Consider the following 144179-nt stretch of genomic DNA (forward strand, 5'->3'; position numbering starts at 1 on the left):
TAAATGTAACTGTATTACTACACTTAGAGGCTCCTCTCTTCTCTTTTATACTCAGTTGTGACATGACACTACTCTTATATCAAGACATCGCTTGTATATCAAGTCAAAATTTATGACAAAATGTTGCTTGTCTTGCAAAACGCTCTCAAACCAAGGTTTTACTGTATAATATTATATTTACAAAAATGTGAGGGGTGAACTCACTTTTGTGAGATACTGTATGTCAGCAGACAGCTCTGGGAGTTGGAAATAGGCACCCATCTGAGCAACAATAGTATTCCTCTTAAAATCACATCTGCTGGAATTGGAATTGCCATCTCTAGAGGCGGAAAGTACCACGTTGACTAGCAGAACTTGCTTATTGTTGATGGAGCAAAGGATTCCTCCTGGCACAGTCAGAGGCTTGAAGGTAACCAATTGCCCCACATGGCCTGAAGTGCTTGACCTGAGGGACCAACCATCCAAGACCAAAGCTGTATCTTCCTATCAGAAGAGGAGCAACCAGGTACCCAAATTATACATATAGGTGGCACAAATATGAAAAAGTTCAGTAAGCAACCTCTCCCCCAGAAGTGGAGCTCTTTGCTGACTAAAAATGATATATGGGATATACTGCGCTGTGCAATAAGTGAACACAAAAATTAGCTGCCAACACAGCCGAGACAAAGCAAAAATTGGTGAATATGAAAGTGTAGCGCTTAATTTTGTGAAAAAGGCAGTTAACAACACATATCAAATGTTGTAAACATACATATATATGAAGTCTTAATTTCAGTGACATTAAGTGACTGAGTGCGATACGTGAAAAAAATATAAATCAGAACGAAGCAGTCCTCTATTGTAACCACACACAAATAACAGTCCAAAAGTGTAGAAAAAACTGCAAGGTTAAAATGAAGAGTCCCACATGACATGTACGATATCACCGATTTGAGTTATTTTTACCAAATAAATGTAGCAGAATACATGTTGGCCTAAATTTATGAAGAAAGATTATTTATTTGCAAAAATGTTTAATAGAAACAAAATAAAAATGCACGGGTGAGTTGCTTTCTAAATGTCGGTCTTTATTTAGCAAAAAATAAAATAAAAGCCCAGTGGTGATTAAATACCACCAAAATAAAGCTCCATCTGTGTGAATTTTTTTTTTTTTTTAATTCATTTGGGTTCAGTGTTGCATGATCGTGCAATTGTCATTCAAAGTACGACAGTGCTCTACTAATACTGACACCGGAATCTCCTAATTAGTGGATTACCTTACAAATGACTAGGTGAGCATGCATATGTAGTTGAAGCCACAATCAATCCATATGTCTAATGCCGCGTACACACGATTGGTTCGTCTGATGAAAACGGTCCACGAACCGATCGTGTGTGGGCCCCATCGGTTTTTTATCCATCGGTGAAAAAAACTAGGAACTTGTTTTAAAATTATCTGATGGTTAAAAAACCGATAGAAAAAAAACGATCGTCTGTGGGTACGTCCATCGGTTAAAAATCCACGCGTGCTCAGAATCAAGTCGACGCATGCTCGGAAGCATTGAACTTAATTTTTCTCAGCACGTCGTGTTTTACATCATCGCGTTCTGAAACCATCGTTTTTTTAACCGATGGTCTGTAGGCACAACTGATGAAAGTCAGCTTCATCGGATATCTGATGAAAAAAATCCATCAGACCGTTTTCATTGGATAAACCAATCGTGTGTACAGGGCATAAGAGTTGTGACTTCCATCTTTCTTAAAAGGTGCTCAATACTACCCCTGAGTAGCTGATACCTAAAATATACTATCAATCTCAGAAGCGTGAAGTTATGTTCTAGTGCCAATAGCGGCACTACTGTTAATGTTTTTATTTAATTTTATACGGTTTGTTTTATTGTGATGCATGTGGATCGAGCCTGGGTATGCCCGATAGGCTCTGTCTTGCATCTGGACTTGAAACCCAATAAAAGAAAAAAAGGAAGTAGCAGCACAACAGCGCTGAACGCTTAAAATTGACCTGGGCAGGGAGGGGAGTGAAAATGCCCCGGCACTGAAGTGGTTAAAGTGGAGGTTCACCCTAAAACAATTACATAACATTACATCCAGCATACTTGCGACATGAACAGTATGCTGTTATTTTTTTTTTTTTTCGGCGTACATACCGTTATATTGTTATTTTACCCCCGGCTTCCGGGTTCTGATTCCCGCGGGACTGGGTGTTCCTATTCAGGAGGTAGATGATTGACGTCTGGTGAAAAACTTCCCAAGGCGCATCACCAGTTTTCCTTAAATAGCCGACCTGCGAGTCGACTCTATACGGCGCCTGTGCCCGCCGTGTAGAGCGTTAGCAGGCGCCATATAGAGCCGACTCGCAGGTCGGCTATTTACGGAAAACTGGTGACGCGCCTTATGCGCCTTGGGAAATTTTTCAACAGACGTCAATCATCTAACTCCTGAATAGGAACGTCCAGTCCCGCGGGAATCAGAACCCGGGGGGAAAACAACAATATAACGGTATGTACGGCGAAAAAAAAAAAAAAATACCAGCATACTGTTCATGTCGCAAGTATGCTGGATGTAATGTTATATAATTGTTTTAGGGTGAACCTCCACTTTAATACATTCCCGGCATTTGTGTAAAAAACAGCATGCACTGGTCCATTACATCAAAAGGGGGCGGGGCCACAAGTGGGCTTAGCTAGGTGGCCCTGCCCCTTATCTATACAAGAACTGTCAAACGGTGAAGGAGGTATTTGGCGGGCAGCTGTCCTCGATAGCGGAGATTTTTTATTGTGTTGTGTTTTTGGTACCGGCTGTCCGCGGGCATTGTGATCGACGATGGATTTACATCGTGAGACGCTATTTTTTTTTATTTTATAATAGAGGAATTGTCAGACGCTGTCTGTTTTTTTTACTTTGTGACACTTTTTTTGTGAATGAGGGGTATCTGGGGGCACCCTTCTTAAAGGGGGCTTCCAGATTTCAATAAGCCCCCTGCCCGCAGACCCCCACAATGGTTGTGGGGGTGCTTTGGGGTGAGGGGGACAGAGCCCACTGACAGCTGATGAGTCATCGGTAGTTAAGGACACAGTGGCCTGCTTCTCGGCCTGCTCCCTAGCAACCAGCTCAATGCGGCAAATTACCACTAAATCAAACAAATACCTCATGCAGTATTCAACTAGAAATTCTTAGTGAATCAAACACTTGCACAATTGTTGCCACGTGCAGTATTTTAGCCATTATTTAAAGCTTAATAAATTGACCCCATAGACTCCCGCTGCTAAATAATTCCTGTGAGGTGTGGCTGAGCCGTGCTGTAAGGCCTCGTACACACGATAGGTTAACCAGAGGACAACGGTCTGAAGGACCGTTTTCATCGGTCAAAACCGATCGTGTGTGGGCCCCATAAGTTATTTAACCATAGGTTAAAAAAAAGGCAACTTGCTTTAAAATTAACCTATGGATTCCTAACCGATAGGTCAAAACCGATCGTTAGTAGGCACGACCATCGGTTAAAAATCCAGGCATGCTCAGAATCAAGTCGACGCATGCTTGGAAACATTGAACTTCGTTTTTTTCAGCACGTCGTTGTGTTTTACGTCACCGCGTTCTGACACGATCGGTTATTTAACCTATGATGTGTAGGCGTGACGGACCATCAGTCAGCTTCATCGGTTAACCTATGACAACGGTCCTTCAGACCGTTGTCCTCTGGTTAACCTATCGTGTGTACAAGGCCTGAGAGTTTATAAACGAACACAGTCTGGCTCAGCAACACGCCCGCACATGGCTTGCTAAGGTGGCACCCGCTATAAGGATGAGGAGACAGCACAAGCGAGGGACTGAAAGAGGTAAGCCACCGCTCTGTTCGATATGTTTTTGCAGAACGGGCAAACATAACATCTTGTTGTTTTTTTTTATTATTTGAATTAAAACAAGAGCAACACAAAAAAATGCAACTTGGATTAAATCAGTCTCACCTTTAATACTTTCCACAGAAATGTAAACAATGTACACATCCCAAATTCACCTTTGGGCCAACGGAAATCCATCCCGTAATGTAGGTTACTAGTTATGGATATAGTGTGAAAACAATAATTACAGATTCAATGTCAATGTCAGACAGAAATATCTCAAATTTGGTTCATCAATAAAAATAAATAACTTAGAAAAGGTTTTTCAATGCATGGAGGAACCACACATTTCTAGAGTTAAAGAGGGACTCTAGTATAAAGATTTTGGATTGAACCACGGTCAGGTGTCTATTACCAACTCGTCCCAGTTAGAGAGATTTCACACCGCTCCCAGTCACAGTGAGTACAGAGATCTCCTAAACAGGGATAGAGACAACAAAAGCCTGAAAGAGGTTCTAATCCTCCTCTATAAAATAAAACTTTTTATTCCTGACTCTGTCCCTGCTGGAAAAAAAAAAGAACAGGAAACAGGGCATAGACAGCAATAAAAACATGACCGTGGTTCTAGTTACACAGAACATTAGATACAGTCCACCTTGTTTTGTTATCATACTACGCCAGTTATAAATACCAGATGAACCATGACATCCAGCATACAGGTCAAATAAATTCACATCATTTAGTACACAATATTAGAGTGGGAAATGTTTCTGGCTGGTACAATTTGCAGAATTGTAAATTACACATCTCTCCAAAACATTTCTGTTCAATAAAAAATTGATTGTGTACAATATAGACTGTACAAGAACAACTTTATGTTAGTGGCAGACACATTTCAGAATTACAGGTTTTACCGAATGATCAGGACCATCATACATAATATTAAATAGCAATGAACACGGCACGGGAAAATACCCATCATGTTAGAATTAGACTTGTAGTCTAATAACACCTGTCCTTCCAATACTTACTAATCCAACACATCATACGAAGTTTATATACTTACCTTCCAGAAGAAATTGTTGCCCCTGGCTTTCTCTGATGTTATCCAAGGGGCTCATAGGACTGCTCTAGTGGAGTCAGCGGCTCACCTTTGCACACCGAAGCTCCCTCCTATATGCACAACCTACAACTGTGCCCACCTCACCAATGCTGTCTGTTTGGGATTGGTAAGTATTTGTGATGCTGCTGCGTATGAGGATACTGTATTAGAAAAGCCAGTACAAGAGGGGGGGGGGGGGGGGGGGGGGGGGGAGTTATCACATTACAAAACGCGTAAGAGGGCAATGATGAATCATTATGTATACGGTAAGCACAAGAAAGAAATAGAAACATGCTTTTATGTTTCTATAGCAGTTTCCTCACTGCTTTACAGCTCCGTTTTTTAAATATAATCTTATATACAAATAAAAATTATTCACAGATTTAAAAATCGGCTTGGCTGTACAGTTTCTATGGTATTACCGTATGTATGTCACGTGGACACATTTGGTGGAAACACCTTACCAGACATGTAAATACTCATTAGGAGTAACTGCACAGTTGTACAATATTTTGGAAAATAATTTACCAAAATTTGTGAGTCATAAAACCGTTCAATACTGAATAAGTGCAAGTGGAGTTAACTTAGCAGCCATGTTATTAATATCAAACAAAATGCTCATTAAAGTTCAGAGAGATTATTGGAACATATAAAGCTCTCTTCAAATAAAACCAACAGAAACGTTTATAGCAGTTACTTTTACTGCCATCAATAAATATGCAATATATATGGTAAATATGTACAGATCTTTTGAGGAAGACCTAAACTCAAAGAAAACTGCCACCTCATTCCCCATCATAATCAAATTAAAAGTGTATATTTTCCAAAAAACTAAAAATGTAATATATTATAGTGTATATTATACCATATGAGACATTAGATGTAGTTGAGTTTCTATTTTGAGGGTTTTTCTTTTTATTTGCAATTGGTTATCCTGAAAATAACTCACTTCCTGTCCGTGGGTGGCTACTCACACTCCTCCAAGGTATCTAGAAAAAGGGAGCCATGGTTGCCACCTGGGACTGCGATATTTCAGCCTTTTTTCATCTCCATTACATGGGGTTGATGGGATTAGTAGCTTACAAAAATAAGCTCTCTGTAAAGCCTGATTAAATGTTTACTAATGCAGCTACCACATGTAAGGACTGGCAAGTTGTAATTTTGTTTTGGGGTTTAGCTATCCATCAAGTCAGGAAAGGTCATGAAAGTCCTGAAGTACTTATCTGCAGTAGCAAAGTCATGCGACCAAATATCAAGGTACCAATGATATAATCTTTGCTTTAAAAAGTTCATAATAATAAAATAAGAAAATTATAATCACCTAGGTGGATACAGCATTGATCCGATACAGCTCTGCAGTGAGAACTGAGAAAACACCACTAAATGGTCAGTTCTCCCCCCTCCGCTCTGAGCAGAGTTGGGAATGTCAGTCAGTGGCTCTCTGCTATCCCTTACAGCGCTCACTGGAGCGCTAGGCTGTAAAGAGGGTGGGAGGGGCTGGCTCAGGATCTCAGCAGATCGCTGAGAGGCTGAGCCAGGTGCCAGTCCAGGTATCTAGGTGGATCCTGATCATATGGTTGGTATCTTTCCTGAGACTTGACCAGCTGAGTGACATCAGGTCACAGGAGTGCAGATCGAACTGCACTCCTGTGATCCATAGGACAAGTATGACCAAAAAAGCTTTGGCCATACCTCTCCTTTAAGGGAAGCCTCAGCCAAGCAGCAGCTCTACCTGAATTTTATTTCTTCCTTCAGCTGGGATCACATTCATCAATGTCTAGGCATTTGATAACATGAAAGATCTCAACGAGCTTCCAAGTGGTTTGTGAATCCAAACTATTTTAGATCTCCTCTATTAGGGCTCGTTCACACGTGCGTCGGTACCTTGTGTTTAAGCTGCATTTCTTAAAGCCTTATAACTGTCCTTCAACACCTGCCATGAATATTATAATGCAACCACAAAGTGTTGTTCACAGGGGAGCAGTAACGTGCATTGTATTAAAAATTAAGCAGCATTTCCCCCCTGGCTCCTACAAGGGCTCTTAGAACATTATTAGGCCTTCTTTTATATTATGCCGTCAGAAGCCTCTCGGAAGACTGTCAATCAAAATAGGAACGCCCAGTCCCGCAGCCCATACCCGGAAGCGGCGGAGAAGATGCATCTCGTAAACGGTAAGTACGGCTCATATTTTAAAACAACTAGCCGAACTCCCTTAAACTCCCGCTTTAAGTAGTATGGCTTATCTTGCATAATATAAAAGAAGGCCTAATAATGTTCTAAGAGCCCTTGTAGGAGCCAAGGGGAAAAAGGGTCATGTGCGGGTGAACCTCCGCTTTAAGTTGAAATCTCCTTCAGCTCCCACTCTGGATTATTGGAAGCACCTGGTCAATTCGGCTATTCCGCTCTACAAATACACTTATGAGTCAAGGGTCTGTCCTCAAAAATTCTCTAAGGTTTGGGACATCTGGTATGATTCCCCTTCCTCTATTGCCTCTCAGAATCCACTCGGATTGTTGAGTCCAGTAGGGTTGCTTGGTCGATGCATGTTGGGGTTTTTATTTAATCTTGCGGGTTTCTTAACATTGTGAAGAATGGGTGTGTTTGGTGAAAGGGGAAGACATCCTTAAAGGAACACTAAAGGTTCGTTTTTTATTAGATCAATTGATTGCTGTAAGCTAGAGCATTTAAATATCACTTACCTTGTTTTTCCTTTTGACCTCCAAATTACAGTAATCCAGGTTTGAAAATACCATTTCCTGTCACTCCTCTTCTTGCTTTCCACCAGCATCTGAGACGTTTTGCATGGTGGAAAGCAGAATGTGCTCACCCCCTCCCTATGACTACAGCCCTGCGTGAAGATGCTCTCTTATCCCTCACAGGCATGGAGGCTAAGCCTAATGGGAACTGTAGTTCCCATTAGGCCGTGATATAGCAAGAATGAATGCGCACCGTACACCAGGAAGTCAGTGTGAATAATGATTCAGGAGTGACGGAGGTGAATAAAACAGCTCGATTTCAACAGGTATCAAACTAGTTATAATGCAAAACATTACTTTTTACTTTATCAGCTACTGTCAGACTGTAATTTAAGAGGACATTTTTTTTGTCTTTACAACCCCTTTAAGTTTATGGGAGATGCATTTATTGTGTGGCGATGTTATAAATGTACCATCTCACCTCCCAATGGTGATTGGAGTGCCTTAGTTGTTATTTACATTGTTGCTTATGCGTCACAGTACGCCCAAATGATTCTGTTTTGTATACTTCGAAAACCTCAATAAAAAGTTGAAAAAAGTTGAAAAAAATAAAAAGCATGTCACTTATGAGGCATCGACACTTGTCAGCCACCTCCATTGATTTCAATGGTAATGCTCTGTACCCACACCTTAACAGCCCCTATAGCATTTATGGCACATTAGTGAAGCATTTATAAAGTGTTAACTGGGCACTGGGGAAGAGGCAGTGGAGGTTCCTGTATCCCAGAATGCACTGGGAAATAAGAGAATTAGGACAGAGCAGCTCCAGTCACTTCCTATTTGCACAGAGCAGCTGTGTGGTAACGCCATTTGCTTCTATGTGCAGGGAAAAGCACCAAGCCAGCCAGGAATGCTGTCAGTGCCAGACAGAAGCAGAAGCACTGAGCATTACTGTCAGAGGCAAAGCTTTTTGTTGTTGAGCTGGACCAAGCCAAGTGTCAAAGAGATCAAAGTATATGAATCCATCTTTCAGAGAATTTACAAAAATGTCTGCTATCACACCACAATCTAACCACGCACATCATTACCTCTACATCACTTCTCCTTAGAAAACAACACTTTCATGGCCATTTTTTTGAGCATTCTTGGAGCTTTTTCCTTGCTTCAAAAACACAACAAAAACACGTCATAAACTCATTAATAAGCATTGCTTCATCCTTCATAATCAACACACGTGTGAATGAGCCCTGGAAGATATATTTACCAAATATACACAGATGTTCGGAATCTGAAAACCGCAGCTTAAGCCTTGTAACGTTTAAAGATATTTCTATTATTAACCATTCCACAAGAGTTTAAAGTAAACTATGTTGAGCTTTAGTTCCTCGGATATCAATATTTTCTGAAGCAATTTGGTTAAGACTTTTATGCTCATCGTTTTAAGTGTTTGTGCAAGACCATCCTTAAAGTATGTTAAAGTTTTAATCTTTCTATACTTCATTAAGTGCAGTAGTGCTTTTTAAGGAACACTTTGCAGCCAGCACAGATGCATCATGCTTCCAAGTACCTGCCCACATTGCAAGCCGAAGAATTTAAGACTTGGAAATGCTATTAATGACATATCACATCTTTGTTTAAGTTGTAAACATTCAAATTAAACGGTCTCATTATTACGGGAAAATGTTTTTAGCCTAAAATATTCTTAATAAAGATTGGCCTAGAGAAGGGCCAGCAGTATTCATTGGGAACAGGTCCTTTTACATTGCATTCAAAGAATGAGAACATAGGAAACCAAATGCGTGCCCGCCTGCTCTGTTGGTAAGCACGCGTGTTGGCTAAAGTGTGGTAGTAAAGGAAAAGTCTTGTAGTTATGTAAAATGCAATGAACACATCAATAGAGTAATGTTCATGTGCGGCCAAGATGAAGAAGATGCCGAAAAGATTCAGGACCCAGGAGAGTGTGTGTAGGAAGTTCCAGCTTCGAGGTGTATCTGAAAAATAGAACAAACATTATAAACATACTGTACATGCATATACTAGTCTCAAATTATTTCCTCCCCCCCCTTCCCAGTTAGATACGAGTTGGCATAAAAATCAGCTGGACATTTACCACCATTCCTACAGCCTATCTCCGCCTGCATCAAGAAAATTACAATTGGATGGAGCAGAAAGAGTGAGCTGCCTATCCAAGGGTTGCAGCAGTTGGGTAGATTGGTAAATTCAAATGCACTGCTCCCTAAAACAGATATGTCATTGAGTGATCAAACTACTTCCATTAAAGTGTATATACTGTCAAAGCCAATATCAGTTTTTTTTTTTTTTGCCTCTGTGTAGATATATTTCTCTTCACTTCCTGTCCTTGAGTAAACAGGAAATGAGAGGACATCTCCCCAAAGTGAGGCAAATTACTATCATAGACAGCTGTCACTGAAACACGTGTCCAAGGTCATTTTAGGGCATAATGTACAGCAACCCTTATCATAAGACTAACACTGCAATAAGGAAGTACTGGCCCTTCAGTGTATCAGGCTTTATAAATGACCAGGGTGCTCTCAGTAACAATTGGGTGGACCAACACATCATGCTGGGCTGCAAGTGTCAGAGTAGATCCCACGCCCCTTTTCCACTAGACTTGACACCAGCTTTTTTCGCCATTACTTTTCTGGGGACAACCCAAGATTTTAGATGTTCCTTTACTTTCAATGATAACGGTGAACAGGACAAATAGGGTGTATCGCCAAACAGGGCACAGAAAGCAATACAAACCTGACAGGTGTTCTAATACATCTCCACTCTATCCAAAACTAAAAACTAAAATACAAAATTAAGTTTTGCCTTTAATTATGCTTTAACTCAAAATAGATTTTATTTGCAGATAGCATCCTCCTAAGTGCAGTTTCTACTTTTGCAACTTTTTCTTTGCGGAATCACATCTATTTCTTCAGTGATAGATGCAATTCTGTGTCATGTCAAAGAGACTCCAAATTGTGTAGGCACGCTGAAGGTTTGCCCACATATTATGTTACATAGTATACTGGTTAGTCACATCACAAAATGGATGTGTCAAGTAACAGGTTCAGAAAAGAGAGGTATACTTCCAGGTAAACTTACATTCTGTTACAAAGAAGTTCAGCATGGTGAGGACCACCGTATGTCCACTGAACATGTAGTCCCCACAAGTGTGTACTCCAGTTAGTGTCATGCCGAAGCCGCTCCAAATTGCAAAGGCACGTTGAAGTTTTGCCCACATATTATCATAGAGCTGAAAAAAATAAAAAAATAGTTTGTGTGAAATATAGCTTTGGGCCTGGTCATGTTGATGGGATTGTGCAGTAGAATTACATTTTTCCAAACACAACACATTTACAACATTCAAATGATTCAGTCTACAAAAAAACAATTATTCTAGCTCATAGTGAAACCTGATGGGATAAGTCTCTTCCCAACTTTCTTATATATCCTGGATACTCCTGCAGCAAGATCTCCTTGTCATAATATCTAACCTTGTTTTTGTCCACCTTCCAGTTTTGAGTCTTCCCACCCAACTTTGGATACACCAGGATCTCCTGTCACATTCTTTGTAATTAGAAGAGAAAAGGAAACCTCCAACACCTCTAATGCCCCGTACACGATCGGGATTCCTGGCGGTAAAAAGTCAGCCAGGAATCCCGGGGGGAAAACCAAGAATCTGCTCGGTCACTTTCCCTGTGTACACACCAGAGGTTTTCCCTTTGGGAAAACTGCGGTGAGAGCTTTGGGCGGGAATCCCGGCTGTGTGTATGCTCCACCGCAGTGTTTCCCATAGGGAAACTGCCGGGAAAAAGACCGTTGGTTCTCATTTATCCTGCCGCGATTCCCATCGGTTTTCCTGTCGGGAAAACTGCCATGGAGCATACAAACGGACAGTTTTCCCAGCCAAAAGCTTTCCCAACGGGAAAACTGGTCGTGTGTACGAGGCATCAGGCTTCATTTGACCAGTCATCCTCCAAGTTCCATGCCAAACGCAACCATCTGGATTATTAACATGTACCTACAATGTCAGCACTCTGTAAGGACATCATCTTTCCCAAAATGTTCACTAGAGCACAAACAAACCCTTATTAATGTTTTTTACCATGATCCCTGGGGTATCATGCATTGTTAGTTAACACCAAAATAAAGATAGTCTCCTGCAAGGCCATTTGGCACAGAAGTCCTGAACCATGCAGTATTCTACCAACAGGAAAGGGCATGTACCATGTACCATGAATGTATACACCTCATACCTGAAAAACCCGGCCCTAAATCTTAAACAAAATATACCTGATCCATTATTTGATTATTTTAAATGCATGATGGATTGCTTGGAAAGAACTGTTAAACATTTAGAAGGGTATGAGCAATAAATACATCAACACAGTTAAGGGGTGCTTAAAATAAACTGACACACAAAGGTATTTGGTTAATATCCGTTGTTATAAATTTGTACCTAATACAAAAAAATAAATGAAAAGGGCTGGCCTGGGCTGGTTGTGGCGCTTCCCACAACAAATGAGGGAATCAAGAGCCTATTCAGGACCAGCTAAATGGTGCTGCTCTGTCTTAAAAGGCAGCATTTTCCAGGTGGGTTAGACTTGAGACGCGATAAACAATCCGGCAGTGCCATCGGTTGCTCTCATAGGCGATCAAACACCCTTTGATTGGCTCTATGGCCTTGGAGGACTGGAGAGACATCATTATGTCACGTCACGTCCAGGCTGGAATTTTTTTTTCTAAAGCAAAAGATCCAAAAATAAATACAAAAATATTGTGTTTTTTTTTATCTTTTGCTTTTAAAAGATAAAGAAGAGATTTGGGGTCTATTTTACCTCAGATCTCTCCATAAGGGCTCTTTCACACGGAGCGGATCCGTATTGATCCGCCCCGTGTGTGTCCGTCGGCTCAGCAGGGATCATCCGTAAATCCCCGCTGAGCTGTCGGCGGACCCCGCACACTGTGCAGAGACCGCCCTGTCTTTCCTCCGCTCTCCCCTATGGGTAATCGGATGAATACGGACCGTGTGTCCGTATTCATCCGATCCGTTCCGCCAGACGGAAGAAAAATAGGGTTTTCTTCCCTCTGAAAATTCAAGTTAGGCTTACCGGTAACTTGTTTTCCAGAAGTCTTTCAGGACAGCACCTTGAGATATCATGATCCTCCCACTCCATCAGGAAACACCTTCTTTCATCCTTTTAAAAGGAGGCCCCTCCTTGCACTCCTCAGTTGTTATAGAGAAAACCTCTGGCCCAGGCTGGAACACACAAGCATATATGTTAGTCACAGCATAGTACATCACAAACAATAGGGCGGGTCGTTGCTGTCCTGAAAGACTTCTGGAAAACAAGTTACCGGTAAGCCTAACTTGAATTTTCCCGAGGCGTCTTTCAGGACAGCACCTTGAGAGGACAACAGAGAGTTACTACCTTAGGGCGGGACGACAGCTTGTAGGACCTTCCTGCCAAAAGCCTGATCACTAGCTGAGGCGAGGTCCAACCTATAGTGTCGCACGAACGTGTGAAAACTTGACCACATCGCTGCCCTGCAGATTTGCTCCGGCGTGGCACCAGCTCTTTCTGCCCAGGAAGTTGCGAGAGCTCTGGTCGAATGGGCACGGATACCTTCTGGCGGAGTCAGGCCTGACTGTAAATAAGCCTCCCTGATAGCCAGCTTCAGCCATCTAGCTAGTGTTCCCCTAGATGCCTGCTGACCCCTTTTGTTACCCCCAAAAAGGACAAATAAAGAATCCGAGCGCCTAAACGGGTTTGTTATTTCTAAATAATATAACAAGACCCGTTTGACATCCAACATATGAAAAAATAATTATTTTTCACCCGACGGGTTAGAACAAAAAGTGCGAAGTACAATGTCCTGTACACGATTACTGTTAGAAGCCACTTTAGGCAAAAACTTAGGGTCAGTTTTAAGCACTACCCTATCCAAAAATATACATAAATAAGGCTCCTTCACTGACAGGGCCTGCAACTCGCTGATCCTACGTGCTGAGGTAATAGCGATTAAAAATAAAGTTTTAAAGGTAAGGTTCCTAACTGAAGCTTCCCCTAAGGGTTCAAAAGGCTTGCTTGCCAAAGATCTCAAGATCACTGAGAGTTCCCACTTTAGGAAACCCTTTAACCTTGGTGGTCTAGACCTCAAAAGAGATCTAAAAAACCTCACCACCAATGGTTCTGTGGCTACAGATCTTTCCAAAAAAACTGTAAGTGCGGATACCTGTACCTTAAGGGTGCTAACAGCTAAGCCCTTATCAGCCCCCTCCTGTAAAAATTCCAGGATAGATTTTAGTTCCCTAGGGTCCTGACTCGAAGAGCTACACCAAGAGGAAAAAACTTTCCAAACCTTGGTGTAAATGGCTCGGGTTACTTTCTTCCTGCTGTTGAGTAAGGTGGAAACCAAGCGGTCGGAGAACCCCTTTCCACTTAGGATTTCCCTTTCAGAAGCCACGCGGTCAAGGACAGCCGTGCCACATCTGGGTGAGAAATTGGACCCTGAACTAGGAGGTCCTGCCTGAGGGGCAGGTGCCAGTAGGGCCTGGTTGACAAGGCTAGAAGCGTTGCAAACCATGCTCTCTTGGGCCAGAATGGGGCGATGAGAATGACCGGCACACTTTCTCTCTGAACTTTCCTCAGAACTAGGGGAATTAACTGAAACGGGGGAAAAGGCAAAGCAGAGGCGGAAATCCCAGGGATGCGACAGAGCGTCTAGCGTCTACTTAGGTGTAGGGCTGTCAAGGAGAGCAAATTGCTCTCTACCCAGGAGAGAATCTCTGTGGCCAGGGACAGAAGCGAAGGGCTTCTTGTACCCCCCTGCCTGTTCAAGTATGCTACTGTTGTAGCGTTGTCCGTTAGGACCTGAACATGATGGCCTCTGAGAAATGGAGCAAACTCCACTAGTGCCAGGGCCACCGTCTTTAGTTCCCTCCAATTTGAGGAACGCAGGGCTTCCTCCCTTGACCACCTCCCCTGTGAAAATTACTCTTCTAGGTGCGCTCCCCATCCCCAGGCGCTGGCATCCGTGGTGAGCCTTAGTCCCACGGGGAAGGACCACTCCAGACCCTCTGCAAGCACTCGCTGGTTTTTCCACCAGTAAAGGGATCTTACTACCCGGGCCGGAATTTTTACCCGGGTGTCCAGAGAACTGGTTTTCCGATCCCATGTCTTTAAAAGAAAAGCCTGCAGGGGCCTGAAATGTAACCTCGCCCATTGGACCGCCGGCATGGTGGAGGTCAAAATTCCTAGGGATGCCATTACCTGTCTGACCGTCAAACTGATGGGACTGAAGCAACCGAACAGTGTCCAAGACCTTGGATGCTTTTTCTGGGGGGAGAAAAATTCTCTGGTTTCGCGAATCCACCTGGTATCCCAGAAAACGAATCTTCTGAGAAGGAACCAGGGCGGATTTTTGAAGGTTTAAAATCCATCCTAGGGATTCCAAATGGGTTCGCGCCAGAGAAAGATCCCTCAACAATTTTTCCTCTGAGGGAGCAAAGAAGAGGAGGTCGTCCAAGTAAGGGATGACTGCTATTCCTTGTAGCCGCAACGGGGCCAAGGCTTCGGCCAGCACCTTCGTAAAAATCCGAGGTGATGATGACAGCCCGAAGGGGAGGGCCCTGTACTGGAAGTGCTGAACTTGACCCCCCATCTCTACCGCCAGTCTGAGAAACGTCTGGGACTGAGGGGAGATAGGTAAGTGAAGGTACGCATCCCTCAGGTCTATCGACGCCATGAAGCAATCTGGCGTCAGTAGATTCCTGATTGAGAATATTGAATCCATTTTGAATCTCCTGTACCGGACACATCTGTTTAAGGGTTTTAAGTTTAATATCAGCCTGAACTTCCCCGTAGGTTTCCTTACTAGGAATACATGGGAATAGAACCCTCTGCCCTGTTCTACTAGGGGAACCCTGACCAACACCCCCTGCTGTTGAAGTTCCAACAACGAGGACTTTAACGCTACGTACTTCACTGGATCCCTTGGGGCCTGAGTGACCAGAAATCTCTTTGGCGGGGTTTCTGAGAATTCTATAGCGTATCCCTGAGCTAGAGTGGTCAGTATGTACTGGTTGTTTGATACAGCTGACCACTGCGGAAGGAACCCCTGTAACCTCCCGCCTACCCTCAGGGTCGAGTCATTGCGGCTTATTGGCCGGCGCAGGAGGATGGAAAAGGACTCCCTTTCCTTTGCCCTTCTGCGCTGCCCAGTTCCTTTTTCCTTGCGGTCTTTTCCCCTTATCCTGCTGCTTAAAGGCCCGAAAAAAACGCTTGGGAGGGGGGGTTTTTGTTCTTGACCGGGAAGGCCTTCTTCTTGTCTGCCGTCCTGTCCAGGATACTATCCAGTTCAGGGCCGAAGAGAAGATCCCCAGAAAACGGGATTCCACACAGCTTGCTTTTGGAGGCTGTGTCACCAGGCCAGGTCTTGAGCCATAAAGCCCTTCTGGCTGAGTTGGCTAAAGCAGCGGATCTAGCGGACATTTTGATCGCCTCGGCCGAGGCATCTGCCATATAGGCTACAGCTGCAGAAATGGTAGAAAAAGAATCCAAAATGTCCTGTTTTGGGGAGTCTGCCTCAAAATGAGCTTTGAGTTTGTCTAACCAGAACTCTAAGTTGCGTGCCACACAGGTGGTAGCCATGGCAGGCTTGAGGTTAACCATAATAGACTGCCAGGCTTTTTTAAGGAGAAGATCCATACGCTTATCCATCGGGTCCTTCAGGATCCCCATATCCTCAAAGGATAAATCTGTGGACCTAGACACCTGGAAAAAAGCTGCGTCGAGTTTAGGAATTTTGTTCCACACGACTGATGGATCTTCTCCAAAGGGAAACCGCCTTTTGTGGGATTTTGAAAAAAATGGTTTATTTTCTGGGTCCTGCCATTCCCGCAAGATTGTTTCGGAGATGACCGAGTGAACTGGAAATGTACGCCCCTTGGGCTCGCAGAGACCGGCATACATGCGATCGTGCAGGCTTAAGTCCCTCTTTTCTCGCTGAGACCTAAAGTGGCATAAATAGCCCTGAGGAGGCCATCCACATCCTCCAGGGACAACTTAAATTTTGAGGGAGGCTCTATTTCTTCCTCATTTTCTGAGTCCTCACTAGAGAGGGCCTGAGGCTGACTATCCCTGGACCCCTCGTTATCAGAGGGCCTAGGAGCCCATCCTGTCTCCTGAGAAGACTGTGATGTGGAGGGCTGAGAAATGGTGACAGGAGCTAGCGACTCTCTCATAGTCTGAAAGGTGGCCAAAAGCTCATCTTTGACAGAAGCCATCAATTCCTCTCTGACTGAGGCTGACTCCTTCTGTACTAAGGCTGCTATACATGCCTTACACCATGGCTTCTTCCAACTTTCCCCCATTTTCTCCCTACAAGAAGGGCATCTCTTTTTTTCAGGTTTAACCTAAAAAAGGAACGGGGAGAGAAGAAAAAATATAGGGGGATCCAGCATGAGACCCGGTCTCAATAAACAAACATGACCCCCCCTCACCTAGGTGCACTTAGGAAACAAAAGGTGTCCACCTGTGCCCTGACAGGCCCCCATGCCACTGGAGGGAAAAAAGTGAAGAGACCGAGAGAGAAATCCCAAAAAGGAGAGAACCCTCACCCCTGGGGAAAAACAGACTTACGTTGCTGCTTCCCGCCGAGGTCCTGCTGGTGCCCGTGCCTGTCTCCACCGCTGATGCATCTGCAGTCTCCATCGCAGGAATCAGCGCTCTCTGTGGCATCCACGGCGCTTCCCGGAACTCCAATAGCGCCGTTGCGCCGGACCAGGAAGCAGAAGTAGGCTCCAGCGTCCGCCCTACCCCTCCTACTGGCGCGCCGGAAATGACGCGGCTCTCCGGCGACCAGGCTACGCCAAAATGGCGACGCCCCGCAAAAACGAGGCACCTCACGATCGCCGAAGGCTGGCTCCACTGAGCACCGGGAGAGAGAGGAGCCCGACTACCATCACCGCCGCGCGGGTGGTACGGGAGAGCGGACAGTCCCTGAAAAAAAGGTAAGAGGAAAGAGTCCGTTTTCCAGGCAGCACCTGAGACATCAGACCCTTCCCAAGAAGATGCTCCCTCCGGAGGAGGAAACACAAAAACTGAGGAGTGCAAGGAGGGGCCTCCTTTTAAAAGGATGAAAGAAGGTGTTTCCTGATGGAGTGGGAGGATCATGATATCTCAAGGTGCTGTCCTGAAAGACGCCTCGGGAAAAAGCGGATCTTTGCGGACGTTAGTGGATGCTCAATCCGCTAACGTCTGCAATCCCATAGGGAAGCATTACAAGTCCGTAAACGCACTTGTAAAAAACGGACCGTTTGTCCGCTCGTGTGAAAGGGCCCTAAAGAGGACCAGTCATCCTTATTTCTAATCGCAAGGGATGTTTACATTCCTTGCAATAGTAATAAAAGTGATAAAAAAAACAAAAAACTGGACAGGGTAAAAATAAATAGTAAAATAAAAAAATCTAAGTGCCCCCATCCCTCCATGCTCACGCGCAGAAGCAAATCCATATGCAAGTCACCCACGCATATGTAAATTAATTTTGAACCACATATGTGAGGTGTCGACACGAACGTTAGAGCAAGAGCAATAATTCTAGTGCTAGACCTCCTCTGTAACTCTAAATGGGTAACCTGTAAATGGAGATTTTTAAAGTACCGTAGTTTGTCGCCAACTACCGCGTGATTTCAGCAATCAACATTTTATTCTCCAGGGTCTCTGCTAAAAATGAAGTCAATTAATGTGAACACAGATGTCCTGCAACACACAAATGCCTTTCGGTGAAGTAATACTACTGAAGGACACTGTAGTTGCTAAATATTTGTCCTTCTACAGTATACGATGGCTGATAAACCAAAACAAAAATTAACATTCAGCCAAAAGGCAACTAGGAACACACTACAATTGGACAGCCAGAGGGGTAATCGCAGTGTAAAATCTTCTACATCATATACCACAACAGTGAACAACTTCTGGAAAAGTGTGGAGTTTGTCAAGCTTTTTATCAACGCTGTTGTTTCACTTTTAGTAACACTCACACATTTCTTATATCAGTACCTTTCCAGAACACTGCAGGTGCTCCCCAGGCACAGACAATGATGTAACAAACATGGTGATGCATCGCAAGAGAAACACAGTCCCCATTAGGCTGCAGAGGCGGCGTAACAGAATGGACCTAAAAAAAAAAAAGGAACAAATTAAGTGAATATATGTAACCTCAGCAAAATGTGTTATCACGGACAGCAATAAAAACCTGAGAAAGGTTCTACCCCTTTCCCACTTTATCTATACGCTTCCACTCTTCTTCTGAAAACGCTAGTTGCCTGGATGTCTGGCTTCTATGCCACAGACCAGAAACAAGTAAGCAGCAAATCTCTCTTCACACTTATTAGTCTGTGATTCAAAATGCGGTGTGGACATACTTAGGTAGATTCAGGTAGAATGGAATAAAGTTACGGTGGCGTAGCTTAGCGTGTTTAGGCTACGCCGCCGTAAGTTGGCTAGGCAAGTAAGGATTCTCAATGTACTTGCCTGCTAATATACGGCGGCGTAGCCTAAAGCGGGCGGGCGTAAGGGCGCCGAATTCAAATCTGTGTTAGGGGGGGCGTGTTTAATGGCAATAAGGCTTGACCTTACGTTTTTGATGTTTATTTGCTACTGCGCATGCGCCGGGCGCCTACATTTTCCAGTGTGCATTGTGGCTAAGTACGCCGCACGGGCCTATTGATTTTGACGTGGACGTAAACGACGTAAATCCCGATTCACGGACGACTTACGCAAACGACGTAAAAAAATTCGAATTTCGACGCGGGAATGGCGGCCATACTTGACATTACTATTCCACTAGGGCCTAGCTCTAACTTTACGTGGCCTATCTCTTACGTAAACGGCGTAAAAGTACTGTGTCGGCCGGGCGTACGTTCGTGAATTGGTGTATCTCCTCATTTACATATTCTACGCCTACCACAATGGAAGCGCCACCTAGCGGCCATCCAAAATATTGCAATCTACGATAGGACGGTGCAAGCTGTCGTATCTTAGATATGTTTAAGCGTATCTCTGTTTGAGCATACGCTTAAACATAGGTCGGCGTAGATTCTGAGTTAGGTCGACTTATCTACTGATAAGTCGGCCTGAATCTACCTAACTTTTCTTATGACAGGTTTCCTTTAAGGCCTTACAGTGGTCACTAGAAGGAAAAGCCATGCCATTATGAAACTGCTCATTTTTAAGCTGTTCATATGCTTTGCTTATCAGCAGAGCAAAAAAAGCTGTTCTTACTACAAATACAATGGTATGTGATTACTAAAAAGAGAAAAAAGCAAAAGAAGTCTTAAGCCTAGTGAACACGAGCCGTATGTCAGATGGCATACCCCGGTTCAATAGAAACCGACCGACATTCAGCCCATGTGTACGCATGGCGGTCCAACAGAAGGGCCATGATTGAAAAAGGTCTGCCGACCGACTCCTGATCAGCCAATGACTGACAACTCTGACCAGAGTATCCCCGTCAGAACATAACACAGCAGGGGAGGTCGCTGTACCAACATCAGATTGTTAGTGCAGCAGCTCCGACCTGAGCTGTCAGTTTTTGTTGAACAAAAAAAAAAAAATAGTAGTGCGTACGAGGCTGTAAATTCTAACAACTAACTTCTCTTACTTGCAAGCAGTTCCTATGGCAATGTGTGCTAGGGTAAACGTAAAAAAAAAGTCTTATGTCCCAAAACGCACTGCCATAGGAACAGTTTGCTGGCCTGGAAATGAAAGGAGATTCATCACAGGCTGGGCTTGTTTATCTCCATTACATTAGGACTAAAAAGAAAAAGTATTTACAGATAAGATTGTTTTCTTTCCCATTCAGCTCACAGGAAGTAACATAGACACTGCATTTCTGGCAAGATCAACGGGTATTTTCTGTACTTGCTGAAAATGAAAAAAATGAAAACCTATGGAGCCACTGGTAAAATATACTGCATTTTTGTTTTAGGTTATGATACACTTTAAAGTGGAGGGACTGGGCGTTCTCTTATTTGATTGACAGCCTTTCGACGGTCGCATACAGCACGTCACGAGTTTCCGAAAGTAGCCGAACGTCGGTGCGCAGGCGCTGTATAGAGCCGCACCAACGTTCGGCTTCTTTCGGCAACTGGTGACGCGCTGTATGCGACCGTCGGAAGGCTGTCAATCAAATAGGAACGCCCAGTCCCGAAGATCATACCCGGAAGCGGCGGGAGAACATCTATCTCGAAAACGGTAAGTACGGCATTGATTTTAAAAAAAATACCCGTTTCTGCTCCCCTTAATTAGCCTCAATTTAATGTTAAACATTTTTTTTCGGGTGAACTCCCGCTTTAAGGCAGGGATCTTCAAACTATGGCCCCCCAGCTGTGATGGAACTACACTTCCCATGAGGCATTGTAAAAATCTGACATTCACAGACATGATGGGAATTGTAGTTCCTGAACAACTGAAGAGCCAGTTTGAAAGGGGAAATGGAGGGGTATAAAATGTAAAAATAAAAGGATAAATGGAGAATTACAAATAAAAAAATAAATAATTCTTCCTCCTGGCCATCTGCATTATCTTTATATCAAAAATCTTCACCAGCTGACACAGAAGCCATTGTGTGCCACACGGCCCCCCATCCATCAGGCTTCCATAGAGACACAAGCACTGGAGACTCTCTTTAACTCGGTGCATTCATCCTGCAGATTGGTAGGCCGGATTTCATCCCCATCTATTCCTCAAGTTTTTTGGTTGATGGGTATAAATGACAGTCTATAGGGCCGTGGGCGTCGAGTTAAAGAGTATGGCCCGGATTCACATACATCGACGCATATTTATGCCGGCGTAGCGTATCCTATATACGCTACGCCAACGCAACTCAGCGCAGCGGAGGCAAGCACAGTATTCACTTGCTTCCGAATCTACGCTGGGTTTTGAAAGCGCAAGTCGTCGTAAGTGTAAGTGGGCGTGAGCAATGCAAATGAAGCGTGACCCCATGCAAATGATGGGCCGAGCGCCATAAAGATACGAATAACGAACGGCGCATGTGCCGTCCCGTGGACGCATCCCAGTGCGCATGCTTAGAATCATGTCGGAACTACTCCCTATGATTCGACAAATCACTGCCTACGACGTGAACGTAACCTATGCCCAGCCCTATTCACGTACTACGTAAACTACGTAAAATACGACTGCTGTGTTCCCTGGTCCATACCTTAGCAGGAGTTGCGCCTCATATATGGGGAATAACTTTACGCCGGTCGTACGACTGACGCAAACCGCGTATATTATGCGCCGGACGCAAGTACGTTCGTGAATCGACGTATCTCCCTCATTTCCATATTTGAATAGGAAATCAATGGGAGCGCCACTTGCGGCCAGCGTAAATATGCGCCCATGATACGCCGGCGTAGGAAAGTTACGTCGGTCGGATGAAGCCTATTTCAGGCGTATCTCAGTTTATGGGCACGGCGCATAGATACGACAGCGCATATATACACTTACGCGGCGTATCTCGAGATAGGTCGGCGTAAGTACTTTGTGAATCCGGGCCATGGTCTCCAGCACTTGCATCTCCAATAAAAAAAAAACAATCACTGAATTGCCAAGGAGCATGCATCGGCCTCTGCATTCAAAGGAGGGTATTTCTGACTCTTAACCACTTCATTACCGGGCCTATTTTGGCACTGTTCTCCTTTATGTAAAAATCACAATTTTTTTGCTAGAAAATTATCAGAACCCCCAAACATTATATATTTTTTTTTAGCAGACACCCTAGGGAATAAAATGGCGGTCATTGCAACTTTTTTTCTCGCACGGTATTTGCGCAATAATTTTTCAAACGCCTTTTTTTAGGGAAAAAAAGTTTCATGAATTAAAAAATAACAAAACAGTAAAGTTAGCCCAATTTTTTTGTATAATGTGAAAGACGATGTTACGCCGAGTAAATAGATACCTAACATGTCACGCTTTAAAATTGCGCACACTCATGGAATGGCGCCAAACTTCGGTACTTAAAAATCTCCATAGGCGACGCTTTAAATTTTTTTTACAGGTTACTATTTTTGAGTTACAGAGTAGCTCTAGTGATAGAATTGTTGCACACGCTCTAACGCACGCGATGATACCTCACATGTGGGGTTTGAACGGTGTTTACATATGTGGGCGGGACTTGCATGCGCGTTCGCTTCTGCACGCGAGCGACCGGGACAGGGGCGTTTTAAATTTTTTTTTTTATTATTTTTACTTCATTTTTTTATTTTTACACTTTTTTTGACACTTTTATTCCTATTACAAGGAATGTACACATCCCTTGTAATAGGAATCACTGTGACAGGTCCTCTTTATGGAGAGATGTGGGGTCAACATCTCTCCTACAGGCTTACAAGCATGAAATCGGTGAAAAACATTTCACAGATTACATGCCGACAGCCGCGATTGCGGCTTGGTTTACTTCCGGGTACCGGGCGTGACGTCATAACGTCGCGCCCGGCCCTCCGACGGTCATAGAGATGACTGTGACCGTCTGGTCAACAGTCATCTCTATGGTTCAGCAACGCGCGCCGGCCGATTCGCTCTCCGGGCCCCCGATGGCACGGGAGAGCCCGGAGAAGCACCGGATGGCGGCGGGAGGGGGGGGACGTCCCCTCCCGCTGCCTAGAAGAACGATCGAGCGGCGGAACCGCCGCTTTGATCGTTCTTCTGGTGCACAGAATCGCCGGCTGAAGACAGAGATATCTGAATGATGCCTGTAGCTGCAGGCATCATTCAGATATCACCACTCAAAGTCCAGGACGTCCCAGGACGTCCTACGGATCTGAAGTGGTTAAGCCCTGTACACACGATCGGATATCTGATGGAATCTAATCCAATGGATTTTTTCGTCGGATATCCGATGAAGCCGACTTTCATCAGTCTTACCTACACACCATCGGTCAAAAGTCCGACCGTGTCCAAACCCGGTGACGTAAAACACTACAACGTGCTGAGAAAAATTAAGTTCAATGCTTCCGAGCATGCGTTGACTTGATTCTGAGCATGCGTGGATTTTTGACCGATGGACTTGCCCACAGACGATCGTTTTTTTCTATCGTTTTTTTATCCAAATTTTAAAACATGTTCTATTTTTTTTCACCGATGGAAAACAAACCGATGGGGCCCACACACGGTTGGTTTGTCCGATGAAAATGGTCCGTTTTCATCAGACAAATCGATCGTGTGTACAGGGCTTCAGAGGTGCCAGGAGGGAAAACTTTTCTTTTTTATACAGTAAGTAATCCTACACTTATCCTTTACCAGGTCACATATATTTCATGTTTTTAAAAAAACAAAATGCTTTTTTAAATCTCAAATCAAAGATATTTGCTATATTTTCATACAACTGATAGATGTTACTAGAATGTTAGGTTGATTATCAATTATTTTCAAATACTACCTGTGTTTATGAAGAAGCAATACGAGCAGCCAGATGTAACAAAGGACCACTCCACACATTTCTGTCATTGCAAAAGCCCAAGGGATTCGAGGGACACTGAAAATCCAAGCAATAGAAGAGTTAGAGACGAAAACCAACTTTATAAATAAGGGTATGAATATTTGACACTGAACCAAAAAAAAAAAAAATGACAAAAAGACATTATATAATCCATCTCTTCTCCCATCTATCAAGAATATACATAACAATAAGCAAAAAGAACATAAAAATCCAAACATGGACTTAAATGTTCTTAACTGGGCACTTGATTGTTAGGTAAAAATACAGGCAAGCCGTTCATGTAGTATTCTGTTGAATGAAATAAATAACCTTCCTTACATGGGCATTAGTACTGCGTGGACCTTGATGAAGGGGAACACACTGAAAGCTTGTCCTGACAAATAAAAAAGTACTATGGACAGTACTCAATTGTTTGTTACATGACAAAGGGTAAAATGGACACTAGGGGGCAGTGCAATACAAAGAGATCATAAAAGATGCTTGTCAGGCAATTAACAGCAAGCACTGCATGAAAGGTTTCTCCAGATAGTTCATGGGTTGTAGAACGGTTATTGAATAGAAAATTGATAGGCTTTAAAATACCCGCTTCCCTATATTCACTTGTTAGCTGTAGAGAAGGGGACAGCCCAACAGTTGTATACAAATAAAAAAGCATAAGCTCCTTCTAGTTAATAAAAGCTGTCATTTTATTCTAATGAAAAGTAATTCTCACAATTCTCTGACCCGATTAGTTAAAAGTCTGAAGAATCCCAAGACCCCTTTCACACTGAGGCGATGCGCTGGTGGGAGAGAAAAAAAATATCCTGCAGCATCTTTGGAGCGGTGAGAGGAGCGGCGTGTATACCGCTCCTTACCATTTAAAACAAACAATGGGAAACCGCGGCAATACCGCCCGCAATGCGCCTATGCAGAGGCGCATTGCGGGCGGTATTAACCCTTTATCGGCCGCTAGGGGGGTTAATGCTGCACCGCTAGCGGCCGAATCCCGCGGCAAATCCGACAGTATAGCGCCACTATTTTTAGCGGCACTATACCGCCACCATGGCTCCCGCCCCAGTGTGAAAGGGGCCTAAAGCAGAACCTCCTGTTTTAGGCCTGGTTCACACCTATGCAGGTTGCAGTTTGCATATTCCAGGTGCATTTTTTCAATACACTTTTGATCCATTAAAGTCTATGGAACCAAAATCCAGAAAAAAGACCCTGGCCCTTTCACAGATGGCCCAGGGACTTTCACATTCACAAAAAAGTCAAGTTCACAATGCACAGATGTAAACTTGACCCATAGGAAACCATGTTAAATGGACTGTAGTGTGTTTCTGAAAATGCAAAAAAAAATGCATTGGTGTGAGCTAGGCCTTAAAGTGGAAGAAAACACCACTATTCTTAAAAAAGGTTCCCTCTCCCATCCTCGGACCTACTATACATACCTTGTATAAAATAAAAAAAAAAAAAAAGACTTGCGCACTAACCTAGTTTTAATCCACTCGGTCCAGTGAAGTGATACTGCAGCACTGGCTCCCCTGTGTCAGTGAGCGGCTGCTGCAGGGGAGAGCACACTACAACTGGACAGGGGATCCTATAAGTAAGGTCACGGCTCCTGAAATTTACAGCTGTGGTCAAGCAATCCTTCATACAGGGGAGAGTCAGAGCTGCAGGATCACGTGATTTGACCGGATTGAAAAAAAATTGGCACTGTTCCGAATGGTACTCGCATCAAGAGCAAAAAACGTTCAGGGATTGGGTCCTGAAGGCAGAATTCCTGCACTTGAAGCATAACTCCCTGAACGCATATGGGCCTGAATATGGATACCATGAAACAGCATTTAGTCATGTAAAGTCATTGCATAGATCTGTCAATGATTTTCACAGGCTGTAGCTGTGCCTTCTGGGAGTCCAAAAATGCCTGTTTTTATTGCGGTATGAGCCAAACGTTCTATTTGCTTAAGCACTTAATGTAAACCAGGAAAAGTGTTCACAACTCAATTTTCGAAGAGTCTATCATGACAGATCTATCTTCTCCTCTGTACAGGATAGAAACCATATACGGCTTAGTTCACACATGTCAGATGCAAATTTCCCCTCCATTTTCACTGCAAATTTCCTAAAGAAGCTGTTCAGCTGCAATTTTAGATGCGGTTCATATGTGAATTTTTGGAGCCGGTGGCCATCGGCGTCTTTAACATTAGCTGGTTGTTGAGGAGCGGTCTGGGAAGCCGGCTACTGCATCCTTAACGGATGACTCACTGCCCCCTTGTGACATCATCGACCCAGCATGCACTGGTTGGTGAAGTCACAGGGGGCAGTGCCACCGGGTAATGTCCCTAAACTTAAGAACTATCACATGGCGGAAGCCTTCGGCACGGGCTCGGGCAGAGTGCCCCACCCCCCCAAGTTTTCTTCAAAAGCAAAGTCTGCTGCCCCGTACACACGACGGGGAAAACCACAAACCTGCTCTCAACTTTTCCCCTGTACAGACAATCGTATTTCCCGTCGGGAAAACTCAGATGACAGCTTTTCCTCGGGAATCCTGACCGTGTGTATGCTCCATCTGGGTTTTTCCCCCACAGGAAAACTGCCAAAAATGTTTGGTTTCTGCTACACGCGGCCGGGTTTTCTGATGGAAAAAAGGGAATCCCGGCAAAAAAAAAAAAAAAAAAAAAAAAAAAAAAAAAAGAAGAAGAAGAGCTGGTTCACTCTTTTTTTTTTCCGGTGGGTTTGGCAGTTTTCCCATTGGTAAAACTGCAAGGGAGCATACACACGGCTGGGATTCCCGGCCAAAAGCTCTCCTCGCAGTTTTCCCGTCGGAAAACCCGGTCGTGTGTACGGGGCATGCCTGTTAGAAAATGCTTGTTCCTTGCAGCATCAACACAACTGCATGTCACTAGTAAGGTGTCCCCACAATGATTTCTGACTAGAGTAAAGAGGGGTTAAAACCTTTTGATGTTTTTTTTGTTATTGCCGATTGTGGAGTTGACCCAGAACATAATGTTCCCGAGACAACAAAAAAAATAAAGGGAATCTGCTATGCAAGAGACAGCAACAGATACTTTGCCTACGCTGCAAATACAAATACCTTTATTGCTGCCTGTTTCCCTAAATTCTGTCTAGTTCCTGTCACAGTGACACAATAGGAATAAAGGATATCTCTTCATGTACGTCACAATCCTGACAGAAATGTGAAACCTTCCCAATTAAAAAAAGTTTAGGCGGAAGTTTCTAAAGTGAACGCCTGCGCCGTACAGAGCCGACTAGCAGATCTGCATGTTCGGCTTCTTTCGGAAACGCCGTGATTTGGACGCGCCTACGCAATACGGGGGGCGGGGCCTTATCCGCCGGGGGGAGATTTGCTGAAAAGACGTCAATCATCTGGGCGACCTCCCAGATGACATGCCTCCTCAGCGTGGAAACGCCTACACCCACGGGGAGAAGTACCCGGAAGCCGGAATGAAAAGATAGATTATAAAAGGTATGTACAGCGTTAAAAAAAATAAAAATAAAAATTTGCAGACTGTACATGTTAGAAGTCTAAAGAAGTTGTTCTGAGAACATTTTTATTTGGGTGAACCTCCGCTTTAATATACCATACTTGATACTTCCATCTTATATTCTATTATCTACTAAATGATTTATTAGTTCAGTGTGAATTCTATTTTCCTTCTGTTACCTCCAGATTCATTCTAAATAATACCCGCCCACCCGCCCCCCCAAAAAAAACTTCTCTTCTGGTTCAGGACTCCTCTTCTTGCACTCCTGTGACCCAGAATCAGCGGGCTGAAGCCCGTTGTCAGCTGACATTACAGAGATGGTCCAGGCTCTGCAGAGTGTTGACTAGTTTCTGTGATTATGTGCATACACCTCAATCATTGTAGTAGTATGGACATATCCAGACATATAGATCTGAGAGATCTTACACAAAAGAGGTAGTTCCATCCCCAATAGACATTTATTGATAGGGTTACATAATATATACAAATTACACACCAGACAGTATTTACAACACAATGCACAGCGTAGGTCCCCTGGCTTACATGACATTTACAAATTACCCACAAATTATCTTATACAATATAAGATACAAGTATAGTTAGATTACCTGTTAACTTCAGGTGAGCCCATGGTGACTGCTCTCTGTTCCCACACAAAAGAGGGCCTTAGCTTTCTCACAAAGTATTACATATCCCCCTCTTTTCTGTACTGTGGCCAATATAATTCTCCCTAAATTGGTCACTGTACCTAGTAAATGTATATTGGGCACAGCCTGATTGGATGAGTCAAAGAAGGCTTTTGTTTACTGCCCATATGAGATGTGATCAGGGTAAACAAAAGGCCACCCTTTGAAGTGAGATGTTGGTTCACCACCAAAAAGTATGGGACATTGCCCTCAAAAAACAGGACCGGTCCCATATTCATTCCCACACTCCACTGTGGAACAATGGTTTCCTGCCCGAAATGGACACGGTGCCAGATCCACGGCTCTGGGTGGCATACGGGGTACTGTTCCTGTCTCAGGTCCTGACGGAGTCCGGAGTTAAAGTGGAGGTTCACCCGGAAATGTTAATTTTTAACATTAGATGGATGCTCGTTTTGGCAAGGGGAATCGGGTATTTTTTTTTAAAATCGAAGCAGTACTTACCGTTGTAGAGAGCGATCTTCTCCGCCGCTTCCGGGTATGGGCTGCGGGACTGGGCGTTCCTATTTGATTGACAGGCTTCCGACAGGCTTCCGACGGTCGCATACATCGCGTCACAATTTTCCGAAAGTAGCCGATCGTCGGGGCGCAGGCGCCGTATAGAGCCGCACCGACGTTCGGTTTCTTTCGGCTACTCGTGACGCGATAGATGCGACCGTCGGAAGCCTGTCAATCAAATAGGAACGCCCAGTCCCGAAGACCATATCCGGAAGCGGCGGAGAAGATCGCTCTCTAAAACGGTAAGTACGGCTTCGTTTTTAAAAGAACTACCCGATTCCCCTTGACAAAATGAGCATCAATCTAATGTTAAAAAAAAATTTTCGGGTGAACTCCCGCTTTAAGTCCTTTTCAGTACTAAGGGAAGAATTTTCAATTCCACCGCAGTTCCTGTTTAGATATTTGCAGCTTAGGCATGCGATCAGAACGCAGTTGGCCTCTATCACAGTAGATTTAAAGACTCCACAGGTGCTGAATACTATCTTTGGGTCTGATTCGACCAAGCTCATATCGAATATTTATTACATTATCCGTCAACGAAGGATAGGTAGGGTATCACAGGCAGCCAACATAAAGTGGGAACAAGACGTGTGACCTATTGAGGAAGCAGACTGGGGCGAAATTCTGGAGGGCGTCAAGACTGCTTCCCTCAAACTTTCGGACAGATTGACGCAACTGTATATTATTCACCATGCATATCTTACGCCTGCGAGATTGGTGAAGTTTCAATCCGTGAGAAGCCCCTTGTGCCCCATGTGTGAATTAACTGCAGGCTCATTTTATCATTTGATATGGCACTGCCCGGACATACAGGCCTACTGGCTCCAGGTGACACAATTTCTACATGACAACATGGGTTCCCTGGTGGGTATGGACCCGAAGCTGTGTCTTTTGGGTCTAATACCAGATATCGAGGTAGATAAATACCAGGCTATTTTCATATATGAGTCACTATTCCTGGCTAGGAAAGTAGTGGCTAAGGCCTGGATGCAGGCGAGGGCCCCATCACTGAGGGACTGGAAAAGGGAGGTAAACGCCACCCTGCCATATAGAAAGATGATGTATATTCATAGGGGGCGACCACAGAAATTCTCCAGTATTTGGGACAGGTGGATGGAAGACTGTGAAACCTGCACTGTGAGTCACAAGAAAAAGCTTACTTTTGTCTAAGGGGTGGATATGGGGAGTAGGAGTGGTATCCAGATGATATGACTGAAATGGTTATTTTTGATCCGTGGCGGGTTGTGTTGGTCTCTCTTCGTTGTATTTCATTTTCCCCTTTATATCATCACCAAAGCTTCTGATATACCCACGCATGTTTGAAAGTGTACATGTTACAGTGCTGGCCTGATTTATGATGCAAGAATGTAACCTGTTTCTTAATTGGACGATGTTGGTCCATGGTATATGGGGGCAGTCATAATAGGTATTCATCCCCAGTGAGGGCCTATTTGAATGAAAACATGTTCTCCTCAGTCTCTTATGACATGACACACCCATAATACCACAGACCATTTAATCATAGTCTAGGCTAGACTGCTTGGGAGCAGCATTTTTATTCATGCCAATTTTGCATAAATGTTAAAAAAACAAGTGTCATTCTTCAGTTACACTGAAATATGCATTAGCGTATTCCACAAAGGATGGATGTGCCAGTAATAAAGCATAAGGCCCCTTTCACACTGCAGTCTGGCCACAGTGCAGCGTACCCATGGTTTTTCTGCGGGTTACCCACAGTTTTCCATAGACTTCTATTGGATCGGGTGTTTTTGGTGCATTTTCTGAAAACGCAGCAAAAAATGCTGCATTTTTGATGCACCTTCAAAAAAAAGTAAAAAAAAAAATTGCAATCTAATAGAAAGTCTATGGGAAAGTGCGGGAAAACCATGGGTACACTGGCAGTGTGAAACCGCCTTAAGACAAATTCATTAACCACTTGCCACATATACTTTGGCAGAATGTCACAGGCAGGCAAAGCAACGTACAGGTACATGGTTTTTTATCAGCCGCCTAGCGGGCATGCGCCACGTGATCGTGCCCATGGGACCTGCGGACTCTATGTCCACCGGTGTCCCATGATCGTCTCACGGAGAGGCAGAACGGGGAGATACCCATGTAAACAAGGCATTTCCCCGATCCCTGTGATCGGGAGCAGTGATCACGGTCGTGTCACTGGTAGTCCAGCCCCCTCACAGAATAACTCCCTAGGACCTACTTAACCCCTTCATCGCCCCCTATTGGTTAACCCCTTCACTGCCGGTGTAATTTACACAGTAATCAGGGCATTTTTTGATCGCTGTATAAAAGACAATGGTCCCAAAATAGCTTATAATGTTGCAGTCACGATAAAAAAAAAAAAAAAAAAAAAAAAACGCAGATCGCCGCCATTACTAATAAAAAAATAAATAAAAACCCCATAAAACGGTCCTCTATTTTGTAGATGTTATAACTTTTGCGCAAACCAATCCATGTACGCTTATTGCGATTTGACCAAAAATATGTAGAAGAATACATATCGGCCTAAACTGAGATTTTATATATATATATATATATATATATATATATATATATATATATATATATATATATATATATATATATATATATATATATATATATATATATATATATATACACATATACATATACACACACACACACACACACACATGCATACATACACATACAATCTATCTATATATCCTTTTTGGGGATATTTATTATAGTAAAATATTGCTTTTTTTCCAAAATTGTCACTCTTTGTTTATAGCGCAAAAAAAAATAAAAAGGTGATCAAATACCACAAAAAAGCTAAATTTATGGGGGGAAAAAAGGACGTCAATTTTGTTTGGGTGCAACGTCGTAATGGTCAGTTAAAGCGACGCAGTGCCGAATCGCAAAAAGTGCTTTGGTCAGGAAGGGGGTAAATTCTTCGGGGTTGAAGTGGTTAAAGACTGTCAAGTCATAGTCCCATTAACCAAAATGGTGAGCGAAATACCGTATTTGCCGGCGTATAAGAAAACCAGGCGTATAAGACGACCCCCTAATTTTCCATTTAAAACGTTGATTTTGTGCAATACTCGCCGTATAAGACGACCGCTTATCGACTAGTCTGTCAGCCTGCTGGATGTGCGGTAATACCATATGTTCAATAGCTTCAGTAACATACTGTATACCACGCTGAGCCAATCACGGCTGTTCCACCCAAAAGTTGAACTTCCGCTGATCGGAAGTGATTGTAAAACATCCCATTCAGTTTAATATAGAAATGAAAGGCAAAACATTTGTGCATAGAGATATAGATATATATATATATATATATATTATTACACACACACACACACACACACACACACACACACACACACACATATATATATATATATATATATATATATATATATATATATATATATATATATATATATATATATATATATATATATATATATATATATATATATATATATATATATATATATATATATATATATATATATATATATATATATATATATATATATATATATAAAAACAACATTATAAATACTTATGCAGCTGAGAACAGCGATCTGTTCTCAGCTGCATAAGAGCTGGAGAAGGAGAAGCTACAGTGAATGACCAGTGAATGGCTGTATTGGGGGGGGGGGGGGCTGATCATTGGAGGAGAGCAGGCTAAGTGAAGAATGGACCACGCTGTGTTCTCCTGCTTAACCACTTCTATACAGGGAACTAATACACCGGGGATATGCAATTAGCGGACCTACAGCTGTTGCAGAACTACAATTCCCATGAGGCATAGCAAGACTCTGACAGCCACAAGCATGACACCAGAGTCAGAAGCATGATGGGACTTGTAGTTTTGCAACAGCTGGAGGTCCGCTAATTGCATATCCCTGTAATACACCATCCTGCCCAGATGGATTTTCAGCACTTTCACACTTTGAATGATAATTGCGTGGACACTGTACCCATTTTTATCATTTTTTATCTCACAAATTGAGCTTTCTTTCGGTGGTATTTGATCACCACTGGGGTTTTATTTTTGGCACTACAAATTAAAAAAAAGACCGAAAATGTTAAAAAAAAAATAAGTTTTTGTTTCTGCTACAAAAATTAAAAAAAAAAAAAGTAGGTTTTCTCCTTCACCGATGAGGCAGTAGTGATTGGCACTGATGAGGTGGCACTTGAATGCAGCACTGATGGACACTCATAGGTGGCACTGATGGGTGACACTGCAGGGCAATTATAAGCGGCGCTGATGGACAGCACTGATTAGGAGGCACTGGCAGGAATCACTGATGGGCATAGAATGCCATCCCTAATGGGCACCGATTGGCATCCCTGGTGGTCTCTAATGGGCTTACCTGGTAGTCATGGGTGGCCAGGGTGGGCATGGGAGAGAAACACGGGAGAGAGAAGCTGTACTAAGAATTTGACTCTCTTAGAACATTTCTGTGCTTCCACCTGCAATGTTTTAATTTGCTGACAGGTCTCTTTAATAAGAAACCAAAGCTCTAGAAATACTGGAGCTGGAGAATTTGCATGTTATTTCCAATGTAAAACTAGGAGATGCATGCACCATTGTGTGTGAGCAATTATCAGTCAGTGTTTACATTTGTCTGGCCAACAAAATTAAAATCAGTCTCTCCAAATACTGTCGATATAGAACGTTAATAAAAAATAAATAATAATAAAAAAAAAAAGTTCTAGTCCAACGGTATTTTTCACACCTTAAGTTTCTATTTCCTTCAGGTAGGGCTAAATCCTCCTGGGATATGGCCTCAGTCACACGGGGCGAGTACATTTTTCTGCTCTGAAGAAAAAGCTGTTTATTTCACTGTGTCCTTTGGATCAATTATGAATGGAAGGGACTGGTCCATTATAATAAGCTGGAGCACTCTTAAGCCTCGTACACATGATCAGGTTTTCCGACGGGAATTGTGTGTCGACAGGCTGTTGTTGGAAAATCCGACCGTTTGTATGCTCCATCGGACAATTGCTGTTGGATTTTCTGCCGACAATAGTTTTATAGCATGCTTTAACATTTTCCGACAACAAACGTGTGCTGTCAGATTATCCGATCGTGTGTACAGAAGTCCTTTGGAAAACAATCCAAAGTACAAACACGCATGCTGAGAAGCAATGCTAACCATAACACAACATTAGCAGAAGTTGCCCAAAGGGTGGCGCTAAAGAGCTGAAAAAACACATAGTTTTGTATTTGTTGGCTGACAATTCTTTGCCGTATGTATGCAAGCCAAGTTCACACCCAACGCCCTTCGGACAAAAGTCCTACGCTTTGTGCGTGGAAAATCCAAACGTGTGTACGAGGCTTAAGGCCTTTTTCACACGGACAGTCAGAACAGTTTTAACACCCCCTGGCCGCTTACCTTTAGGCCCCTTTCAGACGTCCGCTCCGCCTGTCCGTTTTTACAAGTCCGTTAACGGACTTGTAATACATCCCTATGGGATCGCGTCCGTTAGCGGATGGAGCATCCGCTAGCGTCCGCGTCCGTCGGGATCCGGTTTTCGGACGGAAGAAAACCCTATTTTTCTTCCGTCCGGCGGAACGGAACTGATGCAGACGGACAGACGGTCCGTCTGCATCCGGTTCCCCATAGGGCAGAGCGGAGCTGAGACAGGACGGTCCCTGCACTGTGTGCGGGGACTACCCTATCCGCCGACAGCTGAGCGGGGATCCCCGCTGAGCCGACGGAGACACACGGAGCAGACCCAGAAACGGTCCGCTCCGTGTGAAAGAGCCCTAAAGCTAAACAGCCAGGGGAGGCTTTTCACTTGCTGCTGCAGATTTAATGTGAGATGTCGAGTTGACCAGCAACACTGCATGTCAAGCTCAGCGATTCAAGTCAATAGGGCCATGGCGCAACCAGGAGAAAAATTAATTAGCCCCATTATAAACTTCCGTTCAGCAAAAGTAAAGAAAAGGCATTTAAGAGGCGGAAGGATTGGCTGACATTAACATAGCCTTAAGCCCTGTACACACGATCGGTTTGTCTGATGAAAACGGATCGTTTTCATCAAACGATCGTGTGTGGGCCCCATCAGTTGTTTTCCATCGGTGAAAAAAAAATAGAACATGTTTTAAAATTTTCCTATGGTTAAAAAAAAGATAGAAAAATAACGATCGTCTGTGTGGAAGTCCATTGGTCAAAAATCCACGCATGCTCAGAATCAAGTCGACGCATGCTCGGAAGCATTGAACTTCATTTTTCTCAGCACGTCGTAGTGTTTCACGTCACCGCGTTTGGACACGGTCGGATTTTTGACTGATGGTGTGTAGGCAAGACTGAGGAAAGTCAGCTTCATCGGATATCTGACAAAAAAATCCATCAGATTAGATTCCATCAGATATCCGATCCTGTGTACGAGGCTTTAGTGTTCTGATGAGGGAAGTTGGAGGGTCTGCATAGCTTTAGAAACCCTTGTAGAGTATCTCACCAAAGCTAACATTTCTATTGCACGGGTGCCTAATCTTAGTGCAGACATCTAGGAAAATCAGTGGGCCAATCACACAAGGAGGAAGAGACATTTCTGTTGCTGTACAGAACGCCTCCAGGTTGTCGTATTGCATTGAATTTTACAGAGAATTGCAAAATGATGAAGAATGAAAAAAAGGTTAATTTTTAACCACTTCCGTACAGAGCACTTATACACCTTCCCGCCCAGACCAATTTTTAGCTTTCAGCACTGTTGCACTTTAAATGACAATTGCGCGGTCATACAACACTGTACCCAAACTACATTTTTATCATTTTGTACCCACAAATAGAGCTTTCTTTTGGTGGTATTTGATCACCTCTGGGATATTTATTTTCTGCAAAAAAAAATAAAAAAATGACCGAAAATTTAGAAAAAAATGTTTTTTTTTGTTTCGGTTATAAAACATTGTAAATAAGTAAGTTTTCTCCTTCACTGATGGGCACTGATGGTACTGCACTGACGGGCACTGATAAGGTGGCACTAATGGGCACCGATGAGGTGGCACTGATGTGGTGACATTGATGGGCACTAATATGCGGCACTGATAGGCGGCATGGATGGGCTTGGATAGGCAGGATTGGCAGCACGGATGGGCACGGACAGGCGGCAAAGATGGGCACGGACAGGCATTGATAGGCGGCACGGATGGGCACTGATAGGCGGCACGGATGGGCACTGATAGGCGGCACGGATGGGCACTGATAGGCGGCACGGATGGGCACTGATAGGCGGCACTAGGGGTGCAACGGATCGTCACCGATCCGTGATCCGAACGGGCCACCCCGTTCGGATCGGCACACCACGCGATCCGCGGAGCGCTCCGGAGCCTCGGCCGTAGGAAAGTCCCCGGCTTTGGCCTAGCTCCGGAGCGGCGGCCATCTTACTCCACCCCCGTGTGCTTGCCAGAGCCCAATGCATAGCGTGACACGCCTCCCCGCACAGCGCGACACGCCTCCCCGCACAGCGCGCTCACTGCAGCCATGTGGAGAGTGGAGACGGCATGAACAGTGAGCTTCTGCAGGTAGGAGATCCGTTGCAATAGTAGTAAGCATTGTAAATGTTCAATCTGAAGCAGACAAATAGCAAGACAGAGGGAGATAAGGGGCCAGAGGTATTTGTGGAGAGGCCCCCTAACAGCTGCATCTGTAATGGGAGGACATGGGGACAAGTGGACATCTTTCATTACACCCAAAAGAGTATTAGATTCAGTTATTTTCATCACAAAATTGAGCTTATACCCTTAAATACAGTATTTGTAAATCCGACGGACTGTTTAAATGTTAAATTTAATGTGAAAATGTGTTCTGTCACATTAGCAATAAACAGTCTGTCGGATTTCCAAACACTGTATTTAAGGGTATAAGCTCCGTTTTGTGTTGAGAATAACTGTGAAATCTAAAACTCTGGTGGGTGTAACAAGATTTGTCTTTTTTTTTTTTTTTTTGCTGATCCGAAAATGATCCGATCCGTGACTCCTGATCCGAGGATCGATCCGATCCGTGAGTTTTTTGATCCGTTGCACCCCTAGGCGGCACGGATGGGCATAGATGGGCACTATCGTATGTGTTGTACTAATGGATGCCAAACAATGCCTGCCAATCAGTGATGCCCATTGTGGGCACTGATTGGCATCCATTTTTTGTGTCCTTCTCATCCCTGGTGGTCTAGGGTGGCATACCTTTTTTTTTTTTTTGCATCCCTGGCGGTCTAGTGGGCATCCTCGGGGGGGCTGTGCTGATAATCGATCAGCACAAACCCCCCCCCCCTGACACAGGAGCAGCTGATCGGCTCTCCTCTACTCACGTCTGACAGACGCGAGTGAGAAAAAGCAGATTACCGGCTTTTCCTGTTTACATTGTGATCAGCCGTGATTGGACACGGCTGAACACGTGGTAAAGAGTCTCCGTGAGAGACTCTTTACCTTGATCGGTGTTGCGGGGTGTCAGACTGACACCCTGCAACAACGATCGCCGCGATGCGCGCCCCCGGTGACGTCCACTCAGGATTCTACAACCACTTTGCTGACCTCAATATGTCATTGGCGGGCGGCAAGTGGTTAATAACTTTAACCACTTAAGGACCGCCTCCTGCACATATACGTCGGCAGAATGGCAAGGCTGGGCACAAGCACATACCTGTATGTCCTCTTTAAGTGCCCAGCTGTGGGTCGCGGGCGCGCTCCCGCATCCCAGTCCGAAGCTCCGTGATCGCGGCACCCGATCGCCGCTGGAGTCCCGTGATCGGTCCCCGGAGCTGAAGAACGAGGAGAGCTGTGTGTAAACACAGCTTCCCCGTTCTTCACTGTGGCGCTGTCATTGGTCGTGTGTTCCCTGATATAGGGAAAGACGATCAATGGTGTCACGCGTCCAGCCCCGTTCCCCTACAGTTAGAAACACATATGAGGTCACACTTAACCCCTTCAGCGCCCCCTAGTGGTTAACTCCCAAACTGCAATTGTAATTTTCACAGTAAACAATTGCGATTTTTTTTTACCAAAAATAGGTAGAAGAATACGTATCGGCCTAAACTGAGGAAAAAAAACATTTTTTTTTAAATATTTTTGGGCGATATTTATTATAGCAAAAAGGAAAAAATATTGAATTTTTTTCAAAATTGTTGCTCTATTTTTGTTTATAGCGCAAAAAATAAAAACCGCAGAGGTGATCAAATACCACCAAAAGAAAGCTCTATTTGTGGGGAAAAAAAGGACGCCAATTTTGTTTGGGAGCCACGTCGCACGAGCGCGCAATTGTCAGTTAAAGCGACGCAGTGCCGAATCGCAAAAACTGTCCGGGTCCTTTACCTGCATTTTGGTCCGGGTCTTACGTGGTTAAAACACTTCCTGTGCGTAGGACGTCATAGGTTGTCCTTAAGTTGAAGTGGTAATATCTGGATCATTCAGGCATCATTCAGATATCTTTGTTTTCAGCCAGCAATTCGCACCAATGTAAAAGCCATCCTAGTGGCCATTTAGCAGCTGGATTGCTTTTACAGGCAGCGGGAGAGGAGGGGCCAGATTACCATAGAGCTGGCAGTTGATGAGATGGTCCCTGGGTGGCTGAAAGTGACGTCACTTCTAGCTCTGGCAGATATAAACTGTCCTTTTTTCCCTGGAAAGCAGAGAGTGTTTTTTATCTCATGCTTTCCAGGGTTTTATTGACTCCAGATGTCTCAATAAATAGGACCGGTCATGCCTTATTCCTATTCCAAGGGATGTTTCAATTTCTTGTAATAGAAAAAAAAATTATCCAAAAAAATTATTAAAAGGTCAGTGTAAAAATAAAAAACATTTTAAAAGCGCCATTGTCCCCTTGTGCTCAAACGCAAAAGCATATGTAGGTTGCGCCCGCATATATAAACAGCACTACACATTAGAGCAAGAGCAATTATACTAGCCTCAGATCTTCTCTGTAACTTTAAAGCGGTTGTAAACCCGCATAATTTTTTTTTCCTACACCTGCCAGGGAAAAGCCATAATGAGCTAATATGCACCGCATATTAGCTCATTATGAAATACTTACCTCGGAACGAGGTAGGTAACTTACCTGGTCCACGCCGAGCCTCGGCGTGTCTTCCGGGTATCGCCGCTCAAGCGCGGGAGATTTCCTTTCCGGCATGGGTCGGCGGGGCCGGCCATTCAGCCGAGGATCCCCCCTGCGCATGCGCCGATGCAATCAGCGGCGCATCGCGAGGGGAATATCTCCTAAACCGTACAGGTTTAGGAGATATTCTTTATACCTACAGGTAAGCCTTATTATAGGCTTACCTGTAGGCAAAAGTGGAAAAAGTGGGTTTACAACCGCTTTAAATTGGAAACCTGCAAATAAAATTGAAACGTAGCCTATGGAGATTTTTAAAGTACCTTAGTTTGGCACCATTCCACGAGCGTTCGCAATTTTAAAATGTGACATGTTAGGTATCTATTCACTCGGTGTGACATCTTTTTATATTTTACTTAAAAACTGGGTTATATATTGTTTTTTTGCATTAGAATGAACTAAAGTGTATTTAACAAACAAGTTGCATTTTAAAAAATTGCTGCGCAAATACTGTGTGACATAACAAATTGCAATGACCTCCATTTTATTCTCTAGGGTCTCTGCTAAAAAAAAAAATATATGTTTGTGGATCCGAAGTAATTTTCTAGCAAAAATATGTTTTTTACATGTCGGAGAGAAATGCCAGAATGGGCTGGAAGTGATTAAATTGTAATATGGCTTATACAACAATTGTATATAGTTTTATTAGTTTGTGCTAAAAAAAAATAAAAAATAATAATAAATAAATAAATATGAAAGTGAAGTTACCCTTTAAGAAAATAAATTAAGTACTTTGGCTTCTGCTGTGGAAAAAACGAAAAAAAAAAACACATCAACGCGATAAAAAAAAAGCATGTCCGCGCACATCAACTCAATGCATTTGACTTGCATCAACAAGTACAAGAATTCAACACATGTGACGTGACTCTACAGCAGTGTTTCTCAACTCAAGTCCTCAGGGCGCCCCAACAGGTCATGTTCTCAGGATTTCCCTCAGATGAAACAGCTGTGGTAATTACTAAGGCAGTAAAACTGATCAAATCACCTGTGCAAAATAATGGAAAGCCTGAAAACATGACCTGTTGGGGCGCCTTGAGAAACAGTGATCTAGACGAAGTACAAAAACTGACGAAAGGTCCACTTAAAGTCACCTCCATTATTAAGAAAAGCAGCAAGTAGCTTGCGGGACATTTGCTGGGACTGGAGCCAAGAGGAGGGATATTGTTTGCCGCTTTGCATTTCATTATTCCTTGTGAAGAGGATTACATGGGTTTACATGTCCTTTGATTGCAGAGGATGGCGCTTCATTCTACATCAGTGTTATGATCTGACATTTGAGCCTCAATCCAATGTATGTCACAAGTCACTCTAGTTCATCTTGTAGTGAAGAAATGGAAAGCAGCTGCTGATTCAGACAGAACTCGTGCTGGAATATATTACGCAATATTACCTCTGCCGCTTCCACAACCCCACTAGCCAGCTGTTCAGTCCTTCCAGTGTGAAAATGGAAAACAAAATTACTAATAAAGTCTAAATTGTAAAACTAGAAAAAAGTGCACTGCCATTTATGAGATTTTCAACAGGTATCACCTAAAAGTAGAACTAAAGGCAAAACTGGATTTTCATTTTGGATAGAGTGAAAGGAGGATTAGAACCCCGGTCAGGTTTTTATTGCTGTCTGTGTCCACATTAGGGAGAATCACTTGTCTTATTTACGGTTATTACTGAAAGCAAAATAAAAACCTAGGCCCAGATTCTTAAAGGACTTACGACGGCGCAGCGCTATGTACGCCGTCGTAAGTCCTAATCTGGCCCGTCGTATCTATGCGACCGATTCTTAGAATCAGTTACGCATAGATATCCATTAGATCCGACAGGCGCAAGTCTCTTACGCCGTCGGATCGTAACTGCAATTTTTTTTTGCCCGCTAGGTGGCACTTCCGTCGATTATCGTGTCGAGTATGCAAATTAGCTGGATACGCGAATTGTACGCGTGGCCGAATGTACGCGTGGCCGACGCAGTAAAGTTACGATTTTTACGTTAGGCTTTTCCCGGCGTAATGTTGCCCCTGCTATATGGTGGCCTAAGTGCGGCGCAACAATGTTAAGTATGGGCGTCGTTCCCGCGTCGAAATTTTAAAAAGTTACGTAGTTTTTGCGTAAGTCGTCCGTGAATGGGGCTGGACGTCATTTACGTTCACGTCGAAACCAATGACATCCTTGCGACGTCATTTGGAGCAATACACACTGGAATATTTTAGGGACGGCGCATGCGCAGTTCATTCGGTGCGGGGACGCGCTTCATTTAAATGATACACGCCCCCTACCCTCCGAATTTGAATTCCGCCGCGTGATTTACGCTATGCCGCCGCAACTTTACAGGCAAGTGCTTTGTGAATAAAGCACATGCCTGAAAAACTTGCGGCGGCGTAACGTAAATCGGATAATATCATATGATATAATATCAGTAATAGAGGGGACATCGTCCAATGGGGACACTAGTTCTGGTGACCTGGGGGGCCCCCAAGGCATTTCTTTTATTTGCAGGGCTTTTCTCTCACTTCCTGTTTTGGCTATGGGACAGGAAGGGAAGGTAAATCTCCCCAACAGGACATTGACAAGGGTTTCAACCCTGCCTTACTCCATCCAAAAATGAAAGTTTTACTTATAGCTCTACTTTAGGCCCCTTTTTTCACACATGCTGTCCGATCAGGTCTGCCTTTCAGATTGACCTGATCGGAAGCTCCATTCACCTCTATGAAGCGAGGGATGTCAGCGGTGACATCCGCCGCTATCGGATCCGATCGGGTCCACCAAATCCAGACGGGTGGAGGTCCCATTTTCCATTCGTCTGGTGGACCGGATCGGATGAAAACGGACAGGCGGCTTGTTTTCATCCGATCTCATATAGAGGAGAGCAGGACTATGACAGGCCCGTCTGCACAGTGAGCGAAGACAGACCCGTCATCCGGCGGCTCATCGCGGATCAACGGATCGATCCCTGCTTTGCAAACAGAGTCCGTCAAAACAGACATTACTGTGTGAAAGAGGCCTTAGGCCTGGTTCACACCTATGCACTTTGTGTGTTTTCAGTTTTACAGAAACACACTACAGTCCATCTAACATGGTTTCCTATGGATGTAGTTCACATCTGTGCATTTTATGGAAAGGGCCAGGGACTTTTTTCTGTTTTTTGGTTCCATAGACTTCAATGGACCAAAAGTGTTTATTGAAAAACGCAAAATGCAAACTGCAACCTGAATAGGTGTGAATTAGGCCTAATCACAGCACAACATTACTAGAAATGTTCGGATGTGTTGCATAGTTTTCTTTTATTTGGCCACGTATGCCCACCATTAACCACTTGCTGACTGCCCTATATTAGTTTTTCTGCCACAGGGCAGCAGCTCTGTGTAGGAGCACATATATATATATATTTTACACACACACACACCCTTGCCAAGTCTTCAGACCTAAACCCTATTGAGCATCTGTGGCGCATCCTCAAAATGGAAGGTGGAGGAGCGCAAGGTCTCTAACATCCACCAGCTCTGTGATGTCGTCATGGAGGAGTGGAAGAGGTCTCCAGTGGCAACCTGTGAAGCTCTGGTGAACTCCATGCCCAAAAGGTTTAAGGCGATGCTTTAAAATAATGGTGGCCACACAAAATATTGACACTTTGGGCCCAATTTGGAAATTTACTCACTTTTGTTATGCAAGTTAATATAATAAAAGATTTACAAAAACGTGAGGCGTGTAATCACTTTTGTGAGATACTGTTTGGGTACAGTGTTGCATGACCACGCAATTGTCAGTTAAAATAACGCACTGCTGTATGGCATAAAGTATCCAGGGCATGAGGGGGGGGGGGGGGAATCATCCAGAGGTAAAGTGGTTAAAAAAAAGGACTCCGGTGTTAGACTCTTTATTTGTTCTACGTCAATGCAGCTACAGGCAGGCATACTGGAAATGTAAAACATTTGAACGCATAGTCCACCTTTGCAAAACAAATGAACAAAGGCACTCACATTTAAAAAATTATAAAAGCACATTTAATACATTTTTGCATCAAAGCCTGCAGAGCACCGCATCCGCGATCAGTGCATCACAGGTGCAACGCACAGGCTCCTGCATTGTTTATACCCCAGCTGCGGGTCCATACAGAGGTACAGAGCCACTCTTATGGGGCTGGAGGAAGTAAACACTGCACTTTGAGGGTGGTGAGGTCACTTTCCCTGTGTTCACTTGAGATCTACGAGTCCTTTCTGCTGCAGTGGCAGATGGGAGCTGTAGTCTTTCCAATCATAGACCCCTGTGAATGGATGCTGCAGCGGTCTCAGGCATAGTTCATGCACAGCTGTGACACTGCAGGGAGAAAAACCCTGTTGTTCAGGTAAAGGGGAAGGGGGTGCTTGAGGGTGGAGGATTGCGACACGGTTTACTGTGCTGGAGCCAACGTAGATTCACTGCAATGTTTACTGTGCTGGAGCCAACATAGAATCCTGTCCTATGATTTTATTGGAGTTCCTACAAGCAGGAAGTAGGAATTATATCACATACATGTGTATATTTGAAAACTAGAGCACCTTTACAGTAGGGTAATAAAAATGTATGCAATCAGCTGCTGATAAAGCAAACTAGAAGACACTTAGGTCTAGATTCACGTACGGCCGATCTACGTTGTGTGGGCGTTAGGGGTGCAACGGATCAAAAAACTCACGGTTCGGATCGTTCCTCGGATCAGGAGTCACGGATCGGATCATTTTTCGGATCAGCAAAAAAAAAATTTGCAGCCTCCATGTGCCTCAAATTGCCGCCTCCCTGTGCCTCAAATTGCCGCCTCCCTGTGCCCCAAATTGCCGCCTCCCTGTGCCCCAAATTTCCGCCTCACTGTGCCCCAAATTTCCGCCTCACTGTGCCCCAAATTTCCGCCTCACTGTGCCCCAAATTTCCGCCTCACTGTGCCCCAAATTGCTGCCTCACTGTGCCCCAAATTGCCGCCTCACTGTGCCCCAAATTGCCGCCTCGCCAGGGTGGAAGAAGTGAGAGGGCAGCCAGCAGGGCTGGATTTCCTTTCCCTGCCACCCCAAGGCCAGGTTTTGCAATGCACCCCCTCCCCACCAACCGAACCACCCCCCCCGGAGAATAGCAGTTGGATGGCAGGGGCGGCACGGTTAGTTCAAATATTTTTTTGTTTCTTCTTTTTTTTTTTTATTACATTATCACTTTTTTTTTTTTTTTTGTAGCTTGTCGTTTTTACTTTTTTAATTTTTGTATAATTTTCTTATTTTTAATATTTTTCTTCTTCTTTACTTTTTAATTACTTATTTTTTTATTAATTTTTTATTAATTGATTTCTTATTTTTTTTTACATTTAACTTTATTGCTATTACACAAGAGAAAACAATTCCCTGTGTCATAGCAATTGAAGGTGACAGGTTCTCTTTGTTAACCCTGTCAGCTCCAAAAACAGTCCTCACAGTTGAGATGGGAAGAGCATAGCTTACCCATCTCACTGTGTGCTATTTGCAGCAAGGACAGGAGACTCGTCAGCTGGGGGAGGAGGAACGAATGGACGGACAGCAGCTGGGGGGAGGGAGGAGGGGAACGGACTGCAGCTGGAGGGGGGGGGGGAACGGACGGACGGGAGGGGGGGGTTATCAGAGCCAGCAGGGAGAAGTGTGGGGGGAACGGATGGACAGCAGCAGCACATTGTCTCTGCTAGGAACTAACTGAACTCACCGCCCGTATGTTTAAACGTCTCCACTCCTGCTCGTACACAGCCCCACCTCCTCCTAAGCCCACGCTGTAATAGACAAAACACATCAGCGCATTGGACACGCATTCTGTCTATCACAGCGTGGTTAGGAGCAGGCGGGGCTGTGTGCAAACAGCGGAGACAATTTCAATGTGTTTTTTTACCACTTTGCTCTGCAGTCCCGCGGCACGCCACGGATCACGTGTGTGCCGATCCGAAGTCATTGATCCGTGCGGATCACGGATCAATGACGATCCGTTACACCCCTAGTGGGCGTAGCGTACCGTATTTACGCTACGCCGCGGCAACTTAGAGAGGCAAGTGCTGTATTCACAAAGCACTTGCCTCCTAAGTTACGGCAGCGTAGCGTAAATGGGCCGGCGTAAGCGCGCATAATTCAAAGTAGGCTGTAGGGGGAGTGTTGTATTTAAATGAGGCTTGACCCCATGTAGATGCATGGCCGAACGGCACATGCGCGTGCATGCTCAGTATCACGTCGTATTTACGCCCAAAGATACGTCGGCTCAATGCCTTTGACGTGAACATAACTGCAATACAGCACTGAATAATGCAGTGCTGTATTGCAAAAAATGGCCCGGCCATGAAGAGGTTAAATCTTCTGGAGGTCAAGTGGTTAAAGAGGAACAGCACTCTGAAAGTTATGCCCAAAAAAGAAGACACAGGGTAAAGGAAATTTTCTTGGTTGTCTCCTTGCAACTGATCATTCCCATTACGGACTTACCATGCCTTGTTCTGGATTGAAGGCAGACATCTTGGTAGAGGCAGGGCTTCTCTTTTTCAGGTCAGAGCTTCCAGCAGGAAAAAGGTGATCAGCATAAGAGACTTCTGACAGTCAGAGACACAGTGCCATAGATCTCATGCAGTAGATATACAGCGATGGGACTACAGACTGGGAGCACCTAGGCCAGGGGTGCCCAACCTTTTGAAGAGCAAGGGCCACTTAAGCGACTTGGTAACCGGTTGTGGGCCACAATGAGTGGAGCGGGTGGATGGCAGCCCACTCGGCTCTATAGAGCCCACTTTACTCTCAGCACACCAAACTCACAGGTAATAGAAGTTTATGGCTCAGTGACGGTAACCCACATGTGCACTTCTCTGCACTTGTGGATCAGTTTGAAAGCAGCCCAGTAACCACTGCAGAACAGATATGCCCATGTATACACTGTGATTTTAGTAATAAACTTACATTTAAAGCGGAGGTTCGCCCTAAAACAATTATATACCATTACATCCAGCATACTTTCGACATGTACAGTATGCTGGTATTTTTTTTTTTTTCGCTGTACATACCGTTTTATAGTTCTTTTTCTTTTCTCACTCCCGCAGGGAATAGGTGTTCCTATGAAGAGGCGTAGATGATTGACGTGCAAATAAGGCACGTCACGCGTTCCGAAAATAGCCGAACTGGGACTCGGCTATATACGGCGCCTGCGCAGTCAGCTCTACACGGCTCCTAGTCTGTGCGCAAGCGCCGTATAGAGCCAAGTCCCAGTTCGGATATTTTCGGAAAGTGTGACGTGCCTTATCCTCACGTCAATCATCTACGCCTCTTCATAGGAACGCCTATTCCCCGCGGGAGTGAGAAAAGAAAAAGAACTATAAAACGGTATGTACAGCGGAAAAAATTAAAATACCAGCATACTGTAGCTGTCGGAAGTATGCTGCATGTAATGCTATATAGATGTTTTTTAGGGTGAACCTCCGCTTTAATAACAGTATTCTATTTTATTCCATCCCAGAGCAGGAGGTCGCGGGCCACATCAGAGGGCTCCACGGGCCACTGGTTGGGCACCCCTGACCTAGGCACTACTCAAATGTCAGGACATGCAGTATTTTTCAGAAGGAATTCAAGACAAATTGCTACATTTTTAAGGCCATGCTAAGGCACAGTGGACATTTATTAACGTACACTATAGCCGTCATGGTGAACCTTGGCATGAGCATCATGGGGATTTCTAAAACATCTGGGGTGCCAAGGTTCGCCATCACTGCTCTATAGTATAGCAAATATTCCCTTTCTACATTCAGTTCAACCTTAAAAACTATCATATGAAAGAATTATGCCCTCTCCCTAGACCCTGCTTTCATTTCTAAAGCTAAAACAATATTAAAAGCATAACTGATGGCAAACATTCCTTGTATGTTACTAGCCCTAAAACCTGCATCGAAGCCTATTCCAATTTCCATGTGAGCACCGCAATTGTGTTTTATGCTGTATATTCTACTGTTGTAAACGGACATCACTGAAGGTAGAAAAGCACCTTACAAGATTTCATCCTGGAAGAAGAAGTAGGTGATCATGTAATTGTTATAGTACAGAAATTCTACAGCCAGGTCCATCCACCACCGACAGGCATTAGGGAAGCAGAGCCCTTTCCAGGATACATTGGATTCCATTTACAGGGTTTGATTTTACATTTGGGTAAAAGGAGAAAGTTCTCTCTTTACTGCAATTTCAACATCTGTTTGTTTTTGCCAACTGTGCAAATACTTTCAGATAATTGCCTTATGGCTCCTACACTTGGCTGGCTAGCTCCTAAATGTTACCTCGGCCATGCACTGTATGTTTTGTACTTATTAAAGCAGTATTAAACCCAAAAACAAACATTATTATTATCATTTACATATGCAGCCTACCAATTCTTAGAAGTGATGGCTAGATTTGTTTTCTTTTTTAGGCTTTCTTCTATTTTCCTCTAGTGATCCAGCCAGCAAGACTGTTTTTTCACAAGCTCAAGCTCTCCAGCAAAATGTATCAGTTTACATGTTGAAGACAAACAGCTTGAAGCAGTAGTAAACTGCCAGAAAAAGCAACGGGCCCCCCTGCAACTTTATCCGCTGGCCGACCACCCGCCATCAAATGGCGCCAGATTGGCTCCCCTGCGGGAATCACCGTAGCTGTACGGCGGCCGCTTTAAGTGGTATAGGTGTGCGCGCCCCGCCGCGGTACTGAGGAGCCGATGCCCGTGCCTGGCGGCCGGGCACCCGCGATCGCTATTGACAGAGCCAGAACGAGGATCTGTGTGTGGAAACACACAAATCCACATTCTGACGGGAGAAGAGACCGATCGTGTGTTCCAAGTACATAGAAACACTGATCGTTCTCCTCCCCCAGGCAGTCCCATCCCCCCACAGTTGGAACACGCTGAGGGAACACAGTTAACCCCTTGATCACCCCCCCCCCCCGAGAGTTAACTCCTTCCCTGTTAGTGACATTTATACAGTAATCAGTGGCTATTTTTAAGATCTGATTGCTGTATAACCACTTGCCGACCGCGCCATAGCAAAAATACTGCTACAGCGCGGTCGAGTTACTGTGACAGGACGTCCCTGGGACGTCCCCGTGCACTTCCGCGTTTGCGCGTCCCCTGGGGCGCGCTCGCGGAAGTGTCCGTGCTCGCCGGGTCTAGAAGACCCGGCGCATCACGGATCACGGTAAATTGCCGCGAATCGCGGCTGTTTACCACGTGATCGCTCCGTCAAATGACGGAGCGATCACTTGTAAACAAACCGGCGTCATTTGATGACGCCGGTTCCTCCCTCTCCTCTCTGTACCGTTCGGTACAGTGCGAGAGGAGAGGAGGGGGGGGGGAGCGCGGGGTGTCAGCAGTGCTGTGGCTGGATCTGTGACAACTGCAGTCACAGATCCAGCCATCCCTCCCAGCTCAGCAATACTCTGCCATACCCCCCATACTTACTCTGCCATACCCCCCCATACTTACTCTGCCATACCCCCCCATACATACTCTGCCATACCCCCCCATACATACTCTGCCATACCCCCCCATACATACTCTGCCATACCCCCCCATACATACTCTGCCATACCCCCCCATACATACTCTGCCATACCCCCCCATACATACTCTGCCATACCCCCCCATACATACTCTGCCATACCCCCCCATACATACTCTGCCATACCCCCCCATACATACTCTGCCATACCCCCCCATACATACTCTGCCATACCCCCCCATACATACTCTGCCATACCCCCCCATACTCTGCCATACCCCCCCATACTCTGCCATACCCCCCCATACTCTGCCATACCCCCCCATACTCTGCCATACCCCCCCATACTCTGCCATACCCCCCCATACTCTGCCATACCCCCCGATACTCTGCCATACCCCCCGATACTCTGCCATACCCCCCGATACTCTGCAATACCCCGATACTCTGCAATACCCCGATACTCTGCAATACCCCGATACTCTGCAATACCCCGATACTCTGCAATACCCTGCGCGATACTCTGCAATACCCTGCGCGATACTCTGCAATACCCAAATACTCTGCAATACCCCAATACTCTGCAATACCCCAATACTCTGCAATACCCCAATACTCTGCAATACCCCCAATACTCTGCAATACCCCAATACTCTGCAATACCCCAATACCCAAATACTCTGCAATACCCGCAATACCCCAATACTCTGCAATACCCCAATACTCTGCAATACCCCAATACTCTGCAATACCCCAATACTCTGCAATACCCCAATACTCTGCAATACCCCAATACTCTGCAATACCCCAATACTCTGCAATACCCCAATACTCTGCAATACCCCAATACTCTGCAATACCCCAATACTCTGCAATACCCCAATACTCTGCAATACCCCAATACTCTGCAATACCCCAATACTCTGCAATACCCCAATACTCTGCAATACCCCAATACTCTGCAATACCCCAATACTCTGCAATACCCCAATACTCTGCAATACCCCAATACTCTGCAATACCCCAATACTCTGCAATACCCCAATACTCTGCAATACCCCAATACTCTGCAATACCCCAATACTCTGCAATACCCCAATACTCTGCAATACCCCAATACTCTGCAATACCCCAATACTCTGCAATACCCCAATACTCTGCAATACCCCAATACTCTGCAATACTCTGCAATACCCAAATACTCCGCAATACCCCAATACTCCGCAATACCCCAATACTCTGCAATACCCCCAATACCCCAATACTCTGCAATACCCCAATACTCCGCAATACCCCAATACTCCGCAATACCCCAATACTCCGCAATACCCCAATACTCCGCAATACCCCAATACTCCGCAATACCCCAATACTCCGCAATACCCCAATACTCCGCAATACCCCAATACTCCGTTAATGTTTTGGGGTTCTATGTAATTTTCTAGCAAATAAATTGTGATTTTTCCATGTAGGAGAGAAATGTCAGAATTGGCCTGGGTGTTCCAGAACGCCTGTTGGCGCTCCCTGCATGTTGGGCCTCTGTATGTGGCCACGCCGTGTAAAAGTTGCACACATGGGGTATCGCCATACTCGGGAGGAATAGCAGAATGTGTTTTGGGGTGTTATTCGTGGTATGCATATGCTGTGTGTGAGAAATAACCTGCGAATATGACAGAAACAAGTTTTTTTTTTATTTTTTTACAGAATTTTCGGTCGTTTTTCTTTTATAGCGCAAAAAATAAAAAACCCAGAGGTGATCTAATACCACCAAAAGAAAGCTCTATTTGTGTGAAAAAAAGGACAACAATTTCAAATGGGTACAATGTTGTATGACGGAGTAATTGTCATTCAAATTGTGAGAGCACCGAAAGCTGAAAATTGGTCTGGTCAGGAAGGGGGTTTAAGTGCCCAGTGGTCAAGAGGTTAAAATGTCCCAATTAAAAAAAAAAAAAAATGCTTATTGCGATTTTTTTTTACCAAAAATATGCAGAAGATTACATATCTGCCAAATTATAGTAAAAACGTAAAACAAATATTGTGTTTTTTTCCAAAATGTTAGCTTTTTGTTTATTGCGCAAAAAAATAAAAACCTGCAGAGGTGATCAAATGTCACCAAAAGAAAGCTCCATTTGTGGTGGAAAAAAAGGATGTCAATTTTGTTTGGATACAGCGTCGCACAACCGCACAATTGTCAGTTAAAGCGACGCAGTGCCGTATCGCAAAAAAAATGGCCCAGTCAGGAAGGGGGTAAAACCTTTTGGGGCTGAAGTGGTCATAAGTCATAATCTACTAGTATGCACCGCATACTACCACATTATGACAGACTTACCTGTACACCGAGCCCTCCAGCGCAGTGCTGTCGCTGCTTCCTGGCGCTGCCATCTTTATCTGGTCTTTCTTCTGGGCTCCGGTTGTATGAGTGGCCGGGGCTGCGATGTTGTCATTTGCACGCATGCCACAGATCTCTGAGGGTTCGGCACGGTATCTCATCCCTTCATAGCACATGCTCCAGTGATGTCACACAGGCTGCTTGCTGTGTAAATATCTCCTAGACAGTGCAAGTTTAGGAGATTCTTTGTACCTACAGGTAAGACTTATTATTGGCCTACCAGTAGGTACAAGTTTAATTGCTCTTTAACCCCGGTAGGCATGATTAAAATGATCAGATTTTATTAATTCATGAAAAAATCTTTATCCCAAAAAGGGATTTTATTTCTTGCTGCAACGGATTATTAAGAGTGAAATAGAGTTTGGCTTCGATTTGGTAGAGTATTTAAACCTGCTAATAAATTTAACACTACCATCACCCCCCCAGACTAACAATGCTGCTGTCGGCTGTGCCTCCTGTGCTTCTTTTATCCAGTTATGTCTCAATAAAGGTGAAAAAAGCCAAAGAAAATAAAACAAATGCCGACACATCATCTAATTACTGGTAAGCTGCAATATAATACATTTTTATTTTATTTTTGGGGGGAAAATACAACTTTAAGTTTTCCTATCAGTTTCTGAACGGTCACCAGGATAGGCATAAACAATCTCCCTAACAGAGATACCGACAGCAATAAAAACCATGGTTCTCAGCCAAAACTTAAAGGGTATGTAAAATGAATTTTTTTATATATATTTTTTAAATAACAAACATATTATACTTACCTCCACTGTGCAGCTCGTTTTGCACACAGCGGCCTCAACCCTGGTCGTCTTGGCTCCCCCTCGCAAGAAATCATCACCTTCATGCGAGCTCGCATGGTGAGGAGTTCTTGCGGGCGCGCTCCTGTGATACAGCTGGCGGCCGTAGCCGCTTACTGTATCACTCAGCCCCGCGTCATTGGATGTGATTGACAGCAGCGCCAGCCAATGGCTGCGCTGCTTTCAATCAACCAATGAATGAGCCGAGAAGCAAGCACGTTCACGGCGCGGGACTTTCGAAAGGTTAGGAAAGTAAATGGGGGGGCGCTAATCCGCAGATGCTTTTACCTTTATAACTCCTTTTAAAGGGATTGTAAAGGTTTGTGTTTTTTTTTCATAAAAACAACAAAGATATTATACTTACCTGCTCTGTGCAAGGGTTTTGCACAGAGCAGCCCCGATCCTCCTCTTCTAGCGCTCTGGGCTCCTCCCCTCCATCGGGTGCCCCCACGGAGATCTGCTTTTCCTGGGGGCATCCGTGCGGGCACGCTCCCGAGTCCCACTGCTGCGTCCATTGACACAGACAGCAGGACTCGGCCCGCCCCCTGCTCCTATGTCACTGCATTTGGTTGACAGCTGCGGGAGCCAATGCCTCCCGCTGCTATCAATCTGCCAATGAGGAGAGAGACAGTGGCTGAAGCCAATGGGCTTGTGCCCATCGCTGGAACGGATCGTTAAGTAAAAAGTGGGCTCTGGGGGGGAGCTGTAGCAGAAAAGAGTTTTCACCTTAATGCAAAGAATGCATTAGGGTGAAAAACCTTGAGACTTTACAACCCCTTTAAGAAACAGTGAATTGTCCACAGTAGGGCTGCAACTAACGATTATTTTCATAATCGATTAGTTGGCCGATTATTGTTTTGATTAATCGGATAATAGCCTTAAAAAAAAAAAAATACCGTGACCCCCTACCTGAAAATATACCGTGACCCCCTACCTGAAAATATACTGTAACCCCCTATCCCAAAATATACTGTGACCCCCTATCTGAAAATATACCGTGACCCCCCTATCTGAAAATATACCGTGACCCCCCTATCTGAAAATATACCGTGACCCCCATCCCAAAATATACTGTGGCCCCCTATCCCAAAATATACTGTGACCCCCTATCCCAAAATATACTGTGACCCCCCTATCCCAAAATATACTGTGACCCCCCTATGCCAAAATATACTGTGACCCCCCTATCCCAAAATATACTGTGACCCCCCCTATCCCAAAATATACTGTGACCCCATCTGAAAATACACTGGAACCAACACGGATCATCAGAAGAATATGACTTACTCCGCAGTAGCATTTTCTTTAGGGAAAACCAATAATTACTCACCTGTCCAAGAAGATATCGGGCAGTGGAGGGTATGTCTGCATATCTGGAACTCGCTCATGGACAATAACCATTACGAAAGAGGTGAAGCCAAACACGATGAAAACATATACACCGCTAATTGCTGTCTTCCAGTACTCGGGATCAAGTCTCTTTGGGGGGTGCTTGTTTTTTCCATTGGAGTACTGATGAGGTTCTACACTAGAGTCTACTCCTTGCCCATCATAGTCTCGTGTCAGTTCTCCATTACACAACCAGTCAGGACTAGATGGTGCGCTGAGGCTGAGGGTTCCAGGACTTGCTTCCGTACTCAACCCCAACTCCTCTAGGACACCGACATGCTGCTTCTGGAGTTTGCGGATAGAAAGCATAAGATGTTTGATGTCACCAAGAACTTTAATTTCCAGTGGAGGCGAGCGCAAATCATACTCCGTTAGGGCCATCAAAGCCGTGCCATCCAATCGATGTTTGTTGCACAGGAGATCTACATAGTCACAAAAGCCTTCTTCTTTCAACCATTTGGCCACATGTTTTGTGGTCCAGCGGCGAATACATAACTGACTGTTGCTTGCCATTGCTTTAGGAGACACCTGTGATGACAGAAGAGAAGGTTACAAGTTGGTTGCGCAGTTATCTTGAGAATACTGTTTATTTCAGAGATATTTTACATTTAGCGCACACAGAAAAGAACATATCAGTGATAATAGGAGCTTTGTCTATTCCAGGGGTCTCCAAACTTTTTAAACAAAGGGCCAGTTTATTGTCCTTTAGGAGGGCCGGATTGTGGCCGGCAGGGGCAAAAATTTCGGCATCATTGAGAATAAATCTGGTCTCAGGATTGGTGGTCAATAGGAGGGGTAGTGCCCTCTATTAATAGGAGAAATAGTATCCCATCATTGATATCAGTGGAAGAAAGAGTGCCCCATTGTTGCTGTCAGTTGGAGGAATAGTGCCCCAAGGGCCAGACAGAAGCTAGCAAAGGGCCACATCTGGCCCTTGGGCCACAGTTTAGAGACCCCTGATCTATTCTAAACAGAATACATACACTTTAATGGTATACAAGATTTGGGGTCTTAAAAGATATGTCAAGCTTTAAATTACCATATTGATCTACTTTCCAAACTGACGAAGGATAAAGGCATCGGCTTGTTCAGCCTTATGTCGTGAACCAGTAATATGGAGGCTAAACCATGCCCGGTTATTGGTAAGCATTGGTAGCCTGGGCAGCCAAAAGTCTGATATAATATCTGACAACGCAGTCTAATAGCCAGATTCAGGTAGCTTTACGCCGACGTGTCAGTAGACACACACTCTGAATCTAGAGCCGTCCTAAATTTAAGCGTATTCTGGAAACCAGATACGCTTAAATTAGGCTAAGATACGAGCGGCGCAAGTCTCCTACGCCGTCGTATCTTAGGGTGCAATATTTACGCTGGCCGCTAGGTGGCGCTTCCGTTGAGTTGGGCGTAGAATATGCAAATGACTAGATACGCCGATTCACGAACGTACGTGCGCCCGTCGCAATTAGTTACGCCGTTTGCGTTAGAGATACGTCGGCGTAAAGATAAAGTTGCTCCCTAGGTGGCGCCACCCATGCAAGGTATGGACGTCGGAAAAGGCCTATCTTTTTACGTCGTTTGCGTAAGTCGTACGCGAATAGGGCTGTGCGTAAATTACGTTCACGTCACAGGCATTGAGCCGACGTATCTTTGGGCGTAAATACGACGCGATACTGAGCATGCGCGTGCATGTGCTGTTCGTTCGGCCATGCATCTACATGGGGTCAAGCCTCATTTAAATACAACACGCCCCCTACAGCCTACTTTGAAATAAGCGCGCTTACGCCAGCCTATTTACGCTACGCCGCCGTAACTTAGGAGGCAAGTGCTTTGTGAATACAGCACTTGCCTCTCTAAGTTGCGGCGGCGTAGCGTAAATACGGTACGGTACGCTACACCCGCGCAACGTAGATCAGCCGTACCTGAATCTAGGCCTAAGAAAGCTGAAATTTAGGCTGGCCATAGACAGTTCAACTCTCAGCCACTAGAGCAGGAACCAGCACAGATTTAAACCATGTATGGGCAGGCTGAACATCCAAGTTTATCGATCAACTTGGGTGCAACCAGCCTGTTGGATTTTACATGGGATTACAACTGTAACAGCTGCTAGCAATAATGACCATGTTCTCTAGGTAAGGACGGTTCCCCTCACAGGGAGAATACAATAGCCCCATAGGAGGAATTCCCTCATCACCAATGACTGTGTTGATGGGGGAATTGAGCAAATTTTTTTCTGCAAAAATAAAAAAATAAATCGCTCCGTCTATGGCCAGCCTTTCACAAGTGGTCTGCAAGCAGAGCAAGCCAGCAGGGGAGACAAATGCAAGGATACAATTAACCTACTAAGGGGAAATTACATACTGATGTGTCCCTGACTGCTGCCTGGCAATCGTCCTTTCTTTGCAATACATCACCTGCATTAATATTGTTCAGCTGACAGTCAGATGGGCGTCTAATGAATCAAACCTCTGATTGAGAGCCAACGCAGTCGCTCAGAAGCCAAGGGTTGAACCGGTTCTGTAGCAGGTGGTGCACTGTACAAGAACATCCATGCAAGGTTTTACAAGGCCATATCAGACATTCTCACCATTAAGATTCTCTCCTATGTTCACAGCCATTTCCTGTGCCAGGTAAAGACTGTTACTATAGAAGTGCCCCTAGAGAGGGTTCATCTCCTCCGTAGCTGCTGTCACATTTAAAATCAGCACATCACATGGCTTGGAGTTATCAATCGACAACTAATGTGCGCATTAGTGCACTGGTAATCCATTGATAATTCCCCCAGCTTTCTAATTGAAAGCATCTAACTTGGTATGAAAGCTGTAGGACATGTCTGCTGGAGCCCAACATTGCACCCGCAATCAGTGAATCGTGGATGCCATGCTTTGCAGGCTCCTGTGGGAGGAAATACGTGGACAGTTTTTTTCCTGAACAAATATGTGCATTTATTATTTTTTTCCTTAAAGCGGTGGTTCACCCACACTAACAACATTTTAGCATTAAATTAGGCATAGTAGCGCGAGCTACAGTATGCCTGTATTGATTTTTTTAGCCCCGTACTCACTGTGCAATCCTATATAGAAGATTCCGACTCCCCGCGGGGAATGGGCGTTCCTATCAAGAGGGAGGATGATTGACGGCCGGCTATGGCACGTCACGCTCCCCGAAGATAGCCGGAACAGGTCTCGGCTCTTCACGGCGCCTGCGCACAGACTATGCGCAGGCGCCATGAAGCGCAAAGTCCTATTTCGGCTATTTCCGGAGAAGCGTGACGTGCCATAGCCGGCCGTCAATCGTCCTCCCTCTTGATAGGAACGCCCATTCCCCGCGAGGTGCCGGAATCTTCTATATAGGATTGCACAGTGAGTACAGGGCTAAAAAAAAACAATACAGGCATACTGTAGCTCGTGCTACTATGCCTAATTTAATGCTAAAAAAAAAAAAGTTTCATTAGGGTGAACCACAGCTTTAAAGTGGATGTAAACCTACTCGTATCCTTTCTAAACTACTACCATAGTGGTTATCTATAAGGATAAACAACATTCCTCCTGCATGTACCCTTACCTATCAAATGTCTCCCCTCTGTCTGTTATGAGACCCGAAAAACTGAAGATTCTGTGGGAGGGTCTGTTGTTGCGGAGCTCGGTGGGTGGAGTTGTGATGTCAGTAGACTCCCCGCCCACCTCTACATCCCCTTGTCAACATGCATTTTCTCCTGTGTATTTCTTACACTGAACTTCTGCTATGATCACCAACATCCGGTCAAAACCCAGAAATGTCACCACATGACTTCAGCATGTCCAATCATGCTGAGGTGTGGAGCAGCCATGTAACGGCTACCCATGTAGTGAGAGGGTCTCAGCCGTTGGAGAAGTCCTTTTCCCTGGCAAGCTGCGATATGCAGGTACCGCCGGTATATCCCATCGAACGCCCTTTCAAGAAACGAGACGGGCTACGTTTGCAGAGTCAAGCAGGACTGATTTTTAATGGTTCACTCTGAGATTTTATACAGTATTCAAGGCACATGAACAATCAAACTGTCCCCACCCACACATCACACCGTGGGGAAGCTTCAATCACCTTCTTAATTATAAACATTTCTTCATTACCAGAACTCAAACACAATGATCTCCTTGAATCAATCAGTCTCTAGACGTTCCGGCACCGAGATCTACTCAACATGACCTGGCCGGGCACATTCCTTTCTCAATAGAATTCAATTAACCTTTAGAACAATATACACTCACAGATCATCACGTTAGCATACACCTGGCAAGAGGCTGTTAACTGGTAATACACAACAGAGCGTCAATTAGCATTTAGCAGTGAAAAAGTCCCTCTACAATTAACCCTTTGAGCTCAGTAACCAGTCATGCAGTCCTCTGTAGGCAGAATAGTTCATAGGTCCGTTACACTACTCCCCTTTTGTGGAACACTCCGGCAGACCCGGATTGATCCTTTTCGGGTCAACTTGGGGATGTCCGGTCTGCTGTTAGGGTAAAAGTTCAGTTTGCCTGGACAGTCCGTCGGCATTCCCATTGGCTTACCAGGTCGGTAGCTGATGGTGAAGGTGAATAATGGAATTCAATTCTGGAACAGTCACTTGCTTTGATCTCTCAATGGCTCCCAAAACCTGTTGTTGATGCTCTTGGGACAGATACGGCACCACCTGGATGCAAATCCCATTTAATCTTTTGACAATTTCCGCCTGTTTGTGCATTTCAATGTTCAAGCCACGGGACATCTCATAATACATGACAGTGTTGTTGCATCTCTGATTTCTCACTGGCCAACTTGTCACATTCCCATTTTAGACTGTGATATTGTGCCGGATCTACAGTACATGTCGGGGAAGGTAGTCTTACCCGGGTCTCAGCAGCAAGCGAGTTGATTCCAGCAACGCGGGTGGTCACGGGACAAGCAGCAGCAGGTGTAGGTAAATAAGCCGAAGTCAGAGGGCCAATGTCGTTGCCCAGCACCACCTCGGCAGGTAGGTTGTCCATGATACCAACTGTGGTCTTTCCTGACCCGGCTCCCCAGTCTAAGTGCACCCGGGCGGTGGGTACGCGAAATACAGCACCCCCTGCGACCCGGACGGCAACTGTGCGAGTGGACACTTTCTCTGGCTTTACCAGATGTTTTTGAATCAGAGTGATAGTAGTCCCGGAATCTCTTAGGCCTTGTGCTACTTGTCCATTCACCCGTACCTCCTGACGGTGATGCTGACGGTTATCCGGAGAGGCCGCTTGTATTGGGTCTGCCTCATACCAAATTCCCAGACATTCCTCAGGGCCCCCCTCGGTCTCCAGTCAGTGGGCCGCAGAGGGACGTGATGGAGTGACCTCTGTGTTGGGTGTTGTGCGTCTCCAGTTGTTATTTGTAGCTCTCAAAGGGCAATAACGAGCAATATGTCCCGTGTCGCTGCAGTGATGGCACGTCACCCTAGGCGAATTTCGGGGGTAGTTGCTAGGCCCCTGAGGACGTGGTGGGACTGGAGCCCGAAACTCTGGGCGTGGGGTGACGGTTGGAGTACGCGGTTCTACCTTCTGAGCCAGCCGCGTAGTACCCTGGCTTACTTTCCTTGTCTCCGCGTACTCATCTGCTAGCCGAACCGCCTCGTTTAAGTTAGCGGGACGGCGATCTCGTACCCAGTCTTGTATGTCTGCGGCCAGGTCTTGGAAGAAATGTTCCATTAGGAACAGCTGCAATACTTCCTCCCCGGTGTTGGCCTTGCACCCTTGGACCCAAAGGGATGCCACCCTTTGTAACTGGTTGGCCCATTCCATGTGGGAGTCCACAGCCTTCTTCTTGGACTCCCGGAAGCGCCGGCGGTAGGCTTCTGGCGTTACGGCATATCGGGTTAGCAGCGCCTTTTTAACTTGCTGATATTGTAAAATATCCTCTGGGGCGAGAGCCCGAAAGGCTTCATTGGCTTTGCCCGACAATTTCCCCGACAAAATAGTGACCCATTGGTCTGGTAGTACCTGGTGTAGTGAGCACTGCCTCTTAAAATCCGCCAAATATCCATCGATTTCCTCCTCACTTTCTACAAAAGCTTTAAATGCAGTGAACGGTATTTTCTTTCCTGTAGCCGCGGGTGGGGGGGTAGGAACTGCATGTGTAATGGGCTGTCTCGCTCTTACCAGTTCCAGTTCTTGTCCCCTCTTAGTTTGTATCTCTTCCCTTGCTTCCCGGAACAGCTGGTTGATTAGTTCCACGGACGTTTCTGGATACAAGGATAATCTCCGCTGTACAATCCCAGTAATTACATCTTCCTCGCTGACCGGTGCAAGGGGCTCAGTTCCTTCCATAGATCCATCCATTTCGTCCAGCTCCAGCAGGTCAGCTATCCGCCCCCCCCCTGTGGTCTGTTGCTGGCGCTCCTACCACGACTCTCTAATAAATCTTTTAGTGTGGATCTTTTCAGCATGGCGTACTGCGACTCCATTCAGCACTTGCTCTTTGGATAAAAGGACCATCCCGCTGCTGCCAACCAATGTAACGGCTACCCATGTAGTGAGAGGGTCTCAGCCGTTGGAGAAGTCCTTTTCCCTGGCAAGCTGCGATATGCAGGTACCACCGGTATATCCCATCGAACGCCCTTTCAAGAAACGAGACGGGCTACGTTTGCAGAGTCAAGCAGGACTGATTTTTAATGGTTCACTCTGAGATTTTATACAGTATTCAAGGCACATGAACAATCAAACTGTCCCCACCCACACATCACACCGTGGGGAAGCTTCAATCACCTTCTTTGAGCTAATTATAAACATTTCTTCATTACCAGAACTCAAACACAATGATCTCCTTGAATCAATCAGTCTCTAGACGTTCCGGCACCGAGATCTACTTAACATGACCTGGCCGGGCACATTCCTTTCTCAATATAATTCAATTAACCTTTATAACAATATAGACTCACAGATCATCACGTTAGCATACACCTGGCAAGAGGCTGTTAACTGGTAATACACAACAGAGCGTCAATTAGCATTTAGCAGTGAAAAAGTCCCTCTACAATTAACCCTTTGAGCTCAGTAACCAGTCATGCAGTCCTCTGTAGGCAGAATAGTTCATAGGTCCGTTACAAGCCAATCCTGGGAGATCTGGAGAAGAAAGGAGGAGGAGGGTAGGAAATACACAGAATGCCTCTCTCAGGCTCATGCATGAAATATGTAAAATAACCTGCCACTCTCGCAGCAAGGAGGCAAAACAGACTCCTATTGCCCTTTTAGGTCTAGGGGAATAAAAGATTTGCTTACCCGATTGTCTGCTTCCCCCCAGCAGCATCTTTTCTCCCATGCTCAAGCGGTCCAGGGTCCTGATGTGATCACAACAATAGCAGGGTCCATAACCCTGAGCATGGGGGATCAGAGGATCAAGTAAAAAGGTTTATCCTCTAAGGAAGCAAGCAATTAACCCTTCCAGTGTGGTTGCGGCCCCACTGCAAAAGGATAATTCAAAATGTTCCTGCAGTTGGACTTTACCAATTCAATACCAGGCACTTATACACCTTCCTGCCCAAGCCAATTTTCAGCTTTCAGCGCTTTCGCAATTTGAATGACAATTGCGCGGTCGTGCTACACTGTACCCAAACTATTTTTTTTATCATTTCGTTCCCACAAATAGAGCTTTCTTTTGGTGGTATTTGATCCCCTATGCGATTTTTTTGCGAAAAAAAAATAAACAAAACAATAAAATAGTAAATTTTTTTTGTAAAGAAGTACGTTTTTTTCTTCAATTACAGGCACTGCTATGGCTGCACTGATGGGCACTGATAAAGGGGCACTGATGGGTACTTATGGGTGGCACTGATGGGCATCACTTGTTTTATATTTTGACAGTCGGTGCCCATGTTGCCAGTCAGTGCCCAATTGTGGGCACTGATTGGCATCTATTGTGAATATTGTTTCATATGTGGATGACCATAAAAAGCCTCTAAACTCAACTGCCTAGAAAGGACTATAAACGACCCTGTGTACATGTACTGATAAGATTACAGAGGAGAGTTCAGGGGCAGTTGAAAAAAATACCCAAGTGCTCCTAAACATCCATTTACCAGCAGTGTACATGAGGCCTTAGAGGCAGGAAAAAAAAAAACCTCATTCGCGTCTCTGATTGGAGCTCACTGGCAGAAAAAACATAAAACTCTCCTAAACTTTGTACAAAAAAAATGTTCTATACAAGCGTTTTTTTACTCCAAAAGAGAACAGACGTTTTTTTTAAGCCCAGTGTGCATGGAGCCTAACAAGTCATAAACAAGCATTTGCGATTTCTCATGTGACGTGCCACTTTGTAGTACACTAGATAAGGCAATACAAAGTACTACTGACACAGAAACAAATCTAGATATGACTTGGTTGAAGTACAAGTGAATAACACCAACATCTGCATATCACAAATAACTAAGGCTGCTTTCACATTGGGCAGCAGAGGTGCGGTGACGGTATAGCCGCGCTATATTTGGCGCCGCTATACCGTCGTATTTACCGCGACTAGCGGCCGAAAATACCGCTCGCAATGCGCCTCTGCATTGCGGGCGGTATTACCGCGGTTTCCCATTTCCCAGAAACAATGCCCTGTGTCTCTCCCTGCAGCAAATGAAAGCTGGTGGAGAGAACCCGGCTTTCAGCTGCTGCAGAGAGCCACATGGGGCATGTTTCTGAAATTGCCCCTCCACCCGACCACACTGATTCCGCCTGCTGTACGGGCCCCTCTGTGTGCCGGGGCCCCCTATAGGAGGACTGGTGGTCCCCCCTATCAGACTGTATGACTGTAGGTACAACAAATATCTCCTAAATCTGCACCGATTAGGAGATATTCTCATCGGCAATGGCCAATGATGTCACTTGCACATGGGTAGTGCTGCTCTGCATTCATGGCCACACAGTATGCACCTGAGGGAGTGACGTCATTGTGGTCCAATCATTCGAACGTCCAGATCCCTCGAACCCGGAAGGAAGACCTGGTAAAGATGGAAGCCTCTGCAACGGTGAAAGTGTGCTGCTAGAGGGCTTTGTTTTTAATGTAAATGTGTCATAGTGTGTCAGTATGCAGTACATACTAGCAGCCGTATTTTTTAGAAGTGCATATTTCAGAAACCTAGCCGGTCAGCTAATGAGGAGGGAGAGGGGATGGGGCAGAGCCACGACTGTGTGTGATTGGAGATGCAGAGACGTCAAACTGATCTTTTCAATGAAAGAATAATAATCTTTTGTTTTACTGAAATATCTTTAATTGAAAAATTCTTTGAAATAAATCGATTGCATGACCAATCGATTTGTTATGGTTATGTGTACAAACTGTACCATATAAAAAGGGGGGGCAACTAGTACAGACAGGCAGGGTGGATTTGATTAAACAAACTAGTAAAAAGGCTTGATTTAAATCATAATTTTTAAAGGACAACTGTCATCTCTGTCCCGCAGCAGCTCCTCCTCTGATCCGCTGTTGACTCCCTGACAGTGAAAAAAAGAAAAGAACGGAGGGCGCACCGACCTAGTGTGATACTGCTAAAATGAATTTATTCAAATGTTAAAATCAATCATTATACTCACAATGTGGAGTTTAAAATCAGGCTTTAAAAGACAGTACAGCAGAAACCCCTCGCCGTGGGGCTTGCAGGAATATATATATACACATGGGCATGTGCTGATAGGTCAGGGTCGTGGCTCGCCCCTCCCACAAAGGAGGAGGGGCTCACCTTGGGCACCTCCCCCACACCCCTTTCACACATGTGGACCGTATGTCTGTATTTCATCCATCCGTTTTCAGATGAAATACAGACATACATGTATCCCTATGGGATAGTGGGTGACAGCCGATGAACATCCGCTGACACCTGGTCTCATCGGTCCCCGCTATGGTCCGATTCTGCAGACGGGAAGAAAATCCTATTTTTCCATCCGTCTGCGGATCAGGTGAACACGGACAGACAGTCTGTGTTCATCCGATCCCTCCATAGAGGAGAGCGGAGATCTGACAGGCCTGTCATTTGCCGGCTCAGCGGGGATCAACGGAGCGACCCCCGCTGAGCAAGCGGATGAGAAAGGTACGGATCCTCACGTGATCTGTACGTGTGAAAGGGGCCTTAGGCTATGAACAGAGTATATTACAAGAACATCGTTAATACTGGGAGGTAGCTGTCAGGACTATAAGTCAAAAAGATCCTGAGGTTGAGACCTCACTGAAATGTAATCACTGTGAGTAGGTCTTCAAGAATAAAAAGGCCTTAGTCCAGTGACTATAATGCCCTAAATATTTTCCTGTTTCTCCTATGGGGCATCCAATCAAAAATTGGAGAGAGGGAGAGGGGGAAAAAAAGGGAAAGAGCGGTTAGAACACGATACCTAGATCGGCTGGAATCAGAGGCACAATAGAAGAGGTAAAGAGAGAGGAGAAAGACGAAGCGAGTCCATCCGGGGATCCTCCAGTCATTATCGGCTTCGTTCTCCTGGGACCTGCAAATAAGCCAACCAAGGGGACCAGATTTTATCAAAGGTTGGTTGCTTATCTCACTACTTTTTCATTCAACATGATCCACATAAGTTTCCGTTTCATTAATATCTAGAACAAGGCTTTTCCACGCTGTTGCTATACGCGCATCTTTATTGATTATTGACTATCGTCTAAATTCAAATTCTAAACCTTAAAGGAGAAGTTCACCTTCACAAAAAAAAATCTTTAAGGTCAATTTACACTGAACCCCCTCCCCATCCCCCCCGGTCTCGCTATACAGAAGTCCTGCGATTACCCGCTGTGACACATTCGGTCGCCTCTTCACCGGTCCCGGGATTTGAAATCCCTGCAGCTTAATCTCTTAGACCAGGGATATGCAATTAGCGGACCTCCAGCTGTTGCAAAACTACAAGTTCCATCATGCCTCTGGGTGTCATGCTTGTGGCTGTCAGTCTTGCTATGCCTCATGGGACTTGTAGTTCTGCAACAGCTGGAGGTCCGCTAATTGCATATCCCGGTCTTAGACCTACCTCGTAAAAAGGTACATATAGGAGACATTCTGATTGGTTGACCCTGTCCATGTGATGGCGCAGACCAATCAGAACCCGCCTAGCCGGTCCTGTCAGTGCTGGAGGAGAGGGAAAGCCGCAGAGATTTTAAATCCCTGGACTGGTAAAGCGGCGACCTTTTGTCTCACAGTGGGTGATCGCTGGACTCGGGTACAGCAGGACTGTGGGGAAGGGGGCCAGTGTAAAGGTAAACTTACACTTTAACCGCTCTATTCAAAGTGAAAAAATACAGTTTGGGTTGCAGAAGTTTAATTGTTCCAAACACAAAACCATGCACTGGAATGTGACTCGTACAATTCCCCACACTACAAACTAAGCTGAAAGGTCATTAGAAGTGTGATTGTGGAAGACTGAACTATTGCAACATATTTATTTTTCATCTTACACCCATTCACATTTATTTCATTATATGCACATACACAAATGGTATGAACCATTCTTCAATCAAAAACACACTGCAAGCGGGCAAAAATATTTTATGTATAGAATTCCTGCATAATCCAAATTTCTTAAAGTCTTGAAAAAGTATTTAGATCCCTTGAAATTTTCCACATTTTGTTATGTTACAACCAAAAACGTAATGTATTTTATTAAGATTTTATGTGATAGACCAACACAAACTGGCACATAATTGTGAAGTGGAAGGAAATTTTTTTTCATTTTTTTTTATACAAATATCTGAAAAGTGTGGTGTGCATTTGTATGCAGCCCCCTTTACTCTGATACCCCTAACTAAAATCTAATGGAACCAATTGCCTTCAGAAGTCATCCAATTAGTAAATAGATTCCACCTGTGTGTAATTTAATATCAGTATAAATACAGCTGTTCTGTGAAGCCCTCATAGGTTTGTTAGAGAACCTTAGTGAACAAACAGCACCATAAAGACCAAGGAACACACCAGACAGGTCAGGAATAAAGTTGTGGAGAAGTTTAAAGCAGGGTCAGGTTATAAAAAAAACATCCCAAGCTTTGAATATCTCACGGAGTACTGTTCAATCCATCATCCGAAAATGGAAAGAGTATGGCACAACTGAAAACCTACCAAGACATGGCCTCCACCTAAACTTACAGGCCAAGAGGAGAATAAGCCAAGAGGCTCATGGTAACTCTGGAGGAGCTGCAGAGATCCACAGCTCAGATGGGAGAATCTGTTCACAGGACAATTATTAGTCATGCACTCCACAAATCTGGCCTTTATGGATGCGTGGCAGGAAGAAAGCCATTGTGGGAAAGCCATAAGAAGTCCCATTTGCAGTTTGCAAGAGACCATGTGGGGGACACAGCAAATATGTGGAAGAAGGTGCTCTGGTCAGATGAGACCAAAATTATACTTTTTGGCCTAAAAGCAAAACGCTATGAGTGGCGGAAAACTAACACTGCAAATCACCATGAACACACCATCCCCACCGTGAAACATGGTGGTGGCAGCATCATGTTGTGGGGATGCTTTTCTTCAGCAGGGACAGGAAAGCTGGTCAGAGATGATGGGAAGATGGATGGAGTCAAATACTGGGCAATCTTAGAAGAAAATCTGTTGAAGTCTGCAAAAGACTTGAGACTGAGGTTTACCTTCCAGCAGAACGACCCTCAACATACAGCCAGAGCTACAATGGAAAGCTTTAGATCAAAGCACATGCATGTGTTAGAATGGCCCAGTCAAAGTTCAGACCTAAATCCAAATGAGAATCTGTGTTAAGACTTGAAAATTGCTGTTCACAGACGCTCTCCATCCAATCTGACAGAGCTATTTTGCAAAGTAGAATGGGCAAAAATGTCACTCTACAGATGTGCAAAGCTGGTAGAGACATTCCCAAAAAGACTTGCAGCTGTAATTGCAGCGAAAGGTGGTTCTACAGAGTATTGACTCGGGGGGGGGGGGGGGGGGGGGCGGAATACAAATGCACACCACACTTTTCAGATATTTATATGTAAAAAAAAATTGAAAACCATTTATCATTTTCCTTCCACTTCACAATTATGTGCAACTATGTGTTGGTCCATCACATAAAATCCCAATAAAATTGATTTATGTTTTATAACGTACAATACAACCAACAAGTTTACTCAACACTTTGGGGATGCTGCTTCAGATTATTCTCCAAATCTATAAATCTAAACCAGTTACTTATACAACAGTTAAAATATAAAAGTTTTTGCCTGGTCTCATCTCCTGGATGGGAAAAATCTATTCAGTTAAAATTAAAATTCTGCCCAAATTTCTCTACCTTTTCTGCACTCCTGTCCCAGATTAATCATTCGCCCTATGGTCCTTTTATAATCAGGTGATGTCTTTTATCCGACACTCTCATAAGTCACGTACTGTATATTATGGTCCACCATGTACATCCACAGACGCCAGGGTGGTCTGGGGGTTTCCAACTCCTTTAGGTATTACCAAGCAGCTCAGATTGCCCCCATTGATTGTCTTGTACACTGCCATTGCAGCTCCCATATGGGTGAACCTGGAATCCTCCATTTGCAGCCGAATCAACCACAATCCTTACCCTGGATCCACTCCCAACTGCAACCTCCAACTCTTAGTCCACTGATGCTTCACACCCTACGCATACGGGATGGCCTCAAATACTCCAGTAACTTGCTTTATGCTCTTCTTCCCCAGCGGCCTTCTTTTGGCGGACCCAATGGGGTTTTACCTCATCCTCTTATAAAAAGGGAAAAAGTTATCCTGTGGCTCACCTTCAGAGAAAGATTCCAAGCACCCTCCACTGAATTATTCCGGTACACTTAACCTTACCACTGGGTTAATTCTCTCATAAGTATCAAAAATCTCTCCTCCTACCTGTCTTTGAACACATTTGCCATCACATGCCCGTAGCGCTTAAACTGTTTTCTATACTTTACTCACATCATAACGGTGTTTTTTTTTTTCTGTGGTGAGGCGAGAAGCAGATTTAAAGGCTCACAAAACGAAGGTCCCAGACTTGGTCCATCACTGCGACTTGCACTATCTGGGGTTCGCCAATAAGGTCCTGACCAGGTGGTACATGGTACCTACCAGACTCTCTCCCATAATCCCTAGACATTTGTATTTGCCCTCCTCTACAAATTATTTGGAGTTCATCTATCCAAAAGACCCCCGATTCGCTCTTCTACACTTCAAACCTCAACAAAAATCAATTCAAACTGGCACATCATGTACTCTTGGCCTCTAAACTGACAATCGTTATAGCTTGGAAGAAGCAGTTCACTTACTTTTCAAAAGTTGAAACTAGGCTGGGTAGCTTTTATATCAATGACTAGCAACATTACCAACAGCCACAAGAAATTCGATAAGATGTGGAACCTTGGGCTGCCCATCACCACCCTCAATTTCTTCCATGACACTTTACTTTTGTCACCCCTTTTCCCATTAACCTTGTACCGTGAGGGCCCCCCCCATTACCTTTTCTCTTCTCTCCTCTAGGACGGATCTTACGCTCTTCCCTGTTCTCTCTCCCCATCTTTTCCACCTTTTCTGCCATCTCTTCCTACATTCCCCCCACTCATTTTTCTTGGTTGAATGTCTCGGTCTACTTGCCCCACAAGTATGATGTGACTTTGACATCCAGACTCATTGTGCCGATTTAACACTCTTTGCATTGGTCTTGGGTACGCTCCAGAAACAATGTTACATCTTTACTCTTCGCTCTACAGTGCTTATTGGATGCCAGTTTGACATAATGTTGATCCATGTATTTGGCTTATTCTCTTTGTACTGTTTATATATATATATATATATATATATATATATATATATATATATATATATATATATATATATATATATATATATATATACACACACACACACACACACACACACACATATATATATATATATATATATATATATATATATATATATATATATATATATATATATATATATATATATATATATATATATATACACACACACACACACACACACACACACACACACACACATACATACATACATACATACATACATATATATATATATATATATATATATACACACACACACACACACACACATATATACACATATACACATACATACATATATATATATATATATATATATATATATATATATATATACACACACACACACACACACACACACATATATACATACATACACACACACACACACACACACACACACACACACACACACACACACACATATATACTGTGAGAATGCAGGCTATTTTTGCAGAAGAGACACTCAATGCCTCTTCTCTAATAAAATACACCCACCTGCCTGCTCGCTGTGCCCTGCAGCATGTAAACTGAGCATCAACAACATGGTCCCTGCATGTTGGGATGACTGACTCGTGTGCATGCACAGGAATTATGTCACCCTGTGCCAGGCAATGGAGATGCCCGACAACCAGCACCCAGGGAGAAGCTGCCAGGGCCGGCGAAGGACCCGAATTGGTAGAGGGGAGGCAAGTATAATATATTTAGTTCTGCTTTTTATCTTGTTCTTTTTAAGAATATATTTAAAAAAGGCACTGGAAATTTTCAAACTTTTACATGCACTCAGATGAAGGGCAATGTCAAACAAGGTCAATAGCCCTGGTGAGGGGGCTCCCACACAGCAAGGCTTCCCTCAATGGGCACCCGACAGTGGCTCAAACCAATAGCAACAGATGAACAAATCCAAGATCATTTTCAATGTTGGTAATCTATTTTCAGAATCAAGACCACCACCTCATTCCCCCTTTTGGCTAAGTTCACACTGCTGTCAACTGATTTTGATCTGATGTTTAGTGCAATTATGTGGTGCGACATATATGTGGTTTGCATATTCTATGGGGTCAAATCGTACTGGAATCACCAAAGCACCAAAGTAGCACAGGACCCTTTTCCAAAAATCGCACTGTGCTGCGCTGCATTGACGTGAACAGGCACTATTGAAAGCAATGTGATTCCAATTGACATGCGATTCTATGTGACTCAAGTCACATCAAAAATTGCACTAGTGTGAACAAAGCCTTTATCAGGGCTACAAGAATAATAGTCATTATACTGAATTTTTTTTTTTTTTTTAGGAAAACAGTCAATATATTGAAATATGGTGTTTAACCCTTTCCCGCAGAGCGTACGCAGATATGCATCCTCGGCTTTCGGGGGTTATACCGGGATGATGCCTTTATTTTTTAGAGCCGGCGATTGGATTTCCATGGATAAAAACCGATGCGTCTAAAAGCCGCTCGGTTGTTATCCTGGAGGAGCGAGAGGGGACATCCCCCCCCTTCCACCGCCTTAGCCGCTCTTACCGGGCCTCCCGTCCCACCGGGAGACCCGATCCACGTTGCGGCACCTAGAGAGAGAGACTGAATCGAAGCCGCAAATGGCTTTGATTCAGTCTCTTCAATGTAAACACGGAAGCGACGTCATGACGTCACTTCCGGGTTAATCGGCTGCCAATGGCGCCAGATTTAAAAAAAATACACAGTATTCAGAACCGCCGTTTTCGGCGATCTGAATACTTTGAAGTGCAAAGGAGGGATTGGGGGTCTTTTAGACCCCCGATCCCTCCATAAAGAGTACCTGTCACCACTTATTACTGTCACAAGGGATGTTTACATTCCTTGTGACAGCAATAAAAGTGATCAACATTTTTTATTTTTTTTAAAAAACACAATTTTATATTATAATATTTTTTTTTTTTAAATCGCCCCTGTCACGCGAGCTCGCGCAGCAAAGAAAACGCATACGGAAGTCGCGCCTGCATATGTAAACGGTGTTCAAATCACACGTCAGGTATTGCTGCAATCGTCAGAGCGAGAGCAATAATTCTAGCCATAGACGTCTTCTGTAACTCTAACCTGGTAACCATAAAAAAATTTAAAAAATGAAAACGTTGCCTATGGAGATTTTTAGGTACCATAGTTTGTCGCCATTCCACGAGTGCGTGCAATTATAAAGCATGACATGTTTGGTATCCATTTACTCTAACATCATCTTTCACATTATACAAAAAAATTGGGCTAACTTTACTTAAAAAAAAAAAAAATCAAATGAATTAAAGTGAATTTTTCCCAAAAAGTTGGGTTTAAAAACACTGCTGCACAAATACTTTGTGACATAAAATATTGCAACAATCGCCAAATATATATATATATATATACATATATACATACATATACATATATATATATATATATATATATATATATATATATATATATATATATATATATATATATATATATATATATACACACACACACACACACACACACACACACACACACACACACACACACACACACTTTATATATAATGTTTGGGGTTTCTAGGTAATTTTCTAGCAGAAAATACGGATTTTAATTTTTTTTTTTTTATATTATTAGTATACAAGATTTATATAGCGCCAACAATGCTTTATAATATAAACAAATAAATATGAACACAAATGAATGTAGTTTTTTTTTTGCCTAGATTTGAATATTTTAAGCAAAGCGGGATCTTACCTGGCGAGTCATCCTCGAAGTGTTAGTGATGACTTTAAATATTAGAACAAAGTAAAATTCTATGTTGTCCAGAATATCAGGAATGGGGTTCTTTGTCCACAACCACAGAGGTACAGTCCATGGTACTTCCACCAAGAAGGTCTGTGGCCAAGTGATGTGAGGAAGTGTGTGACCGGGTACAACTATGGAAAATATTCATTGATGGGCACTGCGTTCTATTGTTATCACACCAAGATAAGATTGTACCCGTATGAATTCCAAGTGGACTGTGGCCAGCGAGGAATTCTTGCTGAGGGCAGCGCAGTGAGCGATTCTCATACACAAACCTGCATATCTGGCTCTGCTGACTTTATACTTGGAGGTGACTCCTTCAGTAGGCGATCCTCCTCCTATCAGGGAGTATCAATGTATTATCAGAGACTTTCTACTCTGAGCTGGAAACTGGTTTCGTTAGGCAATTGTTTAACCCAAACTCTGACATTCAAGTGCTGGGTTAGGAAGCGACAAAAGTCACCTGAGTAACCAGAGAAACTTCCCCCTCCGCTGCGGCTGCTTTTCCCTTACTGTAGCAAAAAAATCCACCAAACCACAAGCTATGCTGTGACACCGCAAGGGTCGTGCCCGCTGTGTACAATCAGCAGGATATATGCTTTTTCCAATATTCCTATTTATTCAGCTTCAGTTTTTGTATTGTTATTTTCTTGGATTTTAATGTCCTTCTCTGATCATATAACTAATTACGTTTGTGTTTTCGATTAGAATTGATGTCTCAAGTAATTTTGATTATCTACAAATTGGCAAATGAATGACGTGCTGCCAAGAAGGGTTTATACACGCTGGGCTAGATTCAGGTAGGGGCGCGCATTGTTACGGCGGCGCAGCGTATCGTATTTACGCTACGCCGCCGTAAGTCAGAGAGGCAAGTGCTGTATTCACAAAGCACTTGCCTCCTAAGTTACGGCAACGTAGCGTAAATGGGGCCGGCGTAAGCGCGCGTAATTCAAATGAGGAGGCGTGTTTTATGTTAATTCTTGGTGACCCAACGTGATTGACATTTTTCCCGAACGGCGCATGCGCCGTCCATGGAATTTCCCAGTGTGCATTGCTCCAAAGTACGCCCAAGGACGTCATTGGTTTCCAGCCCTTTTCGCGAACGACTTACGCAAACGACGTAAAAAAATTCAAAATTCGACGCGGGAACAACGTCCATACTTAACATTGCGTACGCCTCATAATAGCAGGAGCAACTTTATGCCGAAAAAGCCTAACGTAAAAAAATAGCGCCGGCTTACGTAAATTTGTGAATCGGCGTATCTATTTAATTTGCATATTCTACGCCGAAAACGACGCAAGCGACACCTAGCAGCCAGCGTAAATATGCACCCTAAGATACGACGGCGTAAGAGACTTACGCCAGTCGGATCTTAGGCTAATGTCGGCGTATCTTGCTTTCTGAATACAGAAAGAAGATACGCCGGCGCAGCTTTGAATTTACGCGGCGTATCTATAGATACGCTGGCGTAATTCAATGCTGAATCTAGCCCTCTATAATGGTGGCATTTTTGCACGTGGCATTTATAGTGAACCAGGACCGCAAGGCTGAAAGGCATTTACATCTGCCGCCTGTCACTGTGTCTTTTATGGAGAATCAATACATTCTGAAGATTATAAAAGAGCAAGCAAGTTGTGGATCATCTCTTCTCACAATATTTTTGGCTCCATCTACAAAATATGGCTATTTTTACTGAAACAACCTAGCACACCGATTTGGAAACGGGCATAAATATATTGATTTAGTAAAAAGTATTATATACAGAGATAAAGGTTTTACATCAGGGGTGCCCAACCTTTTGAGGGCCACTTTAGCGACTTGGTAACCGGCCGTGGGCCACAATGAGCATAAAGGGCGGATGGCAGGTCTGACTGTGACCATTCTGCATATGTAGAGGAGACACGGACGCAGGGGCCCTCCGATCCGCCCAGCAGATCGAATTGCAGATAGACGGGTGTAAATGGACGAGTCTGTTTACATCTGCCGCTCTATAGAGGTGAATGGACAGTTCGTTTAAGTCCACCTGAAAAACAGACAGGCAGACCCAATCGGACTAACCGTGTGAAAGGGGCCTAAGGCTGCTTTCACACTGATGCACAGTGGTTTACTTGCACCTCAATCTTCACTTCTTTCTCAGGATTCCTACAGGTGGCTGCTGGCTGCCCTCCAGGGCTGGTACTGCTGACAGGTGCTGGTACTGTTGGCGGGTACTTCTACTGCTGGCTGGTACTTCTGGTGGGTAATGCTGACTGGTACTGATTACTGATGGTGGGTACTGGCACTGCTGGCATGGATACCGGTATTGATACTGGTACTGCTGGCTGGTATTGATACTGGTATTGCTGGCTGGTATTGATAATGGTATTGCTGGCTGGTATTGATACTGGTATTGCTGGCTGGTATTGATACTGGTATTGCTGGCTGGTATTGATACTGGTATTGCTGGCTGGTATTGCTGGCTGGTATTGCTGGCTGGTATTGCTGGCTGGTATTGCTGGCTGGTATTGCTGGCTGGTATTGCTGGCTGGTATTGCTGGCTGGTATTGCTGGCTGGTATTGCTGGCTGGTATTGCTGGCTGGTATTGCTGGCTGGTATTGCTGGCTGGTATTGATACTGGTATTGCTGGCTGGTATTGATACTGGTATTGCTGGCTGGTATTGATACTGGTATTGCTGGCTGGTATTGATACTGGTATTGCTGGCTGGTATTGATACTGGTATTGCTGGCTGGTATTGATACTGGTATTGCTGGCTGGTATTGATACTGGTATTGCTGGCTGGTATTGATACTGGTACTGCTGGCTGGTATTGATACTGGTACTGCTGGCTGCGGTCCCAGATCATGGGCTCCCGTTTCCCTGACCCGCCATCCCGAGCATCATTCTGACAGAAGAATTTGACTGCAGTAGAGAGCATGCTTCTTGTCACAAGCGGAGTACATTTTGTATCACTCCACCTGTGAAGGAGGCGGCGCTATACAGGAAGCATCGGCTCTGTTCTTCGTGCTAATGCTTGGAGATGGCGGAGGAGGAGAAGCAGGAAGAAAATAGCAAATGTTAATTCGCTATTGTCACACAACTGGGTGGGCTCAGGGTGCATTGCTCTGCCCCCCGAGCCCACCTTTTTTTGAAGCTAATTAGAGCCTCAGGCTCTAATCATGTGCTTTAAAAAATATATATATTGAAATCCATGCGTCCGGCATCCTGCATGTAGATTATGGGGTGGGCACATGGATTAGGTGGGTGATGCCCCTGCACCCCCAATTGAGCGGTTGCTACTGCCGTATAGTCCGATTCTAATGAGCACAGTGAACTGTAGGGCTCCTTCACCCAGGCGCTCAGCTCCATGCATAGCTGTTTAACTTTTTTTTTTTAAACTAGCGCCAAGCTGCACGCAGACAGTATAAAGTTAATGGATACGTATCGGCTGTACAAACTCACCTGCACACAGGTATGCTGGGATGGGTTTACAGACCCAGGCACAAAGCCTGTGCATCTGTCTGCATGCAATTCAGTGCTAGCTATATATATATATATATATATATATATATATATATATATATAAGTAAAGAAATGACCCTGCACGCTTCACTGGGCTAAGCGCTCATGTGAATGAGCCCTTACAGCTCAACATAGGTGTGCGCAGCCTATTTCACCTCAAAGCTCAAAACACACATGCCTTTCTCTGCAGCCTCAGCGAATGAATGGGAAGTGCTCTGTGTTGAGTGGCTTCCTGTTCATTCACAAACTGAAGTATACCGTTAGTACAGTTTACTATTCTTCAGTTATGAATGGACACAATGAGCGAGTGTGTTCACTGTGTTAATTTAGTAAAAGAATCAGGCTTGTAAATTACATATTCCCCCTGCTCTCCAGGGACAGAAGGGAAGCCAGCAGCACTGTGGGGCACAACACTGGGTGAACAGGCACTGCATATAGTGATTTGGGTGTGCCCAGGCACACCGCCTGTGCACGCCTATGCAGCTCAATGTAGTTAGGGTTGAAATTGAGCCAACTTTACTAAAGCTGTAGAGTGCAAAATCTGGTGCACTTCTGCATAGAACCCAATCAGCTTCCAGGTTTTATTGCCAAAGCCTAATTGAACAAGCTGAGATTAGAAGCCGTTTGGGTTGCTTTGCAGGTGCCATAGCACCAAAAATAGCACCTGCGAAGCGCCCTGAAAGAGCCGCTCCATTCACTCCAGTGTGAAAGCCCTCAGGCTTTCACACTGGAGCGGTGCGCTGGCAGGGCGTCAGAAAAAGTCCTGCCAGTAGCTTCTTTGCAGCGCATTAGAAACGGTGGATACACCACTCCTATAGAGCCCCTGCCCATTAAAATCAATGGGCAGCGCTGACGAACCTCTGGCAACAGCGCCGCTTTGCGGGGGGCACTTTTAAACCCCTTTCCGGCCGCTAGCGGGGGGGGGGGGGTTAAAAGCGCCCTGCTAGCGGCCGAAAAGTGCCACAAAAATTACGGTTAAGTGCCACTAAAAATAGCGCAGTTTTACCGCCAATGCCCAGGGTGGCTCAGTGTGAAAGACGTCTTGGTAAATCTCCCCCAATGTGTTTTTATATATTACGGCACTCTAGTGCCTCTAAATAAAACCTACATGCATGAATATATATACAATGAAAACACCAATCACGTTTCAGCTCTTAAACCAAGTAATCTTCTGTAACTATTTAATGGCCTCTTCATGATAAACTCCACTGTTAATAAAGATCTACGCTTGATCTATTCTGGCGAACCTAGGATCCGGACTAGCTGCTGTTTCCACTCTCATCTTGTTAGACTTATTTATATAGCTAACCTATAGCAACCAATCAGCATTTACTTTACTGACTCCAAACCATTACAAGACAGAGCTTGATAGCTATAGGTGCAAAGTATTTGTACTTTGATCTAGTTACTGAAACGCGTCACACGCCTACATACACACCCTGGCTAATATCTCCATTACTATTTATCTAAGAAGAGGCCACACAGTAATTACAGTTCAAACGTGTTAGCAAGAAACATTAACCTTCAATTATCAAGTAACAATAATTTCAGATACTGTCATCACTTCATTGCTTAGTAAGTGAATGTTGTTGCCAACGCTCCCTGGCATTCATAAGAATAGACACTGAACTTCATACATCATTCACTAATTTCATTTACAAATGCAATTCCTAATTACTCACAGCAGCAAAGTGATGGAAGAAAAATTGTGTTTTAACACAATCTCAATCCGGCTGCATTCACACCAGATTGCAGCGTCTGAGCGTTTTTACGTGCAATTTTGGTGCGTTTTTATGCACGTTTTTATACAGTGTTTTTTGAGCTTTGGCGTTTTTTATTAGCTAATAAACGATCATATGTTGCATCACTTGTTGCTAGGTTTTTTAGTTTGTTTGCGTTTCTTTTAGCTTTTATTTCATTAATATTATTACACACTGCGGTGCATACTAGCTCATTATGCCTTTTCCCTTACAGGTGTAAAAAAAAAAAAAAAAAAAAAATCTGCTGGTTTACTACCACTTTAATATGGGGGGGGGGCTTACAAAGAAGAAAGAACTGCATGCCCACTGGTCCACCCACCCCATGCCGATTTATTCTGCTGTCATGTCCAGGATACGCAATGACATGATTATGCGTTTTCTACATTTTAATACCCTCCCTGAGATCATCCCAACCACAATAAATTGTATTAAATACACCCCTAACAAAAAGAATTTGTGCGGACGAATCCCTTATCCACTTTACTGGCCAGCTGCACTTCAAGCAGTATATTCCCAGTAAGAGGGCCAGGTACGGGTTGAAACTGAATACGCTTTGCGATAGAGTCACTGGCTATGTGCATGAAGGCAAAGACTCCTGGCTCCAGCCCCGCGTGTCCCACATATATCGGAACCAGTGGGGAAAAAAATTGGGACCTTGCATACCCCCCCCCCCCCCCGTTCAAAAAAGGATATAATTTATATGTCGGACAATTACTACACCAGCTTGCCCCTTTTTCGTCACCTGTACCGTGAAAAAACCCGGCCTGTGGTACCGTCAGAAAAAACAAGAAGGGCTTCCCACAAAACGTATTGTCTAAAAGGCTATAAAGCGGGGAATCTGCATTTTTCAGGAAGGAGGAAGTGTTGGCCATGAAGTGGAGGGACAAGAAAGATTTTCATATCCTGTCTACCATCCACAATGACACCTTGGTGGAGACTCAGAAGCCCCATTGTAAAGCCTGAATGTGTCCATGATTATAATCAATTCATGGGGGGGGGTATTTAAATGACCAGATGCTACAACCATATTTATCAACCCGAAAGTCCTGTTACTGGTATAAAAAAAGTTGCATTTCATCTCTTTCATATGGCCATGTTTAATTCGTATGTCCGCTATCAAAAATGGACTGAAAACCAACCCATCACCTACCTCAAATATATTGAAGACATTGTCACTGCCCTGATTTACCAGCAAGGACCCCCCCCCAGGAATCATTCACTCTGATAGTGCGAGTCGACTTCATTTTCTCAGTTAATATAAAGCAGTGCCAAATAGGAAAAAATGGCCTGGTCATGAAGGGGGGTAAATCTTCTGGAGGTCAAGTGGTTAGAGCGGACCTTCACTCCCCAAAGCCGTTTTGCATCTTTGCAACCCTCCCCACCCCATAAAGGTAACAGCCATTATTATAATTTGTTGATTTGGCCTGACCCTTCCTCTGTTCTCACCTAGGTGAGAATGGCATATCCTGAGAGGCATTGTTTTGCAGAAAGTGGTTGAAAGAGGTTAGACTTGGCAGTGGGTGATCGGGGGCTGGCAACATGAGCCAAAAAGAGACCGCTGGCTCCCGATGACATATACAGCAGAACACTGGATTTCCTGGGAGTAGGAGAATGTTATTTGAGCACAACCCAACAGATAAGGGAACAGAGGGTTAAAGCAAAGATAACCCCAGTGGGTGAAGCTCCTCTCTAAGGCTGGGTTCACACTAGTGTGAAATGGATGTGGGTTTCTCCGCATCCAATTCACAGAGCAGAAGATTGTGACCGTCTCTCTATGGAGCCACTTTACATATCACAGAGGCAGCTGCGGAGCTGCTTGCACTAGAACGCTGTGCGTCTTTAGGGCTCTTTCACACGGAGCGGACCGTTTCTGGGTCCGCTCCGTGTGTCCGCCAAAGCTCAGTGGGTATCCCCGCTGAGCTGTCGGCAGATAGGGCGGTCCCCGCACACAGTGCAGAGACTGCCCTGTCTCTGCTCCGCTGCCCCCTATGGGGGACCGGATGCAGACGGACCGTCCCGCCGAACTGAAGAAAAATAGGGTTTCTTCCGTTCGGAAAAGCGGATCCCGACTGACGTGGACGCTAGCGGATGCTCCATCCGCTAACGGACGCGATCCCATAGGGATTCATTACAAGTCCGTTAATGGACTTGTAATGAGCAGACGAACGGTCCGCTAGTGTGAAAGAGCCCTTAGGTCCGTTTCAGGGCCGAATTCAGGCAAAAATTCAGCCCTGAGCCGTCTCTGAAACAGAGAACAGGGACGCACCGGAGCCCGGCTGCGAGCCCAGCCTAAAAGTCGCTTTGAAATTAGATGTAATGGAGATCCGATAATAGCAATAATTTGCAAAATAGGACAACTCATAAGGGCATAGCATGGGTTATAGAAGCACAATATTAACCACTTAAGTCCCGGACCTTTAGGCAGCTAAATGCCCAGGCCAGGTTTTGCAATTCGGCACTGCGTCGCTTTAACAGACAATTGCGCGGTCGTGCGACGTGGCTCCCAAACAAAATTGGCGTCCTTTTTTCCCCACAAATAGAGCTTTCTTTTGGTGGTATTTGATCACCTCTGCGGTTTTTATTTTTTGCGCTATAAACAAAAATAGAGCGACAAATTCTAAAAAAAATCAATAATTTTTTACTTTTTGCTATAATAAATATCCCCCAAAAACATAAAAAAAAATGTTTTCCTCAGTTTAGGCCGATACGTATTCTTCTACCTATTTTTGGTAAAAAAAAAAATCACAATAGGCGTTTATCGATTGGTTTGCGCAAAATTTATAGCGTTTACAAAATAGGGGATAGTTTTATTGCATTTTTATTAATTATTTTTTTTTTACTACTAATGCCGGCGATCAGCAATTTTTTTCATGACTGCGACATTATGGCGGACACTTCGGACAATTTTGACACATTTTTGGGACCATTGTCATTTTCACAGCAAAAAATGCATTTAAATTGCATTGTTTATTGTGAAAATTACAGTTGCAGTTTGGGAGTTAACCACAGGGGGCGCTATAGGAGTTAGGGTTCACTTAGTGTGTGTTTACAACTGTAGGGGGGTGTGGCTGTAGGAATGACGTCATCGATCGAGTCTCCCTATAAAAGGGATCACTCAATCGATGCAGCGCCATAGTAAAGCACGGGGGAAGCCGTGTTTACATACGGCTCTCCCCGTTCTTCAGCTCCGGGAGCGATCGCGACGGAGCGGCTATAAACGAATAGCCGTGCCGTCGTCCCGGATCGCTCCCCGCGGGAATCCGACCGCCGCATGTAGTGGGGGGGGGTCCCGATCGGACCCCCCACCCGCTAGAAGGCAAGGACGTACATGTACGCCCATATGCCTGTACGTGCCATTCTGTGGACGTACATATACATGTGGCGGTCGGGAAGTGGTTAAAAAACATTAGGTTTGAGACATAAAACCTGTCCTGTGAGAAAAAAGGGGACGGCCACTACTGATCTCCTTCCGACCATTATAACTGCATTATTTACTCAGGTCAGTGACTCAGGACTCATTGAAACAATTAGAAAAGGATGGCAGCCAGACATAGAAGTCGAACTACAGGCAGAATGTTTTTTTTTCAATTTGGATGAGAGGGTTATAACACCTGACCGTTTTCTTTGGCCATCTGTGTCCCATAGGGGACATTTCCCTTCACTTCCTGTCCCATAGCCAAAACAGGAAGTGAGAGGAAATCCCTGCAAATTAAGGGAATCTCTTGGTGCCCCATTGGAAGATTTCCCCTCTATTCCTTCTCTGGGGTAGACTCAAAATGTGGGGTCTTCCTTTACTTGTTAATGGTAAACAGAAGGGGAATCTCCCTAAGGGGGGCAGAGGAAGAAATAAAAACCTCATAAGCGTTATCATCCCTCTTCATTATATCTGAAAGTTATACTTTAACCACTTGCCCTCCAGATAATTTACCCCCCCCCCTCACCTTCATGACCAGGCCATTTTTTGCGTTCCTTTCAGTGCCGGTTCACATAGTGAGCTGTGCGAGATTGCATGAGATTCGCACCGCACTGCAAATCACACTCGATGTCTGTGCGATGTTATTTCAGCTATACAGGTAGTATGGCTGAATTCCCATCGCATTCGGACCAAACTCGCACTGGACCCTTTTTATGGTTCGCACCAATGTGAACACCCATGTTATCCAATTCCTGTCTGAACTGTTAGTTCGCACTGCGATGTGCAAACATTGTATTGACACTCCCAGCAGTTCACTTATATTAGTGTGAACTGCCTTGCGAGTCAGGTGCGATGCGGGAACCCGCCGTGGATTCTCAGCGTTCCCGTATTGCACCAATGTGAACTGAGCCTAACTGACCATTGCGCGGTTGTGCGACCCTGTACCCAAATAAAATTGATGTACTTTTTCCCACAAATAGAGCTCACATTAGGTGGTATTTGATCGCCTCTGCGGTTTTTATTTTTTGCGCTATAAACAAAAAAAGACAGACAATTTTGAAAAACTGAAGTATTTCTTCATCGGTTTAGATCAATATGTATTCTGCTACATATTTTTGGTAAAAAAAAAAATCCCAAAAAGTGTACCAGTAAAACCTTGGATTGTGAGCATAATAATTTGTTCCAGAAACATGCTTGTAATCCAAAGTACTTGTTAATCAAAGCGAATTTCCACATAAGAAATAATGGAAACTCAGATGATTCGTTCCACAACCATTTGTTCAAAATCCTTCAGTTTATAGTCTATATATAAAAAGATTATAGCAATGTGATAGGTTGTGTAACCATAACATGTCCATCCACAAATGGAAGCCTCCACAAGGGGATTAGAAGAAAAATCCAGTAGGAGCTCCAGAGTATAAAAGAGAAGAGAGGCACCTCTAATGCCCTGTACACACAACCCGAAAGATCGCCAGACTTTTTTCCTTTACTAGTCACAAGTAGAAATTGAATAGGTTACTAAAGTCACAAAAATTCTCGTATGACAGAAAAAAAAAAAAAATTCGGGAAGTGATGTCATGTGTTGTATTTTCGGATGACAACTGTACTGACTAAACGGAAATCGTACGATCTGGTACTGTACGAGGAAAATTTTCATGCATGTCCGATAAAATAATATCGGATAAACTGTCATGATCGGCTCACGGAAGCCCCGTACTAACGATCCGATTATCGTACGATTCTTCCTCGGACGTCATTTTTCGTACAATATTCGGATCGTGTGTACGGGCCATTAGTGTAGCAATGTGTTTCTAAATGTTGTCCCTTCATTAAATGTAATCACATTGCTACACTTAGAGGCGCCTCTCTTCTCTTTTATACTCCGTTGTGACATGACGCTACTCTTATATCAAGACATTGCTTATATATCAAGTCAAACTTTATTACAAAATTTTGCTTGTCTTGCAAAACGCTCTCAAACCAATGTTTTACTAGTCATCTGTCTACAAAAGTATGGGATATTTTTTTATTTATTTTTTCAAAGTAAAAACAGTGTGTTGGCACTGAAAACTAAGGCCCGGATTCTCGTACGAGTTACGCCGGCGTATCTCCAGATACGCCGTCGTAACTCTGAGTTCTAGCAGTCGTATCTTGGCGCCTGATTCAAAGAATCAGATACGCCAAAATTTCACTAAGATACGACCAGCGTAAGTCTCTTACGCCGTCGTATCTTAACTGCATATTTACGCTGGCGTGTAGGCTGATTTACGCCTAGAAATATGTAAATCAGCTAGATACGCCAATTCACGAACGTACACCCGGCCGACGCAGTACAGATACGCCGTTTACGTTAGGCTTTCCCGGCGTAAAGTTACCCCTGCTATATGAGGCGTACCAATGTTAAGTATGGACGTCGTTCCCGCGACGAATTTTGAAAATTTTACGCCGTTTGCGTAAGTCGTTCGCGAATAGGGCTGGACGTCATTTACATTAACGTCAAAAGCATTTGCTTCTTGCGGGCTAATTTGGAGCATGCGCACTGGGATACTTTCACGGACGGAGCAGGCGCCATTCGTAAAAAGCGTCATTTACGTGAGGTCACATTAAATTTACATAACACACGCCCACATCTACCACATTTCAATTAGGCAGGCTTACGCCGGCCTATTTACGCTACACCGCAACTTTGGTTTGAGAATACGGCACTTGCCTGTCAAAGTTGCGGAGGCGTAACGTAAATAGGATACGTTACGCCCGCACAAACATACGCGCTTCTACGTGAATCCGGGCCTAACAGATCTGCAAACTTGGATGTCTCCTATTAAAGGTAACTGTCCTCACGTGAGCCTGCGCTTTGTCCATTGCAGGCAAGAGCAACACATCCACATGAATATAAAACATTTGGTTACAGAAAAAAATGCAGCAAATAGTATTTCCGATGTAGGTTAGCATTTCCGATGTAGGTTAGCATTTCCGATGCAGGTTAGCATTTCCGATGCAGGTTAGCATTTCCGATGCAGGTTAGCATTTCCGATGCAGGTTTACCTAGAGAGCCACAGCTACCCACCTAGAGTAATGCTAAAGTACTCCAGAGGAACAGTATATGAGAATATTGAACCAGTAGACCCTTCACCTTTCCTGGGTGACATATGTACAGGATACAAGGTCACACCAAGTAAATATGTGTAAATATGTGTGACGATGTTACACTGTTACCAATCACAGGTGAAGGGAATATAGACTGGGGGGGGGGGGGGGGGGGATAAGAAGCTAACTGGTACAATTTCCTATTGGGCAGAAGCCTGGGGTGTGTTACTGGTCACCGGAGAGGACTTGTAAACACATTCATACAGGTTTACCCAGGATCTTGCTGGTAGTGTAGCAGTGGTGCAATGTACAATTTACACTGAATTCATGGTAAACAGAAGCAGAAATGTTTATACAGTAAAACCTTGGTTTGAGAGCGTTTTGCAAGACAAGCAAAATGTTTTAATAAATTCTGCCTTGATATACAAGCGATGTCTTGATATAAGAGTAGCGTCATGTCACAACTGAATATAAAAGAGAAGAGAGGAGCCTCTAAGTGTAGCAATGTGGTTACATTTAATGAAGGTACAACATTACACTTAGAGCCGGATAAGCCAGAACAACATCTACTACATTCATAATATTTTTTAGGCACAACATAAGGATGTAAAAATAATGTGTTACTACACATTGTATTTTTTTTCCTTTTGCTGTGCATGACTGCTATTTACTACTTACAGCAGCCATTGTGTTCTGTACATATATGAGGTCATCTGCGTACACATTACCTATGGCAGGGGTAGGCAACCTTGGAGAGGTGGACAACCTCTGAACAACATGGAAGAGATCAAAAATCACCGGGGTGCAGTGTTTTTTTTTGTCTGCACAGGGATGAACATGTGTTCCGTACATCCCTGTGCAGGAAGTCCCATTCACGTCAATTGGGATGCAGCGGCTGCATGGACACAGTCACTGTTTCCATGTGGGTGCACAGCCCTGAATATAGGCATTGTGAGTTCAGGGACATGTACCCTCATCCACATGGATGCTTTTTTACAATGCGTTTTTTTTTGGGGGGGGGGGGGGGATTGCCCCCTCATCCCTTTAAACCTAAACACATATCAATTACACAGGTTCTGAGGCTAAATTAATGCATATAAGGCACCAAGTAAGTTTAATTATCATCTTAAAGCGGAGTTCCACCCAAAAGTGGAACTTCCGCTTAATCCACTCCTCGCCCCCTTACATGCCACATTTGGCATGTCTTTTTTGGGGGGGGGGGGAGTGGGGGCTTCAGGAGGAGTGGGACTTCCTGTCCCACTTTCCTTCTTCCGCCGAGGGGCTGCTAAGGCGATACGTCATATCGACTTTTAGCAGCCCCTCCCTGTAGGCGATCGCCTGGGACCTGTCACGTGTCCTGTCCAATCGGATGGCGCAATGCCACTCGCGCATGCGCAGTGGGTGCCCGGCCGTGAAGCCGGAAGCCGTCACGGCCGGGTGCCCACACTTAGAATAAAGACGCCGGCCGGCGCGTCGCTGGAACGTGGAGCAGGTGAGTGCATGTTTATTAAAAGCCAGCAGCTACACTTTTTGTAGCTGCTGACTTTTAATAAACATTAAAAATGACTGGAACACCCCTTTAATCAGTCACAGAACCTGTATACTTAATATGTGTTTGGTTTTAAAAGGATGCGGTGGCAACTTGGGGCGGGGTGTGGGGGGGGCTTTGGTGAAACAGGAGTGGTCCAAACAGCCGCTTGTTGTCTCTTTTTTGAGCAGAAGCTGCAGCCAGCAAGAGGGAAAGGAGAGAAGAGGAAGCCGGTGATCCAGATTAGCAAACCCGTCAGATAATGTAACAAAGGTGACGTTGCTTCACCCGCGCATGCGCTCCACCGCTACCAAGTTTGCTAATCTGACAGAACACCTGCAGTCAGAAGAAGGCAGCGGACATCTTACTACACCCAGCTACGTCTTAAATGTCAGCGTAATTTTAGCAATAAAGTGAGCGTATATAAACATAGTATGTTGACATCTGTGATGCTGTTTGCCAGTGGTAGAGGAAAGAAGGAAAAGCCAGCAGCTGCAGGGAAACCATCGGGGTAGCAGGGGGGTGGGCAGTGATGGCACACTGGATGATAACCCCTGGTGCCCACCTGCCAGAGCACAGCAAAAACACAAGGCGGGTAAACGGTCAGACCGCCTCAGACACTAGTCCAAAGTCGCCTGAACTATCTTGCTGAAAAGCTCTCAAATAGCTAGATTCACATAGAGTTAGGCCGGCGTATCAGTAGATACGCCGACCTAACTCGGAATCTGCGCCGACCTAAGTTTAAGTGTATTCTCAAACTGAGATACACTTAAACCTATCTAAGATACGACGGCTTGCGCCGTCCTATCTTAGGGTGCAACATTTAGGCTGGCCGCTAGGTGGCGCTTCCATTGCGTTCGGCGTAGAATATGTTAATTTACTAGATACGCCGATTCACGAACGTACGTCCGCCCGTCGCAGTAAAGATACGCCGTTTACGTAAGGCATTTTCAGGCGTAAAGTTATTCCATCAAATAGCTGGACTAGTAATGTTAAGTATGGCCGTCGTTCCCACGTCGAAATTTGAAAATTTTACGTCGTTTGCGTAAGTCGTCCGTGAATAGGGCTGGACGGAATTTACGTCCACGTTGAAACCAATACGTCCTTGCGGCGTACTTTGCCGCAATGCACACTGGGATATGTACACGGACGGCGCATGCGCCGTTCTTAAAAAACGTAGATCACGTCGGGTCACAGTTAATCTACATAAAACACGCCCCCCACATCCTCATTTAAATTTGGCGCGCTTACGCCGGCCTATTCACGCTACGCCGCCGTAACTTAGCAGGCAAGTACTTTGTGAATACAGTACTTGCCTAGCTAACTTACGGCGGCGTAGTGTAAATACGATACGCTACGCCGCCGCAAAGATGCGGCGGTCTATTTGAATCCACCTAAAAGACAACTACTAATTCTAGGTAGAGACGCCTCCCACCCACCGCCTGTGATTGCAGCTTTGACAGTTTCCCAGCAGGATAGTTCAGGTGGTTTTGGACTCGAGTTTGACGCTGCCCAAGCTCATCCCTGAGGTCTACTGGTCACCTGCCCATAGTCGACCTGTAGATCACAATCGGAGGGTTGCCGACCCCAGGCCTATGACAACAAATAACATTTTAAAAAGTAGGAGGGGCCAGAATGACACAGCAAAAAGGCAGAAACGTGACAAGTGAGGGTAGAATGTAAACATAAATGAGAACATAAACACTGCTTGTCAAACATGTCACAGGTAGAAAATGTGTAAAGGGGGGGGGGGCTGGGCTTTATGGCGCTCATCTGTCACGCGTCTTAAACTGAACCTGTCAAATCCTACAAAGCATGAAATCTTAGACTGTAAACGCAGATTTCATAGTCACTGTGTTCACCATCCAAAAATAATCATTTACTGAATACAGAACCTTGAAGTGGAACTCCAAGGGAAAGGAAAGAAAACTTTTGCGGCATACAAAGAAGTTCTCACTACTGCTGATTATTCTAGGTCCAGGTCACTGCTGATTAAGGTAGAAATCGTAGCTTTATTCATGACGGAAATGACCGCTGGCACTAAACTTCTCATAACCACAGTGTCCAGACCTGATGGGGAACCTTTGTGCTTGTGATGGGTGCAGTAACCAAGGAGGGAGTGCCCGGTATGGATATGCCAACCTCAGTGTGGGCACTGACAGATTCATATACATAGAACCAACACTGTGTGTGCAGCACTCTGACAGAATTCTAAACCAACACCCCTTAGTGTAGTCGGCTCCCGGGGACTGCGGTGCCAGGCTGTGCTGTCTGGCAGGGGTATCTGGGTCACAAGACAGAAAAAAAAAAAAAACAATAACCCAATTCACATTCATGTACTTACCTTTGTACTCAGCCGTCTGCCTGGAGGTCAGCTTTGAAGATATCTCCATCTATAGGAAATGCTGCTAGTCACAGGGAGAGCCATCCAGGTCGTCCATCTATAGGAATATGGACACTAAACTCCTCCATAGAAAGTTTATCAATGCTCTGAGAGGAAGCAGTGCATAGAAGGCAGCTGTACACCCCCAGACATGTACAGAACACACAGGAGCTCATACACAGCCCACCATGTGCTGGGAAGAGCAGTCACTGCTTTCATACTCCGTAGTACATACTGCCTCTTCTGCTCTATACAAGTAAGAACACAATAAACACACACGTCGCCTATTTCATTTTCATGCTTGATACACTTCGCTGCTTCTTCCTCCACAGTAGCCAAGCCTCGGTGTGGAGAGTAGAACCAAGCCTCGGTCTGAGTGAAGAACGTCAAGCCTCGGTGTGGAGAGTAGAACCAAGCCTCGGTCTGAGTGAACTAGCACGTCAAGCCTCGGTGTGGAGAATAGAATCAAGCCTCGGTCTGAGTGGATAAAGGCAAGCCTTGGTCTGAGTGGATAAAGGCAAGCCTCTGTCTGAGTAAAGAAAGCCAAGCCTCGGTCTGAGTGAATAAAGGCAAACCTCTGTCTGAGTAAAGAAAGCCAAGCCTCGGTCTGAGTGAATAAAGGCAAACCTCTGTCTGAGTAAAGAAAGCCAAGCCTCGGTCTGAGTGAAGAAATCCAAGCTTCGTTCTGAATAGAGAAAGTCAAACCTTGTTCTGAGAAGAAGAAATAAAGTTTTATTACTTGCTCCACAGTAAAATCTAAGGAATCACTTGTATAGTAACCTCTTAGAGAGGAACTGCAGTCTGCTCACATAATTTGTAATAAAAACATCTTTGCCATTCTGAAGCTTCCCATATTATTTTATATATACACTGTGATTCTGTACTTGCCAAATATGCTGCAGAAATCTCCCGCCACTGAGTCTGGCTGCAATCATATTAAGCCTCCTGCATAGTCCTCTACAGGATAGGTCCTCCCCTGGCTTCCTTCATCAAGCGGCTTCCTCCCTCCAGGACAGACAGCCCAGGATCACCTTGAAAGCGCAGGTCCCAGTCTGATTACTGGGCCTACTTAGACAGATCACAACGCGGGACCAATGTGGTCCCGGAGCCAGGATTTCAGGAACACGCAACCCCCGGCCAGGTGGGCCACGAGGTGGTGGGACGACAGACCGATGACCCCGGTCCAATGGCGTCTGTTCCTTAAGTACCCCTCCCCAGCATGCACAGCGGGACCATCACCCCCACTGATTGGCTGCCGAGGGGGAACCCCCAATACACCCTGACTCTGCTGCTGCCACCCTTGGCCTGGGGTGGTAATGACACCCCCAGGCGAACATTGGTGGTCACTCCCATCACAGCTATGGCTGAAACAGAGGCAAAATTTAGTCAAATTTACACATGCCCGAGTTAATTAACACTCAGACCCCCTATAAATTTAAAGCAGCGCCTGCCCAACAGGAGCAGTCCGCTACACAAGTTAAAATTAATATTTTTGCTAGAAAATTACTTAGAACCCCCAAACATTATGGCCCGGATTCACAAAGCACTTACGCCGACGTATCTCAAGATACGCCGCGTAAGTATAACTATGCGCCGTCGTATCTATGAGCCGTGCCCACAATAGGCTTCCTATGACCGACGTAACTTGCCTACGCCATCGTATCATGGGCGCATATTTACGCTGGGCGCATTTGCCGCTCCCATAGATTTTTTATGCACATATGCAAATTAGGGAGATACGCCGATTCACGAACGTACTTGCGCCTGGCGCATAATATACGCGGTTTGCGTAAGTCGTACGTCCAGCGTAAAGTTATTCCCCATATAGGAGGCGCAACCCATGCAAAGGTATGGACCAGGGAACACAGCCGTCGTATTTTACGTCGTTTACGTAGTATGTGAATATGACTAGGCGTAGGTTACGTTCACGTCGTAGGCAGTGATTCGACGTATCTTAGGCAGTTGTTTCGACGTGATTCTGAGCATGCGCACTGGGATGCGTCCACGGGACAGCGCATGTGCCGTTAATTTTAAGTACTTCTATGACGCTTGGCCCATCATTTGCATGGGGTCACGCCTCATTAGCATGGCTTACGCCCACTTCCACCTACGCCGGCTTACGCCGAGGAAACCCAGCGTATCTTTAAAGGGGTGGTTCACCCTAAAAACTACTTTTTTTTATTACATTGGCCCCCCACATTACAATACGATTAAGGCTATTATTATTTTTTTGATGCTGTACATACCTTTGTACAGCATATTCACCCGTGGCTTCCGGCTTGCGAGTCCCGCGGGAGTGGGCGTTCCTAACATGTCTGTGATTGACGTTTTGACCAAAAACTAGCTCCCCCCGTCGCGTAAGCCGCGTCACGATTGGCGAAAGGAGCCGAATGGCGATGCGCATGCGCAGTATAGCGCCGACTCGCCGTTCCGCTCCTTTCGCCAACCGTAACGCGGCTTACGCGACGGGGGTAGCTCGTTTTTGGTCAAAACGTCAATCACAGACATGTTAGGAACGCCCACTCCCGCGGGACTCCCAAGCCGGAAGCCACGGGTGAATATGCTGTACAAAGGTATGTACAGCATCAAAAAAATAATAATAGCCTTAATCGTATTGTAATGTGGGGGGCCAGTGTAATAAAAAAATGTAGTTTTTATGGTGAACCACCCCTTTAAGAGCGAGTGGGAGCAAGTGCTTTGTGAATCCAGTGCTTGCCTTTCTGCGCTGCGTCGGCGTAGCGTATATTAGATATGCTACGCCGGCATAAATATGCGCCGATGTATGTGAATCCGGGCCTATATATATATTTTTTAGCAGAGACCCTAGAGAATAAATGAACATCATTGCAATATTTTATGTGACACCGTATTTGCACAGCAATTTTTGGGAACAAATACAATTTTTTAATAAAAATAAAAAAATAAATAAGAAAACAGTAAAGTTAGCCCAATTTTTTTGCATAATGTAAAAGGTGATGTTGCGCTGAGTAAATAGATACCAAACATGTCAGGCTTTAAAATTGCGTGCGCTTGTGGATTGGCAACAAACTACGGTACATAAAAATCTCCATAGTTGACGCTTTACATTTTTTACAGGTTACCTGTTTAGAATCACAGAGGAGTTCTAGTGCTAGAATGATTGCTCTCACATTTACACTTAAAAGCAAAAAAAAAGCTGATTTGCCTGAGATTAAAAAAATCATCCCTTTAAGTCCAGAATGCGGAAGTGATGTCGGGCATCGATCCGTTCCTCCAAGGCCATAGAGCCGAGTGGGGGCCATCTTGCCCTCACTCGGCTTCCTGCCCAGCCACACAGAGGACCAAAAGCTCCAATAAGACCGGAGACAACTGGGAAGCGGCGGAAGGGGGCACCTCTCCAGCTGCCTCTAAAAGTGATCCTGTGGCGAATCCGCTGCCGGGACCACTTTTATCAGAAAGAGGATCGCTAGCTGCTGCCATAAACGCGGTATATAACGTCAAACTAATGACATATATATAAACAATGGGCGGTCCAGAAGTAGTTAAAACTGTCAATAAAGCTGGTCATACATTATACCATTCAATATCTTTTAGATTTACGTTCAACTATGTAGTGCAAGGGCCTGCCTGATTGCATACAAATTTAAAGTATTTAGGTTTGACCTCATATTACAGTATAAACCCCTGCCCAAAACACTGTAAAAATACAGTTTCTTTTTTTTTCCTCCGCACTCCGATGTGAATGGCCTAGGAGGGCATGTAGTAGTTAAGGCAGTTCTGCCCTGTGTAAGTAAGCTGTGCAAAGGAAGGGATCTGTAGGGATCTGCTTCCCTCTACTGTTTATATTTGTAATTAACTGTTCCTTGCTATTTACCACAGAATTAGTTGGTGAACCGATGAAAACGGTCCGTCGGACCATTTATCGAATGGACCGGCCGTGTGTACGCGGCCTTAGAATCAACTTCAGACCCTTTTTCCTGCTTAAGGCCCCTTTCACACTGTGCAAGGGAGGTGCGTTCATGGGCGTCCGCTCCATAGTGCAAGGGGGGTCGTTTGCCCCCCCCTGGAAACACCAGGGAGAGCCAGGAGCAGGGCTGAACTGGCCCTGGGGCCAATTTAAGCAGTGACTGCAGCGCTCCCCTCCCCTCTAGTTGTCCCTTATTTGGAGTGCCTGTCCCTCTTCTGGAATCAAATCCATTTGTCCCTCATTCCAAAAGGTTTCTCTTTTAGACCTGAAATAAATATACTGTCAATATAGTGTAGTGTTTCAGTCAAGAGAAAGGGGTGATGTGTAATGTAAAGGGGTCCAGTGATGCAGGGTGCTGTGTAATGTAAAGGGGTCCAGTGGTGCGGGGTGCTGCGTAATGTAAAGGGGGCCAGTGATGCAGGGTGCTGTGTAATGTAAAGGGGGCCAGTGATGCAGGGTGCTGTGTAATGTAAAGGGGTCCAGAGCTGTGAGGTGATGTGTAATGTAAAGGGGTCCAGAGGTGCAGTTGTGGAGAGGGGGGTACACAGTAGTGACAAAGAGATATTGAAAGATGCAGGGGGCACAGCAGGGTGTTTTTACATTTTAACGTGGGGGCGCTTTTAACCCCCGCTAGCTGTCAAAGAAAGGCTAAAATGTGACTGTGTATCGCCGCTGCCAAAGCGCCCCCCTCTGAAAAAATTTCAGCGGATGCCCATGGGTGCGGTGGCGGTATAGCGGCGTGATTTTCTAGAGCCGCTATACCGTCGTATTGACCGCAATATTCGGTCGCTAGCGGTGCGGTTTTAACCCCCACTAGCGCCCGAAAAAGGGTTAAAACCGCCCGCGATACGTCTCTGCAAAGGTATTACCGCGGTTTCCCATTGATTTCAATGGGAAGGAGCGGTATAGGAGTGGTAAACACCTGAAAAATATATATATATGGACCTAACAGTATGTACCATTATTAATGTTTTCTTTTATAAATCTTGTATTATTTCCATACTGGTGTGCATCTGTATACTTATGATTAATGTTATATGCTGGTTGCGGTAGTTCCTCTGCTCCCAATTACTTTGATTAGATTAATGGTTATTTTCCTAGAAAGGACAAGTGCCTGTTTTTACAGTCCACCCCAACCGTAAATGTAAAATAGCCCTTACAGCAAAAGAGTGAGGGCTACTAATGAGCGTGAAGGCAGCAAGTTAGCCTGGGGAAGTACATTTTGCTGCGGTGGGGAAAAGCTATCGGGAGGCACATTCACTTTGGCACCCTAAATAAACAAAGTGACAGTCTTTTAAAAAAAAATCTGCAAACGCTCTAAGGGCTTGTATAAGGTCGCCACCTAGCAGCTACAAATGGAACTTGTTTACATTCTTATTAATAGGAAAGAGCGCATAACTTATGTAATCTAATGTCAAGTAATGTTAAGAGGGTACTATGAGAGGAAATAAATATCTGCAAGTGTTACACTTACAAACCACTTGACATACATGCATATAGCAGGAAAATATTTACATTCTCTGACGATATGTCCAACCTTTACGTTTTATTTCTTTTACTCTTTACATTTCATTAATTTTTTATTTACACATACGTACATTAACAGAAACACCAAAAATCTGTTTCTGGCACAAAGTCTTGGTGCAAAAGGATCCTAGTACACAAGTGTTATATCTCTAGACGGATAGTTTTAGGGGGGATTTTAGAGGCTAAGCGTATTTGTAGTCCATTGAGCACTACAAGCTATGGGACCTGTAGTTAGTTTATTCACATATCTCTATCTATGAATGTACTGGAGAAAGGCTTTGTACTGGTGGGCAGGGATAGAGGTCTTTACACTGCGCCCATGAATGCAGCCTTACTGCCCGGGAATGCAACCCCACTGTTCCCATTAATGCAGCTCACTCTGCCCATGAATGCAGCTCACTGTGCCCATGATTGTAGCCTCACTGTGCCCATGATTGTAGCCTCACTGTGCCCATGATTGTAGCCTCATTGTGCCCATAAATGCAGCCTCACTGCCCATCAATGCAGCTTACTGTGCCCATCATCAATACAGACTCCTTGGATGATGGCTCACCAGGGGCGGACTGACCATTGAGGCACTGCCCGAGGGCCCCATGTCACTAGGGGGCCCCATCAGGGTTGCCAGGCTCAGTAAAACCAGGGACAGTATGTAAAAATATATGTTTATTTTACATCTGTCCCTGATATGTCTGAAACCAACATGCTTCTGATGTGAAAATGCCAAGATTTTAGCTGCCCCGCCTCTGCACTGCCTCCTGGCGTAGTGGCCATCTGTAAGCCCAGGGGCCCCATAGTCTTCTATTGCCCGGGGGCCCCATCAGTTGTCAGTCCTCCCCTGTGGCTCACACGCACACAGTGGGCATCCCCCGCTGTGTGTCACGGACCGGTTTGTGTGATAGGCGGAAAGCTGATTCATTCAGCGTCCCATCTACTATCACACGAGCCGGTCTAGGGGAGTGGGACCTTGTTACAGCACCGCCGAACACAGACCCAGCTCTGTGATACACAAGAGCAGGAGTAGAGAGGGACGGAGGGGGGCGCTGAAGCCTCAGCTCAAATCGCCCCCAGGGCAGTCTGGCCCTGTCACTCTGTGTCCTCCGGCTGACAGTTTCCTGGCTGATCGCTCCTGGCAGAAGCGGTGCAGGCTTTTTTATAGGACAACAGAGCAGCAGGGGGACAGGGAACCCCCCAGGGCCACTCTGATGTCCACACCGCTTCTGCCAGAAGGGATCAGCCAGGAAACTGTCAGCCTGGTCTGCCCCGGCTCCTTATTCGCCCTGCACTAAATTCCGCTCGCAAAATGTGAGCAGGCGAGTGGAATTTTTGAGGGCTGGCTTAATTATTACTCTGTCTAGCAGACTGTGTTAAAATTTACCAGATGTGTGTTCATTTATGTCCTAACTAAATGTGTGTGTGCAAATTTTCTGGTAACAACCCGCAGCCAGATCAAAGGTATTTATACTTGCTTGTAGTGATTTTTATTCAACTAGGTGTGTCAAAGTGTAACGGCTCTGGTGAAACGGGAGTGAACCACAACTGCGGTTAGCAAGGATTTCAATGCACTTCCTTATGTGAGAATTCAGTATTGGTCCCCAGGCGTCACTCCACACAAACAGGAGTTTGGGGGTTCTCTACATCATCTCTCTCTCACATAAAGAAAGGCGATGAGCTACTAAGGATGGACGCATTACAACATGCGACCAGAGCTTAGCGTTTAAAATTATATGATTTACTAAGAGATTCCTAATGCACAGCTGTATGCAAGCGATTAACAGTTAAACATACAGTAGTGTATTAGTGCACTGAGGGTGCAGGTATGAAAAAAGCTACAACCCTTAGCATAGAAAAGTTTAGAGCGAACATGTTCAGTAACTTAGGGCATGGCCCATTAACAAGTAAGAACTTATGTCAAGCACGTAGTAAATAGGAGTTGTTAAGACAACTAAAGTTGCATATGAGAGGCAATATAGCTCGGGTAATTTGCAGTATTTGCGCAGCAAACAGCCAAAACACAACAGACAGTCCCAAGTAGTATCTTAGTATGCAATAAGCCCGAGTTAAGTACAATAATTGTTTAAGAGCAAATATATGTAGCAGGTCTTCCTGTAGAACTACAAGTGAAACAATGTTTACTTATCCGTTTGCCGGGCTTTCAGGCCATGGGATCCTGTAGTGTAGGGTGTGAGCAGCAAGGCTGGAATTCCGTAGTATAGAGCAGGATCCAGGATGACTTGGTCTGCAGCTTGGGGATGGCTGGTACCTGTAGTCCTACAGCAGCCTAAATAGTGGGATGCCTCCAGGTCCAGGGAAGGATGGTAGCCTAGCCGGCTACGGCCGACAATAATAGAACAATGTTTCTATTGCCTCTGAATGCCTTTATAGGCAAGAGGCAGGTGCAGTGCATAAGCACTAATTCAAGAAAACCGCCAGTTCGCGGCGCACTTCCGTGTTCCAAGCTGGAACGCACCACAGCACCGGGCGATGACGTCATCGCACGAGCGCCATATGCGTTCCAGCACAGAATGCATTACGGCGCTAAAAGTGCCTGCTATTACAGAAAACAGGCGGCGCGACTGCGCCTGTTACACAAAGAGGCTGAGGTTGTTCATGGAGTTCGAGGTGCAGAATAGAGAGCCTAAAATGACTAAGGCCCCGTACACACGACCGAACATGTCTGCTGAAACTGGTCCGCGGACCAGTTTCAGCAGACATGTTTGGTCGTGTGTACGGCGACCGGACAGGTTTCCAGCGGACATTTGTCCAGCCGACCGTTTTCCAGCAGACAAATGTTTCTTAGCATGCTAAGAAACATGTCCGCTGGAAGCCTGTCCGTCGGACATGTTCGGTCGTCTGTACAGACTCACCGTACATGTCCGCTCGGCCGCCATCCCTCGCATGCATCGAAGTGATTCGACGCATGCGTGGAAGCATTGACCTTCCAGGGCCGCGCACGTCGCCGCAACGGCGTGGCCACGTTACCGCGCATCGTGTACGCGCGGATTTCTGTCTGATGGTGTGTACAACCATCAGACAGAAATCTCCGGGCGGACATGTCCGCTGAAAACGGTCCGGCGGACCGATTTCAGCGGACAGTCTGTCCGTGTGTACGAGGCCTTAGCGGTTCCTTCAGGGGTAGCACTACACTAGGCAGACCAGATTTCCCCTGACCATTTCCAGGGACAGTCCCTGTTTCAGGATATCCCTGGAGTTAAAGTGTCCCCTACACTCTGTGCATTACTTACCATTGACTTTTGTATGTTACCTACTCCTGACCCGGCATGCTGTACATTACACATTTGTGACCTATGCACAACGTGGGGTACTTACTCCTGACCCCTATTTGCTCTAACCTATTTGCTCTGCGGGATACTTATTCCTGATCTCTGCTTGCTTCCTTTTGACCCCTGCTGCTATTAGATCTACCCCTACTTTGCCCCTGCCCTACTCCGTTAAAAGTGGGCATGGTCAGTAGAGTGTTCCTGGATTTAATTTTGAAAACCTGGTCACCTTAATCTGTACGGGAATGGAACAAGGGGGGCCTGTACTGGAAGAGTTTCTGTACTGGTGGTGAGGGAGGTGGTCTGTACTGAGTGGAGGGGGGTCTGTACTGGGGAGGAGGGAGGGGGTCTGTACTGAGTGGAAGGGGGGCGGTCTGTACTGGGGAGGAGGGAGGGGGTCTCTACTGAGTGGACGGGGGGGGGGGGGTTGTACTGGTGGGGAAGTGAGGCTGTAGAAGGAGATCCTTACTATTTCCATTACTAAGTCATGTGGGTGCTGTGTGAGCTGTATTATACTTTAGTAGCATCAGCTACACACAATATGCAATGCTGTGTTCCACAGCAGTGTGGGCAACTTCCTGTCTACTGGAACTAAACTGCCTCAATGCTAATCCACTATTCAGGAAAAGCCTTGCATTTTCTGAATGAATACAAGGCTTTCCCTGACTGGTTGAGGCGGAAAGGCGAGCAGATGATGTCATTATCAAAGCTGCTGCAGTAATATCTTTAAATCACGCCCATATGTTCATGCTCAATTTTCACTAACCACACCCACTTTTTGCCAGAGTGCACTACACGTGCCAAATTTTACCCCTTTAAAATTGTCTCTCAAAAGTTGGAAGGTATAATTTTATAATACCTGGTTTTACATGCCCAAATTATTTTATTAAAAGAGCTTGAAAAAAAAAAGCGTGATCACGTACTAAGCAGTGTGTATCTTTAACGCACCAGACTTGTCACCTGTCATATGCAATCACAGTATTGCTGTCACACAGAGTGTCATCTAGTTATTCCCTGCATGTAATAATATGGCAGGGGAAGAAGAGACAGCACTGCCTAAGGAAGAAGAGTCTCAAGCAGATGTGTGTCCTACAATCGCAGAGCTGCAGAGACTCTTGGATAGTAAACATCCTTTTCCTCATCACGTGGATGAAGTGTGGCCCAACTTATACTTGGCAGATCTGTGAGTATTGTGCCATTTTTTAGCTTTCAGCAATGCCGCACTTTGAGTGACAATTGTGTGGTCATGACAAAAAGAGAAAATACCGCGCTTACACACTTAGAATAACTAACTTAGCTGCAACACGGCAGTGTCATACAAACACAAATCACGTAAGGAACAGAAAAAATGTTGCGCTATTAATAAAAACTAAGCTAAACAAACAGTTGATAACAAAAAATAATGGAAATAATATAAATATGCAAAAACCCCTAATTTAAAGAGGAATAAAACAAATAACTGGCAAAAGAGTCTTTGTGACACAAAGACTCTTTTGCCAATTGTGTGGTCATGCAACACTGTACCCCAAATATTTTTTTATCTTTTTCTTCACACAAATAGAGCTTTCTTTTGGTGGTATTTAATCACTACTGAGATTTTTTTTTTTTTTTTTTTTAAAAGCCGTACATTTTGAAAATAAAAAAAGGTTTTCTGATTTTCTGTCAGTACATTTTGTAAATAAGTATTTTTTCTCCATCGTTGATGAGGCTGATGGGCACTGATGGGGCACTGATAGGTTGCACTGATGGGCACTGATCAAAATGTTTTCCCTAAATAGCTTGCTTTACCTTAGTGCAGTCCTCCTTCACTCACCTCATCATTCAATTTTGCTTTCAAATGTCCTTATTTCTCCCGGGTGATATCTGACCCTGGAGGACGCCGACCTGAACCGTTCAAGTTTGTTTATTGCTGGGCCTGCCCTGAGAATGTGCCTTAAAATGTTTGTTTTAGCCACTCGAGCCGCTGTATGCTGCTCCTGCGGGATTACTGTCATTTTGCCAAATGCATCTTGTGAATTTAAAGTATGGTCTTGTACACTTGAAAATTCTTTAATAAACACCATTGAAACCAAATGTCCTTATTTCTTCTGAGAAATCCTCACTTCCTGTTCTTCTGTCTGTAACTACACACAGTAATGCGACACTTTCTCCCTGGTGTGGAGAAAGCCTCTTGAGGGGGCGAGCAGGAGTGTCAGGACGCCCACTAACACACAGCTCCTTTCTCTATCTGCAAAGTAGATAGCGTCCTGAATGCAAAGTAGATAGCGTCCTGACCCTCCTGCTCGCCCCCTCCCCCCCAAGAGGCTTTATCTACACCAGGGAGAAAGCCTTGCATTACTGTGTGGAGTTACAGACAGAAGAACAGGAAGTGAGGATTTCTCAGAAGAAATAAGGACATTTAAAAGCAAAATGGAAGGATGAGGTAAGTGAAAGAGGACTGCACTAAGGTAAAGGAAGCTATTTAGGGAAAAAATGTTTTACCTTTACAACCCCTTTTAAGTCCCACTTTCCTTTTTGTAATACCTGCTTATACCATACCTGTGGGATCCCGCTGGAAGCTGGAAATCACTGTAGTAGGCACCGCTGCTGCAATAATCTGCACTAGTTTCTGTGCCCTATGCCAAGTGCCTGCCCTGCTTCATTAACCTCCCTGGCGGTATGATTCTGTCTGGAATTACGTACCAAAAGCGGTACATTTTTTTTCATGGAAATTTGGTGATATGTATTATAGGCCTGCAATTCTTAGTAATTACTTACTTAAACCTGACCAAAACAAGACTCTAGTAGACATTCCAGATGTGATAAATTTGAAACACAAAACACATGAATTATAATTAATCAATAATATAATTTTATTTAACAAAGCAATGAAAAATAAAGAAATTAGTCAAAGAAAGAAATTCAATACACATCCATAGTGTGAAACACTTTGAAGCAAGGAAATAGACAAAGTCCGACATTGCAATCTGGGCAATAGTACCTTGATTCTTTTCGGACTTTTTTCCCATTTTCATCCCTCTTGGCGCAGCAAACGACGCACATCCTGGTAGGCGCTAACTTTCGTGCGGTTGGCGGTACAGGTTCCAAAAAATGACGACCTGTCAGGCGCTCTGGATTCCCAACGTCAACAGAGCGTCGTCCGTGTCTGTTAGCAGACACTGATGCCGTCGGGTGATTGATAAAGATCTGCTCAGCCAACTTCCAAATAAAGTCCGAATGAACAAGAGGTATGTTCGTGTTTTTTTTGTAAAGGATATAGGCGTTCCAAAGACATTGTTCAAGGAGATGCCTAAAAATCTTTTTATAGTACTTCTTTTGTTGTTTTCGCATCGCCGGGTAAAAAGTCATCGCCTGATCGGCTCGGTCGACACCTCCCATTGTGTGGTTATAGTCGATCACGACTTGTGGTTTCAGCACTTCGTTTCCGTATTTTGTGCGGACCATGGCAGTGGAGGTGCTGTGCACGGTGCTCATGAGACACACGTCCTTTTTGTCTCGCCAGCGCATTGCCATCATTTTGCCCTTTTGAAAGGCAACCATCTCTCCTTTTTTTATTTTTTTCTTGCCAAACGTAGATGGCATGTCACGCCGGTTTGGCCTCACGGTACCATACCCGTCCGTTTTATTGAGGAGCAAAACCTCATAAAGTTCTGGTGACGTGTAAAAGTTGTCTGTTGTCACGCAGTATCCCTGGTTCAGCAATGGGTCCAGCAGTGACAGGACAGAAGACGTGGCCATCCCATAGCGGCTGTACCTGGGATTGAATTTGGTACCTTTCCCGGTGTAAATTACCGAATTCCATATGTAGCCGGTGGATGATTCACATAGCATGTAAAATTTTATCCCAAAGCGCGCTCTTTTGGACGCAATATATTGGATCCAACTCAGGCGTCCCTTGTAGGCCATCAGACTTTCGTCCACACTTACGTCCCTTTCTGGCACATAGGTCCGCTGAAAGTTGGCAACAATCATCTGGCACACCTCCCAGATTTTTTTCAGCTTTGGCGCAGGATGTGTGGCCTCGTCAAATTCTTCGTTGTTGGCGAAGTGCAGGTTTTTCATTATTAGTGAAAAGCGATACTCGGACATCACAGTGCCAAAAAACGGAGTGGCCAGCATCTTATTGGTGGTCCAGTACCACTTCTGGAGCGGTTTGCCCACCACCCCCTGAAGGATGATGAGTCCCAAAAAATTCCAAATGTCCTCCTCGGTGACCGGTTCCCATTTTCTGGACCTGGAAAATCTGCCACGCAGCGTAGCAGATTGCTGATCGTGGTAGCGATTGGTCTCCGTCACAATTTGTAAAATGACCTCCTCAGATAAAAAGAGTTTCAAATACGCCATAGGGTTGTCGGCCTCCACATTTACCTTCATCCCAGGAGATCCAGTAAATCGGAACCTCGGGGGCGCTGTCTGGTCCGCATCACTGTCTATAGGGCACCAAGTGCGCACATCACTCAGGTCAGGTGCGGGATCATCTGCGGCGTCACTTTCTATATCAGTGTCAGTGTCAGATCCAGATGATAAATCTCCATATGATTCACTGTCGCTCTGATCTGCGAGCAACTCCGTGTCGCTGCCGCTATCGCTGTCGCTCAGCTGGTCCAAAAGCGCATTTGGAGGACAGCGCTTTTTTGATGCCATTTTTTATATGGTTTATAAGGTTTTATATGTCAGCAATGACAATGGCAAGGGGCAATGAAAGGGCACTGTGTCAGTTTTCAAAGTGATACAGTGTAATCCTCTCAGATTACATTGTATCACCACCTTTTTATGTGTTTGTGTTGGTGCAACATTTGAATTTCCCTCCCAGTTCCGTTCCCATGCACCATTGCGGTGCATGGGAACGGAACCAGGAAGTCAGATGAGCGATGGACGGCGCGGTGTGTGTCTCGGCGGCGATCACAGCAATGATAGATCATCGCTGGATCGCCTGGACAAGGTAAGGAACACCGCTGCGCTCTCTGCACATTCATCCCGAGCGCGACTCGGACTAACCGATAGTAACATAAAAAACCAGACCCGAGTCGCGCTCGGGTTTACCGTCAGGGGGGTTAAGCATAGGAGGTTGCCTGCTCAGCATGGGACTCGATCTAGAGGATGTTTTTTTTTTAATGGATGCAAAACATTCTCTGATTGGAAAAGGTAGAGAGAGTGATGTCACCGACCTGCCTCTCCACTTCCTCAATTCAGAGAATGCTTTTGTAGCACCTGTGTACTTGTCAGTACAGGTGCTATGTTAAATTTAGTGGGATGAGAGACTTATTTGCTCTCATCCATGTTTGATTTATTTAAATTCGGCTGTCGCCAGTCCTGAACTGTCCTGCGGGTCATTCTGTGCTCCAGAGATGCAGTTTCATCTCTGGATGGCAGGTGGCGCCAGAGGGGTACAGGCGGAGCCGCTTCTCCACAGCAGCCAATTAGAGGAGTTTTCCCTCGTGGAGCATGCTGGGGAGGGGTATTTCTGTGGCGGAGGCCATTGCTCAGGGTTCTTCGCAGGTTCCTGGTTCCAGGTGCGGCACCCACCTTTAGGGTGTGCGCACATCACGGGCCCCGGCGATATGGCCTACCAGGCGGGGGCGCACGTGCTACGTGGAGTTCCTGACTCTGGGCCCTCATGGTCCGGAGCATCTGATGCTGCAAAGGGGACCCCAGTGACTTACTGGGTCCCCCATCCCTTATCGAGAGGATCCCAAGCGAGTTGTGCTGTTCGGTGGGGAGTCGGTCTGAGGTGAACCCGGAGGCAGGTGATCCAATAGGGCTTAGATGAACCATCGGGGATCTGGGTGGCCGGACACTGACAGGTTGTATATTGCAAACTGTCAGTCGGTGACCCCAAAGCTGAGAAGTCTACCTGAGGTTGATTCAGGCAAGTTGCAGACTGGGAGGATTCGCTCTACTACTCATGTTTTCAAGTACTAGGCCTGTGGCAGAGGTCTCATCACTAAACCTTAATCCGATCCTATTAGAGCCAAGTCGGTGGCAGAGACTTGTTCCTTCCCAGAAGATCTAAGTGACGCTCTGGCTGCCAGGCCTGTGAGAGGGACCTGTCCAGGGGCACTTTACCCACTTCGGCTGAAGTGGCGACGAAGTAAGAGTTGCTATTAGAAGCAGGACTGCTTCCGTTTATCCATAAGCCTGAATCTGCATGTTCTCCTTTCACCAACCTATTTCTATCCACCTCAGTTGGATTGTTGGTCATGTTGGCATTGAAAACGTCAACCAACTGTTTGGACATTCCGTCACTGCTCTCACCACCATCATCACCCCTAGACACATCACAGAGGTAACTTAATTATGCCGTCCCAAATCTCACCAGCGGCTCCTCCGGGGGTAGCGCTACACTTTGCATTCATTGAGAAAATGTGATTTCAGAATGATGCCCATGCTGAGCAGGTGACCTCCTGTGTTCACAATGCATCAGGGCAGCACATTGGTGAGGGACCTGGAAACTAGAGGGGATTACTGTAGCAGCGGTGTGTCTACTACAGTGATTTTCAGCTTCTAGAGGGATCACACAAGTATGGTATATGCATAGTTATATTGGCCCAAGCTGGACCAAAGTAATTATGCAAAAATATCCATGCCTGGAATTCCTACTTACCAACTTGTGGACCGCCCACAGTACATATACTGTGGCCGCTCTGTGCCATGTACGTGATGTGAAACACCTGGGTCTGGGTTGTGCACGCACCGCCGGCGACCTGCTCAAACTGTGATCACACACAGCTGGAGCCCAGCGGCGATTAGCACGGACTCAATGTCTGCCGGCGCCCGCCGATTACACAGTACACAAGCACAATGGCAATCTGCCTAAGTATACAAGGCATATTGCCTTTCTGTTAGAAGTGAATGTATTGATCCTGTGTTCCTGCAAAGCAGGAACATGGATCAATGCTTTCCCAAAGTCAAAGCACCTCCCACACAGTGAGAAAGCACAGGCTAGGCACACAATTAACCCTTTGATTGACCCTGATATTAACCCCTTCCCAGCCAGTGTCATTAGTACAGTTACAGTGCATATTTAGCACTGATCACTGTATTTGTGCCACTGGTCCCAAAAACATGTCAAAAGTTTTTATTTATCAAAAATATGTAGCAGAATACATATTGGCCTGAATTGTCAGTTAAAATAATGCAGTGCCGTTTTGCAAAAAATGGCCTGGTCATGAAGGGAGGGTAAATCTTCCAGAAGTCAAGTGGTTAAAGTGGTTCTGGCCTCATGCACACAGAGCGTTTTTACAGCTGCTTTTACCATCGTCTGATTTTTTTTTTTTGCAGCTTAAAAACGCCTTTCTATGTTATTCTTTGTGTCGATGCACACATAGGTTTTTAGGCACTGTAAGTGGCATAGGCATTTTCAAGCTGCAAACAAAACCCAGGACCAGAGAATTCTGAAGACCGGCGTTACAGCTGTAAAAACACCTGACGTGGCTAAACGCTTCTTAACAGTATACAGCGTTAAGCCACGTCAAGTGTTTTTCTTTTGACATGTCAGTCAATGGTTCCCTATGGAAGCCGTTTTAATACATCAGAATTTCTGACGTCATCGCATTCTAGTCAGAGCGGAAGTTTTTTTACTACAATTAAAATTCTATTTATTTATATGGAATTTCACTGTGGTGAGTCCCCTTTTTTATTTCCGGTACAACGAATTCCTTGTTTGACATCCGAACCTGTACAAGTATCCAGTGATCCCCCAGTGACAAATTTAGTTGCAGCATTTTGTGTCTCCCGTTTAAAGGCTTGGGCTGGGGGTTACAGCCGCAAGCTATCCATGCTTACCTTGTGGTAAGCGCGCATTTCTTACGGTGTATTCACTTTTTGGTAGTGGAATTTCTTCATGCTATTCACACAAGAGTTGTACTGACCATCTTGATTCTTCACATTATTATTTGTTTATTCCTTTATTATTGACGTTTATTAATTTTTTGTCACATTATTCCTTCTTATATTTCACATTTATATTCACTTATTATTTGTATGCTACACCGCAGCTACATTCTTTTTTATTGTTATTGGTGTGTATTTCCACTTTTAGTTGCTGCTTATTTAGATATTCACATTTAGCGCGGTAATTTTTCTATTTTTCATCAGAATTTCAGCCCATTGATTTGAAAGGAAGTTGAATCCAAGTCAGATCTGACCTGACTTGTGGAATGCGACTTGTGCTCTGAGGATCTTAAAGGGGTCCCCCCCAAGATCCATACCAGACACTTATCCGAGCATGCATCCCGGCAGGTCAGGAAAGGAGGGCGAGCGTGCTTTGGGGTGGGGGGGCAGAGTACCCATGTTGATGGAGACACGAGGGCCTCTTCCTGAAAACCCTGGGCGGTGGTTGTGGGGGTCTGTGGGCAGGGGGCTTATCGGAATCTGGAAGCCCCTTTATCCCGGCCAACCCCATATGAACGAGTATGGGGTACATTGTGCTTCTGCCCATTCACCCAAAAAAAAAAGCAGCGTAGTATTACAAAAAAACAAGAGACGGCTTTTTGACAACTTCTTTATTAAAAATTAAGAATGTCCCCCTGCCATAGCTCCAACATTGTCTTCTTTCTCCAGTCATTGATGGCTTCTTCCTCTGGTTTTCTCCCTCCGCTGATGTCTTCTCCCTCTGACTTCAAAAGGTTTCTAAAAGCGCGTTTTAACGCCGCTTTTTCCTGGCATCGGTACTGGCTTTGCAATTTGTTTTTTTTTTACCTTACCCACTTCCCATCCTTCGTACGTCCTCAGATGGAAACAAATTAACCACTTGCCCACCAGGTAAATTCTGGCACTTCTCTCCTTCATGTGAAAATCACAATTTTTTTGCTAGAAAATTAATCAGAACCCCCAAACATTATATATATTTTTTTAGCAGACATCCTAGGGAATAAAATGGCAGTCATTGCAATACTTTTTGTCACACCGTATTTGCGCAGCGGTCTTACAAGCGCACTTTTTTTGGATAAAAATCACTTTTTTGAATTAAAAAATAAGACAACAATACATTTTGCCCAATTTTTTTATATATTGTGAAAGATAATGTTACGCCGAGTAAAATGATACCCAACATGTCACGCTTAAAAATTGCGCCCGCTCGTGGCATGGCGTCAAACTTTTACCCTTAAAAATCTCGATAGGCGACGTTTAAAAAATTCTACAGGTTGCATTTTTTGAGTTGCAGAGTAGGTCTAGGGCTAGAATTATTGCTCTCACTCTAACGATCGCGGCGATACCTCACTTGTGTGGTTTGAATACCGTTTTCATATGCGGGCGCTACTCGCGTATGCGTTTGCTTCTGCGCGCGAGCTCGTCGGGACGGGGCGCTTTAAAAAAAATTTTTTTGGTTTTCTTATTTATTTTTATTTAGTTTTATAATTTTTTACACTGAAAAAAAAAAAAAATAAAAATTGATCACTTTTATTCCTATTACAAGGAATGTAAACATCCCTTGTAATAGAAAAAAGCATGACAGGTCCTCTTAAATATGAGATCTGGGGTCAAAAAGACCTCAGATCTCATAATTAGACTTAAATGCAAAAAAAAAATAAAAAAAAAAAAAATGTCATTTTTTCAAATGACAAAAAAAAAAATGTTTCTTTAAGAGGCTGGGCGGGACTGACGTTTTGACGTCACTTCCGCCCAGCAGAGCTATGAGGACGGGTGAAGGAGATTTCTCATTCAGTCCCGTCCCCGCTCAGCTGCCGGACACATCCGATCCCCTCCGCCGCTACCGACGGCTCCGGTAAGCGGCGGAGGGCGCGGGAGAGCGGCGGGAGGGGGGGGTGCCCCTCTCCCGCCACCGATAACGGCGATCTTGCGGCGAATCCGCCGCGGAGACCGCCGTTATCGTGTACACCACCGCCCCCTGAAAAGATGAATGTCTCGGTTGTGGCAGCAGCTGCTGCCGTTATCGAGATATTCAACTTTAAAAAGGAGGACGTCTTTTTGACATGGGGCGGTGGTCAAGAGGTTAAAGAGACTGCATAAAAAAATAAATTATGAACAAGATAAATATAAAAAAATACTTTGTAAAAAGGGGTGGCTATACCATTGTATTGCACTGGTCCATTCACTACAAGCTGCCTGCAAAACAAAAAAACTACACGGGGCCGATACAAGACCAGTCATCTTGTACAAGTAGAATGACTGCTCTTTATTACAAGAAACTCCTGCACAGAGGGAAAATGCAGGAGCTGGTTTATGCCAGGTCACTGCACAGATCTGGATAAAGTATACACAGAACAAAAGGATTCAAGTGCAAATAGATATTGATCTTGTATTTAGACAATATTTGTTTTTGCATTTTAAAATCACTATTCAATGTAGCTGAAACAAAAAGTTACCTTTTTTATTTTTTTATTTTGCTCCAACAGTTGTTTTGCCAATAATCGATATGAGCTGTGGAAATTGGGCATTACACATGTCCTGAATGCAGCTCATGGGCAGAGGCACTCTGACGGCAGCCCTGAATATTATGGATCCAGCATAACATACCATGGGGTTCAAGCCAATGATCTGCCAGACTTTGACATCAGTCAATACTTCTATTCCGCTTCAGAATTTATTCACAAAGCACTGAACACCCTTGGAGGTAAAATATGTAAATATGTAATTATATCTTTCAATTAACAAATCATTATAATGTTGTATTGTCAACATTAGTGACATAGCTGGTATTTTGTCAGATAGAATGCTGAATGCAGTAACTAATAGGAAGAATATGCTTTAAATATTGCATTTGTGAAAATAAGAACCTTTATTCTGATTTGTGAATTCAGTTTATAGTCAATTACTGTATAAGTGAAAATGCATAGCAGGCCGTACAAATGTAAGAGGAAACTATGAAGAGCTATTTACAATACACATATTTTAAGGGAAGATAGATCCCTGTATTGCTGGTAGGATCATGTTGCAATGGTTTCCAAGGATGAAGCTGCCTACACAGGGATGTATTTTTTATTTTTTTAAATAACAGTGGGCTGCAATCAGCCTACCTGTACCTCAGCAGGAGTGATCTTTAAGTATAGAGTGTACAGGGAGTGCAGAATTATTAGGCAAGTTGTATTTTTGAGGATTAATTTTATTATTGAACAACAACCATGTTCTCAATGAACCCAAAAAACTCATTAATATCAAAGCTGAATATTTTTGGAAGTAGTTTTTAGTTTGTTTTTAGTTTTAGCTATTTTAGGGGGATATCTGTGTGTGCAGGTGACTATTACTGTGCATAATTATTAGGCAACTTAACAAAAAAAAAAATATATACCCATTTCAATTATTTATTTTTACCAGTGAAACCAATATAACATCTCAACATTCACAAATATACATTTCTGACATTCAAAAACAAAACAAAAACAAATCAGTGACCAATATAGCCACCTTTCTTTGCAAGGACACTCAAAAGCCTGCCATCCATGGATTCTGTCAGTGTTTTGATCTGTTCACCATTAACATTGCGTGCAGCAGCAACCACAGCCTCCCAGACACTGTTCAGAGAGGTGTACTGTTTTCCCTCCTTGTAAATCTCACATTTGATGATGGACCACAGGTTCTCAATGGGGTTCAGATCAGGTGAACAAGGAGGCCATGTCATTAGTTTTTCTTCTTTTATACCCTTTCTTGCCAGCCATGCTGTGGAGTACTTGGACGCGTGTGATGGAGCATTGTCCTGCATGAAAATCATGTTTTTCTTGAAGGATGCAGACTTCTTCCTGTACCACTGCTTGAAGAAGGTGTCTTCCAGAAACTGGCAGTAGGACTGGGAGTTGAGTTTGACTCCATCCTCAACCCGAAAAGGCCCCACAAGCTCATCTTTGATGATACCAGCCCAAACCAGTACTCCACCTCCACCTTGCTGGCGTCTGAGTCGGACTGGAGCTCTCTGCCCTTTACCAATCCAGCCACGGGCCCATCCATCTGGCCCATCAAGACTCACTCTCATTTCAGCAGTCCATAAAACCTTAGAAAAATCAGTCTTGAGATATTTCTTGGCCCAGTCTTGACGTTTCAGCTTGTGTGTCTTGTTCAGTGGTGGTCGTTTTTCAGCCTTTCTTACCTTGGCCATGTCTCTGAGTATTGCACACCTTGTGCTTTTGGGCACTCCCGTGATGTTGCAGCTCTGAAATATGGCCAAACTGGTGGCAAGTGGCATCTTGGCAGCTGCACGCTTGACTTTTCTCAGTTCATGGGCAGTTATTTTGCGCCTTGGTTTTTCCACACGCTTCTTGCGACCCTGTTGACTATTTTGAATGAAACGCTTGATTGTTCGATGATCACGCTTCAGAAGCTTTGCAATTTTAAGAGTGCTGCATCCCTCTGCAAGATATCTCACTATTTTTTACTTTTCTGAGCCTGTCAAGTCCTTCTTTTGACCCATTTTGCCAAAGGAAAGGAAGTTGACTAATAATTATGCACACCTGATATAGGGTGTTGATGTCATTAGACCACACACCTTCTCATTACAGAGATGTACATCACCTAATATGCTTAATTGGTAGTAGGCTTTCAAGCCTATACAGCTTGGAGTAAGACAACATGCATAAAGAGGATGATGTGGTCAAAATACTCATTTGCTTAATAATTCTGCACTCCCTGTATTTCTTCTGTCACTTGCTATTTGAGCATAAATCAACAGGGTGTGCTAGAGAGCTGTCATTCTATGTTGTGAATGTTATTGACCTGGCCATTCATTAGGCTGCGGGGAGCTGGCAATGTGTGCTGGAGAACTGATATACAGTATTTGGGACACTTCCCGTTCTTCTTCCAATATGGGATTCTGTCCTGTAAAAGATACGTCTTTCTCCCAAGGTCTTAGAGACTAGAGATGGAAAATAGCAGGTGTATCTGCTCCACAGAGGTATTCTAGAGGTGCTCTATCCTGGCTAACTGTAACCATTCCCCCACAGAAAAAATGTGGTAAGAGACTGAATGACTGAATTTATAACTAGCTATTTTTTGCTGCAAGTTATACATCCTCTGTATACTGCAGACCTAACTGTATATTTGAGAGTCTCCATGTTGGAAAACATATAGCAGTGGATAAATTAAGGGCAGGTTTGCCTAGAGCAGTGGTTTCAAAACTGTGGCTCGGGGGCAGATGCGGCCCTTTGCTTGCCTTTATTTGGCCCTCGAGGCACTAACCGACACCAACAATAGGGCATAATTTCTGCCACTGACAGTCAGCCTGTCCCAATAAAGTCAGAAGAACAATAAACTGGCCCTTTGTTTAAAAAGTTTGGAGACTTCTAGCTTAGAGGGAGCCCACTCTCCTTAAAGCGGAGGTTCACCCTAAAAAACAACTTTCTACCATGCCATCCAGCATACTAGCGTCAGAAACAGTATGCCTTTATTTATTTTTTTGCGCTGTACTCACAGTTTAATCCATTAGTTTTGTTTCAGACTCCCGCGGGGAGTAGGCGTTCCTATGAAGAGGGGAACATGATTGACAGCCGGCTATGGCCTTCAGCTACCATTGTGCTCTAGCTGGGCATCCGGAGTGTCCCTGTGCCTTTAAAGCGGGGGTTCACCCTAAAAAAAAAAAATCTTTGTCTACCATGCCATCCAGCATACTAGCGTCAGCTACAGTATGCCTTTATTTTTATTTTTTTGCGCTGTACTCACAGTTTAATCCATTAGTTTTGTTTCAGTCTCCTGCGGGGAGTAGGCGTTCCTATGAAGAGGGGAACATGATTGACAGCCAGCTATGGCGTGTCATGCTTCCCGAAAATAGCCGGAGTAGGACTCGGCTCTTCACGGCGCTATACGGCGCCTGCGCGCAGACTAGGAGCTGACTGCGCAGGTGCCGTGAAGAGCCAAGTCCTATTTCGGCTATTTTCGGGAAGCGTGACACGCCATAGCCGGCCGTCAATCATGTTCCCCTCTTCATAGGAACGCCTACTCCCCGCGGGAGTCTGAAACTTAACTAATAGATTAAACTGTGAGTACAGCGAAAAAAAATAAAATAAAGGCATACTGTAGCTGACGCTAGTATGCTGGATGGCATGGTAGACAAAGATTTTTTTTTTTAGTCTGAACCCCCGCTTTAAAGTCACAGGGACACACCGGATGCCCAGCTAGAGCACAATGGTAGCTGAAGGCATCCAATGTGTCCCACGCCAAATCCAGCAAGCGAGCTATACAAAAAGATGGCAACCACCCCAATTTATAACTAGCCTTTAACAGCAAGGCACACACGGAAGGGCTTTACTTTAAAGTAGAACTAAGGCCAATACAATGACATTTAGAAAATTGGATATTCTTATCAACCCTTAAAAGAAGACTTTACTGACATCTGTAGCTACAAACACTGTGGAGCAATTAAATTAAAAAAGTAAATCTATAAAATTGTATGACCTCACATACTTATAAGTTTACAACATTTTCTGTGATAATTTTCATTTACATACATCCTGTTTTACTAATACAATGTTCTCTTTCTCAGCCAGGGTTCTGGTTCATTGTGTTGTTGGTATCAGCAGGTCAGCCTCTTTGGTTCTTGCTTACTTAATGATTCATCATCGGCTTTCCCTGACACAAGCCATAGAGAAAGTACAAGAGAATCGCTGGATCTTCCCAAACGCAGGTTTCCTTCAACAGCTATTACACCTGGAGAAAGAGCTGCACCAGGCTAGGGAGAATGAAGTTCAGAGCATAAATTAGAGGGAAATAAAAATATGGTTTCGCTAGAATTGTTACAGTTCATATATACAGTTCACAACAACATAACAACATAACAACATAAAAACAGATGGCTGTCATAAAGCTACTACTATAATGTAATCATTGTGTTGTATATGATATTCCTTTTTATTTCCAAATAAAGTTATTTCATGCCATTGTGTATGAAAGTTTTGATTTGTTTCTGTAATAATACAAAGAGACGTTTGTATATAAAATATCAAGAATTTGCTGCTTCCTGTAAATTGATGTTTCACTGAAACAATTTAGACGGATCAAACATCATATATATATAGATATATATATATATATATTTTTTTATGTTAAGTATATGCATGCTAAGTAACGTGTAAGTAGAACACTTTTAGTTATGTTTACCACTTAGGCCGCGTACACACGATCAGTCTAAACTGATGAAAACGGACTAAAGGACCGTTTCATCGGTCCAAACCGGCCGTGTGTGGGCCCCATCGGTCAGTTATCCTTCGGTCCAAAAATTTAGAACTTTAAAATTGAACCGATGGACGCCTAACCGATTGGTCAAAACCGATGGTTAGTACGCAAAAGCATTGGTTAGAAACCCGTGCATGCTTAGAATCGAGTCAACGCATGCTTGGAAGCATTGAACTTCATTTTTATCAGCATGTCGTTGTGTTTTACGTCACCGCGTTGGACTCGATCGTTTTTTTAACTGATGGTGTGTAGGCACATCAGACCATCAGTCAGCTTCATCGGTTAACCGATGAAACGGTCCTTCACTGATGGACTGATCGTACGTAGAGGGCTTTAGGCTCCAAAAAAAAGCTTTTAAAAAAACACCAGTAGCTTTGCAGGGAGCCTTTCAACGTTTTTTAGCGTTTTTGCAATAGCTTTAATCAGCGTTGTTCAGTGTAGTTTTTTTTTTTCTTCTTTTTTTTCAATGGATAAAAAAACTGCGAAATCCCGCCGAAAAACGACACTTTGAATGCAAATTTCGGGCGTTCAGAAAAAAGCCAATAAACTCCAAAGCTCATTAACACTAAAAAACGCCCATGTGTGAATGGGCACGTAGGCTAACATACAGTTCAGTTTATGGGCTTTAAAAAAAAAAGCCAAAACGCCAATAAACTACAGTTTATCAGCTTCAGTGTGGGTAATATGACTACTCCTGATAATGCTTTATATACTTTTCTTTCCAGGACAGGGTGGGTGGGTAAATATTGGCCAGTGGCACCACACTTTAATGGCACCAGCAGAAGGTAAACAGGCCACACCACAGACTATAAAGTATAGACACGAACATCGTCCATTACCAACAACAATCATCTCCAGCAGTAACTACCTACTAGGTTTCCTTGACCTGGCACTGGACCATAAATAAAAGCTCCACTCTAACCTCTCCAATGTCCAGCTTCTGATTGTGAGTTTAGCCCAGCTTCAAGTGCTGCAACTCCTTCCAAACCATTTAATGGCAAAAGTCTCTTTCTGACTGTTCCTGGAATGCACGGCCAATTTTTGGCACTACCTTCAAACTGTGGTGCCACTAGCAATTTTTTTATCCACCCAAACCTCCATGTGGCTTGTGTCTCTACATTTAGGCCTATTGGTGCTCCAGTGCCGCTGGCCAATTTTTACTCACTTAAACCAAACAGCTCTATATAGTGTGCCAAACCTTTGGTTTATATCTCTGCTTTTAAGCTTGTTTGCTCTACCATCAAACTGTGGTGCTACTGGAAATGTTGTTCTCATCCATATCTTTTGGGCAAAATGACTACCTATGCCCACATTTTCACATTTGGGTTAGGAGTCAGTAGCCACAGAGGAAACAGGGCAGAGAAATCTGAGCAAAGGAAGTTTTGGAGATATGAGGTATGAGGTTTCCAGAGTATTAAATGTGGGCGAATGGTATTTAAAACCTCCAGATGGCTTTCAAGTGGAAGCCAGGGCAGATAAACTGTGAAGATTGGATGACAATTGAGTCACACTAGGCCCAGAAGGAGAAATCATGGGTGGCTTGGATATGAGATAAAGGAGCAATGGTTGCTGCCAGGTAGTATTGGTAAATGTTAGGTACTGCCAGGCTTTCTACAGGTTTTTGGGCAAATATAATGGGTGTAAAATGTAGTGCAGCTCAGCATAGAAACCAATCAGCCTCCAGTTCTTTTGGTCAAAGCTTAATTGAACAAGTTGAAGCTTGAAGCTACCATGCACAGCTGTACCAGACTTTGCACTCTCCAGATTTAGTAAATCAACTTCAATGTGTTTATTAACTGGAAGAGCCACAGATAAAAATGTAGGGGTTTGCGTGTGAGCAGGGACGGGAAGATCTATAAAACATATTTTGGGAAGATATGTCATCCTGACTGCATGAATCCAACCAAACCATGATATAGGGAAATGTTGCCAAGATTAAAGTAGGTAGTTCAACTGTCTAAATAGTGATGGAAAAATTTGATATATGGATTAGTAAAAGGGGTAAAGAGACACCTACATAAGGAAAGGTACTCAACAATTGAAATTAGTGAGAGCTTTGTAAGGTTAAAAGCGTCTGAGGTAGGAAGGTGACGGACATATAGGCTTTTGACTTAGTAGGATTTACATGCAGGCCCAAATGGGTGGCAAATGCATCCAGTTGTGAGAAAAGATTTGGGAAAGAGATGTATGAAGTGGTAAGGGACATTAACTTGTGAATAACCACAGCTTGTGATTAACCTCGGCTGTTTCAATTCCTTTGATATTAGTATTTATGCATCTGCTACTGGTCCCAGCACTAAAATTAATAGTATGGGGGAAAGTGCAGCGTCCCACTCAGGACATGTGGGAACTGCAAAAGTATTACTTCTTTGTCATTGCTATATTGCATGTCATTTTGCATTGCTACACCTGTGGTATCCCTGTTCATAGGCTGGTCAAGTGTGCTTCATACTTCCCACCACAAGATGGGGATAGCACCACTCTGGGATATCTATCCCAGCTCAGGCTTATCTGTGGTCAGTTGTTCAGTCAAGGAAGAGAGTGTGCAGAGAGAAAGCAGAATGTGAAGATGAGAGAGAAGGTCAGTCCAGAGAAGGGACAAATTGGAACTGCTCAAATCAAAGGGTAACAGCCATCAAGCGGCAGCAAAGACCTTTGAGTATAAAGGTGAAGGATTTCTTAGCCACCGGCAACCTCACCCATGTAACTGGATTCAAAAGAGACCAGACACAAGTAAGCATTATACTGAACCACAGCCTGACTCGGGCCTACTAAAGCCTATTAGCAGTGGATCAGCAGAATTCCTCTATTTACCCAGAGACTGTATTCTAACTGGATGTTTGTACTGCAACCAAAACCAGCCACAGTAAAAGTGTGAGTTGTATCTTACCACTGTCTACCTCATTCTTCAACATTGTTACTACAACTGGTTGTACCACCATTAACGGTACTGGCGTCACGACAAATACCATCAAGGGACCCAGCCGCCACAAGCACTCTAAACACCCCTGTCATCACGGGCACCTCAACCACCATCTTGGCTGGCGTTTCCCTATCACAGAGCGTGCCCCGGAGGATGTCGTGCTGTCTTCCCCTTCACTGTGCGACCGGCCCAGGGAGGCTTTCTGCTAACCGTGAGTAAACCGATGAACTGTATTATTGCTGTCTCTCATCGGCCCACCGTGCACCTCACGTGTTCCCCTGCGGTTCTGGCTCGTCGCAAAAGCGGACAACATTATTGAGTTCTTCCCTGGATAGGGAAGAAGGGGGATTCAAATCCATAATATTTGGGTTTGACTTGAGGGGTGCTATAGGGGGGCAGTAATCCAAAGCCCAAGTTTCAAAGTAGTGTTTCTAAAAAAAGACAAGTACGATGTATCAAAAACATTGGAAATGTAATATGATAAAATATAAAATATATAAATATAAAATATAATATCACATGAATGTTGACCCTTGCCTGTTGCTTAAGGACGAACCAAGCTTGGTCTTTCCTAATCAAGAGGATAAAAAAGGAATTAAGTCTACAGCCTGAAATTTTAGTAAGTATTTTGATGTTTATATTGATTAATGATTCTGGCTGATAGACCATCTGTGAAGGTCTTTGTTTGGCTTAGTAACCCTGACTATGTTTGTAGTTAGCATTGCAGAGGAGAGAATTTTTTTTTTTAAATTTGCATGAAAAATTGCACCACGTGGGGGTGGCTACAATAGTGGACATTTTTTATAGAAGAGGGTGGAAAATCTGCCTGGTCCTGGGTGTTGACTAAGTTTAAGGGGCCTGATCCACAAAAGGGATACGCCGGCGTATCTACTGATACGCCGGCGTATCCCTGTTTCTATCTATGGAACTGATCCACAGAATCAGTTTCTCATAGATAGGCAGAAGATCCGACATGTGTAAGGGTCTTACACTGTCGGATCTTATGATGCAGTACCGCAGCCGCCGCTGGGGGCATTTCTCGTCGAAATCCAGCGTGGGGTATGCAAATTAGCACTTACGGAGATCCACGAGATTTTACGCTTCGTTTTTTCTCCGTAAGTATTAGTTTGCCGTCGCAAAATTAGGGCTGCTTTTACAAAGTGTAAACTGTTTACACCTTGTAAAAGTATACCCTTCTATCCCGCGTCGCTGTCATTTTTTTTTTAAAAAAAAAAACATTTTTCCCGCCGCAACTCTTTTTTTTTTTACGCCCGTCGCGATTCTCAAAACCCGGCGCAACGTAAATCCGCGCAAAACACTTCGGGAAAATAACATCAGGAGCATGCGCAGTACGTCCGGCGCGGGAGCGCGCCTAATTTAAATGGGACTCGCCCCATTAGATTAGGCACGCCTTGCGCCGGACGGATTTAAGTTACACCGCTGAAAATTTCTAGGTAAGTGCTTTGTGGATCAGGCACTTAGGTAGAGATTTTGCGGCGGTGTAACTTAAATGGCAAAAGTTACGTTTTTAAAAAATGATGAACAAAGCGCGGTGACGTACAAAACGTACGACGGCACTCTAAAGGGGAAGTTCTATTCGCCTTTGGGCTGCTTTAGCTGATTCCATGTTAGTAAAAGACGATTCGCGATTTTCTGTCTGTTACAGCGTGATGAATGTGCTTACTCCATTGTGAACGGTAGTTTTACCAGAACGAGCGCTCCCGTCTCATTAATTGCTTCTGAGCATGCGCGGGTTTAAAACGTCGTTTTAGCCCACACACGATCATTTTTTACAACCCGAAAAATAACATCGTTTAAAACGACGTAAAAAAATGCAGCATGTTCGAATTTTTTTTTTTGTCTTTTTTCAGAAGCGGAAAAATGATGTGTAGCCCACACACGATCATTTTAAATGACGTTTTTCAAAAACAACGTTTTTTCATGACGAAAAATGATCGCGTGTACGCGGCATAATGGTTTAAACTATTCTCTTATTTGAAGGGTGATTTTCAGGCACGTGTAATTATCCCTCCACCCCTCTCCGACAACTGTACTGATTTTAAGAGTTTAAACATCTCTTTGTTTTTTACGTTAGAGTGCTCTTTATTCAGAATCACTATTTGCTAATATTGGCTGGACACCCACTTCACTTTTCTTGCATTCTTGCATGTTAGTGGCCCTGGTTACAATACTGTAAAGAACCTTTGTTTCAGTTATTTCTCTCTAGTTATATCAGCATTCTTATGGTCACTGGCAGAACATTCTACAGCAGGGACAATCGTTCTGTGTCTAAACACTCCCAGCCCCCCCTCCACTTCCAGCAGCATTTGGTGACAATCCGTCAGCTGTTACATGGCATCAAGTGTCTCGTCATAGGGACAGACTGATATATGCTACACAACTGTCACATCCAGGAATCTTCTTCTACTGCTGCTGCTTTTACTTGGGAGCCTAAAATGAGGAAGCTATTCAGAGGCCCCCCTCCAGTCTATGAGCTGGAAGCACTTCTAGACAGCTACAAAGGGGGTACGCATCACGTGGACCAAGTCTTTCCAAACCTTTTCCTGGGGGATGTGTAAGTGACAATGCCAAACATTATACAGTGCAGTAATATTACACAGGTTATACTAATTCATGTTCTAAAATTGTTTTGTCCTCTGAATTCTTAATAACAAGATACCACATCAAAGTAGCCCAGCCCTGCCATCCTAACCATGTGTGTTGGCTATAGGCTACACTAGCAATTCCCTAGTTTTTGTTGCTTTAATCCTTAATTGAGGTATCAGTGTTGACAAGTTAGTACTCTGTCTGAAGCAGAGACTGTATGTTCCCTTCTGAAAAGATGTCACCAATGCGTTTCACAGCAGGGAAGGCATATTTTGTCCTTCATGCACCTGCTCTACTAGTGCTAACTGAATATAATACCCCGATTTGTATAGTCCTTCAGTGACTACACAAGGCACGTAAATTCAGAGATGGTGAGCATATTATGCAATGCACTCACATTTTTGTTTCAATATATGGCAGAAATATTGCAAGAGACAGAAAACAATTGAGGAAGATGGGCATCACACACATCCTGAACGCAGCCCATGCCTCGTGGGAATTCACAGGGGATAACATTGATTACGGACCTGATATCCAGTACTATGGCATCACTATAGAAGATTGCCCAGATTTCGACATTAGTGTATTCCTACGTCCAGGGGCAAAGTTTATTCACAAGGCTCTGAGTACACCTGGCGGTGAGTATATAATATATATACATGAAAAGCCATATACGGTACTTGTGTTAGTAAATATATTCAATCAACACATATAAAAAAAATTGAGAATTAAAGTGTTACTAAACCCAGGACTCTGAATTCACTATATCTGGTCTCCCACAGTACACAGAACATGGCAACGCAATTATTTTTAGTAAAGATAAACTGCTAAATATCTTTTCTCATCAGCAGTATATAGCAGTCTTGTGACTTCTATTAGTGTCTGGTTAAAGCTTGTAGGAGGCGTTTTCATTCTATTATGACTGCAGGCCCCCTGACTTTGGCTGTACAGTGCTGTGCCGATCACATGCATCTTCCAAAAAAAAAAACTCTCTAGCATTACACACCAAACTGAGCAAGTGCAGAGTGCCTTCAATGCTCTGTTCTATCAGCAGATGGATTGGGACTGTGAAAGAAGAGTAGGATCAGAGAAGACAGGATCAAACAGCCTATTTACACAATGTAGAAGATTTACCCTTTAGATTTACAGTGAGTATAACAAACACGCTTTACTGCATGGATGCTCAACCTGTGGCCCTGAAACTGTTGCAAAACTATAAGTCCCATCATGGCTCTGCCTTTGGGAGTCATGCTTGGAACTGTCAGCGGCTTGCAATGCCTGCATGGGACTTGTAGTTCCACAAAAGCTGGAGGGCCACAGGTTGGGCACCCATGCTTTACTGGGTATACAGTCTGGTTTTACTGTTGTGGATTTAGTAACACTTTAGATCCACAGTAATGTTACTGTCACCTAACTCACCTTCATGGGCTTAATGTACAACTCCAGGTAAAGTAAAAATCCTCCCCTGCAGTGGGCGCTGTTAAAGGCTTGTTTAGGTTTAGTGGACAGGAAAAGTAGTGTTAGTTACTTGATCTCCGCTCCCCCCAGCAGAAGGCATTCCCCATTCTCCTGCCATGGATTGTTTCTTGATATCCTCACGCAGAATTCGGAGCTAAGAGCCCTGCATCAGTCTTGAAGACGTCACAGGCATCTGACTGCCTGAGTATAGGGAAGAAGAGGCTGCAGGGGCCAGTCTTGCAGTTTAAAGGAGCCTGTGTTCTATCAGAAAGCTGCTACCCATCAGAATATGCATCCGATGTGGTGTTCCGTCACGGCCATCTTGGTACACCCGCACTCATCCGCAGTAGGGCTACAGTTAGAAGTCTGCAAGCGGACATCTTTTTACACCCACCAAAGTCTTGCATTTCACATGTATTTTTATCAGTAAACTCAGTTTATGGTGAATTACAGGATTTTGAAATCTGTCAAACTGTTTTGATGTTGAATTTTAAAAACAGCGGTCTTCTGTTAGATTAGCAAACCTAAAAAAAGTAAAAATCTATGTAGCGCTCACCCCCGAAGGAGCTACTGATTATAGATTGGGATGGCGTGTTACCTCTGTGAGCGTCTAGGGTAGATGATAAGAGCTTCAGCAAATGGAATGTCCAAACAGCAGGTGTCTTTTCTTGTGCTTTTATTTTACCCAACACGGTAAACAGTAAAACTTGAGGTAGACAGCAGAGATGTAAGAGGAGGAGAAATAGCAGATTCAGGCTCAACAGTATGGAAACAGTCCTGCTTCCAACGACACTTTCCTTTCATCGCCACTCCAGCCGGAGTGGGTATAGTGTACCTGGACAGGCCTCTCGCACCGACCTGGCAGCCAGGGTATCACTCGGAACCTTGAGGGAAAACAAGTCTCTGCCACAGACCCTTCCCTAGAACGTGGATCATGGAAGAAAATTCTCCTTAGTAGAATTTGTGCCTGAATCTCCCTCAGATAGTTCTCACTTGGGTCACCGAATGGCAGGTGGCTGACATCCAACCTTTCATTGTCAGGTTACCTTGATCCCCGATGGATTGTCGAGGCACTATTGGATTGCCTGCCTCTTTTGACTCTCCTCAGGCTGACTCCCCACCGAACAGCTATCTCGCTTGAGATCTTTCCTCAGAATTTGAGGGACCAAGTCGACCACTGGGCCCCACCACAGCTTCAGTTGCTCCGGGCCAACATGGTCCCGGAACCAGGAACACCGCGTGGTACGCGCACCCCGCCCTGGTAGGCCATATCGCCGGGGAGCTGTGATGTGTGGTCACCCTGAAGGTGGGCGCCACACCAGGAACAAGACCCCGTCCAATGGCGTCTGCTCCAGAAGTACCCTCTCCCAGTATGCCCCGCGAGGGAAAGCCCCTCCTGATTGGCTGCTGGCAAGAGGCACCCTAGCCTGGACTCCACTGGCGCCACCTGTCGCTCCGGGGTGGTATAGCACCCCAGCAACAACAGAATGAGCCCACAGTACAGCCCAGCTAAAGCAGAGGCCCAAATTTGAAAAAATCAACTGGATGAGAGCTAACTAACTTTCTCATCCCCCTTTAAATTTAAAATAGCACCTGTACCGAAAGTACACAGGCACTACACACTCCCCCCACTTGAATAGACACTGTCCTCAGTGTCCGAACAGAAGGCATTCAAGCCTGAATGCCTGACCTGAATCTGCATAACAATAAGAGAAAGATAGGAAAGAAATAGAACTTTGAGACATAAAACATTATTTTGTACAAATATATACAGTAATACACTATGACATTACACAATCCTAACTATCTATTCTGCCCCATTCTCCGACAGCGTTGATAGAAGGTCAACAACCTGCAAACAAAAAAAAAATAGGAAAACATACACAAAAAACATATACACGTATATTACTATATCTATGTAATCACTAAGGTTGGAATTGAAACTGCACCCTCTTGTCAGAGGGCGAAATTTCCCTTCCTCCCAAAGAGACGTACAATACCAGTGAACTTAAGTGCTGAGGATTTCCTAAGTTGGAGGCTTTTAAGGAAAAAATGAATATGTACAAGTTAGGCCCCGTACACACGGCCGAGGAACTCGACGTGCCAAACACATCGAGTTCCTCGGCGAGTTCAGCCCTGAAGCCGCCGAGTTCTCCCATAGAACAACGAGAAAATAGAGAACATGTTCTCTATTTTCTCGACGAGTTCCTCGGCGGCTCCATCGGGCAGAAAGTGTACACACGACAGAGTTTCTCGGCAGAATCCGGCTCTGACCGAGTTTCTCGCTGAATTCTGCCGAGAAACTCTGTCGTGTGTACGGGGCCTTAGTCTTTCTGCGGTAGTAAAAGTGCAGAACAATGCCCCTAGCGGTCAGTGCACTGGTACTACAAAGGCAGTCCACTGTTCACTTCAGAACAAATAGCAGCAAAAGGGAGATGTAGAAAATGGTATCTTCTTCTCTTATCCTTTTCCTGGTGCTGTGAAGAAGCCAGCAAGACCCTATCCTTTCTAACTGACCAAACCCCCCAAAGTTCTGCACAAGCAACAAAATGTGGATCCGGAGGGATGAAAACACAAACTGGAAAGGGGCAACAGTTTTTGTCCGTAACTTCTTCAAAAGCAATAGCAAAGGTGACCACGCAGACATTAGGTCTACCTGTAAAACCGTGGCAAAGTGATAATGTCCCCTCTGGAATTTGTAGTGGTAACAGAAAAAACTTGATCCACTCTCCCGAGACATTTAAGGACCACTTTATCGCTAAAGATGTACCGACCAGGGCTCCAATCTTTCAAACAGCCTTCAAGTCTGTAATTCAAATGGATGAAAGTAAAATCCGTGTCACGAGCACACCTAGGTACATTCAAGTGCTCCCAGATTGCATCATGACACCAACCCTCTCTTGCTTGCTCAATCACGGGCAGAAGGGCTGGAGGTATGTAGGGATATTCCCATCCATAGTCAGCGGCCACTTTTCGCATAACAATGCGCTGCAGACGGGCCAGTCTAGGCAGAACACGAGGGTCTCCAAGTCCTGGTAGCGCAATGGCGTCAGGCGCCCTTTTTAGTACAGGCACTGCGGCAGGTATGGGGTTGGCGACACTGGTGCTGGATGCACCAACTCCCCATGTGAGTTGCGGGGCACTTGTATTTGGTGCGCTCCGGCCGGAGCGTTTCTTTCCGCCTCCGAGACTTGTTGGCTCGGAAGCCTCCACCAAATTGAGACTCTGGAAATTCAGGCTCGAACCAGTGGTCATCTCTATCACCAGACAAGGAGTCCAGGTCCGAGGTGTCATATTCCTCTGCAGGCAAATAGGTGCGTTCCCTAATAGGGACGTTAGTCGAGTCACTTGTTTAGGCAGGCAGGCCTCGACCACAGCCGAGGGAAGCCTGTGCCGGGCCCACTTTGGCAATGGCGGGCCATACGGAGACCACATTGGTAGCTGTAGCCTCCGGTACGGCATCGGTTTGCACACTGGTCACACATTCTTTCTCTTCCACTTCGCTTACCTCCGGCGATCTGATTGGAAAAACAGCCGATGGCGGGGTAAGTGTGGACGAGACGGTCATGACCTCCAGATCAGCGACCACAGTAGTTGGGGAGGGTTCCGGCCATGGGGCCTCCTCCTCCGCGGTTACAGTCCCAGTGATCCAGTCCACCTTGTACTCCCGGGGAGTTTCGGTCGGTGGCTCGATTTGGAACAGATAGGCCCGGCACCTCTTGCACCGAGCAAATGGCAGGATCCGGACGGCCAGCTCCGAGCAGCAGGGGCAGGACAGTCCGAGGGCCTCCACGCCTCCGCTCGAAAACAGCACAAACTTCCCATTGGTCGGCATTCGGATCCCGATATCTGTCAAGGGTACTCCGGCGGCAGCAGCAGCAGCAGGCATTGCGTTGACTCCCGGAACAGACATCTGAGGTCTCAAAAGGCGGTAAAGGAGCAGACATGTCTGCACATGTCTCTCTCTCATGGGCGGGCAATCACTCTGCTGCTTGGCGCCAAACTCAACCTACGTCTCACGCAGGGGTGGGTAACTCCTCCCACTTGAAGTTCTTCTCTGGGCACGTTGCAGGCACACGTCACTCCGCTGCACGTGCACCCAGACTTTTGCTACCTGAGGTTAACTCCTTCCTCACTGCACAGTCCAACACCAGGACAATTCCTGGCTCTCAATAGCAGAATAAATTCTCACAGTTCCGTTGTCAGAGGCAACAGCCGATCCCGGACGAGCCTCCACGTGTAGCGCTCACCCCTGAAGGAGCTGCTGGTTATAGATTGGGATAGCGTGTTACCTCTGTGAGCGTCTAGGGTAGATGAGAGCTTCAGCAAATGGAAAGTCCAAACAGCAGATGTCTTTTCTTGTGCTTTTATTTTACCCAACACGGTAACAGTAAAACTTGAGGTAGACAGCAGAGATGTAAGAGGAGGAGAAATAGCAGATTCAGGCTCAACAGTATGGAAACAGTCCTGCTTCCAACGACACTTTACTTTTGTCGCCACTCCAGACGGAGTGGGTATAGTGTACCTGGACAGGCCTCTCGCACCGACATGGCAGCCAGGGTATCACTCGGAATCTTGAGGGAAAACAAGTCTCTGCCACAGACCCTTCCCTAGAACGTGGATCATGGAAGAAAATCCTCCTCAGTAGTATTTGTGCCTGAATCTCCCTCAGGTAGTTCTCACTTGGGTCACCGACTGGCAGGTGGCTGACATCCAACCTTTCAGTGTCCGGTTACCTTGATCCCCGATGGATTGTCGAGGCCCTAATGGATTGCCTGCCTCTCTTGGCTCTCCCCTCAGGCTGACTCCCCACCGAACAGCTATCTTGCTTGGGATCTTTCCTCAGAATTTGGGAACCCAGTCGACCACTGGGCCCCACCACAGCTTCAGTTGCTCCGGGCCAACATGGTCCCGGAACCAGAAACACCGCGTGGCACGCGCCCCTTGGCCTGGTAGGCCATCTCACCGGGGAGCCGTGATGTGTGGTCACCCTGAAGATGGGCGCCACACCAGGAACAAGACCCTGCCCAATGGCGTCTGCTCCAGAAGTACCCTCTCTCAGCATGCCCCGCGAGGGAAAACCCCTCCTGATTGGCTGCTGGCAAGAGGCACCCTAGCCTGGACTCCACTGGCACCACCTGTCGCTCCGGGGTGGTATAGCACCCCAGCAACAACAGAATGAGCCCACAGTACAGCCCAGCTAAAGCAGAGGCCCAAATTTGAACAAATCAACTGGATAATAGCTAACTAAGCTGAACAAGCTTCCTGACACGCTGATGTCAAGTAAACAATCTGTTGTGTACCTATGTCTATACAAATTGTCTGGGCTGTCACCAACCTTGAATGGACTTTGTCCACTTGATATGGCCATGCCCTGTATTCTGTAAAGTTTGGTCTCAGGTGACAGATATACCATGCCCCTGTCTTTCACCCCAGAGATCTGCCTGTTTGGTATTCTAGATTAGGATTTGTGGCCCCACTATATATATATATATATGGATATTTCGAGGGAAACCATGGGTGGTAATTGAGTCAGTTAAAGGCATCTGTTATTTTAGTGAGCTTAACACATACTGTAGTGTATACAATGTAATGGATGTATTTTAAGAAGTAGTCAGGGCCAATTATAATATTGTAATGTCATTTTAAGCAGTATAGAGGAGATTTATGAACCAAGTTGAAATGTTATGGTAAATCTTTTCAGTTGCTCCTGTTATGCAGTACATTGATGTGTGGCAAAATTGAATCTAAATGTTTTAAACTTTCTTTGTAGGAAAAATTCTTGTACATTGTGTTATGGGTAAAAGCCGTTCAGCTACAATGGTCCTTGCCTACCTAATGATTTACCAGCGCTTTACTCTGGCAGATGCCGTTCGCCATGTTTCTCAATATCGCTGTATTGCTCCTAACCGTGGCTTTCTACAGCAGCTGCAACACCTCGAGATGGAGTTACACTACAGCTTTTGGAGATGCTATATGTTCTGATGGCATAAGAAGGCATATCAACTGGAAGAGCTTGTACATGACCCTAAAAGGATACTCCCAAGGCTTATATCACAAAAGAAAAAAATCTATTTAAAAATGCCTGTAGTCTAAAAGCGTATAAAGACCTGAAAAGCAAACCTTCATATATTGCAGCTTACCAGTTCCTAGATGGGGTGGCTGCATTAGTTTAATTTTTTTCATTTGTTTTTCCTTTCATTTTCACCCAGCATTCCGCTGTGAATAACACACTTCCTGTATCTTGATGACTACACCCTTTGCTCAACTGTATCTATGGAAGGAGTCATGGTTTTCACACTGTCTGGACTTCAAACATGTCTGCCTTTGTTTATCTCCATTACATGGTGGTTGATAAGACTAGTAGTTTACATAAGACAGATAAGGATGTTTGCGCTTTTTTTTCAGCTCACAGCAAGTGACAAGGACACTGCCTTTCTGGTAAAATCAACATGCATTTTCTGTAGAAAATGTTCTTATGCCGCGTACACACCATCACTTTATGTGATGAAAAAAAACGACGTTTTTAAAAACGTCACTTTAAATGACCGTGTGTTGGGGGAAAACATCGTTTTATGTCTTGTAAAAAAAAAGAAAAAAAAATTGAAGCATGCTTCAATTTTATGTGTCGTTTTTCAAAACGTTGTTTTTTACTTCACAGAAATTGACCGTGTGTAGCAAAAAATTACGTTTAAAACGACGTTTTTACACCCGCGCATGCCCAGAAGCTAGTTATGAAGCGAGCTTCAATGGAAAAACGTGGTGAACGTAACCTCGCTTTGCTTTGTGAAAAAACGATGGTGTGCAGGCAACATCGTTTTTGAAAATTGAAGTTTCAAAAACGTTGTTTTTTACTTCACAAAAAATGTCGTTTTTTTTCATCACATAAAGTGATGGTGTGTACGCGGCATTAGAGTAAAAAGCTGTCAGATAATTACATGTGTTTATAGAGCTGCAGTAATCTAGAAAAAAAAACACAACTATGATCCCGATCTCCAGTCTACGTCAGTATCAGGCTTGTACCAACATATTTCAAAGTCTTATGTGTTTACAATAAAACATGTTGGACGGTACCCTCAGCCTGATACTGAGTGAGACATTGGGGATTGGGATCAAAGCTGTGGTTTGTAAGGGTGCTTTCACAGGGGCTTGTCTGCTTGATGGACTCCGCTTTCTCAGTGGGGGATCGTTCTGCTGATCCCCACTGAGCAGGTGGATGACCGGTCTGTCTCCACTCACTGTGCTAAGATGGATCTATCAGAGTCCTGCTCTCCTCTATGGGGAGATCGGATGAAAACGGACCACCTGTCCATTTTTATCAATCCCATCCAACCTGCAAGACAACAAATGGAAAAAGAAAATATGGACAGCCGCACTCCAAAAAACCTTGATGGTTGTCTTTATTTAAAAAAGGAAAATGCACTACAAGTCACAGCACACAACATGGGAGTAAAACAGCGGACGTGTTTCGCACTATAAATTAGTGCTTAATCATAGGTATGATAGTGCATTTTTCCTTTTTTAAATAAAGACGACCATCAAGGTTATTTGGAGTGCGGCTGTCTATATTTTATTTTTCCATTTGTTGCCTTGTGCATTGCCAGAACCCTTGATCTCCTGAGACCATATTGATCACCCTAACACAATGCACCTGGAGCGGTAACTTTCTTTCTTCCAACCTTCCAAGACAGATGGAAAATAGGATCACCGTCCATCTGGATTTCATGGACAGGATTGGATCGGATAGCAGCGTGTGTCAGCAGACATATCACCGCTGACATCCACCGCTCCATAGGAGTGAGTGGAGGCTCCGATTAGGTCCGCCTGAAAAACTGACAGGCGGACCTGATTGGAAAGCCTGTGTGAAAGGGCCCTTACTAGCATACTAGAACTCTGTTTTTACATGTGATTATCTGAAAGTGCTGGATGCACTTATGTCAAGTTTTAACTTTGATTTTTTATAATAAACCTATTACACTATTAGAAAGCTTTTTCTCTTTCCTAACCATTGAACACATGCTTGTAAAAAAAAGCAGCATGCTGATTTGTTAGTGGGATTAGCAACTTCCATTTGCAGGCAGGGACCGCGGACCCCTTTAGCGTAGCTACAAATAGTGAAAGAAAAGTCTTTTAATGTTAGCTGTCCTATGCCATCCTCCCTGACTGCAGCTGTCCGACTCCACTGCCCATGAAATCACAGTCTCTCCAGCTGGGTCTACAACCATCTCAGACTGCATGCTCCCAGTCCGCTCCGGCATGCCTCCCCAGCTTTTCCAACTGTGCCTGTCACTCACCAGCCCTCCTGGCTGCACTCCGGTGGATCCCTCCTGGAGACTTGCCCGGCAACACTAGATCCTGTTGTTCTTCATGATCCCTCTCTGTGACTGTGCCACCATATCCTTAATCATCCTTATGGATTCATCCAGAGTTAAACACCGTAAAGGGAAGAAAGTTTGATTCCCTGCAAAGGAGATATTATGAAGCACTTATAGCACCCCTTACTTTGGGTAGGTGCTAGAAGTAGGATTTTTGGGAGTGCAGGTAAATTTAATCAGGCCTAGCTATAAGCTAGGCCAGTTTTGTTTTGATTTGTGTGGTCTGGGAGTGATCTAGAGTAGCAGCAGGTGACTCACATGCAGCATCACTTCTCGGCTATCTCCCTCTGGCTTCTAGAAGATTCTAGAAGAGAGGAAGAGAAGAGAGGTGGAGCTGCCTGGGGTGTTCTTAGGAGCCCTGACCAATCCCCAACTTGTATTGGCAGGGGACAGGCCTCCTTAAATACCTAGGGTCAGTCCAGCTTGGGGGAGGTTGGGTGGAAGAAGCTGGAGATGGAGCACTAGGTTGCCTGGGCCTTTGAGGCACTCCCCAGTCTGGGGGGGGTAGGGGTCGACCTTGGGCCTGTGGGGTTCGGGTGCAAGTCAGAGCCTTTCTGAGAAACAAAGAAAGATCTGGTCAGGAGGGACAGAGAGGGATCAAGAAGGATGACAGGACCTAGTGTTGCCGGGCAAGTCTCCAGGACGGATCCACCGGAGTGCAGCCAGGAGGGCTGGTGAGTGACAGGCACAGTTGGGAAAGCTGGGGAGGCATGCCGGAGGAGACTGGGAGTGTGCAATCTGAGACAGATGTTGAGTCAGCCGGAGAGACTGTGATTTCATTGGCAGTGGAGTCGGGCAGCTGCAGTCAGGGAGGCTGGCAGGGCCTGAAGAGGACTGACTGGGAGCAGTAGTCCACAAAAGGACAGCTAGCATTAAAATACTTTTCTTTCACTATTTGTAGCTACACGAAAGGGGCCCACGGTCCTTGTCGGCAAATGGCAGTTTCTAAGGTCTGACAGAGTCAAAGTTGGACCTACCATGTGCTAGCTGTGCCTGAAACCAAGTATTGTACAGGAGAGAGGGAAACAAATAAGAGTTGTGCTGGAGGAGGCTGGAGCTCTAGAAGAGTAAATGTTCCAAAAGGTTCCAACTAATCGTCCAATTGATTCTACTATTGATTCTGGGCATTCCATAATTTCCCTTACCCTATCCAAGCTCAAAATCCCTCAATAAAATACAAAACAAACATATGGACTGTTCATTGTCTCTAAGGTGAATGAGAAGTGAATGATGGGCTGGGCAGAGGTGACAGGTGGGACCACAATATCCAGCATGTAGGTAGCCTCCTTACATACACAGGACAGTCTTGCTGGCTGAGAGGCGAAGTGGGACTACGATTGTATCATACTTGCTTTTTCATGCAGAAATGTCATATTATATTTAGAATGTGTTTGTGTTTTCCTGCTGTTTTGTGAAATCCTGTTGAGGCTGTAACTGTTCTCTAAATTGTCTCCAGCAGCCATCTTTTAGAAGCCTCTTGTTCTGATTGGTACCAAGTTATCTCGAGATTTTGTCAACCATTTTCTGTTAGCTTCCATATAAAAGAGAGCCCAACCACCATTATGAGAGACGTGTGTGTGGAATGAGTGAGGGAATGGTATACTGTCTGTGAGGGAAAGCTAGGCCTAAGACCCTTTCACACTGAGGGCATATTGCAGGTGCGTTAAAAATAGCGCCTGAAATCCGCCCTTAAGAAGCTGCTCCATTGTCTCCAGTGTGAAAGCCCGAGGGCTTTCATACTGGAGCGTTGCTCTAGCAGGACGGTAAAAAAAGTCCTGCTGGCCGCATCTTTGGAGCAGTGAAGGAGTGGTGTGTATACCGCTCCTCTACCACTGCTGCCCATTTAAATCGCTGGGACATTGCAGCTATACTACCCGCAATGCGCTGCTTAACCCTTTAATTAAATGCGCCCCGCTAGCGGACGAAATGCTCCTATAGCTTCGGCGGTAAAAATGGCGGCATTTTATCGCTGACGCAATAGGCGGCTCAGTGTAAAACGGTTCTTACTCAGGGAGAGTGTTCTTGCCTGTAGGGACAGAACAGGGTTCCTCAGGAGTCCTGCCTATCCGCGCTGCTGCTGTGCTTGTGGTAGAAGCTCATCGAAGACAGTGTATTTTCCTGCTAAATCATATCTGCTGCATCTGTGGAACCTGCTTATGGGCAGCAGCCTATGGCAAGTAATCAAAATGTGCCTTGTATACTATTGATGTGCCTGAAGAGAGGAATAATAACTACAGTGCCAGTTTACTGAGCTGCATATCTTTGGTAAATGTTCACTTAGTTCAGTGTGTTAGTGAAGCTGTGTTCATCTCCCCTGGCAAAGCAGGTTGTCCCTATTGTCGTGAGGACAAGGGCCTCTTCCCCACAACCCTGACCCAGTGGTTGTGGGGGTCTACAGGTGGGGGGGTTTGTGACATTATTGACCAAATCTGTGCCTTATATGCTAACAAGAGAACTGTTTACTCCACTTTTGTAAATATAATTTTCCACTGTTGCTTATCTGGCAATTAAAGTTACTTCATTTAGAATAGCACGCAGTGTGTTTCCCTCTATAATACAGCCACGTTAATTCCACTGCCTACAAGCAGCCCCTACTGGGTTACCGCTACACACTTTTTGACTTATATTTAAATAGGTAGTCATTTTGATGCAGTAGGTTCTATTGCAGTAGGTGATGGAATTGCACTTTTAGTACCGAGTGATACACACTAGTGGATTTATTGATTATTCCAGACTGCAGAGATACAGACAATTTTTTAAGCTACATGCACAGGGGCTGTTTAGCCTGTATCCATCAAACCTTGGTGTTTTCAGATGTCCGTGAGGCACAGCTGCAGCATTTAGCCCCACTGTCAGCAGCCTATCAAAATCCATGACAGGCCAAAATTCTTCAGAGGCTGGATGCAGCTGGATCCTCTACAGAGTGGTACTCGTGTTTAGGGCCATATATGTTCAAAGACATATGCCTGGAATGCAGAATGACCAAATTTGGTCAATAATGTCACAAACCCCCCACCTGTAGACCCCCACGTTACTGGGTCAGGGTTGTGGGGAAGAGGCCCTTGTTCTCACGACAATAGGGACAATTGGCTTTGCCAGGGGAGATAAACACAGCTTCACTAACACACTGAACTAAGTGAACATTCTCTGTGGCTTTAATACCTTAATCTGTACTTGTCATAGTACTGCATTATTATCTTATCCTGTAAAAAAAAAAAGTCAAAGCCCCCCCCCCCCCCCCCCCCCACAATGTAAAAGAAAAAACTATTTTCTAGAAGGCATCACCTTTTACACAGCTCTGGAACCTGACAGCCAGCGCTCGCTGACATAAGTACAAAGAAGGATGTACCCTCTTTACCACAAAGTATTTATCTTTATAGCTTCTCCCTCTGGAGCAATGTTGAAAGAGAGAATAACTTTGCTTTAGGCTTTGATTTACAATAAAGTTGAACTCTGCCATACATACTGGAGGAAAGTACTAGACACCTTGAATGTTATGTTTCAGGTAAATATCCCAAATGTTGCCTCCTGAGTGTCCTTGGGGAGGTGGTACAGGAAGAATGTCCTAGAATAGCAGTAGGTCGTGCCCAAAAACAAATTTTACAACTCTGGAAGTCCCCTGATCCCCCTACACACAAGTCTTGGGTGACTGCCGTAGGTAATTCGCTACTCCTGCAAAGTCATATTTACCAACACAGGGGTTTCCCTGGTAAGTTTGAAAAGTTATAGGGACCGTGGCTTGACACCCCTGGCCTCAGTCCTAGAGAACATATATAACAGAGAATCTTTCAATGCCCCTGTAGGTCATAGGGGTATGCTTTTTATATCGCTATAGTTGACCTCTGAGTTGCCAATTTTTCTTTGTGGGTACCTCTGATGTTTTTGTTGTAAATTATGTTTTGTTGGAGGAAATCTAGATGCCACTTTATTGTCGGTACCTTCTTTTCTTTACAAATGTACTTTAATGTACACGTTGAAGTTTATTGACCCTGGAATGCTGTACTGCTTATTTCTAATAAAGTTCTCTTTGATAAAAAAAAAAAAGTTAAACTCTGGAATAAGCAAATATTGTCTAAATATAATAGGCATGTATATTTTTACTAGAATCTATTAGCTGGATTCAGGTAGGCGGGCGCAGCGTTAGACAGGCGTAGCGTATGGCATTTACGCTACACCGCCGTAAGTCAGAGAGGCAAGTGCTATATTCACAAAGCACTTGCCTCCTAAGTTACGGCGGCGTAGCGTGAATGGGCCAGCGTAAGCGTGCCTAATTCAAATGAGGATGTGGGGGGCGTGTTTTATGTAAATTACTTGTGACCCGACGTGATTGACGTTTTTTACGAACGGCGCATGCGCCGTCCGTGTACATATCCCAGTTTGCATTGCTCCAAAGTACGCCGCAAGGACGTATTGGTTTCGACGTGAACGTAAATTACGTCCAGCCCTATTCACGGACGACTTACGCAAACGACGTAAAAAATGTTTAAATTTCGATGCGGGAACGACGGCCATACTTAACATTGACTAGGCCAGCTATTTGATGGAATAACTTTACGCCGGAAAACGCCTTATGTAAACGGCGTATCTTTACTGCGACGGGCGCACGTACGTTCGTGAATCGGCGTATGTAGGCATTTACATATTCTACGCCAAACTCAATGGAAGCGCCACCTAGCGGCCAGCCTAAATATTGCACCCTAAGATACGACGGTGCAGGCTGTCGTATCTTATCTAGGTTTAAGTGTATCTCAGTTTGAGAATACACTTAAACTTACGACGGCGCAGATTCAGAGTTACGTTGGCGCGTAAAGCTTTCTGAATCTAGCTATTTGAGTGTTTAGTGTATTTCTTCCAAATCTGTGCAGTAATTCAGTGCAGAACTTGTGCAGGAGTTTCTTTTGATAAAGACCACTCTCGCTGCTACTCTTTGTTCTTAAGCAGGGTGACTGGTCTTGTATCCGCTTCAATGTAGTTTTCTGCAGACATCCTATAGTAATTTGGACTTGTTGGGTCCCATCCACACCACTACTGTCAGCACAGAGTATGTGCGGCACAGTGGTCATGTCACTGCTGCTTTTACAAGCTAAAATCTATTGCCTAGATTCACATACATGGCCGCAACTTTAAACGGCGTAAATGTACTGCGGCGGCCGGGCGTACGTTCGTGAATAGGCGTATCTAGTGATTTGCATATTCTACGCCGACCGCAATGGAAGCGCCACCTAGCGGCCAGCAGAAATATTGCAACCTAAGATAGGACGGCGCAAGCCGTCGTATCTTAGATATGTTTAAGCGTATCTCTGTTTGAGAATACACTTAAACATAGGTCAGCGCAGATTCTGAGTTAGGTCGGCGTATCTACTGATACGCCGGCCTAACTCTCTCTGAATCTACCTATATGTTTGAAAAGACATTTGATCAACACAAAGTGGATTTATATGCTTTCTGGTTTTTGAGAAATATTTTTTAAATAGAAGTTTTTACACCTGGAGTTTAGCTTGAAGTGATATTTTATAGAGTCATTGTCACTTAACAAACTGGGCTATGGCTTCCTTGTGCCCCCTCCAGACAAGTGCACTCTCTAACTTAGGTAGGTAGGTGCTAAGTGTAAGGTTTTTGTGTAAGCTGCCAGCGCAGGAAAAAATTAAGCAGGCCTATGGTGTGAGCTAAGCCTGTTTGTTTTGATCTGGGGGCAGGGTAGTGGTTTAGTATAGCAGTAGGTGACTGACATGTACTTCAGCTCTTGGGCATCTCCTCTGTTTACAGGGAGAATGTTCTGGAAAAGGGGCAGGGCAGAGAGCTGGAGTGACATGGGGTGCATGTGAGGAGCTCTGATCAATCCCCAACTAGGATTGGCAGGGGACGGGCCTCCTATATATACACATGGTCAGCCTGCTGGGGGATGAGTTGTCGGCTGGGTGAACTGGATGATGGAGTGTTAGATTGTCGTGTCTGAGGTAACCCCCTTTCTGGGGGGGGGGGGATGTACCTCAGGCAGGGAGCTTGAGAGCTGGGAGGGACAGGAGCTGGAGGAGACAGTTTGTCTGCACGTCCGGAGTACTGTCATTCAGGAAGGATCCAGGACAGGTGACAGTGAGTGGAAAGCTCTGGAAGAGACATGGCAGGGGAGTTGGATGTAAAGCCAGAGGGAGAGACTGTGAGAGTTTGTCTCAAGTCGCTGCAGCCAGGAGGGCAGGCAGGATTTGCAAGTCGGACTTGCTGGGATCAGTAGTGTATCTACATATACATCCCAGAGAAACAACAGGAAGTGGGAGGAAATCTTTTCAAAATTAAGCAAAGTTAACATGGCTCTAATCAGGTGCTTCAAAACAGCACCCCACCGCTGGAATTCAGGCGCCCAGCATCTGAAAAGGGGCCGGACGCCTGAATAGGGGGTGGCTACAGTGGCCATGGATAGATTCATGAAATGCATAGAGGGGGTGGCTGGAGAGGGAAGGCGGAGCCCGTGATCCCTTAATGGACGCACCACCACTGTCTGACACCCTGGGTTCAGTCATTTTTCCCAACTGTCACCAATATGAAGAAATTTACACAATACCAGTGAAACAGTTCAACTGTGGTAAAAGAGACACATAAAAAAGTGTAAAACATAACACTGTAAATTGCAAAGGTATTTTTATCTGAACAATATAGCACTGTTTATAAACACTATTTGCTATGGTAACCTTTTGGTAGTAAAGAGCAATGAAAAACATACAAAATTACCCAAATTGTGCCAGACTCTGTTTCCGTCCTAGTAACCTATGTGAACAGGTCAGCAGAAGGGTAGGGAACTGACACTTCATTTACTATGTCTGGCTCACCCCCCTTTGTTTTCTCAACCCATAGGCCATAACATTAGTACAACATAACAAACATTATGCAAACTATTGTGTTTAAATTGGCTGGCTGCTTTAAATAGAGTTCCAGAGAAAGTGAAAGCAGACCCTTTGTGCTAAAAATAACTTAACTCAATTGAGTGAATAAAGAGAGGATAAAAGGGTTAAAGTGTTACTCCTGGAGTCCGGCAAAATCTTCAGCTAGCCTTGAAGTACTAAGAATAGGGTAATCCTTGATGATAGGGTATAGCAAATTTGGCTGATTAGTGCAGAAGGATCTTATCGCTTGTGTAGGTGCCCTGCAGTTGGACTATAAAGCACTAGAGGGCACTGGAGTAGAAGTATTCATCACTGATGTCTTATATTTATTCTACAGCAAGCTCTTTGTAGACCTGTCCTCCTGTTCATTGTCCTTATAAAAGGCAATCAGCTGCATTTATAAGATTGACATCTACCTATTTCTGTGCAATAAGGGGGACACTGAAAGTTGTATTAAAAGTTGGCAGGGACTGAGCAGAGTTCCTGACATAAATGCGCATTCCCTAAATGTAATACAAAAGGACAGTAAAATACTTCTACACAAAGGATAAAAGTGAAGAAAAATTGTTGTGCATTATGCCCCTTTCACACGGACGGCTGTTCTGCCGCAGTTAAAAGCATGTTTATTTTCTGTGAAATTCAAGACTCCAGGCACAGCGATCAGCTGCTTTTGTACAGTGCAATTAGCTGTGTTTACATGCGGTTGTGTTTAGCTGCCGCACGATATTGAACGGGGATCCGACTTGTATTCCCGCCAATACCAGGCACTGTGTTTGGTATGAATCATGAGGGGGAACTCCACACCAAATTTTAAATAAAAAAACGGCATGGTTTCCCCCTCCAAGAGCATACCAGGCCCTTAGATCTGGTATGGATTTAAAGGGGAACTCCTAAGCTGAAAAAACGGCGTGGGGGTCCCCCCAAAAGCCATACCAGACCCTTATCCGAGCACGCAGCCCGGCCGGTCAGGAAAGGGGGTGGGAAAATGTGAGCGCCCCCCCCCTCCTGAACCGTACCAGGTCGCATGCCCTTAACATGGGGGGTGGGTGCTTGGGGCAGGGGGGCTCCCTGCGGCCCCCCACCCCAAAGCACCTTGTCCCCATGTTGATGCGGACAAGGGCCTCTTCCCGACAACCCTGGCCGTTGGTTGTCGGGGTCTGCGGGCAGGGGACTTATCGGAATCCGAGAGCCCGCTTTAATAAGGGGGTCCCCAGATCCCGGCCCCCCACCCTATGTGAATGAGTATGGGGTACATCGTACACCTACCCATTCACCTGGGGGAAAAAGTGTCAAGAAAAAAAACACACTACACAGGTTTTTAAAGTAATTTATTAGGCAGCTCCAGGGGTCTTCTTCCGACTTCGGGGGTCTTCTTCCGACTTCTCCGCTCTCTGTTTCTTTCTGACTTCTGCCGGGCTCCTCCGCTATCTTCTTCCAGCTCTTTTACTAGCGGTGGCCCGGTCTTCTCCCTTCTTATGACTTGGGGGTCTTCTTCCGACTTCTCCGCTCTCTTCTCCTGCTCTCCGGTTCTTTCTGCCTTCTGTCGGGCTCCTCCGCCATCTTCTTCCCGCTCTTTTACTAGCGGCAGCCCGGTCTTCTCTGTAATCTTTTTCCCTCTTCTCGTTTTTCGATGTTGACACGACGAATTCTCCCGCTGTAATGCCGTGTGTGCAGTGTGCAACAATTTATATAGGCATGGGGCGTGGTCACCGGGTGATATCACCCGGTGTCCCCGCCCCTTATGTCGTCACCACCCGGAGCATGATGGGACTGCGACGTCATAAGAGGCCTATATAAATCGTTGCGCACCGCGCACACGGCATTACAGCAGGAGAGATCGTCGAGTCAACATCGGAAGAAGAGAAGAGGGAAGAAGACGACGCAGAAGACCGGGCCACCGCTAGTAAAAGAGCTGGAAGAAGATAACAGAGGAGCCCGGCAGAAGGCAGAAAGAACCGGTGAGCGGGAGAAGAGAACGGAGTAGTCGGAAGAAGACCCCCCCCAAAGTCGGAAGAAGACCCCCGAAGTCGGAAGAAGGGAGAAGACCGGGCCACCGCTAGTAAAAGAGCTGGAAGAAGATAACGGAGGAGCCCGGCATAAGGCACAAAGAACCGGAGAGCGCGAGAAGAGAGCGGAGTAGTCGGAAGAAGACCCCCCGAATTTGGAAGAAGAACCCCGAAGTCGGAAGAAGGGAGAAGACCGGGCCACTGATAGTAAAAGAGCTGGAAGAAGATAAGGAGGAGCCCGGCATAAGGCAGAAAGAACCGGAGAGCGGGAGAAGAAAGTGGAGTAGTCAGAAGAAAACCCCCGAAGTCGGAAGAAGACCCCCAAAGTCGGAAGAAGGGAGAAGACTGGGGCACCGCTAGTAAAAGAGCTGGAAGAAGATAACGGAGGAGCCCGGCATAAGGCAGAAAGAACCGGAGAGCGGGAGCAGAGAGCGGAGTAGTCGGAAGAAGACCCCCCGAAGTCGGAAGAAGACCCCGAAGTCGGAAGAAGGGAGAAGACCGGGCCACCGCTAGTAAAAGAGCTGGAAGAAGATAGTGGAGGAGCCCAGCAGAAGGCAGAAAGAACCAGAGAGCGGAGAAGTCGGAAGAAGACCCCCAAAGTCAGAAGAAAACCTCCGGAGCTGCCTTATAAATTACTTTAAAAACCCTGTGTAGTGTGTTTTTTTTTACACTTTTTCCCCCAGGTGAATGGGTAGGGGTACGATGCCCCATACTCATTCGCATAGGATGGGGGGCCGGGATCTGGGGGCCCCCGGATTTCGATAACACAGTGCACTGCGATTACCTGCGGTTATGTGCAGATAGCTGCGCCAAATCGTTCCTGGACGCAGTCAATTTTATTTTTTCTATCTGCACCAAACCACAGCTAAACGCAGTGTGTGAATGAGGCTATAGGGAAGCATTGTGTGCTTTTAGCTGCGGTAGATAACTTGAGAATCCGCAGCTAAAAGCACCATTCTATCCGTCCGTGTGAAAGGGGCCTTATCAATAAACAAAAAACATCCAATTAAGAATGGAGCGATTTTTTTTTTCACTGCCTTTGTATGGCAGGGACAAAATCCTAGAATTGCTCTGGAAACTCTTGAAGTAGAGCTAATGGCAAAACCTTTTTTTTTTCATAATGAATAGAGTAACTAAGGGAGGGTTATAACCCCTGACAGTTTTTGTTGGGCCATTGAGAAAATTTCCCTTCATTTCCTCTCCCATAGCCAAAACAAGAAGTGAGAGGAAATCCCTCCAAAGTGAGGGAAACCTCTGGGTGTCACCAGGGTCACCAGAACTAGTGTCTCTATTGGAACATTTCCCCTCTATTACTGTTCTTAGGACAACACAAAATTTGGGATTTTCTTTCACTCTCGGTGAGAACGGTAAACAGGACAAGAGAGGGGAAACGGAGGCACTGACAGCAATATAAACCAGGTAAGTTCCAATTCCAGGAGGACGTCCTGCTTTGCTGTCAGATCGTGCTTCCCGCGCACCCCTGCGGTGCGCATTGGCACGGATCTGTGATTGGGGTAAAGAACCAATCACAGCGACTCTTTACCATGTGACCATATGTAAAAATAACTACAGCGCTAAATTAAATAATCAAAAATATACCATTAATAAATCACCAAATAATAAAAAGCTGCAAAAATATTTTGTAGTGGGTCAAACAAAGTAGAAAAATGTGTATATGGAAATATTGCGCTAATTACTAACTTAAATAATGATGCCAACCGTGCTAAACAGTGATTCAAGCTTTGAGTAAAATAAAACAATATAGGAACAAATCCTACAAAATATGTCCAATTGTGCTTAAGATGTGCACCAGTGTTTCAAATAAAAAACAACACCCAGTTCAGTGCAGTGATAGGAAAATCCGATGTAATCACAGACACACTCCTGCTTCACAGATGAGGGATCTCCTCCACACAGACACCGCTCATGAAAAAAGAAAGGAGAGGAGACAACTCATTGCACAGATGGTAAGGCACCAAAGAAACAAAAGATATTCCTCTAGAAATAGCACACTCACGATACTGCCGTTCAAACAAAGCATAGATATCCAGTGCACCAATCCTCCATAGAGCCGCTCAGCTGATGTTGTATCTACTCATTCGGATCCACTGTCCGTCCCGCTCGTAGCTCCTCCCCCGCGCGTTACGTCAATGGTCACTTGACTTAATCATGGGTCACTCCCCGTCCGCTCTCAGCTGCTGGTATTTATAGTCAGTGAGGCTAACAGGTAGAGACGGGAGCGAGGGAGTGATTATAATGTGTAATCACTCCCTCGCTCCCGTCTCTACCTGTTAGCCTCACTGACTATAAATACCAGCAGCTGAGAGCGGACGGGGAGTGACCCATGATTAAGTCAAGTGACCATTGACGTAACGCGTGGGGGAGGAGCTACGAGCGGGACGGACAGTGGATCCGAATGAGTAGATACAACATCAGCTGAGCGGCTCTATGGAGGATTGGTGCACTGGATATCTATGCTTTGTTTGAACGGCAGTATCGTGAGTGTGCTATTTCTAGAGGAATATCTTTTGTTTCTTTGGTGCCTTACCATCTGTGCAATGAGTTGTCTCCTCTCCTTTCTTTTTTCATGAGCGGTGTCTGTGTGGAGGAGATCCCTCATCTGTGAAGCAGGAGTGTGTCTGTGATTACATCGGATTTTCCTATCACTGCACTGAACTGGGTGTTGTTTTTTATTTGAAACACTGGTGCACATCTTAAGCACAATTGGACATATTTTGTAGGATTTGTTCCTATATTGTTTTATTTTACTCAAAGCTTGAATCACTGTTTAGCACGGTTGGCATCATTATTTAAGTTAGTAATTAGCGCAATATTTCCATATACACATTACCATGTGACCAGCTGTGTCCAATCACAGCTGATAACAGTGTAAACAGTATTTGCCGATTCTGGGCATTCCTCTCCTCACGCTAACAGTGCGTGGAGAGGAGAGCCGATAACCGGCAAATCCACACAGGGGGAATCTATACTGATCATCAGGGCACTGATCATCATTGTTCTGATGATCAGTGCCACCTGTCAGTGCCCACAAGTGCTGCCAATCTGTGTTGCCTGTCAGTGCCCATTAGTGATGCCTATCAGTGCCACCTGTCAGTTGCCCATCAGTACCACATATTAGTGCCTATCAGTGCAGCTTATCAGTGCCACATATCAGTACATCCTCATCAGTGCCTCCTCCTTAGTGCCGCCTCATTAGTGCCCATCAGTGCCGCCTCAGTGCTAAATTCCAATTAGTGCAACCTATCACTGCAGCCTCGTCGGCACACATTAGTGAAGGATAAAAATTACTTATTTAGAAAATATTATAACAGAAACTAAGGATATAATGACCTCTTATGAATCCTTACATAACATAGTATACAGGCATTCAATTCCCTCCTTTCCAGGAACAACTCTGCTTGGTACCGCACTCTCTATCTTCCTGAGGCAGTTTTTTAAGGAACAATGGTTGGGGTCACCTCATAACCCTTTACAGTCAAGCCTCTCTTACTATAAGAATATTTATCTGTTCCCAATGCCCTCTGTTGATCTTCATATGGCATTAAGTTCGTGCCCCACCTCTATTCCTTTGGGGAACTTAAGTCGTTTTCCAACTACAGGAAGAATTTAGCCTACTCTAAAAATTATTGTTTTATACCACGTGGCTCGTACTCAATTGGGAGCATAAAGTGCCCCTTTAGCTATGAAAACCCACATGTAAAGAGACAAGAGAGCTGCGAACCCCAAGATTGAATAATGTAGAAAAAGGAAAAATTTCCCCATGGGGCTTTGGACAGCAAAAATGTTGAAATGTAGAGATATAATTAAGTAAAAAATGGTTTATTAAATAGTTATCAATGACATATAAATTGAATATAATAACAATTAAAAACCCTTTCCGAATCTGGTGATACAATACAAATTCCACAATAATTGAAACAATTATATACAACATTACATTATGCTGCGTGGTGTGCGTTCCAGACGCGTTTCGACCTGTGAATTGTCTCTTCAGGGGAATAATTGATTCTACAAAAATACACATTACATAAGTTTGAGATCAAAAAAACATATTAATATATATCACATAAAAAATGACCCGAAAAGGATTTTACCGTTAACAAGTGGAATGGGTGTTCTCATAGCCAGAAATTAGCAAAGCCTTGTAAGTGCCCCTTTAACCCTTTCCCCACTAAAACAGGTATGAGGATGGTCCAATACCTCTAAATTAGTATTTACATATTATTCTGCTCTTTTTGCAATCTCTGGGACTAAATATCAAGAAGCTAAAGCTGGGTGGTCCACCCTACTTCTTTAGCTTACAGACCAGGACCAGAATTTGTGAACACTTAGGAAAGCTCTGTAACATCCTGTGAGGATAGAGTGATACTATTGAAACGGTTTCACCAAGCTCACTATGACCCTGCCAGACTCCATAAATTGGCCTATGCTCCTCTTCAACTTGCTTTTAAATTTGTGGAGAAGCTGCTAATTTCTTGCATGGTTTATGGATCTGTCACTATATTTGGGAGTTCTGGTTAAAATGGAATGACTTTGTTTCTCTGCGGTGCTGAAACGCCCTGATAGTCCTCATCCTAAAACATGCTTACTGGGGATCATTGGGTACCTACGAAAAGGCTCTACTGAGCACCCTCTATTTTTATTCATAGAAATCAATCCTTTTAACATGGAAGGGGCCTTTATCCCCAACCATTGCTTTCTGGAAAACATTGGTTAAGGCCTCGTTTACACAGGTATACTATAGCCGGGCTGGTGCGGATGCACAGCACCGATGCAGACAGTGTGCATTTGGGGACTGTGCACTCTTGTGTCACCTACCTGTAGTGTCGCCAAGACAGAAAGTGGACGGAGTCTTCCCAATACAACACAAATAGCTATCTAACGTTAAAAGAAAAAAAAAATTTTTTTGGCTATACACACTTTAAAGCTTTCTTAATCCAATATAAACCCATAGGAACAGGCAAGTGTCTGTGTGTATCTTAGATGCTCAGCAAAGATTTTTCTGTGTACCCAGATTCTGGGCATTCACTGCATGCATTCCTAGACTTGACTTCCAAGTTGGAGCTCAGTCATTCCCACTTGTCATACCATAATGCAGACATTTCAATGGCCAAAAGAGAAGTGCTTGCATTGTTACTGGCAGGATAGGCACAGTTATGATTGGAATTTAAGTTGAGGATTACAGTATAAGCTTTGCTAATTGTAGTGTCTAATCACACTGTATGTGCTTGTAGTAGATAAACTTTTTTTTTTTTTTGTCTTTGGTTGTCTTTTATTTGCAAAAGTGAACACCAGTATGTTACCCTATCATTTAAATTCATTAAGAAGGAATTAAACCAATTTAAAATTCACCATAGAGTATATTTTACCCCTCTAAAACTGCACTGGATCTTTCCTTCATATCCATCTAGATGTTTTTGTTGTTTGGAATACCCAGACACATTTTTACATAATGTCCAGTCATTAGGCCTCTTGGGCATATATCTCTAAGTGTATTCGGTCAGTCACGACTGTTTCGGTGCCCTTATCTGTTGACGTCTGTATACTGGGTCTTGTCTATTTGCTGCACACTTCCAGGGCCATGAGAACGCTGCTTGGATTGTTAGTATTCTACGCTCGTAAAACTATACTCCTAGGGCTGGATTCAGATACATTGGCGTATCTGTCCGCCCGGCGTAACGTATCTGAGATACGTTACGCCGCTGTAACTTTGGGCGCAAGTTCTTTATTCAGAAAGAACTTGCGCCCTTAGTTACGGCGGCGTAACATATGTGTTGCGGCGTAAGGCCGCGTAATTCAAATGGGGATGTAGGGGGCGTGTTTTATTTAAATTGGGCTTGACCCCCCGTATTTGACGTTTTTTTTAACGGCGCATGCGCCATCCGTAAAATATCCCAGTGTGCATTGCTCTAAATGACGTCATTGCTTTTTAACGTAAATTACGTCCAGCCGTATTCACGAACGACTTACGCAAACGACGTAAAAATTTCAAAACTCGGCACGGGAACGACGGCCATACTTAACATAGGATACGCCGCACATACCCCTCATATAGCAGGGGTAACTTTACGCCGGAAAAAGCCAAACGCTAACGACGTATAAAAAAAGCGCCGGGCGGTCGTTAGTTTCTGAATCAACGTAAATAATAATTTGCATATTCCTCGCGTAAACAAACGGAAGCGCCACCTAGCGGCCAGCGTGAGATTGCAGCCTAAGATACGACGGTGTAAGACACTTACACCTGTCGTATCTTAGGGATATCTATGCGTAACCTGATTCTATGAATCAGGCGCATAGATACGACGGCCTGACTCAGACATACGATGGTGTATCAGGAGATACGCCGTCGTATCTCTTTTCTGAATCCGGCCCCTAATCTGGAAATCCCCACAAGCCCTGACAGTAGATTTTTGGAAGTCCACAGTAACAAAATGGTGCCACTGTATAAATTTACTTATGAGTCTAGACTCTAGATTATGCCCTACCAAATTCTTCAAGGTCTGGGACATTTGGACCGAATCTAAGAAGACTTTGGCTTCTGTCACCGTATCCCCTTAGGACCTTTTGCAATAACTCCTTGGTAACAGTTAGGGAATATTTCAGTGCGCTGTGGGAATAATTCTACCAATATGTTACTTATTGACCCTTCAGTGGAACAAACATATTTGTCTTAGGGCATTGGTTGCTATACCATTGTGTTTTGTATTTTTGTTTTGTATTAAGTTGTTTTATGGTGTACTTTATTTTACTTTTTTCAATCCGATGCTGCATCTGTCCCTCTCCAGCTCTGTAGCAAGAACAGAGCGACCAAACACCGCTGATCGCTCAGTTCTCCCTCTTTGCTGTGAGCAGAGGGGCAGGACTGTCAATCACCAGCTCTTTGCTCTTCCCTCCAGCACTCAATGGAGCACTGGACTGTGGACAGGGCAGGATAGGTCGCCTCAGGCTCTTGGCCAATCACTAATGCCTCGTTTCCTCTAAGCGGAACGGTTTGGGTCGGTACAGTTTGGAACGGTTAGAATGGTCCAGTCTATTCTGGTGAGCGTTTCCACTGCAAGTCGGACGGTCAGGGGCCATACAGGGTTTAGAAAAAATGCCTAGCGTGTCCGCTAATCAGTGGAATGTATTGTAGCTCCGCCCTAACTGAACTGTACCATTTTCTATGGCCCCACATCTGAAGCAGGACCCAGAATGGTGCAGTATGGTTTGGTTGTATGGGCTGCTTTCATAATGGAAACACCCAAAATAGCGTACTGTACCGAACCGTACCGAACCGATCCCCTCAGTGTAAACAAGGCATTAGAGAAGGATCCAGGTGTCGGTCCAGGGTTCTGAGTTGATCCCATGCATACGGTCACGATCTATTCAGAGCCTGGACTGACTCTGTGATGTCAGCCAACAGCGGGATTCAGTACATAGGAGAAGTACAGTTAAAAAAGCTTTGATTATACTTCTCCTTTAAGGGGAAAGTAGAGAAGAGATGTGGAAAGGAGCCTGCAACTCAATGTGATGACTCAAGAGAAGAACACAAAATATTAATATACAATATCTCCAATATAGCTGTCTTAAAGGACAAATATTTTTCAAAAGTTTACACATTACACAGGTGTAAAAATGATATGCAAAGGTCCTTATCCCCCAGAAACCAATTAGTCCACAGTATGCAGATCCCTAAACTTTTGATCGGCTATTGATTATTGCATTGTGGACTGAAAAATTGGCAAAGATAGAAAATTTGAAAAAAGGGGAGTCTGTGGCATTGTGCTGTGTGATAAAACTACACGTTTTAGAGTGGTCTTTTATTGTGGCCAGCCTAAGGCACACCTGTGCAATAATCATGCTCTCTAATCAGGTTCTTTATTATGCCACACCTATGAGGTGTATGGATTATCTAGGCAAAGGAGAAGTGCTCACTAACACAGATTTAGACAGATTTGTGAACAATATTTGAGAGAAATAGGCATTTTGTGTATATAGAAAAAGTCGTAGATCTTTAAATTCAGCTCATGATAAATAAGGGCAAACACAAAAGTGTTGCGTTTATAATTTTGCTCAGGCCCCGTACACACGAGAGGATCCATCCGCTGAAAAATCTCAGCAGATCGGTTTCAGCGGATAGATCCCCTGGTGTGTACGTTCTAGCGGATATTTATCCGCGGATATTTCCGATTTCCAGCAGATAAAAATTTGTTAGCATGCTAACAAATCTATCCGCTGGAATCGGCTCCAGCGGATCGATCCGGTGGTCTGTACAGACTCACCGGATCGATCCGTCCGAACCCGTCCCTCGCATGCGTCGTAATGATTCGATGCATGCGTGGATTTCCTTATATGACAGCGTTGCGCACGTCGCCGCGGCGACGGCGCGACACGTCACCGCGGTTGAATTCCTCGCAGATTTGGATCGGATGGTGAGTACATGTCAACGGATCCTAATCCGCCAATCCTATCGTGTGTACCAGGCCTCAGTGTAGTTCCATTATCTGTTGATCCTGCCAGAAGTTGTTTGTTTTTTCCACTTCCTGTAACGGGATGACAACACTGTGTTGGGGAAGAAAGGGAATTTAGGCGACTTTGAACATGGCAAAGTTGTTGGTGCCAAGCAAGCTGGTCTGAGTATTTAAAAAACTGCTGATCAAATGGGATTTTCGTGCACAACTATCTCTAGGGTTTACAGAGATTGGTCCGAAAAAAAGAAAATATCCAATGATTGACAGTAGTGTGGACAAACTGATTGAAGATGATAGAAAGGCAACATTAACTCACTCACCCACTCGTTACAACCAAGGTATGCAGAATACCATCTCTGAATGCACAACACATTAAACCTTGAGGGAGATGGGCAACAGCAACAGAAGATCACACTGGGTGCCACTCCTGTCAGATAAGAACAGGAAACTGAAGCTTCAATTCAGACAGGCTCACTAAAATTGGACAATAGAAGACGGAAAAACGTTGCCTGATCTGATGAGTCTCGATTTCAACTGCAACATCAGATAGTAGGGTCATAATTCAACGTAACCAACATGAAAGCATGAATCCATCCTGCCTTGCATCAATGGGTCAAGCTGGTGATGTAATGGTGTGGGGGATATTTTCTTGGCACACTTTGGGCCCCTTAGTACCAATTGAGCATCGTTTAAACGCCAAGGCCTACCTGAGAATTGTTGATGATCATGTCCATTCCTTAATGACTATAGTGTACCCATCTTCTGATGGCTACTTCCAGCAGGATAATGCACCATGTCACAAAGCTCAAATCATCTCACCGCTGGTTTCTTGAACATGACAATGAGTTCAATGGCCTCCACAGTCAACAGATCGCAATCCAATAGAGCATCATGGATGTGCAGCCGATAAATCTGCAACAACATGCGTGATGCTATCATGTCAATATGGACCAAAATCTCTGAGGAATGTTTCCAACACCTTGTTGAATCTATGCCTTAAAGAATTAAGGCCGTTCTGAAGGCAAAAGGGGGTTCAACCCGATACTAGAAAGGTGTACCTAATAGAGTGGCTGGTAAGTGTAGCTTATCCCAACCCCTGGTTATCCCAATCCCTTTCGCTGGACAGCTTGGTCTGCATGTAAATGTGGTGAAAAATATAAATTAAGGCGTGTAAGAAATAATCATTACGGCCCGGATCCACAAAGAGCTGCCTATCTTTAAGGCAGGCGTAGCGTATCTCAGATACACTACGCCGCCGTTACTTACAGCGTATTTTCCGTATCCACAAAGTATTTGCGCCGTAAGTTACGGATGCGTAGTGTAACTGTGTCAGCGTAAGGGCGCGCAATTCAAATGGATAAGATGTGGGCGTGTTTTATGGGAATTCCTATTGAC

The 144179-nt window shown here is 44.7% G+C and overlaps 3 protein-coding genes across 4 annotated transcripts; 2 read left to right on the forward strand and 1 right to left on the reverse strand.

The window, feature by feature from the left end:
* Positions 1-9246: 9246 nt before the first annotated feature.
* SAMD8 (sterile alpha motif domain containing 8) lies at positions 9247-86685 on the reverse strand. 2 transcript variants are annotated; one of them, XM_040320653.1, is made up of 6 exons: positions 86160-86685; positions 52917-53503; positions 24091-24186; positions 18708-18825; positions 10747-10897; positions 9247-9626 (listed from the first exon to the last, which is right to left on the reverse strand). In XM_040320653.1, exons 2-6 carry the CDS (start codon positions 53486-53488, stop codon positions 9322-9324), a joined length of 1242 nt encoding a protein of 413 aa, XP_040176587.1. In that variant the 5' UTR covers positions 53489-53503; positions 86160-86685; the 3' UTR covers positions 9247-9321. The 2 variants fall into 2 exon arrangements, with proteins under 2 accessions (XP_040176587.1, XP_040176585.1); XM_040320651.1 differs by lacking the exon at positions 86160-86685 and adding an exon at positions 70474-71032.
* A 9249-nt stretch (positions 86686-95934) lies between these two features.
* On the forward strand, positions 95935-109705 carry DUSP13 (dual specificity phosphatase 13). Its single transcript, XM_040320654.1, has 3 exons — positions 95935-96132; positions 105308-105525; positions 109378-109705. Exons 1-3 carry the CDS (start codon positions 95978-95980, stop codon positions 109593-109595), a joined length of 591 nt encoding a protein of 196 aa, XP_040176588.1. The 5' UTR covers positions 95935-95977; the 3' UTR covers positions 109596-109705.
* Positions 109706-115275: 5570 nt separating this feature from the next.
* On the forward strand, positions 115276-123533 carry LOC120909041 (dual specificity protein phosphatase 13-like). Its single transcript, XM_040320655.1, has 3 exons — positions 115276-115564; positions 116017-116234; positions 122828-123533. The coding sequence occupies exons 1-3, from the start codon at positions 115380-115382 to the stop codon at positions 123037-123039; spliced, it is 615 nt and encodes a 204-aa protein (XP_040176589.1). The 5' UTR covers positions 115276-115379; the 3' UTR covers positions 123040-123533.
* The last annotated feature ends 20646 nt before the right edge of the window (positions 123534-144179 follow it).

Source organism: Rana temporaria, chromosome 8 (assembly GCF_905171775.1).
Source record: "Rana temporaria chromosome 8, aRanTem1.1, whole genome shotgun sequence".
In the NCBI taxonomy this organism is placed as follows: Eukaryota; Metazoa; Chordata; class Amphibia; order Anura; family Ranidae; genus Rana; species Rana temporaria.

What these genes read in the sequence shown, in the direction of transcription:
- SAMD8 (XM_040320651.1), bottom strand. An exon ending in CCCGATATCTTCTTGGACAG is followed by an intron (nt 24,187 to 52,916) that starts GTGAGTAATTAT and finishes TTGGATTTTCAG; the next exon opens with TGTCCCTCGAATCCCTTGGG. An exon ending in GAACTTCTTTGTAACAGAAT is followed by an intron (nt 9,627 to 10,746) that starts GTAAGTTTACCT and finishes TCTATTTTTCAG; the next exon opens with ATACACCTCGAAGCTGGAAC.
- LOC120909041 (XM_040320655.1), top strand. Translation starts at nt 115,380, where the DNA reads ATGCTACACAACTGTCACATCCAGGAATCTTCTTCTACTGCTGCTGCT. An exon ending in AACCTTTTCCTGGGGGATGT is followed by an intron (nt 115,565 to 116,016) that starts GTAAGTGACAAT and finishes AATATATGGCAG; the next exon opens with AAATATTGCAAGAGACAGAA. An exon ending in GGCTCTGAGTACACCTGGCG is followed by an intron (nt 116,235 to 122,827) that starts GTGAGTATATAA and finishes CTTTCTTTGTAG; the next exon opens with GAAAAATTCTTGTACATTGT.
- DUSP13 (XM_040320654.1), top strand. Translation starts at nt 95,978, where the DNA reads ATGGCAGGGGAAGAAGAGACAGCACTGCCTAAGGAAGAAGAGTCTCAA. An exon ending in AACTTATACTTGGCAGATCT is followed by an intron (nt 96,133 to 105,307) that starts GTGAGTATTGTG and finishes TTGCTCCAACAG; the next exon opens with TTGTTTTGCCAATAATCGAT. An exon ending in AGCACTGAACACCCTTGGAG is followed by an intron (nt 105,526 to 109,377) that starts GTAAAATATGTA and finishes TCTCTTTCTCAG; the next exon opens with CCAGGGTTCTGGTTCATTGT.